We start from the raw sequence: 121,748 nt of genomic DNA on the forward strand, positions 1-121,748 counted from the left end.
TATTCAAGAATGGCTATTCCTTTTTAGGACATGCTAAGGAAAATTCCACAAGCAAACAACCTCATAATAGGCAGAATACTTTGGATAATGAAGCACCGACACAGTAAGAAATTAATACTGTACAAACTGGAAAAAATAGGTGACAAACTGGAAATAATATATTGAAATAATATAACAATAATATAATATACTGTACAAACAAAATAATACTGTACAAAACAATATAATAATACTGTACAAAAATAATACTGTACGGAAATAATATAATAATACTGTACAAACTGGAAATAATACTGTACAAACTGAAAACTTTCTGAAATTTAGTAATAATATCCAAATAGCATAATATCTAATTTTCCAAGAGGTGTAAATTCTTTGCTTGATTTTCTAAAATTCCGTTTACATGTTTCCTATTAAAATCATGAACGTATTCAACGTTTAAAATCCTTAGAGGATTTGCCTGTCTTATTTCTCTGTTTGCTGTAATGTAATCCTTGACTTTGGCCTTGAACGATGTTTTATCTAGAATAAACATTAAAAGTTTTTTTTCTATTAAACTTCCTTTCGTATAAATAACGTTGGATGGTTACTGAAATGTAAAAAAAATACAATCTCATCGTTTTCTCAATGATAAGAAATCTCTTTTAAAAATAAATTGTATTATCTTGTCACTTTGTAATTATCACTTGAATGTGTCGTGTCTTTTTTTGTAACAAAGCCTTTTTTGGGTAAGTAGCCTAGATAGGCTGTAAGCCATTACTAATGTTTATTTTGGGAAGAGTTTAACCCCTAAAAAATGCCTAAGTACATGTAAAAAAAGGAGTGGGAACGGCTGGTTGCCACCCTATTCGGAACGAGGTGTTAAAAGTATTTGGGAAAATGGTACCCAACTCTTATTTGCGATACCTTTTACTTGTAAACCTTTATTAGTATTGTGATTTTCTTTCTTTTTTCATTCATCATCGATGCAATGACAAATAAAACTAAATCATTTGAATTAATTTTTTTATAAAATACAAACGACACTAATGTTTAAAAGATTTAAAGGGGCTGCGGTACAATTCCGTTACCTCAAAATCTTTTTTTGCGGTAATTTATAATCGTTTTAAGTTACAATTGATTGTTCATTTTAGTATCCATTCGTTTTCGGCTTAGTTTCATTTTTATTTTTTTATTATTATTATTTGAGACGAAAAATACATAATCTCCATGAAATTTCAATCCTTGTTGCAGCTAGGATCGAACCCCTTGTCCACTGTTACCAAAGGGAAATGAATCCCGCCGTGCAGCTGCAGGATTTATGTTTCGTTTATCCCTTTTCAATAATTACTTTTCGTTTTCTTTGACTTATTTTGTGGCTTATAACACGTTTGGACCTTAGAGTTCAATTGAACTACTGTTAATTTCAAGCCTTTTACCACCGTGTCCGCTACTCTGACCGTTTTGCTGTCGAACACTAGATGACTTTTTGCGACTCTTCCTATATAGTGGAGTTGGCACGTAGTCATTTAAGGATATTGATTTTTTTCTGCTTACGCATTTTTTAATTTTTTGCGACAAAGACAATCTTGGGTACTTAAGAAGGACTCCATTTTATGTTTCTCTGAAAATTTTGCCTGACAATCTGAGAGTGGTCTTACTGACAAAGAAACAAACTTTCATTGTTTGGGCTTAGTCAGAATCATTTGTCAACTGTAATAAGCTTCCATGTTTCAAGTTTGAAACGTATTCTAAATTTTGGCTCTTCTTTGGCTTTAACATCGTTCTTACTTTTCGTTAAAATTTGTTTGGAGAAAAATATTTTCTTAATTAACAAGAATTTAAAGATGCAAACGGAAAACGAATAAAATAGCACACACAAAGTTTAAAGATCACTGAAAAAGGCCAAACTCTAATCAACTAGGGTCTCAGTGACAACTGAAGAATGCCAAGCCGACCCGTACATAAATGACAAACATGTAATGCAATTGAGAGTGAAAGAATAAAAAGTTCTGATTTATCGTTAGCATAGCTATCGTTAGTGTAGCTCTGTTGGCCTCAGACGTCTTGGTGATGTGGTGAGTTGTTAGTAGTAGTAGTAGTAGTAGTAGTAGTAGTAGTAGTAGTAGTAGTAGTAGAGTTCATTGCTTGAAATTAATTTCAAAGCTACGTTCATGGCTACGCAAATATAAACAGCAAACAATAGTTCCCAAGCAGGATCTCATACAATGTCTCAAAAACACCCAAAACCGTTAAATTGAAAGAAAACTAGAGTTCTTGCTAATGGTTTCTAGAGTTAAACAATCGTGGCATTTTACTGTGCTTATGACACATAGAAGTTCGGTAGTAACATAAGATGCAATGGCTTTTGGATCATACCCCTCCTCTATAAAGGAGCAACGAGACATAACTATATCCCTGGATCTTGGTGTACACCAGGCTGGGTCTTGTTGGTGGTCCTTTTCTAGTAAGTGTACTTCAACTAAGAATCAATGAACCCCCTTGTTCTTCCTCAGAAGCTAGATTGATTCTAGACTCTAGTATTATGTTTCGGTAGCCCACTAGCAGTGATGGAAAATGTAGAGAAGTAATTTCAATAATTGTGATGGCTATAGTGATTTTTAGCCGAAAATGATCCAATTTTCATTTTATCCGACACTGATTTCGAGGGGTTCTGGCCATTTACTCAAATTCTCATAAATTTGCTGCTGCAATAAACCTTATTCGCTAAGATTAGCTGAAATAAACGTTACTGTTCCGGAATCAGCTTCAAACAGTGGTCAATTAAAAAAAAACCTTTTTCCACAAAATAAATTTTTCAAAGAAAAGTAAAGAACTCCATTAAACCAAAAATGAACGAAAAAGGAATCGAATAATCTACCAAGCGTAAAACTACCACAAATCAGCATCGATAAATAAATGAACAAACAGAAGTTACAAATAATAACCGAATCGAACCCAAAAACGAGCAGAAATCAACAACCCCTATGCCTTCCGAAGGCCAGAACATAATTTGCACTTTGCTAAAAAAAAAAAAAAAAGAATTTGCATTGTCAGTTTAATATACATATGCGGATATTCAGACCTGGCCTTTACGTTCTGGCCTTGGGAAGGCATAGGGGCTGTGAACCTTAGTAATGTTAATTTCTGCTCGTTTTGAGTTTCAGTCTGTTATTTTTTTGTAATTTTTGTTTGTTTTGATTCTATTTTTGCTCAGTTTTGGTTTAATGGAGTGCTTACTTTTCTTTGAAAAACTTATTTTGTGGAAAATGTTTTTTTAATTAATTTTTGTTCATTTTATATTGAAACAGTCTTTTCAGCCAAAAAGAAAAATAATAGTTAAAATCTTTTCGGCTTAAAATTGCTGGAGAAAATTTTCCAACAATTTTTAACAACATAAACCCCTTTAAAAATCTGGACACAAATATTAGCATTTAATTTAATTTTATACATCGTCTAGTTTGACCTGAAAAATTAACCTTAATACCATTCGTAGAAAAATCTATATGGTGTTTGACAGCTTGGATACACTTACATTCTTTTTCTAAAAAAATTTAAGACCATAAGTAGTAATTTAAGTAGCTCCAAAAGCTTGAACATAATACCCCCAGTCATTCTTGGGAATTGTTGAGATGTCTATTGGCAATCAGTAGACACACAGTGATTTTTATTTGATCTTAAGGCAACATTTAGTTTTTAAACATAATTGGCAAATTGTATAACTGTGGAAGGTTGACCTAAGAAACAGTCCTAGTGATACAGTTAAAAGACTGTTAAGGTATAGTGAACAAAATGGCTATAATAAATTTTGATTGGAAGTGCTTGGAAAATTATGAGCTGAAGAGGAGCAATGATTGCCCTTCAATAACTTTTGATTTTTAAAAAGGGTACTAGAACTTTGAATTTCCAATCAAATTAGCTCCTTTAAAATATCAGTGATATTTCTAGCTATGATAGAGCAGCGCTGTCTATAATATTTCTTATATGCCTTTTAATACTTGCATGCGTATAGTTTTCTTCGTTTAGGTGTTATACTACTGCTGTGGCTACTATAACAACTATACCTAATGGTACGAAAGTGAAATCTAATTCTGATGGAACCGTCACAACCCCTATGCCTTCCTGAGGCTAGAACATAAAGGCCAGGCCAAAATATCAGTATATGTATATTAAACTAACAATGCACATTCTTTTTTTTTTAGTTAAGTGCAAATTATGTTCTGGCCATCGGAAGGCAAAGGGGTTGTTAATTTCGGCTCGTTTTGAGTTTAACTTGTTATTAATTTTAATTTCTGTTCGTTTTGGGTTTCATTTATTAATCGATTCTGATTTGTGGTAGTTTTACGCTTGGTAGATTATTCGATTCTATTTTTGCTCATTTTTGGTTTAATGAAGTTCTTTATTTTTTTCAGAAACTTATTTTGTGTAAAAAGTTTGTTTAATCAACCATTATTTGAAGCTAATTCAGGAATGGTAACGTTTATTTTGCCAAAAAGTTTTTTCTTAAGGGACGGGGCAACAATTTCCTTAAAATACATTTTATTCTGTAATTTGGGTTACCATGGGCTGTGTTTTCCGCTTTAATAGGTTGTAGCGATGGCAACAATCATGATTTTAATCACATTTCGTTTGGTATATTTCTCCATACAGTTTTGTCTGAACGTCTTTCTTCTTTTTTTTCCTTGGGTTAAAAAGGACCGTGTTTCCCACTTTATTAGGTTGTAGCAACGACAGCAGTCGTGATGTTGGTCTAATGAATTTAGAATTTTCCCCACAGAGGATTCTATCTAGACACCAAAAATCCCCAATTGAGATATCTGACCCCTCCTCTCCCAAGCACCTCAATTGCATTTTATTTTTACACCCGAAGCGATGTTAGAAAAGAAGTTCACAGTATTTTCTTTATCCACAAAAATAGTTATATTTATACAGATTGGGTATCTATGAGACATCTGGCCCATTTTTTAAATCCTAGAATAACAATGAGAAATTTTTTAGGTAATTAATTGCGCCTGATATGTTACTACTTTGACATACCAATAATGGCCCGGATTCAATATATTTTAGTTTTGGCTGCAGTTCAAGCTACTATCCCTGACACCACTGCACACAAGTCAGAAAAGGTAGGTTATAGTGTTTTCTATGTATAGTAAAAGTTATTAACCCTTGTCTAGATCTGCCGTCCTTTTGAAATTGTAACATGATTTTCACCACCACCCTTAGAAAAGACAATATAGGCCAAAAGTTCGCTTAAATAACTGTTTATGTGTGCTATACCATATGTTTCTAAAGAAATCCTTCGAGGAGCCATCAAACCAGAAGTCTTCTTTGTGGTTTTTTTCAGAGAGGACCTGCTCAGACACAACGCTAGGGTAACTGAGATTGTTTTGAATGTCAACTGTTTTTCTGATCATTCTGAGTATGTAAAGTCTATTAAGTTTAGAGTTATCTACGAACAGCAAATGGCATGATAAAATGCGCGTAATTCCCTAAAAAAGGGGGGATACGCCCAAATAATTATCTTGACGGAAATTACACTGCCAAATTAAATTTATCTGAAAATGAAATTTCGGGCATTCCTAAATTGGAGTTTCCTCTTTACTCAAGTACTCTGCAACTGTACCCTAAGTAATTAGTGGCCTCAGTTGGTGGAGTCTGACGTTAAAAAAAAAAAAAAAAAACGGAAGGAAGCTTCCCTCTCCTGAACTCCTGCTTTTTACGCTAAAGTGTTATAATGTTAGATTGTATTTGAGCATTCGTTCTTAATTAATTGAGACAAATAGTGTAGCTGAAAGCCTAAAGAACAGGAAACTCAGAAAGGAGCAACCAATAATCCTCTATACCACCAGCTGTTTTATAGTTAGTGTTTTAGTTGAAACGAGGCACGGGCTATTCGGCCCAACACGACACCATTAAGCTGTTGGACCAGGTTCTGCAAAAGTAATCTGTCCTTTACCTTTGATCGACTGAGTTGAAGCTACGACTTGTCCCACTTATTGCCATATTTCCGGAAACTACCTAATAGTTCAACGCCCTTATTCACAACACTATACCATGACCTGATCTGGCCTTTCGTTTTTTTTCCATGATTTAGGAGGCACTGCAGTTAAAGACCAGGTGTGCTAAAGTCTCCTCTGGGTGTCATATTACATGGCCAAGGAACCCTTTCTTGATTATGCGTAACGTTGTAAGTTTTTTCCGCATGTCTTCACGAGCTCGTTGTTGCTGATTCGTTGCGACTGTCAGATGTTGCAAATAGATTTTAGCTATTTCTGGTCTAGAACGGCTAGTTGTTGTTCTTCTTCTGCCTTTAGTGGCCAGATCTTGCTCTCCCAGCTGTATAGAACTAAAGGGTGCATGAGCGCCGAGTATATTCTGATTTTTGTTTTGCGCTCAGTTTATCGTCTTTGCCACTGGGATGTTTTCAATTGACCTAAAGATCACCAGATTTTGCTTATTCGAGCTTAGACCTCATTTTATGCTCTACCCTTAGAATCTATAAGTGATCTCAGATATTTGAACTCTTCTACTCCTTTAATAGGATCAGGATGTACAAAATAGTTAGTATCATTTCAGTGGATAGGTATTAAGTTTTTGGGATGTTGACTGCAAGACCTGCTATATTTGCAGTAGCGGCCACTCTGTGTATCATGTCTTCCACTATCAGTACTAAGTCGGTTGGCGAACATCATTCACTATTCTGGGTTATGTCAGTCTACAATATACTCGACTTCTACCCTTTGTCTCGTCTTGGGGGACATAATCCGCATTCCAGACTCTACAAAGTAGGTCTGCCAGGGCTTCCACAAGTGCTGGCCTTGCCATATATATTTCTCAGGCATGGTTTCTAAAGGATTTTATTGCATTTTTTACTTCTTCTGTTGACGGTGGTGATATATCATGAGCACTGCTTCTCTGGTGGTAGCGGCAATGGATGAAGGATTTGGCTCAACACTTGGGGTTTAGTTTGTCCTATTTGATTTCAGGGGTCTTTGAGACGGCCTTTCAACAGATCCAATCTTTCTTCGCTGTTTGATATGCTAGTTCCATCTCTTTTATTTCACGTTTTCTCTGATGCTACTCCTTTTCATACAAATGTTTTTGAGGATCTGCTGCTGTTTGCAGGTCTTATTTTTTGCTGCCACTTCCTCTAACTCCTTAGTTAAGCTTGACCAGCTGGCATTTTCGTCTCTCCAGCCTCCTAGCCTACTACTGCGGCTGCAACTGTGACTACTTTTTACTGCGACTGTAACTATATGTGATTGCGACTAATATCAACCGTGACTGCTTCTACCTACGACTACTTTCAGCAAATGCTGGGGAGGATGTTTAACAAAAGTAAAACACACTTTATGCATGCTGGTTGTCGAAATGGGGCACCAGCACCATTCCATGGCATGGACTGCCAAGTCTCATAGAGCCCCCTGTGAAAAGTTGTAAATTATACAGTGTGCCCACTGTTTACATGCAGGATTTATCATTAGGAAAGGGAGGGACAGTTTGATATAAGTGTGTTAGAAAATGATAAGGGTATTAAGTAAAAATTCAGCAAATGTTCAGGGGGTGGTGAACTAAATCGAAAAACACTGTGCACATACAGATTATCAAAAAGCGTATGTGCAATATCTTAGGAGCTGTTAAGGATATTAAATTGACGCTTTTAGGGCATGATGAGTTGGATACTAAGCTAAATCCAAAGATGTTATGTCTATCTAAATATCTTATGTTTGTGCTATTAATAAGGCTATTAAGTAAGAGACTTCAGAGAATATTGAGGGGGATTTTGCAGTAAATCAGAAAATACTTGGTATATGCAAGTTGTCAAATAACGTATTTGGGTGCATCTATATTTTTCTCAGAAATGGCTAGGGTATTTAAGTTGAAACTTTGATGGAATTCTAACGAGGATGTTTGACAAAATCAAAAGTCACAACATACATCCCAATTGTAAAACGGTATATCTTCCGTATTTCAAGTAGAGTTAGGAAAGGGCATCTACATAGCAAAAAAAAAATGTTGAGGGAATTTGAACTTATACATTATGTGTACCCCAGTTGTCAATGGGCGTACCTGCATTATCTCAGGAGCAGCTAAGATTATTAAATAAAACTTGGAGTACATTTCAATTGAGACGTTGAACTAAGCCAAAAGACACAATGTGTATCTTTGTTTTCAAAATAGTATTTCTATAATATCTTAGGAATAGTTAAGGTTAATAAGTGGAAACTTCCAAAGAATGTAACAGCTGAGTTTGAACTCTGGATCCCGTATTACCAAGGTGAGATCAAAGCCACTACGCCGCCACAGGACATAAACTAGATAAAATAAATAAAGTCTGTTTGAGTAAGAAAAATATAACGCCATCAAGTTTAGCCTAATACTTTGATAGAAAACTACAAGAAGTAATACATGACCAAAATGAAGTCCTAAACCTATATCCCATTGATGATTGGAAGTCATCTGGTTCCATTCTATGTACTTATTTTCTTTTACTCTACTTCCTGAACGGATTTCATATGATCTTTCACTTCGTTTGAAATTTTGTTGATGAAATTTTTAACATCTTCAAGTTCATCTTTAATAGCAGCGACAGTTATTGGACCATTCTCATCCTCAAAAAAATATAAATTTTATTTATTCATGTCTTTGCTATAGGATGTTTTAAAAAAACTCAAAACCTTCCTCTGCAGTTTCTTTTAAAAGGTTTGTTGTAGAATTTTCTTTCTGGAAATTGGTAATTTCTTCATTCTTCAAATGTTCTTTGTCAATAATCCTCAAAAGTTCATTTACGTCCGTCGTTAAAGGATCATACGTATATCAATTGCCATGTTTTCCCAAAAGTTCACGTTCACGGTTCAATATGTAATTCAATTTTGAGGAAGTAAGCATGTTCTCAGGAAATATGTTCCTCATGATGTCCTCACTAGGTCGATGGATTTCAAGTAATTTAGGAAGCAAGTTACGACATTTCTTCGGTTTATCTTGTTTGTCCTGCAAAAGCATGGTTGCACACCAAACTTCTAATTCTTGCTTGTCAAGTGGACTTCAAAAATCTTCACTTGTCAAGTGGGCTTCAAAATTCTTCACTCAAAAATATTCACGCCCCGCTCTTTACTCTAGAGTTTGACTCTTTTTCACAACTCTACTTTTTAAAACAATGAAAAACTTTAGTGTATAGAGCGAGGCGTTGAGAGTGTGACAACCCTTTTCATATACGGACTAATTTCTGTTCGTTTGAAGCTTTAATGTCGCTCCTTACATGCAGCTAAAAAACTTTTTTCTTTTAACTTAACTTCTGAACGGCTTTGAATTAATGCATTTTTTTTGGGGGGGGGGGGGGGGTTTCATCGCAAATGAATAATTAAAACTAAATTTGCATTTTCCTTTGGCTAAATGGCTTTCAAAGTGGGGTGGGGGAGGAGGCCTAGTTGCCCTCCAATTTTTGGTCACTTAAATAGGCAACTAGAACTTTTTATTTCTTTCGCGAACGTTTTTATTAGTATTTAATATGCGTAACTTACGAATTAACTTACGTAACGAACTTTTATATTTGTATACTTTTAGTACGTATATAAGGGGGTTCGCCCCCTCGGCAGTACCTCGCTCTTTACACTAAAACTTGAATTTTGTCCCAATTCTTTAAGAATGACCCCTGAATCACAAAGGCCGTAGAACAAATAATTGAAATTACTAAAAATACTTCAGCGTAAAGAGATAGGTATTGTGGAGTAGACGGACCCTCTTATATACGTAATAATTTCTGTTCGTTTTAGGTTTTAATGCTGCTCTTTACTTCTATCTGAAAAAAACTTTTTTTATTTATTTTCTCACTTTTTTTAAATAATGCTAGAAAATCCTGCGCCCCTTTCATGGAAATTATCTCCCTCATTATAAATCCCATCCCACTCCCACGTAACCCCCTCCCAGCAACCCCCCCCCCCTCAACGCGAAAAGTCCTCCTGAAAATCTGACCATTGCTACATGTAAATGTTTCAGACGATTAAGTCGTCCGAAAAAACATAATTATTATGTTTTTAGACTATCCTGAACAAAATGGCTATCTGAAAATTTTGATCCGGCTACTTTGGGAAAACTGAGCGTTGGAGGGGCCTAGGTGCCCTCCAATTTTTTGGTCACTTAAAAAGGGCACTAGAACTTTTATATTTTGTTATAATGAGCCCTCTCGTGACATTCTAGGACCGTTGGATCGATACGACCATCCCTGGAAAAAAACAAAAATAAATACAAAACAAATAAACACGCATCCGTTATCTGTCTTCTGGCAAAAAATACAAATTTCCACATTTTGTAGATAGGAGCTTGAAACTTCAACAGTGGGGTTCTTTGATACGCTGAATCTGATGGCGTGATCTTTTTAAGATTATTTGACTTAGGGGGTGTTTCCCCCTATTATGTGAAGTAAGGCAAATTTTCTCAGGCTCGTAACTTTTGGTGAGTAAGACTAAACTGATGAAACTTATATGTTTAAAATCATTATGAAAATGCAATTCTTTTGATGTAACTATTAGTATCAAAATTCCTTTTTTTAGAGCTTCGGTTACTATTGAGCCGGGTCGCTCCTGACGTTCGTTACCACGAGCTGTTTGAAAGCGTAAAAAACGAATCCGTGGTCCATCTACTGGTAAAAATACAAAATTCCATATTTATGCCTATGGGAGTTGGAAAACTCTACCAAAGGGTTCTCTGATGCACTGAATCAAATGGTACAATTACCATTTAAGATTTTTCGACCTTTTACTGTTGTTTTTATTTATTTTTTTGGAAAATGAGGAAAACTTTTTCTGGCTCGTAGCTTTCGACGGGTAATCTTAAACCTAATGAACTTTATATGTTTAGAATCAACATAAAGAACCAATTCTTTTGATGCATAAATTCTCAGTAAAATTCTATTTTGTTTTAAAGTTTTGGGATGGGTTACTTGCATCCTTTGGAACAATTTTGCCATAAATTGATTGGCTATCATGCAATTTTAATCGATAGGATTTGCCTTCTTTGGGGTAAAATCGTTTTTTTTTACCACAAAATGGCAGACAATATCACTTTGCTTTGGTACAATCCTTTTCCGTGTTTATAAACGACACCAGAACTCTAATTTCCCTTGTCGTGAACCTTCTTCTGATCATTAAAGGTCCTGGTTAGATACTATAATCCCTGAAAAAAAAAGACACGCATCCTTGACCATTCTTTTAAGAAAAAATGCAAAATTTTGCATTTTATTCAATAGGGGGGGGGGGTAAAAATTCTGCATTGACATTTTCTCTTTGGTTTGAATTTGACACTCTAATTTTCATCAAAATCCCTTACTCTTTTGAGGTTGTCATACCACTTTTTTTCAAATCTGGCTATTGTCCTCAGGCTCAGAACTTTATTCGGTAATTTTAAGTTTAACAGATTTTATATATCATGGTTGCAGCTCAGGCTACAGTCTAGTAAAGAGTGAACCACAGGTCATAGTGATCGAAAGTTCAAAGGCGTTTAAAAAAAAACTGTCAAGTGAGGAAGAACTGCTATTTGAAGCTGATTCAGAAATAGTAATTGTTATCTTTGCTGTGGTGTTCTTGCGCTGGGGTGGCCTCCTCTATGATCTCCTACCTTGTATGTTTTTTTTTTCTCTCGTATGTTTTTTTTTGTCCTAGTTTTTTTCTCTCTCTTTTTGGAATTATTAGTATGACGAGACGTTGTTTTTTTTATGCATTTGTGCTGCCCCAGCCTTACGAGCTCTGCACTCTGTTGGGGCATAATATTGTTTTTGTATATTTTTAATTTGAATTGATAAATATTGATTGATTGATTGTTTTTTTAATGCTAGAAAATCCTGCACCTCCTTCATGGAAGTTCTCTTCCCTCATGATAAATTCCTCTATGGAAATATCCTCCTAAATAACCCCCTCCCCCCGACCCACTCCCACCCCAACGCAAAAAAGTCCCTGAAAACGTCTCTACACTTCATAATAACCATTACTATATGTAAATAATGGTCAAATTTTGCAACCTGCAACCCCTCCCCCGGGACTGTGGGGGATTGAGCCGTTTCCAAAGACATAGTTATTAGGTTTTCGACTAAGCTGAACAGAATGACTATCTCAAAATTTTGATCCCGAAACTTTGGCGAAAAAGTGAGCGTGGAAGGAGGTCCAGGTGCCCCCCAATTTTTTGATCACTTAAAGAGGGAACTAGAACTTTTAATTTCCGTTAGAATGAGCCCTCTTGCGACATTCTAGGACAACTGGGTCGATACGATCACCCTGAAAAAAAAAAAAAAAAAAAACAAACAAATAAACACGCATCCGTGATCTGTCTTTTGGCAAAAAAAAAAAAAAAATCCGCATTTTGTAGATAGGAGCTTGAAACTTTTACAGTAGGGTTCTCTGATATACTGAATCTGAAGGTGTTATTTTCATTAAGATTCTATGATGTTTAGGGGTTCTTTTCCATTATTTTCTAAAATAATGCAAATTTTCTCAGGTTCGTTACTTTTGATTGATAAGACTAAACTTGATGAAAGTTATATACTTAAAATCAAGCATTAAAATGCGATTCTTTTGATGTGACTATTGGTATCAAAGTTCCGTTTTTTAGAGTTTTGGTTACTATTGAGCCGGGTCGCTCTTTACTACAGTTCGTTACCACGAACTGTTTGATAACTCTAAGTTATTTATCAATTATGGCTATAAGGTCTCACTAAAACCAGATCTCTCCTACCCAGGGTGGTGGTATTTGGGTTTTAAAATTTATGAAGCTGTTTGTTAATTGTAGGACACAACAACTAAAGCCGGGACAGGATCGTGCCAATTCTTGCACCATAGAAAAATTAGAAAATAAACTTGATGACAATGTAGTTTATCTCTGTATATAACACAGTGGCCAAATAAATGCCTATATTAACAGTGTGTCTTGTATGGGCTATGTGCATCTTTAGGGGAAAATTTGCCACAAATCAATTAGCTATCCAGGAATTTTCACTCGGTAGGGTTACTCCCTCAATGGGGCAACTTGTGTGTGCCCCAAAATTGCTGAACATGACACTTTGCTGTGAAGTAATCTTGTTTGGTATTTAAAAAGACGTCTGTAGAATGAGTCTTCTCTTGATTTGTTTGGACCATTGGTTCGATACGATTACCCTAAAAAAAAAATTACGCATCCTTGAGAATTCTCCTCTAGAAAATTTTTGAGAATTTTGAAAATGTCCTAAAAATCCTCAAGAATGGCTCAGAAACGACTTAAAGTACTAAATTGAAACTTTCAGGACTTGTTGAGGAGGATGTCAAACTAATCAAAAAGCATGTGCATGCTACTACTACTACATTTATTGCTAGTCTACAGCTTCTACTGAGGATAAGGGCACTAAGGTGAAATTATTTGGACTTGTTGAGAGGGATATCTAAGTAAATCAAAACACGCTATGTGTATGTAGGTTTATCTATCTGAGGTTGCAGGCTTAGGAGAAGAATATGTATTGTTCTCTATGCTTTTCTTCCTTTTTCTTTTTTTAGTTGAATCTGATTGTTTACTGATTTTTTTTAAAAACCTACTTGAACCATAATCAACTTTGTTGAAGAAATTGGTAGCCACATTGTTATTTTATTTTATTTTTATTTCAGGGAAATTATGAAAAAAATAATGACGGACAATGCGTTTGGTATGGACAAGAAGGAAAATTGAATATAAAATATGATGGACCTGCTAAGCCGCTGCAGGACAGGTTTAAAGAAAAATTAAAGACTTCTTGTCCAGAAATGTATGAAGAGATGGGTAAGAATCACAGACTAAATTGGTAATTTAAAGTTTACTTTTCTAAAATGGATTGAAAGCTTCTAGTCTCTGAATCATAGTTTCAGCGTCAGATGCAGCTTCAAGGTTACAGTGTCAGATCCTAGTAAAGAATAAATTTAGTCAAAAGTTACCAACCACTTGAAAATTTGATTTGAAAAGAACTGTCAAGAGAGGAAGAAACGCCACCTGACACTAAGAATGTTAGCTGTTATTTCCGTAAATGTTAATGGTGTAATTTTATTGCGAAAAGAAAATTAATGGAACTCCGAAGAGTAGCCTAAAACTACACGAAATTTCGTATCAAAGAACATCCACATATACATACCCACGTTAGATATTCCCCTACTGACGGATTTTAAGTCCTTAAATAAACGTTTAGCAACTGTTGTTTATTATTTAACAGAACAAAAACAATTTCCACATGCAATTAAAGAACATTTCAAGCTTCAACCTAACAAATAACACAAAATTTTAAAGGAGGTTTCCATTGTCTCCTGCGTTGTGTGATGCGATTTGTTATCGGCTATTTTCAATGTTGTTTTGTTAGTAGAGGATAAACCATATGATAAGGACAGAGGTTGGGTGTAGGTGTGACAGCTGGAAGAGAGTTGTGTTGAGTGTTGTTACCGCTTCTCTCTTGTGTCTATTAATTATTAGTATGTCTTTTAAATAGGGACACCTTGGCACGAATAGATTCATACATAAATAGACATTGCAAAATAAACGTCCTATAGTGGCACAGGTGGATTGATACAGATCCCAGAATTTGGATTTGGGTGCAATAACTCACTGAAGGGATCAGGATTTAATTCCAGTCATGAGATTATGCGAAAGGGTCTCCCTATTAATCCAAACAAGAAAAAAAAAGGAAAAGTAAAGCAAAGTCTCGGGGCCATGGTATAAAAAAAATACTACTTTTAACACATAAATGAACAAAATAACACAAATAATACAAAATGAATAGCACAAAATTAACAAGAACAATACAATTTTATTCAAAATAACAAAACAAATACAAATTCAGCAGATATAGCAATATTTTAAGTACTCACTCCCTCTCCTCCCTTGCAAAAAGTTTCTCTGTGTATCATTCCGAATTTAACAAATGTTGTAGTCTTTAATAGTCCTGCAATCATTCGAACCTACTGCTGAAACAAGCCATTGATTTGACCCCGCCTTGTTAAAAAAAAAAATCTTTCCTTAAATCCTGTAATTCAGGGCAAAGAGTCGTAATATATACTAACAAAAAGCTGGTGGTAAAGACTCACAAATGCTGCGAGTTGGTGTGGGACCAAACAAAAGAAATCTAAGGATTTACAAACAATGTGAGTAGAAATTTTTGGAGGAGCTTAGTTGGCGAAGTGATAAATATTCAGTGCGTCTGAAGCTTCGAATCTCCAACAGCAATGTGCTCTCAATTGTTTGTTTCGCAAGTGAATGTTGGAAAATAAACACCCAGTTTGAAGAAAGGATCCTTGCATTTGAAAATATGAGCTTCAGAAGAATCTTGAATAAAAGCTGACAACAAAAATTACCAATAGAGAAATATGCAGAAAAACAGGTTAACCTTTAGTCATTGAGTTAATGAAAAGTAGGCGGTGGACATAGCTTGGACACGTTCTTCGTTTGGAAGAGAACCGCCTTCCTCGAATAACCTATGAATGGAAGCCAGGCGATAGAAAAATGCGAGGCTGCCCCAAAAATACATTGAAACGGACATATGACCGAGTTCTGAGGACGGCTGGTACCTCACTACTACTTGAATGGGAAGACGTCGTCGCTGCAGCATCAATGCAAGCTGAGTGGAGAGGCTATGGAGGCACCGGCGGCTCTGGAGGAACTAAGTCTAAGTAAGTAATTAAAATATTCTAGTGAACTGGTCATTAAAAAACAACACAGGTTTTTTGTTTGACTTTGAACTTTACCACTCCTAATCCACTGATCAAATGTTCCGCATTGTTGACGGAACATTTAATCCTATTATTCAACGTTAACATTATCATTTAACGTTATTTTATTACCAATATTATATATAGCTGCCTGAAGAACGAGTTTCTTTTTCTTAGTCTTACAGAGAGAATTGACAACGAGATCGGAATTACAAACGTACTAACTGGTTGTTCAGGTGACCAGTTAAACACTATGGCATCAGAGATGTCACAAAATGGTGCCTTACTGTCAAGATCTCCTAGCTGCTACAGGAACATCTATCAACAAGTGAAAAAACATCATTTTTATACGATTCTGAAAAAGGCTTATGCCAGCTTTGCCTCTCACTCATAATATTTGTCTTGGCTTTTTCTCCAATTAGCCATGGCTCTCAACTTTTTCATCACAGTCCACCAAGTAGATTTTAAAACTAAACTGGCGCTTCATGACATATTGACCCTACCATTAGAAATTTATTTTATCTGCCATATTGTTAGAAAATAAGTCTCAGTAAGTCCTGTAATTCAGGATAAAAAGTTTTGATATTTGCAAACATTATAAGTAGAAATAATTCAAAACATATCAAAGCAATCATGTTAATTAAATTATTGCAGTAAGCCAGTCGTTAAGAAAAACAAAAACAAAAAAATATGATTTTTGTTCTACTTCAAACTTTACCACTCTTAATCCAGCAGCTAAATTTTCAATATTGTTTACTTACTCTTCAGTTATCATCTAATATTAAATATTATTATCTAAGGTTATTTTTATTTAGCAACATTTGGATTATAACCCTGATGAAATAGTTAATTTTTTATTCTTACAGAGACAATTGCCAACCAGACTGGAAGTACAGATATATTAACTTGTTGTTCTGGTGACCAGATAAACGCTATGGCATCGCAGGTGTCACAAGCAGGGGCTTTATTGTCAAGATGTCCTAGTTGCTATAGGAACATGAAACTAAACTGGTGCTACATGACATGTTGGCCCTACCATAGCAAATTTCTAACAGTCAATTCTACAACCCAGAGTAACACTAGTAAGTATTTACAGAATGAAGAGTAGAACCTCATAAGAATATCGTTGTAGTAATTGAATGCAATCTAAAGTATTCACATCTGAAGAACATTAAACCGAATCACTTGTTTTTGAAGTCGTTCTTGTAGTTCTGATAAAAATATATTTGAATGTTTCTATCATGGTTGCGATAAAGTCACTAATTGAAACGGCGAGTATGCATGTACGTGCATTACTCACTTGGGATAAACTCATTAATTGAAACGGTGGTTATCCATGAACGTGCAATACTCACTTAGGATATACTCACTAATTGATACGGCGGTTATCCATGGACGTGCATTACTCACTTGGAATATACTCAAAGTTGAAACGGCGATTATGCATGAACGTGAATTGCTCACTTGGGATTTAGGTACTAATTGAAACGGCGGGTATGCATGAACGTGCGTTACTCACTTGAGATAAAATCACTAATTGAAATGGCGGGTATGCATGAACGTGTACTACTCACTTGGGATAAACTCACTAATTGAAACAGCGGATATTCATGAGCGTGCATTACTTACTTGGGATAAACTCACTAATTGAAACGGTGGACATGCATCAACTTGCATTACTTACTTGGGATAAACTCACTAATTGAAACGGTAGTTATCCATGAACGTGCATTACTCACTTGGGATATACTCACTAATTGATACGACGGTTATCCATGGACGTGCATTACTCACTTGGAATATACTCACTAGTTGAAACGGTGATTATGCATGAACGTGAATTACTCACTTGGTATTTAGGTGCTAATTGAAACGGGGGGTATGCATGAACGTGCGTTACTCACTTGAGATAAAATCACTAATTGAAATGGCGGGTATGCATGAACGTGTACTACTCACTTGGGATAAACTCACTAATTGAAACGGCGGATATGCATTAACGTGCATTACTTACTTGGGATAAACTCACTAATTGAAACGGTGGATATGCATGAACGTGCATTACTTACTTGGGATAAACTCACTAATTGAAACGGTGGATATGCATGAGCTTGCATTACATTTCTTGGGATAAACTCACTAATTGAAACGGCGGATATGCATGAATGTGCATTACTTACTTGGGATAAACTCACTAATTGAAACGTTGGTTATGCGTGAGCGTGCACTACTCACTTGGGATATACTCACTGATTGAAACGGCGATTATGGATGAATGTGCATTACTCACTTGGGATAAACTCACTAATTGAAACGGCGGATATGCATGAACCTGCATTACTTACTTGGGATAAACTCACTAATTGAAACGATGGTTATGCATGAGCGTGCACTACTCAGTTAGGATATACTAACTGATTGAAACGGTGGTTATGGATGAACGTGCATTACTCACTGGGGATAAACTCACTAATTAAAACGGCGAGTATGCATGAACGTGCATTACTTACTTGGGATAAACTCACTAATTGAAACGATGGTTATGCATGAGCGTGCACTACTCACTTGGGATAAACTCACTAATTGAAACGGCGGATATGCATGAACGTGCATTACTTACTTGGGATAAACTCACCAGTTGAAACGATAGTTATGCATGAGCGTGCACTACTCACTTGGGATATACTCACTAATTGAAACGGCGGTTATGGATGAATGTGCATTGCTCACTTGGGATAAACTCACTAATTGAAACGGCGGATATGCATGAACGTGCATTACTTACTCGGGATAAACTCACTAATTGAAACGGCGGGTATGCATGAACCCGCCGTTATGCATGCGGGTTTGCATAAACCCATGTCCATTGACATGGGAACGAAAACTTTCTGGAAGAAAAACTCTAATTATTCGCAGCAACAACTTGAAAATTTTGCTACACTTGGATCTGTTCTGTAATTAAATAAAAAATCAAAAGTAAAGTAAAGCAAAATTTTGAATTTCAAAAAATTAGAAACTGACCCATATAAGCCAAATTCAAAACGAATATCTGTATTGAATAAAGATATCTAACCTATGCCTGTGAATAATAAAGGCAACATTACAGTGAAATAACTGTAGGAAAAAGAGATGGCCTGCCACCTTTTTGCTACTGCTCCCTCTGTCCCCTTAATACTTCAGCTTCATTTTCACTTTAGGGAAGCCCAATCATGTAACTCTAAGTCATGACAGTTTCTGTTTGCTTATAACATTTCCGTGTAACTTGTCAATTTTTAAGCTTAAAAGCTAGAGGAGACCGAGGAAATCACCTTGGGTTGAAAACTTTACCAATCAACGGTTCGTAACAAGGCTTTCTATTCTTCATTTCCCCAAGAATCCAACCTAGTCTATGTTGAAATAATTCGGAACGTGTTCATCTTTCTTTTCACTAGATTTGTCGAAGAGGACTCTTGAAATAGTTCTGGGAAGTCACAATTACTCTCCATTACAGAAAAAGAGCGAGTATCATAAACCATTCCCTAATCAAACGGTTCATGGTAACAAACTGTCAGTAAGGAGTGGTTTGGCTCAATAATAACCATCAGCAAAAATGTGAAATTTTATATTATTTTTTTGCCCGAAGAAAAATCGCGGATGCATGCTTATTTGTTTTCTTTTGGTGGTTTTTGTTTTCCCTAGGGGTAATCGTATCAAATCGTATCAAATCAATGGTCATAGAATATTGGAAGAAGGCCCATTCAAATTGAGATGAAAAATTTTAGTGGCCTTTTTAAATTATCGGAAAGATTGGAGGGCAACTAGACCACCTCCTACTCCCCCTTGTTTCTCAAAGTGGTCCAATAAAATTTTTAGATAGTCAGTTTGTCTAGCATATTTGAAAGATTCAATAAGTATGCCTTTGGGGTACCATGACCCCCTCCCCCCTTCCAGCCCAGGGGGAAAAGACTGCAAGCTATGAAATTTGCCAGTTTTTTTACGCATACTATGTGTTGTTGGGAAGTATAAAGACATTTTTGGTTGGGCGGGGAATTTTTCTCCTGGGCGAATTTTTCGTGGAGAAGGAAGTTTCCTGGTTGAATCTTCCAGAGAAAATTTTACGAAGGAGGACTCTGCCATAATTCCTGTTCGAAATTATTTTTATTTGTCTTACTTTTTCTTTGTCGACTTAATCTTAAGTATGGGGATGTTCTGGGGGATTTACTGGGGGAAATTTTCAGCGGGGCAGGCATTTCTCCGTGGGGTATGATTTTCTGCGTGAAAAATTCACTATGTGGGAATTTTCCACGGGAGCAACTTTCTACAGGGGGAGGGGATTTACGATAGATTTGTTCTACAGAGGTAAGATTTGCAGAATGATTTGAAAAACGATCAGAAATTAAAGTCTTTTTCAACTCAAGTTGTGCTAAGGAGAAGTTTTCAGGTGGAATCGCCTGCAAGAACCTTGCGGGAAAAGTGTACAACGAGGATAGAACTATCAGGGGGAATCACCTGGGAGTGAGGGCATTTAATGTGGTAGGAATTTTTCATGGAGGAATTTTACATGAGGGGATGTAAATTTCATGGAGGGGCTGCTGGATTTTCAGGAATTACTGGAGAAATGATCAGATATTAAATACAGAATGTTTTTTAATTGAAAGTACCAATATTAAAATTTAAAACGAATAGAAATTGCCCCATATTTGAGGAGGGTTGTCCTCTCCTTAATATCTCGCTCTGTACACTAAAATTTGACTTTTTTGTCCCATTTTTTTCAAGAACAACTCCTTAAACACAAGGGCCGTGTAATCAGAATAAGAAACTTTTTTAAAGCACTAAAAACTTCAGTGTAAAGAGTGACGGATTGAAGAGGGGGCAACCCCCTTTGTATATGGAATAATTTGTTTATGTTTTAAATTTCAATGTTGCTCCTTACTTTCAGTTTATAAAATTGTTTTTTTTTATTGCCTTAAAGAGGCTTAATTAAAAAGACAAAAAACGTTGAGAAACTAATTTCTCCGTACAACTATTAATTTAAAAAGAATAACTTACCTGAAAAGATGTTTTTCAAAGGAAAGTAAAGAGCCATACTAAAATTTGACACGAACAGAAATGAAGTCTGAAATAAATGAAACTTAAAATAACCGAAAATTACTATCAAAAAATAAAAGAATCCCAAAAACGAACAGATATTAAAATGAATAATCAAACATGAAGATAACACATTCTGATATAGATGAAAAACAAATCCTAAAACTAGAATAAATTAAAAGCGCATGCTCAAGTAGAACTTGAAATGAACCAGATATTACTAAGGAAGAGGATTTTGGCTGCTTTCACCCCCCCCCTCCCCGCAGCTTCTAAAGTTTATTGCTTTTTTTGTGTTTTATTGAAAACTGTTGGTGTTTCGAACAGTGAAATAAATTTTTATTTATTTGAAATAAAGATTAATGAGTTAGTGCAATTTATGTAATTTATAATTTCTTTTCGGCTGTAATTCTATCTTCAAACACCAATGAGGAATAATCCCAGCAGCGAGCATGATAGATCTGCGCACGCTCCTGTTGTACCCTAACCATCTCACATGGATTTCATTTTTCTTTTTAGCTCTTATCTTTATCCTTCTTTTTGACTTTTATGCAAAAGGAGAGTGGAACTGTCAAACAGTTCGTGATAACGAACTTTTGTAAGGAGCGACCCGGCTCAATAGGAACCGAAACTCTAAAAAAAGTAATTACTTTTGATATATTTTTTTTCATATTTTAAAGAGCGGAGTTTTGAGAAGGAGTTAAACTTTGGCGTGGGGAGCGGGGCGTTGAGGGAGGAACAACCATTTTCATATGCGGAGTAATTTCTGTTCGTTTTGAGTTTTGGTGTCGCTCTTACTTTCAGTCGAAAAAAACTTTTTTTTATTTAATTACATAAAGGAAATGTTGTTTCCAGGTGGGGAAAATCCGTGTACTACATAATATGCCAGGTGTTTCCAAATAGAAGAAACTTATTTCTATAAGGAGAGAGTATATTGCATAATGAACTAAATAACAAACAGAACTAACTACCTTAAATAACAGCCGCGTCAAATGAGTTACAAACCTTCTCCCAGTAATGGGTTAAATTGCATGGTGAAGCAGAACACCATCGTGGGAGGATCCTCTATAGGAGGACAACTGCGGCAGGGCGTAAGATCCAGATTTATGGACAACGGCCTCTGTAAAGGGCTGCCTCGACCCTTTCGGGGTACCTGCAAGACTGGGAAACTTGCGGTCAATTTTTCCCACTTGAGGAGTGGCGCCCCTCGAGGAAATTATAGCCTAGTAAACAACACAGCACTCGTACGGGATTCTGATTATTGGATAATTTTCTGGGCTTGGTTTGTTTTGATGGGCGTTTTCGGGCTGAAAAACCTCTTCCTAGCTAATTTATCTACTATGGGCTGCCTCCCCGTAGTAGCATAATATTTGTAGGCATGAATATATAATGAGTCGGAGGTAATAGGCTTGGGACTGTCTGTGCAGGATTTCGACTCTTGTTGATAGAAGAGCATCGCCAAGTGCTGAAAACCATGTTGTGACCAAGATGGGCCCAGGATTCCACAAAGCCTTCAACTTACTGGAGGTCCCAGGGACTTCTTGCTGTCCGGTTCTAAGCCGGCTTAAGCGCTTCGGTGTAGACTTGAGAAGATATGCTGGTCCCCATCCTGCACTGGTATCCGGGATCACTGCTTTTCTTGAGGCCAAAATAATTTCAAAGATTTAAAGAACATGAAAATTGGAACTTGGAATGTTACGACGTTAAAAAATGACTATCGCATCGACATTTTGACTGACGAATTCAGACGGTTTGAACTGGATTTATTAGGAGTTTCAGAAACTCATATCCCAGGGGTAGGAAGCATGAAATTAGGTGACATAGAATTTGTTTACTCAGGAAGGAAGGATGGGGTACATAGACAGGGAGTAGGGCTCATAATGAATAAGGAAGCTGCTAAGTCTTGTTTAGGCTGGGAAGGTATTAATAATAAAATACTAATTGCTCATTTTATGACTAAAAAGTTTAGGGTATCAGTTATAGTAGTATATGCCCCCATTGAACCAACTGATGGAGATACTAGTGACTCAGATGAATTTTACTTACAGTTACAGGAGCAAATAGACAGGGTACCAGGTAGAAATATGGTGTTTTTGCTAGGAGATTTTAATGCCCAGGTTGGTAGAAATAGGGATAGATGGTATCCTAGCCTAGGTAAATTTGGTGTAGGAAAAGAAAACAGTAATGGCTATAGGCTTTTGCAATTTTGTAGGTATAACAACCTAGTTATAACCAATACGGTGTTTGGTCACAAAATGGCCCATAAGTTGACATGGTATTCACGTGATGGTAAGACAGCAAACCTTATTGATTATGTTATTGTAAACAGAAGACTAGCAGGATCAATACAAGATACTAGGGTGTATAGGAGTGCCGTTATTGATGTTAAAAGTAAAGATCACCATCTAGTAGTGTCTAAGGTTAATTTAAAGCTGAAATTTCGGAAGAGTAACTCCCTCCCGGAAAGTTATGATGTTGGTAGACTTCAGGATGAAAATTTGAGAAAAAAATTCCAGGAACAGTTGAGTACTAAACTTGAGGGTTTAAAATTTGACAATGTGGAAGATGGATGGAATAATTTCAGAAAAACAATTTGTGAAGTTGCTGATGGCGTCCTAGGGAAGAGTGCTAAGACAGCAACTAGGAATATTAGTGAAAAGGCTTTAGGTTTAATAGAGAGTAGAAGGGGTTTGTATAAGAATTATCTGAGCGATAGGTCGTATGAAAATAAAAGGAATGTAAAGAAAGTGGAGAAAGCATTAAAATATGAACTAAGGAGATGTGAAATGGAGGCGATGGATAAAATTGCTGAGGATCTGGAAGATGCGGCTAGACGGCATAATAGTAAAATATTATACTGGCATGTTAATAAATTGAAAGGGAGTAGCTGATCCGGACTAGTCCCAGTTAAAGATAGAAATGGGGCCACAATTAGTGATAAGGAAAAAGTTAAAGAAAGATGGGTGGAACATTTTGAGAATGTGCTAAATCGAGATACAGTTGCAGGAAAAGATATAGATGAAAATGAAAAAGTTTGTGATACCTTGGATGTGAAGGAAGATTTGTTTAGTGAGGAAGAATTAGCGACAGTACTAGAAGGATTAAAAAATAATAAGGCCCCAGGTGCTGATAGTATGATTAATGAGTTCCTTAAATATGGTGGCTCTGAGGTTAGGAATAAGCTACTGAAGATTATGAACATGATTTTTGAAAAAGGGGAAGTACCCAATGATTTTAGGAAAACCTTAATTAAACCACTGTATAAGAAAGGTGACAAGAGTGAATGTCGTAATTATCGAGGCATTAGTCTGGTCTCTGTAGGTAGCAAATTACTGAGTAATATGATACTTTTTAGACTGAGACATGCTGTAGACAAAGTTTTAAGGGAAGAACAATGCGGTTTTAGAAAAGGTAGAGGATGTGTCGACCATGTTTTCACTCTTAGGTTAATAATTGAGAAGTCCCTTCGTTGTCAAACACCTTTGGTCCTTAATTTTATCGATTATGAGCAAGCTTTCGATTCTGTTGATAGAACAGCGTTAACAAAGGTCTTATCGTTATATGGTATACCAGAAAAATACATTAAAGTGATTTGCGCTATGTACGAGAATAATACTGCTGCGGTTAAGGTAGGAAATGAGGTTAGCAACTGGTTTTGTATTAAATCAGGAGTTAAGCAGGGTTGTGTTCTATCCCCCTTTATATGGATCATTTTGATGGACTTCGTCTTAAGGAGCACAGGAAAGGCAATTGGAGACCATGGAATCAAATGGGGAGGAAGAACGCTCCTGGACTTAGATTATGCTGATGATTTAAGCATATTAGATGAAAGTGTGAGCAAAATGAATGAATTTTTAGAGGTTTTACGAGTTCAGGGTGCTAAAATAGGCTTGAAAATTAATGTTAAGAAGACTAAGTCACTAAGGCTAGGAATAAGTGAAGATGAACAGGTGACCTTAGGTAACGAAAAGATTGATCAGGTTGGGAGCTTCAGTTACCTTGGTAGTATTATTAGTAAAGATGGTGGGAGTAGCGAAGATGTTAAAAGTAGAATAGCTAAAGCTCAGGGTGTTTTTTCACAGTTAAAAAAAGTTTGGAAGAATAGAAAGATAAGCCTACAAACCAAGATTAGAATATTGGAAGCTACAGTGATGACAGTGGTCAAATATGGCTCTGAAGCATGGACACTCCGAAAAGCAGATGAAAATTTACTAGATGTTTTCCAGAGAAATTGCCTACGGATTGTTCTGGGTACCCGGCTGACTGACCGTATTTCAAACAGTAGGTTGTACGAAAAGTGTGGTTTAATCCCGCTTTCTGGGGCTATAATGAAAGAAAGGTTGAGATGGCTAGGCCACGTTCTACGGATGAAGGATGACAGATTACCGAAGATTGTCCTTTTTGGCCAACCGTCTGGGGCTACACGGAAAGCAGGTCGTCCTTGTCTGGGTTGGGAGGATGTTATAAATAAGGATTTAAAGGAAATGGGAACTTCCTGGGAGGGTGTAAAGAGGGAGGCTTTAAATAGATTAGGTTGGAGGAGGAGCGTGCGTAGCTGTGTTGGCCTCAGGCGGCTTGGTGCTGCAGTGAGTTATTAGTAGTAGTAGTAGTAGTAGTATTCATTGTCACAAAATGAAAAACAAGATAAATCACTATAACGATCAAGTTTACTTGAAAGGACAAATGAAGATAAACTGAAGGTTAGTGCATTGTGTACCAGTTTCAGGAAATCTCTTCAATTCAAGTTTCAAAATTTTATTTATCAGTATTTTTTTAATGTTATATGTACAAGTTTTTATTAAACACGTTTAAAAATGAAGCATGGAATGTAAAGATGTACGGTTATGGGTAGAGGAGCATAGTAGCCAAAGTCCTGTTTGTAGTAATTCATGTTCGTTTTAAGTTTGGCTTTATTATTCATTTCTTACTTCTTTTCATTTTAGGATTTATTGTTTCATCTATATAAGTATCTGTTATTCTTATGGTAGATATAATTATTCATTTTAATTTCTGTATGTTTTGGGTATCATTTCGTCTTTAATAGTCATTTGTGGTCATTTAAGCTTTATTTATGACAAGACTTCATTTCAGCTCGTACTAAGTTTTAATATGGCTTTTTACTTTCCTTTAAAAAACTGTCTTTTTTGAAAAGACTTTTTTAATAATTTCCATTCTTTATTTATTGCCAAAGTTTTATTATTGGTTAATATAATGATTATATCTCCAATTTTCTAGGTTTTTGGCTTAAGAATAATCGGATTATAATTTCAATTCATAAGTTGCCTAAATTAATCTGAGCGTTGGTTTGAATTTAATATAATTATTGCAAAAGCTCAAGTTAATGTATTAAGTTATTAAGTTAATGCTCTTACCTGTTCCTAAGATATTGCAGACATGCACTCTTGATCATGAAGTTTCATCGAATACCGTTAGCCCCTTTGCACATACCCAAGATCAGACATTCTTCATTTCCCAGTAACAAATCCTATATGTAATAAAATGGGCAAATTGTATATTTTATTATCCTTGCTTAGAGGGTTGTGTTGGGTTTTATCATTCCCAGAGACGCAATTATTTGACTTCTTGACTTTATTGAACAAAATAAATTTCTCAAAAATTTGATCAGTGTTGAGAGGGACGCTTTTGAAAAAGTTGATGGGGGTGGCTGCCCTCTGATGACTTTCGAAATCCCCCTCGATATGGACTAAAATTTTCAGCTTAATACCCTTCGCTATTCTTGGGATATTGCTGATACGCCCTTCTGGAAACCAGCATGAATATAATGTGTTTTTATTTTTTCAGTCTCCCTCAACATTTCCTGAAGATGATCTTCTAAGCCTTCTTGGAGACTCAGGATCAAACCTCCCTCCTTTACAAATAAAGAATTCTATATGTAAGCAATGAGCAACCTCCATAGCTTGCAGTTGCAGTCCTTGTCCCAGTTGCAGGGGGAGGGGTCATTTCTTCCCCTGAGGCTTAACTAATAAGCCTTTCAACTATATTAAACAAAATAATTGTCTCAAAATTTTGATTGGATGACTTTAGGGTAAGGATAGCTATAAAAGGTGCGTTGGGAGGGGGGGGGGGGGTTGCCCTACGATACTTTTGACTCTTAAAAAGGGCACTATAACTTTCAACTTCAGTTTTAATTAGCCCACTCTGAAGTTTCTGCGACTACTCCTTTCCTGTGAAGGGGCTTTAGGAAAAAATAATAAGTAAATATAGAAAACTCGTTTTAAGACAATTTCTGGCAAAATATGGTATCATTTGGCAGTGTTTTGTCAAAAACTGCATATTTTTATAGGACTTTTCAATGGTTTTAGATGATTTGGTTATTCATAATTTCCGCCTAATGATAATCCAATCTTCTTCTTCCACAACTTGTCGTGTTCTTGCAGAAAATAATCTAAAATGGTGAGGTGGTCATTGCCTCTTCTTTGCTTATAAAAGACACAAGAACTAAACCATCCTTTTGAACTGGATTCGAAATTGAAATTTTTATTTATTTAAAATCACCAGAAATAAGTTTCAGTGATCAGCAAGAAGGTATAATTTTTGTTTAATATTAAATAAGCTCTGTAGCAGTTTGTGACTGTCCCTTTGGAGTTATTTTCTTGGCTAAAACCGGAATGTCTTTATTTTTTAGTTTAACACACATATTTTTGGTTCTACATTTATTTATATTTCACTTATCTAGACTGATTTGGTCATATTTCATAAAATTATATACTGAGATGTATAAGTTTGCGTCTTTTATTATGAAGAAGCGGCTTGTAGGATATTTTAGGCAGGTGGGGACAGAGGCTTAAGAATGTACAAATTCCGTTTTAAATTCCGTTTTAGCCGCCCCTCCTTGCCAGCCTATACAACGCTACTGTTTTACCTCATATTCTGCACCTGGCACCATTTTGGAAACTATTCTCGAAGGCTGAACTGTCTAAAATCTGTGCGCTTTTCTTCCGTTTTGCTAAATACATTCTACGTTTTCCTCCCTGGTACAGAAACTCAATCCTCATTAAAAAGTATCACATAACCGACCCTCATGTTGCAGTTGAAAATTTAATCAAAAGACACAATATTAAAATAGTATATCACGATTGGTATAATCTCCTTTTACAATAGATCTGTTTTTGTTTTATTCATTTTAGTGCTATTTTGTTTACCCTTTTATTAGTTGAGTCTATTTCTAGTTATGTCTCATCTGATATGTTCTTATATATTTTCTTATATTTATATGTTCGTGCTCCGTCTTTTTCATTTCGTATGATTGACGAATTTTCAAATAAATAAACAAATATCCTAACTTTCATTAAGCTCTCAGCTAAATATACGATGAGCTGTAAGGAAGGGAGGGATGGAGAGGAAACTAATGTGTAACCCCTCGGGAATATTTTTAGTCTAGGACTTGGTTATTTTTTTTTAGCGAGGGGGGTATTAGTGTCCCTCCTATTGTAACAATGTTTTCCTGTGTCCTATAAAATATGGCATTGACATACCTAACTTCAAGGAGGTGGGAAAGGCAAGGAAGGCAATCATTAGTCTTGCCAAGAATTTTTTTGTGCGAGGAGGGGGGGGGTGCTATCAGCTGCTTTTTAGAGATGATAATATGTCTTCTTTCCTATTTATATACAATCTATTATGGCCTTAGCCCAGTAAAAGATCAAAAGTCACGTAGAATTTCTGTCTATATGAACAGTAATGCCCCTCTCTTACCATCCAAAATTCTGAAGTAAAAATATTATTAAGGCTTATTCAACAAAGCTACTGTTCGTTCAACAATTGACTAAATATTCAAATTTTGTCGAAAATGTTTATTACAATCCAACATTTTAATTCTTAAGCAGAAAAACCGAAAAAACGAGGCGCTATCAGTCAGTTTGCAATTTAGGTGCTTGTGGGGTGGTACCCCGTATCATGTTTTGGTTAGGCCTGGGCATGAATTTAAAAGCGATCAGAAATTAGATTGTAAAAAAACATGTTTTTTCGAATGAAATTGATGAGTAACTTTAAAATTTAAAACGAACAGAAACTAATACATTTTGAGGGGGCTGCACTCTCTCAAACTCCTCGCTCTTTTCGCCAAAGTTTGACTTTTTGTCCTGATTCTTTGAGAACAACTGCAGAAACACAAGAGCTGTTGAATTGGATTTAGAAGCTTTTCTAAAGCACAAAAAACTTTTGCGTAACGAACGAATAGTTGATGAGAGTGCGCCCCCCCCGTAATATACGAAATGATTTTTTTTTAAGTTTTAATGTTGCTCCTTACTTTCTGTTGAAAAAACATACTTTTTTATTTTATCACTTTTAAATGTAAATTGTACTGATGTGTAAAAAGTTTTAGTCTTCCAAATGTTCTGGTAGCTATTAGTAAGTCAACCTTTACTTACTTTCCTTGCCATGAACAGTTTGAACAATTTGAACAGTTGCCATGAACAGTTTGAACAGCATGAACAGTATGCAATTGTTTCCGTTTTAGTATCAGTATTAATAAATTCCAAAGCGTAACATCAAAGCTTCAGTGTGACGAGAAATCTAGTCATATGACCAATCCTCATATCCCTTTTCGGCTGCCTTTGGCGCTCGACCTTGCTTTTTAGACACCGGCCAAAACTTTTTGTGCTTGCGATGCACATACCCTTTGGAAAAATTAAAAGAATATATCTACTTTTATTATATTTTTCCATTTAAAGACAAGGAAGGTGTTTGTTATTTACGGTTAGTTGAAAAGACTAAGAGCTTCTTTTAATAATATAGCGCCACTTTAAGTAATACTTTTACGCTGGGAAGATATTTTGTACAATGTAAGGTATGAAATTTGCCTGTCCGAAAAATGGTATGTTACATTTATATAATTACTTCTGGAAGCAAAAATACAAAGACCATGTGAAATGTGATCCATATCAAAGCACGGTTAAACCATCCAAAACTGAAGACCAATGAACAACATTCATTGGTGTATAGGACACGAAAACTTAGTGAACCTTCAAAAACTTAAAACTTGAACTTAAAAAGCTCAATTATTCCTACTAATCAGAACATATTCAAGGACAAAATAAAATCTTGAAAAATTCGTATCGACTTATATTTGAATAATTACAAAACATAAAACCAAACATAAAGGGGTCGTGAGATAATAGTAACTGACTTTGAACCTCATATCAAAGGATAAATATTTGAAAAGGATAAAATTACTAATAGAAAAATAATTCAACTTATCGATTCTAGGGATTTGAAAGGTCAAGTATTTTAATCAGGCAAAATATGTCTTTCGAGTAATTTTATATTTGGCTGTGTTAAATCAAAGAGAAGATCCTAATTTACAAGAAGAATATAAAATTGGGGAACACTGTGAACATGTCGTGATAAGTTTATGTATTATTTCTTCGATATTCCATTATTGTAGTGTAACTAGTACATCTATCTAGGGATCAAGGGGTCGTAGGTTTAAATCCTGTCATTAACTGACTTTGTACCATATTCGTCTTGTGGTTATAATTTCTATAGCAAGATAACCTCCGCTTGGAAAACATGCCCCAGATAGCTTTCCCTTGAAAACATTTCCCTGGATCACTTACCCTAGAAAACTTGATCACGAATATTCGGCCTAGAAAGACCCACCTCCATGTAAAATTGCCACTTTAAACTTGCCTTTAGAAAATGTTCCAGGATAGCTTGTTGCTGGAAATTTTTCCCTCAAGAAATGAAGGAAATTGCTTTGAAAAATCCGCCCCAACTTATTCCTGTTAAACTTGCTCCGAAAAAGTGGGCTGCAAGTAGGTGCAAAGTCCATACCTTCCTCCTCTAAGGGCATTCTTGCTTAGAAAACCGTAGAATGAACCACCCCCAGAGAGGCATAGCTAGGGTTTTCAGCGCCCAGGAACAATGTTGGTTTTTGCCTCTCAGAACATAGTATTGCCGAAAAAACTAAGTGTGTACTCGGGTACTACCGCCCCCTTGTCTTTCTAGCTGCACCAGTGGTCTCCCAAATTCCTACGAGACCCCCTACATAAAATAAATAAAATAATATAAAATAAATAGATAATAAAATAAATAAAAATAGCGTCATAAAGTAGCCACAGAAAAATAGAAGACATGAAACACATTTTGGTTTTTTCTTATTTTGGAATGGTAAAAAATTATTGCTGTCCTTTTCGATATATCATTTTTTTTTATTTTTTTTTCTTTCAATTGAAAATAAAAAGTAACACGAAGACAAAAAATAAATTGAAATTGTTCAGTTTGTTATGGAAGATACATTTTTCTGGATCCTCTGCTCTTCACATTAGAGTTTGATCTTTTGCCTCTATTGATTTAAGAACGACTCTTCAAACACAAGGGTAATCGAAAAGAATTTTTTTTTACACTAGCTAAAAAATCTAAGAGATAATTGTTGTGCATCTGCACTAAACAATACATTTTTTAGTTTAAACATTTTAAAACACAGTTTGTAAATAATACACTTTCAATTTTTTATTGGCTACATATGTGCACTAATAACTTTAAGTGCAACAAACAAGGGGGAGCCACCCTTAGATATGAAATGGCTTTTTTCAAGTTTTAATGCCACTCATTACTTTCATTTTAAAAACTTTTTTTCTTCATTTAATTTCTGTTATGTTTTTTTTTTTCAGCATAGCAGTACTAAATATGAGGAAGGTCGCAACCCCTCAAACACTGCTTTTTATATCAAAGTCTCACTTTTGTAGAACGATGATTTGACGAAAAGATCTTACTTGATGTATTTGCTTTTCGGAATAAATTATAATTTTCCGAAGTAAACCATCTTTTCCACAAGAAGAGGCGAGATTTCGTCCGTCCAGCATCCGTAATGCACTCTTTGTTCTACGTTCATCAATATATATATATTTAAGAGTCAAAAGTTTAAAGGTCTTATTAAACCTATAAAAGTTAAAACATTAAAGTGTATATTATTAGTAATTTCAGTAAAGTATTAGTATTTCAGTAAAGTGCAAATTATTTTCTTGCCTTGAGAAGGAATAGGGGGATATCAGCCCTAATCGTGTTAATTTCTGCTCGTTTTGAGTTTGACTTAGTTATTAGTTGTAATTTCTGTCCGTTTTGGGCTTCATTTATTTATTGATGCTGGTTTCTCGTAGTTGTACGCTTGGCAGATTATTTGATTCTATTTTTGCTCATTTTTGGTTCAATAGATTTCTTTACTTTTCCTTGAAAAAGTTTTTTTGTGGAAAAAGTTTTGTCTAATTAATTGCCAGAAAAAATGACAACAGAAGATGACCACCCTTGCTATCAAGACTTTGAGATTGCTTTACCTTTCGCATCTAGTGCTCTGTCTTCACGGAAAAAAGTAGATAAATATTTTATACCACCAAGCCCGAAAGTAATTGTCATCAATTAATTTATCTACCACCCCTTTTCACCCTCACCTGAGTTTCTAAAATAAGATAAGGAGATATAATGTCTGTCTGGCAGGAAAAATTAATTTTTATGCCATTTTGGCCAAAAATATGCTATTATATTGGAACCCAACGTTTCTTATTAGATAAAAGAGGCTCAAATCAAAATTTCCAAGTCCTTTTTTCCAGAGGGGATGGGGGTGGGGGTGGTTGGGCTAATTTGCATATTATGTTGGTAAGTCGTAACTTAGATCTAATATTTAATCGTATGTGGTTCTAAAACAATAAGAAGGAATGATTCAGCTCTAAAAAAATCAAAATTTATAAATTCAGTATCACCTACGCCCTTCCCGTTAGAAGTAAATATGAGGCTTTACATCAAGAAGGATTCTGTGGTGTTTAAAATATCCTGTTCACCTTTCATTACATCAAGGTGTTAAACTAAAAACACTTTTTTACCAGTACTTGTTCTTAACAAACAATGCATCGAGACGCTTGGACTTGATTTGTTAAATCGCCGTTATTTAACAACAGAAAAGTAAATTCACATTGCCCAAAGAATTTCATTGGCTACTTTATATAAGAAAGGTATTGACAAATAACGGTATTGAGTATGAGGCCCGATTCCCGAAAATCTGTGTTAATTTTTGTCTCTAGATTAGTTTAACTTGAAGTTTTACTGAATAAAGTACAATTTTATAGATATTCAAGCTCTCTGTTTGTTATGTATTTATGAAAAGAGATTTTCATATAGAAGGTAGCTTAAGAATATCTGCTATGAGGTATAGAATATGTTGTATATCTAAGTCTGTATACATGTAACTGAATCCAAGAACTTTCAAGCTGTGGATATGTTTTAACTCATTAAATAGGATATAAAATAGGTTTAGTACATGTGAATATATTTTCCTGTCTTCGGAGCCTCTCTTGTATAAACTGGAGGTACTTTGCGGTATAAAGATTAGCTCTTGACTCTGAAACCTCCAAGTTGTCTAGAGCTTAAAAACTTTAAGTGAATCCATGAATTTTCAAAATATAGAGATGTTTATCACATTATATTGGATATAAAAATATGATTATATATATTAATCTATATTTGTGGTCCTCGGGACCGTCTATACTCTTTAAAGGTTGTCAAATATTATTGCATTTATTTAGGTGGAGAAACTCTAATTGACAAATTAGACTACTACGTTCATGACGACTATGCCGTTGGAATGTATGATTCCTGCAAAGATGTCGTTTTTCCAATGTCAAACTCCAAAGCTATATATCTCATGTGTATGCCCTGGGCTAGCTTATGTGATCCTTACAGGTCAGTCTTTTACATGTTTTAAGCTTCTCAAGTTATAAAACTTTTGTTTTAAGCAAAATATTAATTAAACCATCGAGTCAGATGCCAAAAAAAAAAAAAAAAAAAAAAAAAAAAATGGATTCATGACTCCAGCAAATGGAAATTAAACCAAGCATATTAAATCGATGATTTCACGGGGTTAGGCAGGTGCTTGTGTTCTACTTCTACAAAACTTATCATGCGAATAAAAACATGAATCTTACTTCTGGCCCATTATGGTTGCGAGTTGTGTGGTACAGCTATAGTGATTCGACTGGAATCTTGGCAGATTATGTATTTTAAAAGAGTTTTAAACATCTAAAGTAATTTTAGTTATTTGTTTCCTAAAGATAAGCTATGCCTACCAGATCTTCCCCATTCGAGGGTCATAAAAGTGCTTATATTTTGGCTACAGAAAACATCTTTTTTCGAGAACCGCCTGGCACAGGTGAACTGTACACAGATATTTAGGTTTAATAAAAAGGCAGCTTGGTCAAGACAGGTTAATGCCCTACTGGATAATGCTGGTCTTGGAGGGCATCTAACCCCCCTCCCACTCCCACCATTTCCCCAAACACATCCAATGAAAACTTTGAGATAGCCATTTTATTTAACGTAGTTGAGAGGCTCGGAAATTACATCTTTGAGGATGACACCCCCCCTCACAGCCCTCAGGGTATAGGGTTGTAACTAATGCTTTGGGGACATTTAAGTTTTGTATAGAAATGATGATCGTATAAACTTCGGAGGGGACTCACTGGATTTGTAATCAGAAGTTCTAGTGTCCGCTTTAAGATTCAGAGTGATCGGAGGGTGGATAACCCCCCCCCCCCCCCACACACACACACACATACCTCGTTTTTTGTCGAAATGCATCTGATAGAAATTTTGAGATGGCCATTTGTTGTTGAAGAAACTTCTAAAAATACTCATTTGATTGGGAACTGAAGGGGCTAGCGCCCCTTTCAATAGTTGAAAGTGATTTGACGGCAACTAACCCCATCTCACTCCCACGATTTCCCCAAACACATCTAATGAAAACTTTGATATACCCATTTTGTTCAATGTAGTTGAAAGTTCCCGAAATTATGTCTTTGAGGACGACAACCTCAAACTTGACTTAATTCTACTAATTCTTGGCATAATGGAGCTCTTTAATTTTTTTGAGTAACTTGTTTTGTGGAAAAAAGTTTTTTTTATTATTAATTTTTGTATATGGCTACTGATGTTAAAAGTATCCGTATGTATGCTTGCATGTATCTTTACGGTCATGCGTTAAAGTTGTACCTGAAATTAAAATTTATAAGATGATTACCTAAAACTATTATAGTTTTTATAAACATATAATCTTAGCAAATATTTTCTTTTCTTTTAGGCTACTGCAATCTCTTGGGCTTACAGAACTAAGTCCCTTCGTGCCTTTTGATATTATATACCGAGTCTTAAAAACCAATGATTCGAAACCACTTGGCATCGAAGAATTCAACCCGACATTGATTCCCTGCAACGAGCCAATAAGTGTAAGCAGGTCGTACATTTTATGGATTCTAGTCTGTTATGAAGCATAGGCTCCGTTCAATTTTAACTTTTTCTTTTGATATAAATTTCGATATCTTCCTTGTATTGTGTATTTTATTTTCTTCTGTTCTTGTTCCTCTTGTCTATCTTTTTGTTTTGTTTCCTCTTTTCTTTTTATGTTTTCCTTTGCCTGAGGGAAAATGACAACTGACGTGTGAGCATACAATTTCTTTATTTCGTCGAACCAAATTTAACCCTATGAAAAAAAGACCCTATATAGAAAAAAGGAAAAAAATACGGAATTGGACACCTACTGGCGGTGCTAATGTCGTTTCATGGCCGTTCAGCGAGGCCGTTCAATCCTGCTCTTTCGTACATCCTTCCTGTTTACCCTCCCCAGATTTCTTCAGGTACATAATTAGAGCTGGGTCGACCCTGGTGAAGCTTACAGAGTCAAGTCACTAACCCTGGTTTCTAACCAAATAACCAGTCACAAAAGGATTTAAACCCCTGTACTCACAAAAGGATTTAAAGTATAGCGCGCTAACCTTTTCGGGTACGTGGCTAGCAATCTAATCCTTTGCTGTAGCTAGAAATATGAATCAAGCGCACACGTTCTCTGTCCTGTCGACAGGCTACAAGAAACGAGCAAGGCTATCCTCATAGTTTGTGTTTTGGCCATTTTTAATTTTTGCTTTTGCTACATATCATTTTAATCATGATGAAAATTAGGTGAGGTATTGATAGAACGTAAAACAGTTTACTTTTTTTCTTGCTTGAGAACGAATCATATCTTATGGGAATACCTTGTTGTAATTTTGTATTATTCACATTGTTGTAGATTTCATAGTTAATGAAGAGTCTAAAGTAACAACTTACATGAATTCCATCAACATGAATTTATGTCAAATAGAATACAGGCCGACTTGTCACTTGGACACTCTCCTGTGTCCACTTTTGTAAAATAGAGCAATAAATTTAGAGTAAATAAATTTTGTAATAAATTCCAATAAAGCGAACCCTTTTGTCGACGAAGCTTTGAGTGAGTAAAAGAAAAACAGATTCAGTACCAAAGAGTACCAGTATCAGATTCAGTATACTTAAGGTCATAGACCATAAAATCTGTGACTGAAATATAACAGTTCAAAATAGGGATGAGACCTTTTACTTGACAATGAAATAAATATAAAATCTTTTAACTGGATATTTCGGAAACGTAGACAGTGTCCATCATCAGCAGTAAAACTGCTGAAAATATAACAGTTGAACTGTTATATTTTCGTCATGGAAAGGCAGTGTGGTCCTTGAAGTTATCTAAATCTGTGACTGATGGTGAAACTCATAGAATTCTACAAGTGAAAAATGAAATTTTACAAAAGAGAAATTCCGTACTTGACTTTAAGACCGATCAAACACATTTAAAACGAAATTGAAATATAAAAATGGCCAAAATTGAAGAGAAAAAAAGGAAAAAAAAAATAGAACCAGATTATAAAAATGAATGCATATTAGAGTATAAATAAAAAGATTTAAAACAGACAACCATTTAACCTGAAATGTTTATCTGACTCGTAAAACCATAATGAAAATGCATGTGAGCAAATGTTTGATGCATATTTAAAGCTATTTTTTATAACAGCCCCCTCCCCCCTGAACAAAATCCTGCATACGGCCCAGATGTTTATGTGATATTTATGCACTCTTCGGGACTTTCAAAGAAACAGAGTGTGAACTGTGAAGTAAATATAAAGTATAAGAAATTTAAACACAAATAAAACAAAACTGCTACCATTTTTTTCAAACAGAAATGGAAGAGTATCAGAAATCCGGACAGAATGAATAGAAGCTAGTAGCTCAATTCCTTGTCCAGCAAGTTTCTTCAAGTTTGTCTTTTAGCAATACACAAGTACTGTGTATCTAATGTACCAGTCTTATGCTTTATACTCAGATAGTTGATTAGTGTATTATTACGCACGTCATAATTAATACAAAATAAAGGCTTTATTTTCAGGAATACCTTTCTGCATGTTCTTGTGTTGATTGTCAGCGTTCGTGTCCTGCTCCTCCTCCATATCTTCCTCCACCTGCTCCATGGATGATTGGCTCACTTGACGGACTCACTTTTATTATTACAATGATAATTGTTGTGTTCGGAACTGCCTTCCTTGTTGTCAGTTACTACTTCATTGTAACTAGAAAAAAAGGTTAGATATTATTTTCCATAATTCCATCTCTGCTTATACATAAAAGATGCTGAAATACAAATAGACACTAACGACAGGCAACGTGGCCGTCAAAGCAATTTTTAGAAATTTAGTAGATATTTTAGGATTGAAATTGTCTCAAAATGACTTTAAATTTTGTAAAAGAGACTTGCAGCGCTGGCATTGAACGAAGTAGGACTAGTGGCACATAGTGGCACTAGTGGCACAAGGACTAGTGGCACATAATATACTGTAAAGTGCCTAGCCCTGGCACCCTAAAGCTAGACATGAAAATGGGATTAGATAGCATAATGTAAAGATATTATAAATATTATTATAATAGTAGACTTTTAATAGGGAAACTCATTTATGTAGCCATAAAAAATTTTAAAGATTGAAAATTCTTTCAAAGCGAAATTGCCATGCAACTCATTGCAAAATAGAGCAACAATTTAATTAGAATTATATTATTTAATTTAGATTATTATAATATTAGATTATTATTATTAGATTATTAAGATTAGATTAGATTTAGATTAGATTATAAAAGATTAGATTAGATTATAATTATTAAGATTAGATTATAAAGATTGGATTATTATTATTAATTTAGATTATTATAATAATAATTATAGAATTATTAATTATTAGACAATTTAATTTAGAATTAGATTATAAAATTTAAATTCTATCTAAAATTTGGCTAGTCATTATTATTTTCAGTATTACTGTTGTACAACTTCTTATTGTCAGTTTGTTTCAACTTTGACTCTGCTTCTATTCTTTACTTTTCTACCAAGTAGCCTAGCACTACAGAGCTTGTCCCATAAAGTCCCTGTTACTGACAATAAAGTCACAAGGTCATGCATTCTTAGACGAGGGGGTGTCCAGCAATCAAAAGTCTTAGGTTATGATTAACCAAAATTCTTACTTCGTAAGGTTAACGCAATCATATTATTTCTTTTGACTCTTCCTGAATAGTTATATTCTTCAAGAATATTATTAGGAAATCTGAGGATTCTTTCATTCAAAAATAGATGAATCGGTCAAGTTTGAGTGTTCAATTTTCTGTTTAGCACTGTTCCCTCATCCATAAAAGCAAATCAATTGAATTATTTGTATTTTTTGTGTGTACTGTATTCGTAGCACCATCTAAGTGTGTAGTCTACTGTAGTCTACTTCAAGCAGACTGCAAGACGTTTTAGGTAATTTCGAAGACCTCACTGCCTTTTCATGACGATAAATAAAAGTTCAAATAGGGATAAATCCTTTTAATAGACACTGATAATCCACTTAAAATACTGATTATTTTGGTCAGTCACCGTCATCAGCAGAAATACTAAAATAAAACAACAATTTATATGTGAAACAAAATAACTATATATTGCTTAATAGCCTTATTTTTTCAAATCAATACCAGAGGTGAGTCTCCTTAACCTTCCTGGTTCCGGTTTGTTTGTATTATTTGAACTAACAACTGGATAGAGGTTAATCGCATTTGGGTGAAATGAGCCTTACTCTGTCACTTTTGTCTCCATTTAAAGCCACTTTCTTGAATAAAATTTTCTTGATTTCAAAATTTCTTTAAAACCCCGGTGCCTAGAAATCAAAGAGTCATTATCAAACGAGATAAAATGGTCCGGAAAATCAAAATATGTTCCGACAGCTGAATTGAAATCTTCAGGTTTGGAATGTTGCTTTAAAGCTGAAGAAGTAGAGCTTTGATGATGTGGTGATCTCATTTCCAAATTCCGGCTAGTACGCCCCACATATGAGCTTCTGTAAATACATGGGATATGATAGACCCCACTTTGCTCCCCCAATGAAGTTCAATCCTTCCCGGAATTTACAAAACTACCCAAAGTATTACTATTCTTTAAAGCTACCTCTAAACCATTCACTGCAAAATTCTTTAAGTTTTTCACTTAGCCCTGGCACATATGGTAAAGAACAAAAAACATCATTCTTCTGAGTTGCCTCCAAGATTTCCTTAGAAATCTCTAGAAACTGTTTTCTTCTTCTTTAAAAATTTTGATCGATTAACCACCCTGGTTACATTTTCCTTATTAGTATTTCTCTTAGAAAAGGCAACTCCTCCTCAAAAAATTTCCGAGAGGAAATACTAAAGATATGGTTTTCTGTAAATTTTAAAGTTCAGACTATTTCTATTTTTAAAAGAAGAACATGAATAAAAGGAAGTTTTCCATCCTCATCTGATTCAACAGTAAATTTTAAATTCCCTTCAAAGAAATAAGATGTTCCAAAAAAATCTTTTAATTCCTCTTCCCCGTAATTCCATTCTGAAATTATGTCATCCGTATACCGTCCCCAAGAATTTTATTTTTAGAAGTACGAATCTAACGCAATTGTTTCAATATTTTCCACCAAAATATTTGCTAATAATAGGCTTAAAGGGGCCCCTGTAGGTAAACCATTTACTTGTTTGAAAAATTCCTTTCCGATTTAAAAAAAAACGAGAAAACTTATTGTACAACCTTACTAAATAAGGTCTCTTACTTTTTTCAATTCAGAAAAGAATTTTTTGAACAAGTAAATGGTTTACTTATGGAGGCCCATAAAGCCAATTATTGGTAAACAAAGACATTTTTCAAAAAGAATAAAAAAGTTTCTAAAGATTTCTAAGGATGTCTTGATGATAACTCATGAAAAAGATTATTTTTTTTCTTTGCCATATGTGCCAGGGGTAAGTCAAATTTTGCGGAGTCATGGTTTACTTGTGGAAGCACGTACATGGGATGTTCTAACCAGAATTTGGAAATGAGATAACAACAGCATCAAGACTATTTCGTCGGCTTCAAAGTAACATTCCAAACCTGAAGATTTCACTTCAGCTTTATCGGAACATATTTTTGATTTTCTGTACTATTTTATCTTGTTCAATAAATGTCTCTTTGAATTCTAGGGAACGGGGTTTAAAGCAAAATTTTCGAGGAACTATTGAAATTAAGAAACTTTTATTCAAGAACACGGGTTTAAATAGAGATACAAGTGAATTTGGGTTGAACTCTATTTACAATAATTTATTAAATTCTGATGGAGTAAGGTTCATTTCCCCCAATGCGATTACCCTCTGTTCAACTGTTAGTTCAAATAATACTAACGAACTGGAACCAGGAAGGTCAAGGAGACTCGCTTCGGGTATCGCTCTGAAAAAATGAAGTTATTAATTAGTATGTAATTATTTTATTTTGTATATAAATTATTGTTTTAAATTGTTTTATTTTAGTATTTGTGTTGATGACGGTCACTACACATGTGACCGAAATATCCAGTACTTTTTGTAAATTATCTGTGTAAAAGAATTTACCCCTTTTGAACTTTTATTTATCTTTGTAAGAAGTTGTTGATGAAACCTTAGTTAATGTTACATAAAGGGTTTCTAAGCATGTTCAACTCACATTTGCTACAAAACTTTCAAACTCATATTTAATTTCAAAATAAACTTCAAACAGTACTTTATTTCATGAAAGATTACCTTTTTCTAAAAATGGAATACAAAATGTCAAGCAATAGGCTGTTTGAAATTACTTAAAAGCCGTATTTAACAGTTATAATCTGAATGGCCCTTAACCATCCGAAAAACCTAAAATTATCTTGAAAGTTAATAGATAAAAATACTTGAAACAAAAATATTATGTAATCAACTTTACTCTTACCTACTCTCCTACTTTGGAGAGCTGGTCGTAATGAATATCTTAAAACTGTAATATATTTCTACCATCTAAGATATACATCTTAGATGGTAGAAATATATTACAGTTTTAAGTTGATTTGAAATGAAGGAAAATGAAAGAACTATGAAGTCAAAAATGAAAATGACAGAAAAATGAAATAACGTAAAGAAAAACCTCTATAGTTTGTTTCTTTGTCTCTAATCGAGTCATGGTGTTTTAAAATACTGTTTCAGCACTGTTATTTATTCTTTGTTGTCTTCACGGTCTACACCTTGAAAATTAACTTAAAGGTTCTGTCCCGCAAGTTGTGAAGTTTGCATTTATTGAATTTATGAGAGCTGGGTATGGTTATTAGGGTTAGCCGAGGGATCAGTAGAGAAAAAATAAATGATATATGCAAGTGAGAACCATTGTGTCTGTTCTATCCCCTTACAAACTCTCGGTCTTTTTAGACATTTTTTATATATTTTCTTGAATTTCTCACATTTTTTTTTTCAAAATTATATACTCCTACTTACGAAAGATGTCATTTTTCTATACCTGGAATTCTTAAAAAAAATAAGGTCAGAGAAATCGGCAGCAAAATACTAGTTTAAAACTTATTTAATGGTAAAATAAATTCTGGGAGGGGAAAAGATTTTGAAAATGGATAGAGAAGCACTACCAAACAACACGTGAATTATTTTTTTTGACACTATTATTTGTCCTTAGTTGATTATTTTTTCTAGAGAGGAAGACACGACCTGTTTTCTTGCATGGAATTTCCACTACTTCGGGTATAATCCATGGAGAGCCAAATTGGCGAGAAAAGGCCGGATTTGCTATCGAAACTTTTTTAAAAGATATTTTTACGAAATGGGGAGGCTGTAAGTATTAGTATTTATTATTTATTCTCTTTATAATCTGTACTAAAAATTAAATTATCTATTTGTATTAGAAATCGTTCTAGAAGTTAGAAAGTTAGAAATTTCCAAATAATTGTAAATTCTCCAATCCATATCTTCTAAGCTAACTGTAGTTCATATTTCTTAAATAACTCCTTATTTCAACCAACAATGAAGGAAAGAGTTTTTCTTATCCCCTTTCTTCTGTCCCTTTCATTGTCTTTCCTTGCCCCTCTCTCTTTCATCCTTTCTCTCTTTCACTCTCCTTCTCTGTCTTTTTTTCTCTATTTTTTATCTATTCAAGAGCGTATTGTAGCATTAGTGGTAACATAATCATTAGTAGGGCTGAATAAGGGTTTCTTTGGCTTAAAGCTCATGTTATGAGTTCAAAGCTTACATTAAAGCTAAATTTCCTTCATTCTTACATTATAATTCATTTATGATTTGCAATAAATGCTGCTAATAATAAGAATCGGTCCTTCTAACATATTATGTTTGTGTTACAGGAAAAAATCTTGGATACAAGTCCAATTTTATCAAAGTTTTTTTTTGAAAAAAATTACAAAACCATACAGTTTAGTTCTGATTATGAAATTTTTCCTTTTTTTCATTTCTTTGTGTATTTTTTGCCCGTGGAATCTTATAGGGAGGAGCTATGCTGTAGCGTTTGGGATTTTATAGTTGTTTCCAAGGATTGCTTGATTAAGAATTAATAGTCTGAAGAGTGATTAGACATTGCTTTATCTTACATGTCTCTCAACAAACAGATGTATTGTTAGCATTAATCGAAAGTAACCTCTTATGGATGAATAGTGTTAAAAAATAAATTATGGATTAAGTAGACAGTTAAAGTAACAGTATGGCGAGATATGGATTAAGTAACAGTTAAAAAACGAATTATGGTGTTTGTAATAGTTTAAGTCATAAAGATGTTTATTACCAGAAGCTATAAACTTGAAAAGCAGTTTTCACGCTTAGGATAGCATTATTGTAAACAAATTTTCCTTTTAGTTTGTGCCCGTCATCCAATTACGGTCCTTCTTGTCAGTCTAGTTATTTCTGGTGGATTATGTGCAGGTGTAATTTTTCTAAAGATCACTATTGATCCGGTTGAGTTATGGGCTGCTCCTGAAAGTAGGACAAGACTTGAAAAGAACTATTTTGATGAAAATTTTGGAGCTTTCTACAGAACTGAACAGATCATTGTAGCTGCTAAGGACATGGAACCAGTATGTCTTTTATTATTATTAAATGGTCTCTCTTTTCTAAATAATGCATTTTTGCTGATACACGGTAAAGTCTTTGCTCTTTTTTCTTCATAGTTTGAAATTAAAAAAAAAAAAATATTTATAATGGCTTCTGAACCAAACTAAACACTTCATATTGTAAACCTTCCTTGCTTTTGCTATATCGACATATGTTTTACTTTAGCCTTTTAATGTTCAGTGTCACTAATTTGACTTCTCATAGTTGGCCCTCCGTTTATTTAAAGTGGACTGTGTTTTTTACTGAGAATTTTGTATTGAGGACCCTGAATGCTCGGGTATGATTCCCATAAACTCTCTGTTTGCTATTCTCTTCGGAAACCAACGCATTACAGGTGAAGCCCACAATTTTTTTTATATATGTTCTGCTATAACACCCACGATTCCCCTCAACAGCTTCTTTTACCGTCTCAGCTACTTGATCATGGGAAGACAAATGATTTTTTGCACATAACTTGGTCCCTCGCTGCCTTATCACGCTTCATTATTTGTCCTGACCATTAATAGTTTCAATTTATTTCGGGCTGTTTTTCTGTTGGACTGTAGTTTGGAGGTAAAGTGTCTCTCATTTCCTTACAATTAAACTTAAATAGAATGAATAAATTCTGAGGTGGCTTTTTAGTCTAAAAATATGTCTTAACATCAAAATACAAAATAAATTGAAAAGGGTCTGGATGATGTCCAGTGTCTCATCATATGGGGATTTGTGGGATTTAGAAGGACGATTGAAGTTATACTAAATAATATTTCCTTGTTTTTATCATCGTATTCACAATCTGCTGTAGTCCAGCAGTATTGGCTGCAAGATTAACAACACTAGTTACGATTACACCAAGTCTTTGAGCGTTTTTTTTTCAGATCCTTGCTATAGAATCGTTTTAGAATTTTTTTTTTTTTTTTTGTAAAGTTCTTTCCTGTGTTATTACAAAACTTAAGAAAAAGAAGCAAGACATAAATTTATGTTGAAAAAATGCACTAATATTCATTTTAGCTACATCTATAAAGATTATCTTCCATATTAAAATACATATTCATATTTCTTTTGAATTTGACTCTAATTTGGTTTTTCCTGAATCAAAATCGTTTGTTTCTTTTCAAAAATTCACCACTGGTACAGCTAATTGCCTTTCATGGTTGCAGCATCAGATATAACCTACTAAATTAGGAATTCTAGCCCATAGTATAGAGATCAAAAACAAATTACCTGTTTAAAGCATACTTTATATCATTGAGCATCTCCCATGGGGGTCGATATTCAACATAACGGAAAACTCTTCATGTCGGTTGGAAAAATATTGATGCTTATACAAGAAAGAATGTGTTGTGTTGGTATCAGGCTAAGATTTGCCAATAGAGCCACTAGGATTGAGCTTCTGGGCGCAGTAAATTATCATTGATGGTTTTTTCTTAAAAGTGCCAGTTGGACTCCGCCGCCGCGCTGCCTATTCACAGAAAAGCAATTTTAAAATAACGCATGCAATTTTAACATAACTCGCAAAAATGAAGCGGTAAAAACGCTTAGGCCTAGAAGGGTCAAAGCTTTAAACCTGGCCCTGGTTGGTAGGTTAGGGAAACATGGCGGTGAAAGCAGGACTGCAGTCTATAGTCTGTAGGAATGTCAGTATAAATTTTACGGTAAGCTTATGACGTCTCATTTCTATGGAAATGGATGATATTTATTGACTAATTAATTGACTTCAATGAAATTTACATGTGAATACAGACAATTTGGGGCTCATGCATTATATGAATGCCAAGTTGAATGAATGCACTTTAGTAAAAAAAAAAAAAAAAAAAAAAAAAATTCTGTACAGATTGTATCATTCAGAAAATACTAATTATAATTATTCATGTTAATCACTAATTCTCAACACCCTTCATGCAACAAACGATTGTTGCTAGATCTCACCTTGATTGGTATTACATTTGGGTGGTTTCAATTCCATCGTAAATAGCCATATGTCATAAAAAAAACTGCGCTTTTTATGGCATTTTCTGTATTGGAAAGCCCTGAAGTCGTAAATAGGGTGTTATTATAATCTCCGCGGTTGAAAATCCCCTAATCAGAGGTTTACAGTCCCCAATCCTGCTTACTTTTCCTTCCATCCTGCTTAGTCAGTAAAAACTAAAAATGCTTACAAAAAAAGTGACCAGGGAGGAAAATGTTGTTTATTTATTTTCATTTTTCTGAAATTAATTAAGAAATATGAACTATTTCTCAAATGTACCAGTGACAACATATCCCTCGGACTGTTCAGCTATGTGACGAAGTTGCACATATTTTATGGGAAAGTTTAAGGCTGGTTATAAGCAAAACCAATATATAATGCTTTATTTTTGCAAAAAAATCCTATTGACTAATTTAGTTTCATCGCCTAAGATCTCTTCATAAGATCTTTTCAGAAGATGTTTTTCATAAAGATCTTTCCATAATTCTCGGACTTAATCAACTTCATTCGGACTTTTGTTTTGTTCTGGATGAAATTTAAAAAAAAAAAAAATAAGGAGATAATTTTACTTGATTTAGGTTGTTTCATTGTGTATAAAATACCTAAATATAATTTTTCTCCTGTAGTTTACTGTAAATTTTACTGATGGAACATCAAGAACATATGGACCAGTTTTTCGAAAAGAGTTTGTGCGCACTGTTATGGATCTCCAAGACCGCATTTTAAAGGTAAGGTAAAAGAAAGCTATGGCAAAAAAAATATTTTCTTGTACAATCTTTTGCTAGTGAAGGGTAGATTAGGATTAAGTGATCAAATGTATGACTTAAGCCCTTTCATGAAAAGCCTATCAAACAGTTCGTGATAACGAACTGTAGTAAGGAGCGAAACTTAAAACGAACAGAAATTATTCTGTGTATGAAAGGGGCTGTTCACTTCTCAATGCCCCTCTCTTTACCCTAAAGTTTTTTACTGTTTAATAAAGTAGAATTTAGAGAAAGAGTCAAACATTAGCGTAAAGAGTGGGGCGTTGAGAAGTGAACAGCCCCTTTCATACACGGAGTAATTTCTGTTCGTTTTGAGTTTTAATGTCGCTCCTTACTTTTAGTTAAAAAAAACTTGTTTTTTTTATTTAATAAGCTATTCAAGTTGATGAATTTGTATATTTGGTAATAAATTTGTGACAAATTTGTATTTAAAGGTAGGGTAAAAGCAAGCTATGGCAAAAAAAAATTCTTGTACTCTGTAATCTTTTGCTAGTGAAGGGTAGATTAGGATTAGGTGATCAAATGTATGACTTAAGCCCTTTTATGAAAAGTCTATAAGCTATTCAAGTTGATAAATTTGTTTATTATAGTAATAAATTTGTGATAAATTTGTATTCAAAGGTAAGGTAAAAGCAAGTTATGATAAAAAAAATTATATTTTTGTACTCTGTAATCTATTGCTAGCGAAGGGTAGATTAGGATTAGGTGATCAAAAGTATGACTTAAGCCCTTTTATGAAAAGTCTATAAGCTATTCAAGTCGATAAATTTGTATATTATGGCAATAAATTTGTGATAAATTTGTATTTAAAGGTAAGGTAAAAGCGAGCTATGACAAATTTTTTTTTTTCGTACTCTGTTATCTTTTGCTAGTGAAGGGTAGACTAGGATTAGGTGATCAAAAGTATGACTTAAGCCCTTTTATGAAAAGCCTATAAGCTATTCAAGTTGATAAATTTGTATGTTATGGTAATAAATTTGTGATAAATTTGTATTTAAAGGTAAAGTAAAAGCAAGCAATGACAAAAAATAATATTTTTTTTGTACTCTAATCTTTTGCTAGTGAAGGGTAGATTAGGATTAGATGATCAAATGTATGACTTAAGCCCTTTTATAAAAAGTCTGTAAGCTATTCAAGTTGATAAATTTGTATATTACGGTATTTTATTTCTCGAAAAAACGCACGATTTCAAATATGTAGATAGGGGATTTGAAACCTCGGTTCTATGGTTTTTGGAATATACTGAACCTACAGTTTTTACTGATAACAAGGCTCTAAAGCTTGATTTAAAAAAAATTGTATAATGTAATTTCTACCAGCAAAAAGGTGGCCTCTTTTTGTGCATACATTACTTAAAATTAAGAATTTCGGCTTCTATTGACAAGGGTTGCCCTTTCTTTGAAGCCCATCATAAAGAAAGGGTTGACAAATTTTAAATGTTCACCCAAAGAACTAGAGCTTTGCCAGACTTTAATTAATTATTATCATATATAATTGTTTCTTTTGGGGACATATAGATTGAAATAAGACTCAAACTGAAAAGTGCCGACTTATGCGTCCAATTTTGAACATTTTGAAACATAAAACACCTATTTTGATAAGATGTTTTATTAAACCTGCAAATTATAACTTAATTACTTTTTTTGATTACCCTTCATGATATGTTTTGTTTTAGGCTGTAAGTGAAGATGGCACAACGATCAAAGACTTTTGTTTCAAGCCACTCTCTCCTGCTTTTGAAGCTTGTACAGTTCAGAGTGTTGGAGGATGGTTTCAGGACAATATTGACCTCCTCGACGTTCAGTATCCTGCAGGAAATACTGGCGACAACTTCACTTATTTAAGCCATATAGAATATTGCGTGGCGTAAGTCCAAAAAGTTAATATTACAAAATTAATGTTTATGTAGTGTTGTTAATAGCATTATAAAATTAATTTTGAAAAGAATAAGTCGCTAAGACTAGGAACAAGTGAGGGGAAGAGGTTATGTTGAGTAACGAGAAAATCGATCAAGTGGATAGCTTCACTTACGTGGGTAGTAATATTGCTAAAGACGGTGGTTGTAAGTGAATATATGAAAAGTAGAAAACCCAGGGTATTTTTCGACAGTTGGAAAAAGTTTGTAAAAATAGGAAGAAAGCATTTGAGCTAAGATTAGAATATTGGAAGGTACAGGGGTGACAGTGGTCAAATACGACTTTGAAGCATGGGCCCTCTGAAAAACAGAGGAGGATCTGCTAGATTTTTTCCATAGTAATTGGCAACGAATTTTTTTGGGTACTCAACTGACTGACCGTATCTAAGAGAGTAATCTATATGAAAAATGTGGTTCAATCCCGCTTTCAACGGCTTTAATGAGTGGTCAAATATGGTTCCGAAGCGTGGGCCCTCCGAAAAACGAAAGAGGATATGCTAGATGTTTTCCAGAGTAATTGGCTGCGGATTTTAATGGATACTCAACTGACTTGCCATATCTTAAACAGTGAGAATTACAAAATAGTGGTCCAATCCCACTTTTTAGGCCATAATGTGAGAAAGGATGACAAGTTCTGCAGATGAAAGATGACAGATTGCCAAGGAGTGTTATTGTCGGCCAATCTTCTAGGGCCAATCGAAAAGGAGATCGTCCTTATATGGATTTGAGGATGTCTTAAAGGACAGATTTAATGAAAATGGAAACTTCTTGGGAGGGTGCAAAGAGGGAGGTTTTGTATAGATTGGCATGAAGGAGTAGTTTGTGTAGCTGTGCTGGTATCATGCAGTATGATGCTGCAGTGAGTTGTTAGCAGTAGTAGTAGCAATAGTAGTAGTATATTAGAGGGGAAGTGGGGCCTCGAAACTCTGCTTATTTTAGCTCCAATATCTTGCTTGCAGCAGATGATTTGTTTGTTTGCTGTGCAATATGAAAACTTATTTGAAGTGCCTCATAGCAACAAACTGTCTGTGCACTTATTTCTTTCTTATTATGCATCTATCAAGTTTCAACTATCTTTTTTACACAGTAAGTCAGGAAATGTCCTTCCCTTAGTCATCCCATGTTTAAAGTAACTGCTTCTACGTTGCAATTTCATAGGAATGGGCCAATACCAACTCTAGAGATTTCTTTCTGAGGGGAAGGGCGATCGTTGCCCCATATTTGCATTTTTAGGGTTAAGTTTCTGGACTTCTTTACACTTCAGCATCAGCTTTCTAAGATTTTCCTTAAAGGTTGTTTTCTGGGCCATATTGTGTGTGTTTATATGGGAGGAAGGAGGTATGGTGTTGGAAGGTCATCTGCGTGCAGGTTTGGTTGATAAGAGCATAAAAAAGTTGTTTATCTTTTTACGATGTTGTTCACATCTATTTGTTTTTGTATTTAATTTTCATTAACTTGTTGCTGGTGAATTGCACCAAAACTAAGGGAAATTACATGAGCAAATAAAAATGTTTGTGTTATTTTTTCTTTATTTAAAGGTTATTTAAAAGTTATTAACGATGTTCGTGTAATTTTGCATCTAGTCTATGGTTTAGCAAGCAAAAAAAAACGAACAAAAATTATTGCTTCACAGTCTATCTAACATACATCGATGAAACTAGTGCAAAAAAATCCAACTGATAATACTTCCCTATGTTTGTATGATTATAGAAAACTAGTGCTTTACTGAAATCTCAAAATACTTTAGGAGTTTTGGTACAGTAGAAGCAAACCGATTAAGGACACTTTTTGAAAAAAAAATACAGCATTTTAGGATTGTTGCTTTATTTCATTTTTTTCCCTGTAATTTGGTATCATTTCTGCACAATGAGCTCAGTTCAATTATTGAATCTCGTTCTGGCTCTGAAAAGGACATTTCGTGATTAGTTTGTAGACAAATCCACCGTGAAGCCATCTTGATAGTATTAGGACAATAGACTAGCCTTAGGATTTGTTAGAAATAGCCTTATAAATAACCGGATTTCCAGAGTTCATGTTATGGTTCATTTGTTCTTCATTTTGAGTAACACTAAAGTATGTTTTTTACAATTTAAAATTACATATTACTCATTATTTGTGTATACTGGAATTTTAAATGTATGCTGGAAATTAGTGATATCAGAGCTGGTGTAAGATCATGAAAAGCGTTATAGAGTAGTGTGTTATAGTAGTAAATCAGTAGTCTTTTTTCTTATACTAACCTTTGGGTGTTTTCAGTAAAGCGCTAGTTTTCTATAATCATACAACTTTTGGAAATATTATAAGTTGGTTTATTTGCTCTATTTTTTTCGATGCATGTTAGATAGACTCTGAAGCAATTTTTGTTTATTTCAAGTTTCAACTTCGTTCTTTACTTCCCTTGGAAAAACTTTTTTTTTTAAATTAATCTTTACCCGTCTTTAATTCAAATTTAATGTAGAACAAACACAACCATGATTTATTTTATTTTTCACTGAGGGGAAGCCCTCCCCTTTCATATACAGAATAGTTTGTGTTCGTTTTAGGTTTTAATGTTGTTCCTTACTTCCGGTTGATTTTTTTATTTAATTTGTGACGGTTTTCAAATAATGCTAGAAAAATCCTATCTCCCCCTTCTAACTATTCTCCTGGAAAATTCCTCCAAAGAATTTCTGTCCCTTGGAAAACTCTTCCTGTGGAAAATCCCTCCTACAAAAATCCCACCCTAGAAAATGTCCGAATATTTCCCAATAACTAATACTTGGCTATATATAAAACCCTTTCTTTGAAGACGGTGGGAACCAAAAGAAACAATGAACTGACGAATTTGAATAACTTGATTTGATTTTTTTCCGAAATGCTATAAGAAGAAAATGTAAAACAAAAGTGAAGTTTTTTTTCATCCAGAAATTATCAGAAAAAAATCAAGCTCAAAATTGCTCAAATTTTGGCGTTTAGTCGTAATTTTTTTGGCGCAGTAGAAAAAACAACGTTGGTTAAGAATTACCGTAGTCTGCCTTAACAAGAATAGGTTATCAACATAATCATGTAGAAGGCACAAAACCTTGATTGAAAAAAAAACTTTTAAGGACTTGAGCGTCCTAATTCAAAGTCCAAGTTCTACCGTCTGAAGTGCGAACTCTATTAATCTTATTTAATCTATTGGATTTTGTAGACCCTAATTGTATAACATACAGCCCTTTTCCCAGGGACTATGGAGTATCAGGTCATCCCCGAATGTATGGTTATTGGACCTTTCAACTACGCTGAAAAATTGCTATCTCATAATTCTGATTGAAAGACTTTAGGGGAAGGGGGCCTTTTGGGGGGGGGGGGGGTCTAGCTGCACTCCAATCTTTTTGGTCACCTTAAAAGGGAATAGCAATTTTAATTTTCGTTCGAATCTTCTTATGTTCGAATCTTATCTTCTTATGGTGTTCTGGTAACTCGCTAACCCTGGTTAAAAAAAAGGAAAAAAAAGGACACATCGCTGCTACCCATGCAAAAAAGTGATTTGCTTTGTTGTTCAACGTGGGGGACTTTAATTACCTTATACAATATTTTTGACCGTACTGATTCCAATGGTTCAACTTTGATTTTGATCTGATAACATTTTTGGGGGGATTCAGGCTCGTTTTCAAAATCATTTAAAATTTGTTTTCTCAATAAACTTTTACTTTTAAGATTAACCGAAATAATAGTTACCACTCCTGAACCAATATCAGATGGCGATTTTTTTCCCACTGGGTATTTTTTTTTTTTTTTTTCAAAATGTACTTTTCAGCTTTTGGTTACTGTGGGCTGTGGTTTTCTCTTTACTAGGTTGCAGCTACTGCTGCAACCATGACAGAAGCCACATGAACTTGATTGAGAAAAAAACACCCGATAGCGATTTGCTCGATACGGTACATGCGATACCAATACGCCCAATACGAATACGCGCGGTACCTATACGCCCGATACCACGTACAACCCTTCCCCTGGGACTATGGAGGGTCATATCATCATCAAAAGCATATTTATTGGACCTTTCGAACTATTCTAAACAAAATGGCTATTTCAAAATTTTTATAGGACAGCTTTGGGGGAGGGGGCCTTTTGAGGAGGGGGGCTAGCTGCCCGCTAATCTTTCTGGTCACTTAAAAAAGGCACTAGCAAATGTAATATCCGTTCGAATGAGTCATTAAACATCTCTCAATGATTTTCTGGTCATCCGCTAGCCCTGGTGGAAAAAAACGGAGACACATCGGTGCTGCCCATGCAAAAATGTGGTTCTCCTTGGTGTTCAAGGTGGAGGACTGTAATAATCCTAAAAAAGGTTTTCAACCATGCTGATTCCAATGGTGTATTTTTATTTCGTTCCGACGCCATTTTCAAGGGGTTCAAGGCTCTTTAAATCACCATAAATTTGTTTTCGCAAAAAAACTTCTTCTTTAAGACTAACCAACCCAATAGTTGCCATTCCTAATTCAGTGTCAAGTGGCAATTTGTTCTTACTACCCAGTTTTTTTCAAAGTGTGTTTTTCAACTTTTGGTTACAATGGTTTATATAGTTCACTCTTTACTAGGTTGCAGCTACTGCTGCAACCGTGATAATGAGAGCTAAACTAGGCTTCCAAGGAAGTAAAATTTATTCTAGAGTACCAATGGAGCTATGAAAATGCAATTAAAGTACAAAAAAAAAACAATTAGAAAGAGAGCTTCAAATATTATTAATCAGTGGCCTGAATTCAATTCATTCACAAACACGTTGTCGTTACTTCTGAGATCTCAGTTCAGGAGTTATCCTCCATATTTTTTGGACGTCTTTGAAGAGTGTCTGTCAATAATAACTATAACTCAGTTATTTTTAATTGATTTTTTCTACACTACCTCCTCTAATTGAAGAAAACAGCTTTACCCAGTGAATAAAATTAATCTCATTTTAGTAATCCTGCTGCACCAATCGACTTAAACTTTGGAAGAACCAGCTGTATGGCACCCTTTGGTGGTCCTGTATTCCCTTACGTTGCACTTGGGGGATATTTAGAAGACGGAGAAATTTCTTCAGATAATGAAAATTACATGGCAGCTACTGCGTTAGTCCTAACTTTCCCATGCATAAATAAGCCTACTAATGCTACCTACAAAGAGGCCGTTTATACTTGGGAGAAAAAGTAAGGTTTTTCTTTCTTATTGTTACTTCTTTCTAGTCCCATTTTATTGCGGTTTTTTTACCTCATCATATTAAGAACGATTTTTGTCAATTGTTTTTATGCTTTGTATGTCAAAGTGTGGAAAATTTTGTACAATAATATAATTGTCTCATTCTTACTTACAATAATAGTCGAATAATAAAAGCTTGTCCAAATTGAAGTCTGGTGCAAACAGATTTCATCAAAAATCTTTTTTTTTTTACTTTATTCTGTTGAATACGAGTATTTTTCCATGAATATTAATCTATGTGGAATCAAGCCCCAATGACTGAAATTCCTTTTATTTGGGGTATACCGATCGTGAGACTTTTTTAGAGTTTTTTTTTTTTTTTTATTTGTCTTGATGTCCAGTTCTAGTGGTGGGGTTAATTAGTGATGAAGATTTACTCTGAAAAGAGAAACTAAATTTTGAACTATGTTGCTAGTGCGTGCTAGTAATTTTTTTTTAGATCTTTAATCATTTTTTAATAAATTTTTTAGATTTTTTTTAGATCTTTTTTCTAGAAGATCTTTAAGAATAAAATAAAATGAGAGTAGCCTCTTTTTGCTCCAGCTGAAAAAAAACTACTAAAGTATGTGAAATTATCCCAAGTTTGATTCCATTGTAAACAAACATAGGTTTAAAAGTCCGTGTTGGTATAAAACATAGATATAAACCTTTTTACCGCAATAATTAGCTCCCTAGAAGTGGTTTTCAAAATGCCTGGGAGTCGGTGGTACATCCCCCCAAAAAAGTTAATCCTGAAATTTTCCATACTTTGGCAGTTACTCAGAAAATGTTCCATGTCATCCCCATACTCCCCATGCCATATATTGCGTATGGCTTTTGACCATGATGATGCAATTGTGCAACTTTCGTTTCGAACGACCAGTTCTCCTAAAAGTCTTAAGTCTCCTAAAGTCTTATGAGAAGCTCTAAATTGACTGCAGTATTGTCGCAGAAGTATTGCAATAATAATAGCACGAATTTCCGTAAATTATACTAAAAACACATTTTAAATCTTTTAGTGTCCTTCAAGCTTCCAAAATCCATATATATTTTATACAGACAATATTTCACAAGTAATTGAGTTTTTCATCTACAGCTCCTAAGAGATACCAAGGGTACAACACCCTAATGAATCTTTATGTAATAAAATTGCAGATTTTTTAAGGGAAAGTTTCAGAGAAATCCGAAGTAAAAGCTATGTTTAATCCCATTTTTAGACAAAATTTGTCTTGATTCTAAAGTATCTTTGCATAAGTTGGACAAAGAGCTTATTTCAAGGTTTAGTGTGTATATTTTTGAAACCCAAAAAGAAAACACAAACTAGTTTAAAGGAATAATTTTGCTGATGAAGCAAAGAGTAAAATTGAAATCTAAAAAAAATTGCTGTTTCGCTCTTTATGTAAAATTTTTATAAAAACTTTCAAATAAACTAGCACATTATGTTTCCCTGTATTTGAAAGATTTTGAAAAATCTAGCACTTAACAGAAAGCTAAACTTGCCTGAGTTTTTTAGAGAATTGAAATTGTAAAGTACTATTTATTGATTTTGTGGCCCACAAAAGGCTGTTAAGAGCCTAATAAATCAGTTTTCTTCTCTGTAGGCCACTGAAGGATTTTTCTGCTCTTAATTCTGTTTTGTTGTGCTCGTTTTCTTTTCAATAAACGGCATGTTTTTCAGTATTCTAAAAATATCGGGTAAATTGGGAAAATTTAATTTACCGGCGTGAAATTTTCAGAAAATCCTGAGATCTCACAATAACTTTGATGGGTTTAGAGGGAGAACTCTCGGGGCTGGGCCAGTCTCGTCTTCAGTCAATATTAGAAGAATTAATTGTTTTTTTTAGGTATTTGGAAGTGATTCTTGACTGGGAAAAAAATATCAAGCCCACCTATATGGAGATTGGATACCAAGCAGAGCGGTCAATTGAAGACGAGTTAAACAGACAGGGAGAAGAAGATCTTGTTACTATTGCCATTAGCTACTTGATTATGTTCGTTCACATATCTTTGGCGCTTGGAGATATAAGATCATTTCGGACTATTATGGTATTTTACGGATTCAATTTTCTTTTTCAGTGTTTTCTCTCTCTCTCTTTCTCTTTCTCTCTCTCTTCCTTTCATCGTTCTTCCTCTCACTCTCTTTTTATTCTTTTTCTACCTTTTCATCGAAGCCTAATAAAAAGAAAGTTGCAAGGGGTATTGCTACCAAGAGCCAGATGGGGCTTTCCCTTTCTTTACTCTCTTTCAGTAGCAAAGGTTCAAAAATTCCTTTACTAATCCGACTTTAGGTCCCTCTGTGCCACCAGTGGCGTTCAAAGTACTCAGAAGGAGTTGTAAGTCATCCCTCATTTTTGCTGCTGTCTGGGCGACTTCCCTGTGAGGCTGGATTATCCTTTGGATATGATTCAGGCAGCCTTGGTAGACACAACATAGAATTTTCAATCCCTTATTGTTGAAGAGGATGGAGAGGCCATTAATGTTAAAACGCCTCTTTTTCACTTTAACAGAGTTCTATTTTGGCTGCTAAACTTACTTCGTTCGATGTGTCTGTTTGGTGAATACCAACCAGATATAGTTTATCTGGTTGGTGAATGCTAACCAGACACATTGTGTCTGGTGATATATATATATATATATATATATATATATATATATATATATATATATATATATATATATATATATATATATATATATATATATATATATATATATATATATATATATGTTTATGGATAGTTTTATCCGGAACAAAACTCCTCCCATGATAATTTCATTCGTTAGTGTGGAGTTTACTGACTTTCACTCTCATGAATTTCACAGAGTCCTTGACTCCTAGTACAGTAGAACTTTTTATTCTCGACTTTGGCATCAATGTTACCAACAAAGCAGACAAAATTCCGTCTGAGATTAACTTTATAGGTAGCTTGAAGGTTAGTGTAAAAATTGCCTTTTGTGGTTTAACCTACATCACTGTCATCAGTTGGTGTATAACATGTTACTATTTTTAACTTGGCTTATTCGACTTTGTTATATGCCATAATGATTCTCTTATTTATTTAAATTGTTTTGTTAGGCTATGAGCGACGATTTCAACAGCATTGAGGAAACTTCTTTTGCGATAGCATTTAGCCAGTTTTAAGTACATTATTTTTTAACTTTTTTGTTTGTTTTTTTGTGATGTTCATGCTTTTTTACTCTAAAATTCTAATTCTACTCTTTGGGCTTATGACAGCAATTTTTCAAAATAAATATCTCACTGGCTTCTTTTTTTTGTTACCATCTCTGTACAAAATTAATTTAATCCGTTAAGGGTTTCAGTACCCGTGTCAGTCCAACTGACTTTCAACACAGCTAAAATTTCCAGACTGTAATTTTCTGTCTCCTTCAAAGTCTGCTCTGTTTTTGAGAACTGAACCATGGTCTTTGCATCTGAGAAACCAACTTTTATTTGGCAGTCTTTTCTCAAAAATTGCCTCAGGGGATTGGCGTGTTCGTCGTCTGGCATTCTAGATGCGGTCTATTAATTAAAGTTACAAATTCTTACTGTAAATGGTTAAAATTAGTTGCAAATTCCATGCTGCTTCTAAATAGGGGAAAATAATGAGATGTGAGTTATTACACATGAAGAAATGTGCCTTAAAAAGATTTGTTGGGTGGTTCTTTATTTAAAGAGTATTATGACAAGCACATAATTTCAAACTGGTAGATTTAAACTGAAACGGTTCACATATATGGTTAAAAAGATATTTTATTTCAATATCCGTATTTTTTTGTGAGAAATAAATAGTCTCCTTTTCTTTCTGAAAAATTAGAAACTGATTATTTACACTTTTGTCCTAAAGGTAGCAGACTTTTTCCATAATATACAGAGTTTTATTATTTTTTTCTTCGTTTTCTTTGGTAGCTCGGGTCAATCTCTTAACCATGTATTTGGTATAAATGGATTCAATAATATAGGTTCTACGAGCTGCTAAAAGCTTTTGAGATATTTTCGTTCATAAAGGTGTTCTGTTTTTTTAAGAAGCCAATTGGACAATATCCTCTTTTAATGCCAGTCCTGTGGTGGCGCAATGGGTTTGACCTTAGCTTGGTAATATGGGACCCAGAGATCGAACCATGCTGCAGGAATGCACTGCAGGGCCGACGCAGGGACCTTAGTAGTCAAGAAGTGTCGTTAATCCGATACAATACAATACAATACTCTTTTAATGCCAAATATAGAGTGTCATATGATTCATCGTGCTGTTTTCAAAATGTTGATTTAAGTGTGTTGCACTTAACGAGCAGGTGATCAGATTTCAAACATTCATAGCAATTTTGAAGGTGCATAATTTTTTTCAAAATCAGAATTCAACTTTTATTAATTTATAGTATTTTAGAGTGTGGTGACAAGAATATGAAATAACATTTAAATTCATTTGGTCGTGTTTTTATTCCTTATCCTCTTAATCCCTGCTTTTCCCCACGACATACTTCTCCGTCCCTGTCTTGTATGGACCTTAAAATTTATACTTTTTTATCTTCATTGCAATTATTGACGTTTGGAAGAGTAATTAGGGTCTCAAAAATGAGAATGAAATTATTCAAAGTCATTTCCTAATAGTTTCTTATATCATAATTTTAATTCTGTTTTCTGGCCTCCCCCTCTCCATCAAATGAGGATAAAGAAAATATATCGAATTAGAGCGTTGCCGTTGTAAATGCTCATTCCGCCTGGGATGTGAGCAGATGGGTACATTATCTTTTTCTAATATAATCTTTCCTAATGTATTTGCATCTTTTCCTAATTATTTTCCATATGTAACAGTTTTGAAACAGAAAATTTTTTCGAGACAAGTCTTAATAAGATATTTGCGCCGGTATAGTACTCCCAACAAAAGTTTTACCCCTTCCCTTTCGTTTGTGGCAAAAAAAATGTCTGCAGACTTTACTTGGAAGTTAATTTTATTGTGTTGCGTGATATATTTGTATATTTTTTTTCTCCTTTTCTTCTAGATGGATAGCAAAATTAGCCTAGGCATTGCTGGTGTGGTGGTTGTCTTATTGTCCGTGATGACTTCGATTGGATTCTACGGATACATTGGATACCCAGTTACTCTTATTTGCTTGGAAGTATGTAAACAATGTTAACATTTATATTGTTGAAAATATCATCTTTGATACTAGATATCATAGGGAAATGATTTGTAGTTAGCCATTTACCCGACTGTGTTATTGTATTTTAGCAGTGTTTTTCAATTGTCCCAAGGATATCTGTATGTCTTATATATCGCCAAACACATTATGCTCTTTAGAAAGAAACCGTCAACTTGGGCTTTTCTTACATGCTTATAGGCCTACTGTGGCTGGCAACATTTCCAGAAAAAGAGTATTATCCTGGATATTGTCTGTGTGGCAGTGGCAGAAATAAGAAAGGACACGATCATTTAATCTAAGCCTTGAATATTCACTAGGGGGATAGAGACAGGCAGAGAGAGATAGAAAAGGGGAATGGCAGACAAAGAGAGACTTAGACTAAATACTAGTGCTTTTTATGTGATTCCTGGCACCGCTATATATTTATTGCTTCTTTTTAAATTTAATAATGAGTTTAACTTCCAGGTATTTTTAAGTTGAATACTGTTTAATACTTATTTTTATGTAGTACTTATTGTTTTATATAATACTTATTGTATACCTATAATTACCAATACCAATATTATACCTATATCTATCTATATATATAAATAAATTGTCTGTGTGTGTGTGTGTCGAGTGACGTCATGTTTGTGTGTCGACTGACGTCATGTTTGTCGACTGACGTCATTATAAGGATTGAGCTGTATGCGTCATGAAGTTGTTTGTCGACTGACGTCATGTTTGTCAACTGATGAAATTACATACCGGGACACAAATGACGACCGGGACACAGGGAATACAAATGACGACCGGGAACCTCAAAGAGAAATTACAGACTGGGACACCCGGACACAAATCACGACTGGGACACAGGGAATATAAATGACGACCGAGACATAGGGACACAACTACAACGGGGACGCCGGGGGCACAGGCGGGATATATAAATGACGACCGGGACACAGGGATTGTTCGAATAGAAATTACAGACCGGGACACAAATGACGACCGGGACACCGGGACACAGGGAATATAAATGACAACCGGGACGCTCAAAGAGAAATTATAAACTTTATAACGTTGTTATAAAAAGCACAAAATTCAAGTTTTCCTCTATTTAAGGTGATTCCATTTCTGCTGCTAGCTGTTGGAGTTGATAATATTTTCATTATGGTCCAAACTCACCAACGAGAACAAAAACTGCCTGGGGAATCTCATACCTCTCACATAGGACGAATTGTTGGAGAAGTGGGTCCTTCAATGCTACTATCAAGCGTCTCTGAATCCTGCTGTTTCTTCCTTGGAGCACTTTCAGGAATGCCTGCAGTAAAAGCATTTGCTCTTTATGCTGGATCTGCACTTGTTTTCAATTTTTTGCTTCAAGTTTCTGCCTTTGTGGCACTTTTCTCTTTAGACGTTAAACGACAAGAGGTAAGTCCTTCCTTGTTCCATAATGACATTATTATTCTCTCTGCATGAAATTTCTTAGATTTTATTTTCGCATTTCAAGTTAAAGTTTAATTCTTCAGTTCCATCCCAAAAAATATTTTCTTCATGAAATGTAAAATACGTGCATTACGGAACGGGTAAAATAACGTGATAGCCTTCAAGATTCATTTATTTAAGATAGATTTTATAGTATTAGCAAAAGCCTCAACTAAATTACGTTATTTCTTACAACACAGGAAAAAAATTCAGTATCATTGAACAACACAGGACAAAAAAAACCTGGAAAAACAAAACACTAAGCATGATTAATGACATTTGTATAAGATGGAATAAAAGCATTGCTTTTGGGTGATTGCCGCAGAGAATTGCTGAACATCTACATCTAGACTTTGGTGTCAAGCAGGGAATGCTATGTGGGCTTTTGAGTAGGTGGGCTTTAAGTTTAACGAAGATAGATAGGGCTGTGATCAAGCAAAATGAATTAGCCGTATATAATGGGGCTTATTCGTATTGGATCGTCATGCTTAATGAAGCTAAGAGGGCTAATTCTTCGATTAATTGCACTACTTCCCAGAAAATCACCGGAAAGAATGCACACAAAATCTGAAATTGGGAGTGACGCGCATCAGCTTCAACAATGCTGCAGCGCCATCTCCCATCAGTTGACCAAAAGGCAATATGTGTACATTACCACTAATACTACTACTGCTGCTCCTCCAGCTACTACTTCTATTTCAACCAATACTAAAGCTAAGATTATGAAGATGAAAATTTTAGCTAGTCTTGAGGGGGAATTCTATATAAATTAAAACAAACTAGGGGCTTACAGGTTATCAAAAGGGCATATCGGCAATATTGTGGCACCAGCATGTAATATGAAGTTGAAATTTTCAGGGCTTAATGAGGGGGTGTTCAACTAACCAAAAGGTAATATACTACTACTAGTAGTAATAGTAATACTCTAGCGGCAGATACTGTCACTTCTGCTAAAATTAAGGCTAAGGGTATGAAGGTAAGAATTTCAGGGAATATTAAGAAGGATTTGAACTGAATTGAAAAACACTTTGTGCTCGCAGGTCGTAAGAAGGGCGTATCTGCAGTATCTTAGAAGTGACTTGGAGTATGAAGTTCAAACTTACAGGGCTTGTTGTAGGAAATGTTGGACTAATCAAAATGCAAATATTTGCATGCTACTACTACTGCTCCTACTAATAATTTTGCTAACAATCTAAGTGTATTAAGGTTACAATTTCAAGGAATATTGAGATAGTGTTGAACTAAATCCAAAAACACTATATGCATGCAGGTTGTCAAAAGGAAGTATCAGTAATGGCCAAGGAGCTATTCATGGAAATAAGTTGAATCTTTTAGCGTGTGTTGAAGAAGATGATGGAAAAAACTGCTGCTAGTGCTATTACTGCTGCAACTACTACTACTTTTGAAGATTGGGATATTAAGGTGAAGCTTTCAGTGAATGGTTTGGGGGAATTTGAAATAAATCGAAATACATTTCGACATGTATATTATAACAATGGTGGATCAGCAACATCTCAGGAACGGCTTATATTATTAAGTTGAAACTTTCAGGGTATGTTAAGGTGGATTTCGAACCAACGAAAAGGTACTACCTGCGTACTATTGCTACTGCTAATACAATTACTGGAACTAGTGAGGCTGATGGTATAAAGATGAAACTTTCTGGGAGTGTTTAGGGGGAGTTTCAACAAAATCAAAACTAACTACATGATTTTAAAAATGTTTCTTTGTTTGAAAACGAGTAAACATGCAGATTTTCTAAAAGACATTAAAGCAATATTTTAGAAACGGCTTAGAGTATTAAGTTGAAACTTTCAGTGCCTGTTAAGGGCGATGCTGAACTAACAAAAAGGCACTATATCCATCTTGCAACTATTGCTACTATTACAAATGCTAGGGCTACTACTTCTACTGACTCTAAGAGTAATAAGGTGAAACTTTCTAGGAATATTTAGGTGGATTTTGAACTAAATCAAAACACACTATATGCATTTGGGTTGCCAAAAGGGTGTATGAGCAATCTCTTAGGAAAATCTTAGGGTATTGATTTAAAATTTTCAGGGCATGTTGAACTCACCAAAAGGTACTCTCTGCATACTACTACTGCTGCTACTACTGCTACTACTAGTATCGTTACTACGACCACTACTACTACTACCAATGCTAAGATCAAAAAGATGTAACTTTCAGGTAAAACTTAGGGGAATGTTGAATTAAAACACACTCCGTGCATGTACGTTGTCAAAAAGGCGTATTAGCAATATCCAAGGAATAGTCTAGAGTATTAAGCTGAAATTGTCAGGGCATTTTAAGGGGATTTTGGACGAGGCAAAATTCAAAATGTATATAATACTATTACTACTACAGCAACTGGTACTATTATTACTACTACTGTTATTTCTACTGTAACTACTACTGCGACGGCTACTACTAGTACTACTAAAGCTAAGGCTATTACGATGAAATCTCCAGGGAATGTTGAAAAGGACAGTGAACTATGCTAAACTGAAACACGATATGTAGATTCAGATTATTAACTAGCGTAACATAAATATCTCAAGAACAGTTTAGAGCATTAAGTTGAAACTTTCAGTACATTTTTGGGGGTATGTTGGACTAAACAAAAGGTGCTGTATATGTTCTAATACTACTACTTCTACTACTACTATTAAAACTACTTTTAATGCTAAGAGTATTAATGAGAAATTTTCTGGAAATGTTAAGGTGTATGTTGAATTAAGTTAAACACGCTGTGTGCATGCAGGCTGACAAGAGGTGAGCATTGGGTCGCAACTTTCAGGATATGTTAAGGGGCGTCTCGTAGTAACAAAAATGCTCTATTTGCATGCTACTACTACTAGCAGTAGTGCTACTATTACAATAATATTGCTAAGGGCCATTGTATAAATGTAAAATTTTCAGGGATTGTTAGGGGTAATGTTGGTTAATTTCGATACACATTATATACATGCAGATTATCAACGGGACATGTTAGAAATATATGAAAAATGGCTTAAAACATTAAGTTGAACCTGTCAGGGTATGCTGAAGGGAAGCTGAACGAGGCTAAAACGGAACAATAATAAGACTATTTGTGCTTTCGAATAATAATACTACTGGCTACTGCTATCACTGATACTACTTCTATTGTTCCTACCATTACATTTTTCACTATGCTTACTGCTATTGTTAATGTTAAGGGTATTAGTTAAACTTTCGGACGTTGAGGTTGATGTTGAGCTGGAAGAAACGTACTATGCTCATATGGGCTATGTAACATTCCATTGACAATTGATGAAAAGTTTTGTCCAATACATAAATAGTAAGCCAAAATATGGATTATTATAAAAAATGAAACGATTTAAAATATAATTTTCTTTACCTGTGAAAAAGACTATATTTGTAAAGATGAACAGAAATTAAATCAAAAAACTTTTCCCGCAAAATATGTTTTCAAGCAAAATTGAATAGCTAAGTTAACATAAAAATGAGTAGAAATAAAGTCAAATAATTTCTCAAGCGTAAAAACATCACAAATTACCATCAATAAATAAATGAAACACAAAACGAACAGAAAACAAAATAAAAACCGAGTCAAACCCAAATGAGCAAAAGACTATTATCTTTTCTACCATTATAATTCTTTTCAGGACCATCGATGGGATATTTTATTTTGCATAAAAGGAACAAAAAAGGAAGTAAAAAGCGGAGAGAGTGTCTTACGAAAGGTGTTCAAGATGTTTTATGCACCTGTATTACTCAATCGATGGATTCGACCCATTGTTATTGTTTTGTTTTTTATTTGGACAATGGTATCTTTGTCATTCACACCACAAATCTCCATTGGTTTAAATCAAGAACTTGGATTTCCTGTTGATTCTTATATGCAAGACTATTTTGCTGTAAGTCACTATTTTTTTTTTCTTAGTCATAGCATAACATCGACCTAACATCGAATTATTTGAAAACTACTTATGCCAATGAAGGGTAAATAAAGGTTTTTTTCGTATTACAACCGGACATGAATCAAAATATGATTTTGAGGCGGAAATCTAACGTAATTTTTTTTTTATTTGAGTAGGGAAAATAAGGATGGTCGTTGGAATGCATATTTTCTTTCAAGTAAAAAAGTTTTAGAATTCGGATTTTTAAGTCACATTTATGTTACTTAAATGATAGGTAATTGCTAACCTACTAAGAGAGTTCTACTATTATATTGTTTAATGCTTTATATATAGCTTCAAAAGTCAACTACTTAATGCAATATCAGAACTTCTTATATTACATACTTCCGAACTGAATAGTCTCATTGAAATAACCTATAGGTCACATAAGTATCAGAGAGCGAAATTAATCTGTATTTTCAGGTTGTTCGTAAGGATTCAAAATTAGTATACAATGGCAAGCTAAAATTAAATTGATCATTTTAGGCAATATACTACGCTTATATCTTCTTCTTTTGGACAGATGTTTTCTGAAATATAAAAAAAAATGAAAAAAAAACAACATTATATTAAAAAAAACACTATGAGATCATATTTCATATGTGGTGCAGCTGAGAGCTAAGGGGCACACATGCCCCCAAAAGTGCATATATTGGCTCCATTGAGACAATAATTTCGTTTAATCCTCAGAGTGTATGCTGAGGAATGAGAGGGAGGGAGCGTAAATTGACATGTCTGCACCATTAGGGATAGTATTTCAAATTTTTTCTGTCATTAAATGTATTGTTACATATCGTTTCTTGGTATCTATTAAGTCTGTCGTTTCTTTTTATATTATGAAGTAGTTTTTGTATCTGCATGGTTTTTGTTTGCTGTACACTACGAGGTCACATTTAATAAGCTTTTAGATCTTTTTTTTCTGAAAGCCATATGGTATAATCTATACAGCATTTATGAATTTTGTACTAAAAGGGTATCCTAAGTTTGCGGGTGAGGGTGCCACAATAAAAGAAGAACACTTTTGGCTATTATTTGGCAATTCTCTCTGATATTACTTCGGCAAAATCTCAACAGGCTCCGTGGATCGCTTAGATCCCTCCTATGTTCCTCCTCGCTTACATTCATCCCTAATATGTCTGCAGTTTCAGTCAGAACAGTGGAGTAAACAATTGATATAGCTGTGAATATTGATGAAAAAATATTAGGAGCTCATATTCAATAAATTTTTAGAACTAGTTTATTTTCAAATAGCCCCTACATAATATGCACAGCATAATGATAACAAATCTATTACTAAAATAGCCTTTCAGGTTGGAGGGGAAGTCAAACAAAGCGACAGCAAGTTTTGCAACTATGAATCATTTTATCGAAAATTACCTCGTGAAATTTCCAGAGTTAGGACGATAGCATAACTCATCCCCTCTACAGTCTATCTGCAAGTGTAGTCAAAATAGAATGTCACATATTTGAAAGGATGCTTGAAAATTCTTAGAAAAAAAATAGTTAGACAGCTACTAATAAAATCAAAAGGTTAAACAAAAAGATCCTTCGTTGTGAGTACTCTCAAACGTGTTGGTTTTGTGTTAAATAAAGATTTACCTGTGCTCCTTGTATCCTTGATGGCTGAAAACTAATGTATAGATATGAAAGATTCAGTATTACATTACAAAAGATTCAGTTTCGCCACGGTCTATAATATAAAATATAATGCCTGGTAAAAGGTGTTTTTCCAACAGTAATTGTAAAAATTGGGTTTTTCTTCTATTGATATTTTTATCTTGGTATTCTAAAACTCAAGAGTCTTCATTTTTTTTTCTAAAATACAGATTTAAATCTTTTAATTTAGCCTCCCGTTAATTTGACTTGTTTAATATTTATTTGTATAATACAAATTTTTTAATCTGTCATCACTCTCTCTCTTTTCAGTACCTTGGGAAATATTTAGCAGTCGGAGCACCCGTATATTTTGTTGTTAAAGACACTGGATTAAATATAACTGAAGCGGATATTCAAAAAAAGATATGTGGCTCTAATGGATGCGATACTGATTCAGTTGTGACCCAGCTATATTTAGCTGCCCAGATTGGTAATAGGTAAACAAAAATTATTATTTAAAAGAGTATACCCTCGTCTTTTTATTTTGTTGTTGTTGTTTCTTTATAACGTTTTAAAGCAATTCACGTAACCAACAGAACAGCGTTTCTGAATGTTCGAAAAATCTAAAACATCTGAAAAATATACCAGCCTTAAAATTTTGGTAATTTTTAATCGTGTCGTTTTCACTAAAATTAAATTTTAGTAGTTGATCAAAGATTGCAACAGGCTTGAGAAAATGCAAAAAAAAAACTATCAAAAAGACAATCCGTCTTTGGAGTTTTTCTCTAAACTTTTTAATTTAGAATCAAATCTATTTCAGTTTTTCTCGAATATAGATATACCCAGATGATCGAAATTTCTTTTCAAAAGATTTGGCTGCCATCTATCATCTTATGTGAAAACAAGGTCGTATTACAAAGCTGTGGTAAAAAGGCAGCATAATATTTAGCTGATTAAGCACAATAAATACTTGACACTTTATGAGTATCATATTACAACCGACAGTTTTCATTTTGCATATTTGTTAGCCGTGACGTACGAAGACTGCTTTTATTTTAGCTATCTTCGATATATCCATGCTTTTGAGACGTTTTTGTTGGAAATATTTGAATTTTTCTGTCAGGTAAATTATAAATATGGAAACAGGGAATTCAAAGAGAAAATTTTATCCTGCCTTTTTAAAATGCCTTTTTAGAATTTCTTAAGCGTGTTAACTTTTATTTTAATGTTTATAATGTTATTAATTAAATGCAATTAAGAATTGTAATAATTATTTAGGTTTTCTTATTGGCTAGTATATATGTTTGTATTATATCTTATGTTTTATGTTGTCAGTTTGTGGATTTTATTTTCTTTATATTCTGCAATTTTAAACGTCAGTAACTATTGCTTGAGAGTTGTCTTTTTTTTTTTTTTTTTTTTTTTTTTTTTTTTTTCTTCTTTTTTTTTTTAGCTCGAACAGGGTTAGCGGATGCAAGAAAAGCACAAAAATATTCATACAGAAACGGTTGAATTACAGTCGTTAAAGCACTAAAACTATTATGACATATTTAAACATCATAGGGATAGAAATTGGGTTAAATCAAGATCTAGGAGTCAAGAAAAAAAAAATATTCAAAGTTATAACCAATTAAAATATTAATTATAATATACTTTTAAATTCTACGTTCTTCCCCCTGGAAATGTCCTCCTAGGCCTCGAGAATTTAATTTTTCATTGAATGTTCCTCATATCATTTGTTATATATTAATGGACGCCTTCTGACAAATATAATTAATTTCTCAGTTATATCCATTGTATGGATCACAAATAATTTCAATGGAAAAAAGGATTCATTTTTAGCGGCTCAGTGGAAATGTTTCACACGGATGTTGAACCTTAATAACGCATAAATTATCTATAAATGATAATTTAATTATTTTAATAATTAAATTATAATTTAATACTTGATAATTAATTATCTTTAACAATTTATAGTAGATTATAAATAAATTATTATAGTAGATAATAAATTATTAATTATCTTTAATAATTTATTATAGATAATTTAGTAATGAATAATTAAATTATCTTTAATAATTTAATAGTTAATAATTAAATTATCTTTAATAATTTAATAATTAAATTATCTTTAAATAATAATTAAATTATCTAACAAAATTTTTTTGCTGTGCCAAAAACAGCTGTTTTGGCATGAAATTGGTACAGTGTGAACCAAGGGTAAAACGTTTGAATTCAAACTACATCACTCAGCCCGCCACTAAATGTGGATCAAATTTGTCAATAGCATAACCAACTTGGATTGACTAACAATCAAATAATAGCGTTCTGATTGTATTAATTGGAATCTGTTTTTAAATTTTGAAGAAACTTTGTTATCGTTCTACAGTGTTTCAGCACATGTCTGTCTGTAACCATGAATCAATCCAACTATTTTTGGCCAGCTATGGTTATTATGCATATTATCTTAAGCTAATTGATAATTTTAGGTATGACAGCTTTTTCATTCCGAATTGTATGAAATAGCTCAACTGTAGCCTGGAAAATGTGTTGCTTAAAAAGGCAACTTTTTCATTGAAATCTAAGTCTTCTTATTACCCAAAGGCTAATATTTAGAAAAAAATTTGTTGCCACTGTAATTACTGCCTTGACGTAATGTGTACTCTAGGTTTGTTGTAGCTCCTTAAGCCCTTTGGTAGTGCGTTTTAAGTTTCGTTAGCAATTGCTAGAGGATATTATGTTGGTTTAGTTAGCTGGAAATCAAATTTTGATGAATGTTGTAAATTGTAAAAATAAAGTTCCCCCAAAAAGGGTTTTGAATTGATGAATTTATTCTACTCAAACCCCTTCAGGCCAATCCTTCTTCTGTGCATAAGAAAGCGGCATAGTATTTTCCATAATATTTTTTCGAGGAATCACGCCTGTACCTTTACTTTATGGTTTAGTTTTATGGTATACATTAGTTATATATTTGGCAGGACCTATATAGCATCTCCTTCATCATCATGGCTAGATGACTTCTATGATTGGCTGGACTATGGCACAGATTCTTATGGACTGACCACACCATGCTGTCGTGTATTTAGACAAAATGGGACATTTTGTAATTCCTTAGTCAATGGTGAGCATAAACACTGTTTATTGGATGAACATTTTTATTATGTATTTGTCAGCTTCCTTCATAAAAGCAGTCTTAGAAAGCGAAACAGCTTTGTTCAGAAAGAGTTATGTCTCCTCCTCTGGAAAAAATGAACAATTAATAGAGCCCCCTTTTCCTGACAATGTATCTTCGGATAGGTGATCATTTTTACAAGTAATCTGTAGCTTCCTTGAAAAATTATAATTTTGACTGACAGCGCCACAATGACCAACTCTCAGTTGGTCATTGTCAAAAGTTGTCAAAAGTTGTCAAAAGTTGGTATGTCAAAAATAATTCAAAGTTTTCAGCTAGGTGAGGGATAAGATTGATTTTGTAAAAGTTTCTATTTTTGCCTCGTCAAACCGGTTTAATCTTTGCTTACTTGGAAAAAGGGGTAAAATTTGACATTTAAAGGAAATCCTGCTATAATACTTGAGTTTTAGATTATTTTTTTGAGTGAATTGATGCGACCCTAACTACCTATAAATTCTGTATAGCGAAGAAATCGCAGAATATGATGGACCAAAAAAGCCTTCGAGACAGAAAAAGAGATGAACTGTTAATAAACCAATTCAGTAAAACTTGGTCTTTTCCTAATTTTGTCCCTGCAATCATGCATACTAAAGAATAAAAAAAAATACTTGTTTTTAAGGTTCTTTTTGAATAGTTGTGCGAGGAAGAAAAAAAAAACTCTCGAAGTTATTTTCATTCGAAAAATAAATTATCTTTAAACAAATAATGAAATAAATAAATAATTAATAAAAAATTAAATAAAAAGACATAAAATATATTAAGGAAATATATTATAATGAAAAAAAAATGAAAAAAAACTTGAATCATATTGAAAAATAACAAAAATTAAGATGAATAACAAATAAAAATAAAATATAAGATTAAGGAGAAATTTCTGATCACATCTACAGTTAATTTTTTTTAAGCCTGAGGTAGATTCTTAGTACAACAAATCATTCACTTATTATTGAATAATTTGGGGGAAAGGCGCCTCAACTAAAATTTGTCCATAAAGCTATAGCGAAATAACACTTATTTAAGAACTTTAATTTTGCTAATTCTACACATGCTCCCGCTCTTCTCTTACTGAACATACTTTTTTCCATTTGGTTTTATCTATCAAGGTGACATGGCACATCCTTAAGCGCACAATTTTCTTTCATTGCCTGTATAAAACATACATGACTGAGCACTTGAGAAGAGCCGTCTGGCGATGCCCATCCATTCTAATTCGTTCCTGCTTTTTATTCATTCTATTTAAGGTTGTCACTAATATCCAGCTCTCCTATGCCAGTATTCTATAGATCTAAAAATAGTGCAGCAGCATAGTAGTTTTGGGACTCAAATGTTAGGGCTAATTTTAGGATAAATTTTAGGGGCAGATTCTAGTCCCTCCCCTCCTCTAAAAAATGTGATAAATTTTAGGGCTAATTTTAGGACTAATCTTAGGCATCAAAATTGGGACAGCAGCTTACTAATCATCACTTTTTGTTATTAGTTCTTGAATACAAGGGAGGGTTGGAGGTAAGAAAATAGAATTTTTTTCCGAGTTTTCAACCATCCATATTATTTACTAAAATTCTCCTAGTTTGAAAACTTTGAGATTCTAGGATTTATTGAATTTTGAGATTCTTAGGATTTATTGATCCCATTGGTTGTCTTTCACCTTATCCAAGTCCTGAAATTAACTCTTGGCGCCTTTGATATCCTTTAATTTATTAAGTACCAAAATTATCATGCTGCTACCCAAGCTTTAGATCTAAAAAGGCTAGCTCGGGTACCAAAAAAAAACATCTTTAACTTTGTCGTCCATTGAAGTCCACATCTTGATTCTTTCTAGGGGATTGAGTTCTGCCAGGATTTAAATCTGGTCGGGATTTAGAATAAGAGCTCTGAGACACGATATTCTTCCAAACATCAAATTTCATTAAGATCCCATCACCCGTTCGTAAGTTAAAAATACTTCATTTTTTCATTTTTTACGAATTAACCTTAAAATTTTTATAATGGAACTGGATAAATGACTTGTGGTATATTGACATTGTTTGTGTAAATGAACAAGAGCTCCAACAGAATGTGCAGGAACTAAACAAAGTCATAAGAAAAAGATACAATTAATATTTTCATCTCTTAAAAAAAATATACCATCAGCAAAACCTGGGTATAAAAGCTCAGATATAGTCAAAAGTTTGGCAGAAGTTAATTAATTAGGCATGTGCTGTCGGACAAACAAACAAAATCAACCGAGTTTGTTGGTAACAAATTTAACTGAGTAATTACAAGCCTGTCTGTACTGATTTTTTTGTGAGAGGGAGGGGTCTCAAGGGGATGATTTATTCAGGCTGTCTTTGTTGAATAATACTTTTAAGCTACGGCACGATTTAATCAGTTGGATTTGGTATAAGAATTAATGAAAAGGTTTCTTTGGAAGGTGAGACTGGATTTGCGAGACCTGTACTTAAAATTCTTGAAAAATTTGGTCATTTACGTAGAATTAAAAATTTGTATAAACATTTTTGACCAAATATTTTTAACGTTTTAGCAGTTATTTTTACTTTCATGTAGAAGAGTGCTGTTTTTACTTAATAGCTACAGATATATATAAGGAATTCAAGATAAATATAAGAAATTCAATGGTCAATATTTTAGTCTGGTCTTACCCCTTCATGTTTTTTTTTTCACCCTCTTCTTAGAATTATGGAAATTTTTTCTCTGTTGTAAAAATTTAAGTACACAAATTAGGGCAACAATCGTTACCTTTTCACATCAGAATTACCCCGTAAAAAAATTTCTCTTTCAGCACCGTTTGCTTGCATGAAATGTGACGTAACTCATTCAATCATTAATGGGTCTGAAGCTCGGTGGCCTGACCAAGCAGCTTTTGATAATTACCTAGAATTTTTTCTTGAAGATATTCCAGGAGAATCTTGCCCTAAAGGAGGAAAGGCCGCGTACGCTAGTGTAAGTCTTTCATGAAATTAACCATTTTATTTAATTTTTTGACTTGACAACTTTTAATGGATCTGCAAGTATGATGGCTTTATTTGTTTCTTTAAAGAGTTAAGTTTTCTGAATATTTTTTTTTTAGAATGTTTCTTGCAAATGTGCTCCTACTAAAATTTCGATAAAATTATGTAATCGCTGTACCTGCTAAGCATGTTTCAAATGTATTCCTCTAACTTCTTTTTAAATTTTACTCAGTCTGAATATTGATGGGGAGGGGGGGGTCAAACCTGGTAACCGTCCTCTCTAGGCACGGCCTTAGGCACTAACCAATACAAATTAAGAAGCCTAAAGAACATATTCATGTGAAGGCCATCGGTACCTTGACCTCCCTCGTTTTTAAATTTAACGATTTTCTCTATAATTCGTATCTCCTTCAGATTCACTATTTCTTGCATTTTTTTGGGTTGCTCCCCCTTTCTGATACGACAATACCATCCCTCCAAACAAATTTATCCGTACATGCATGCTATTGCTTGTAAAATGATAGATGAAAACTGCTTGTAATAGAGGTCATATAAAAGAGAATATTATACGCTGTTACCAGCTACTTTCTGCAGTCTTTTCAATATCTAGGGATGAATTATCTAAAAGTAAGTAAAAAAGTAGGTAAGACGGCATTAGACCCTTAAGGTTCAAACCAGTGGTGCTGATCTCCGTGATCTCCGTGCTGATGAATTATCTATGCTTATGAAGACTAAAATTTTAATAAAGGCCTATTGTATCTCAGTATTGTAGGTGTATGTTACAACTGCCATTTTGAATCAGAGTACATATTAATTTATAATTCAGTGCCACTGTTGGTGGAATTTATCTTTCAAAGCAATAATTTTTACGAAGTCCATTATTAGCCTTTGTTTCCTGTCTGCTTATTTTTTAATTTTTTTACCCTCTATTTAGAATGATAGCTGGTGGTTTCTGAAAATACTGTACATTAATACTCGTGATCAATTAGGGATTGCATTTTTATATTTTTAACTCTCTTGTTATTATTTTGCCTATCTTGATAATCTTAGTCGATATAAAAGGTAAGTATCCATAATTCCCTACCAATCAATAGTCTGAAAACAACTATGTGATACAAGAGATTTTGCAGTGGAAATCTGTGTTTCTCCATTTTACAATCAAAGTCATTTGGTTTACATTACTCACAAAACCGTGTACGTGCTTTATGTCTTTCTTTTTACAGTCCTTTTCGCTAGTTGCTAAGCAATCAAACTAACGTCATCGTTTCCAATGTACCCCTGCTAAAGGTAGGACGACGAAAGTCACTTCTTGCCACCTTGTTCTTGATGAACACTTATTCCAGGAATCCAATCTCTAACTTGCACTTCTTCTCCACTCTCAAAATTGCAAATTTTCTTTCTCACCTGTCTGTACAAACAATAAAAGGGGTGTGTTTGATCCGGGGTCTCCAAAAAGGCTAAGTTTATTAATATGAAACTTTCAGGAGATTTTGGAGGATTTTGAAGAAAATAAAACCACATTATATGTAGTATCGCTGTCAGAATGTGTATCAGTAATATTTAAGGAATGGCTGAGGGTGTAAATTTGAAACTTTTAGGGCATGTTGAGGGGGGTTCTTAAGAGTTATTTTAGGGCAAATACACCCATCCTAATCTTAATCTTTATAGGTCTCACTCATTATCATCAAACAAAATACATAATAAATTTTTTTTTTACATTTAAAACATTGAAAATAAACAATTACAGAGAAATAAAATCTTGAATAGCGAAGATTCCCAAAATCCAATACTGTTAAATATTAAATATTTTATTTCTTAGTTCTTTGTAGTCATCTTGATAATCATAGTTATTTATATCTATATATATATTATAGGCACTGAGAACCGTTAGGAATGACAACGACAATATTAACGTTGCTGTAAGCTATTTCAATACCTATCATACAATTCTGAAAACGTCTGAAGATTTCTACAGTGCCTTGAAAGCAGCTCGAATTGTTTCTGACAACATAACGCTAATGCTGAACGACGGAGACCCAAACGGACCTCATTCTGTGTTTCCCTACAGGTTTGTTCTCTTCCTTCTTTTTTTCTTGATGAATTGTAAAAAAAAAAGTATACCACGTAAGCTAGCTGCTAATATGAAACTAGTAAATAACGAGAATATCTTGACTAAACAACTTCTTAAATTATTTTTATTGTGTTATCTCAAAGGCTTGTAGAGCGTCTTTCCCCGCTTGAAGCTACAAAAAAGTGATATTTTCATAAAATGTATAATTTTCGAATATATATTATATAGAAAAACTCTATTCTTTTGTCAGATTAAACCCACCTTTTTTCATTATTATCCGTTATTATAGATAACATCGTTGTATGATTTTCACTCTTCTGATTTCGTAAAATAAAAAGCTAAAATAAATATAATATCCACTGCTATGCAGTATGTGTATATTACCTTTTCAGTCTACATATATAATTAAAGACTAAGTTTTCAACCGACTTGTAGACAGATTGAGTATGTCTATACAATTTCCGTCTTCATTGACATTATTCACCCTGAAAGTAGCATTTTTGGAGGCGGATCATTTTTGAGAAGCCGGCTATGATTGGACAGCCAATATGATTGATTGCCTTCCAAACTCTGGCTTGCCAAGACTGTTTATCAAGTCAAAGCCAGCCCTGCTATTGCCAGAGTAAATGATGTCAATACACACGAGGATGAAGAAACTCAAAAAGAGCTCAGGTTCAATTAATTGCAGCTTCTTGTTTACCTGCAAGAGTTTTTGCAGATACTCTTCGAAGAGCAACAGAATTTAAAGTGTTTTTTTATTATTATGGAAGGGCGTTGAAACAATTTTTCCCAAGAAAAGCGTCATTAATTTTCTGAATTTTAACAAAAAGGTAGCAGAATTAATACCATTATTATACGACATGAAAACAAATGTTTTATTGACACGAATTAAAAAATTGTACAGGTGATAAAGTTAACCTGATTTTCTGTCAACTTTTGTGTTCTTAACTTGTCAATTGTTACCTCAAATAATGTTGTTCATCATGATCTTCAACTTTTCAGTTGCATTTAAAAAGCCTTGGAGCCTTGCAGAATAATTCCATTCATATTTTAGCTGATAAAGTTAATGATTTAGTGATAAAGTTAACCTGATTTTCTGTCAACTTTTGTGTTCTTAACTTGTCAATTGTTACCTCAAATAATGTTGTTCATCATGATCTTCAACTTTTCAGTTGCATTTAAAAAGCCTTGGAGCCTTGCAGAATAATTCCATTCATATTTTAGCAGGTTATGGACAGGGATTTAGTCATAAATTTGTATTTAAAACTGAATGTTCTTCCTCTCGCAGGTATATTCTTTTATCAATTGATTATATTGTTTGATATTATTAATAAGCTTGCCCCAGAATGTTTTAAAAGTATGTTCATTGCTGCCATTGATCTTCACAATTCAGCTATGGTCAGAACCCCAGAAATATTTTGTATCTTAATCGCATAATCTACATCACATTCCTCCCTTGCATGGCTGAATAATGCTATGTTGACAGAGGCGATGCAGAAGCAGAATGCCAATTGGCATTTAGATTATGTATCTAAAGCGAAATACTGTTTTGCTTCAAGTCCGTTATTAGATAAATTTGTGATGAGATGTTTCGCTTTAAATTGTATGTGTCGGGCGATAATTTGATCAAACGATATATCGATGTTTTCACTTTCTATATTTATTATAATGATTTCGATGTCATCGATCTTTTTTTTTTACCTCAAATTAATTGACTCTTCGCTTTGCCAAAATTCAATAACAAAAGTTGTAATTAACGAGTATTTTGCACAATTTTTTTTTTCCAAACATTGAATAATATAAAAATAAACTTTGGTAAAATAAATTCTTACCATAAAAATCTAGATTTGAAATTACTCAGGCTAAGCCTCGGGATAAAAAAAATAAACTACGGGCTATTTTGGCTGAAAAATTCTCTTTAGTATTATTTCATTTAAATATAACTTTAATCTCTAATCGGTTTCTTGGTCACTCCAGAGATGCCCCATTCCGCGGAAATTGCTTCCCAGAAATCAAAACACGTGGAAAATAGCCCCAGGATAATTCTGCCAGAACATCTCATCATGAAAAATTGGCAGAAACTGTAATACTTCCGAGTCGTCACTGATGTTTTCAATGATTTAGTATTTGTTATTAGAATATTTATAATATTACTACTACTACTACTACTACTACTACTAATAATAATAATAATAATAATAATAACTCGCGGCAGCACCAAACCGTCTAAGGCCAACACAGCTACGCACACTTCTCCTCCATCCCAATCTATTCAAAGCCTCCCTCTGTACACCCTCCCAGGAAGCTTCCATTTCCTTTAAATATTTATTTATGACATCCTCCCACCCCAACCGCGGACGACCTGCTTTCCGCTTAGCCCTAGATGGCTGACCGAAAAGGACAATCTTTGGAAATCTGCCATCCTTCGTCCGCAGAATGTGCCCTAGCCATTTCAACCTTTCTCTAATTATTGCCCTAGAAAGCGGGAGTGAACCACACTACTCGTACAGCTTACTGTCTGAAATAGGATCAGTCAGCCGGATACCCAGAACAATCTGTAGGCAATCTCTCTGGAAAACATCTAGCAAATCTTCGTCCGCTTTTCGGAGCACCCATGCTTCAGAGCCATATTTGACCAGTATCAGCACTGTAGCATCCAATATTATAATCTTGGTTTGGAGACTTATCTTCCTGTTCTTCCTGTTTTTTTTTTTTTGTTTTTTTTTTTTACTGTGTATTCTTTTGTTGTATTGATATAGATGAATAAATAAATCTTAAAACAAGTACAGCTTAAATTGAATATGCAAATCAAGCTTAAAACGAACACAAATATTTTACTATTGTAGCATAAATGAAACCCAAAACGAACAGAAACTAAACAAATAATCATAGCAAATAAACATATAGCATGTACTGATATAAATGGATAAATAAACCTCAAAACGAACAAAGCTTTAACTAACATGCGAATCAAGATTGAAACGAACAAAAATCGATTTAAAAAACAGTATGGCCACTACCTCCTTCCCTAGCTGTAAAAGTCTGAAACCTACCGTGTCTTTAGCGCTTTACTGAAAATGGCCCTTTATTACGAACATTTTCTTGCGTACTTAGTACAAAATAAAACTACAATAAAATCAAATGTTCAACTAATGGGCTTTCCAGCAGTCGATATAATTATATATCAAATGTAGTTCCACTAGAAACAAGAATTTAGCAATCCATATGCGCTCAATACCTTGTGGCACTTAAATGTTTCTCCTCGTACCATAAAAATATTAAATTCAGATGCCTACTGGTACAGAAATTTTAGGCCACTACCCCACTGCGCGTGTGGGCGGTTCTGGCAGACAACAAGCTGAACGTAATCGATGGAATCAGGTTCCAATCCGGGTTTTTGGCTTGTTGTTAAAATAGGTTCTGACCATAACTGAATTATAACAGAAGAAACAGAAACGTATTTCAGCGGCCACGGAGTGAAACGACCCGGTCACAGTTGTTTGATCGGCATGTTCTTCATGTTCTTGCTAAGTTTTTTAAGTAATTTACCGTCTTTGGTTGTGCCTGAGCACGACCGAAGTGTTTTCCAGGAAAACTAGAGGGATTTCTCTACTCTGAATTGCCACTTTGTTTAATTTTCGTCTTAGTAGCGCTGACAGATCCAAGGAGAGGAGGGGGCTGGGGAGACCCCGGGCCCAAAAATTTTTTTCTGTCTCCCTCTTTCCCTGTTTTTTTTTCTTTTTCCATTCATTTTTAGAATAAATTTGTCAGTTTGGTCAATTATTGGCACTTCTGTCACATTACCCCCCCCCCAGATTTTGCTCATTGGTGCTCATGTGACATTGGGCCTCTCCCAAGATTTTGGTCTAGATCCGCCACTACTTAGTAGTGCCATAACTGAATTATGTTGGAGCATTATATTGGCCTGTCGGTGGGGGTTAATGTTTTTTGGTTTTATTTATTTAGAAAGATGTGTTTGTTTGTGGTTGAAGGTGGTCTAACGAACCGAAAGGTTCTCGGGCCTTAATCTTTTAATTTGCTTGTAAATAAATTGACACTCCTGATAAAAACATCATTGCTACTTAAACTAGACTTAGAAAACTTCCTTATTCATCACGAACCGCGCTGTGTGCTCATATAGTCTATCCTTCCTACCCTAGAAGCTTCTTCGATTGATTTTATATGTTCAGTGAAGTCACTCGCAACTTTTTTCAGAAATACTCTATGGTGCTTAATCGCAGTAGTATTATTGTATATATAGATTGGTTCGTTCCTTGTTTCTTTTTTAATTGTTCTTAGTTTTAGATTTTATTTACTTTAATTTTATATTTCATATATTATTTAATATTTTATCTTTAGTTCTTTTATATAGTTTCTTCTACATTTAGCGCTGAAAACGCCTTGTTTTATATGGGCGAAATATCCGCGTCGTTTAGTTTATCTTTTCCTTCTACTATCCGTTGTCCTGTTTGTTTTGTTCTTCATCATGAGATTTTTTCGTTCTTTCTTTTACCCTAGGAAAAAATTCTGTATAGCCTACTTCAAGTTTTCTAATCAAAGGAGATGATTCTTGTAAACTCCTAGTTAGTCAAGTTCAAGTTGCCTAAATTGTTCTGTAAAAATGTGAATTCTGAAGCTGTCTTTTAACATTATAATATGTCCCAGTTATCAGACTATTCAAATAATTAAAGCTTTGAGAGTTTCTGCAAAGAAAACGAATTCAAGAGTTCATGCTAAGATATCAACAACACTACATAAAATGCTTAAGCCAGATACAGACAGCAACAGGTTGTTAGGACATCCATAACAAGAATGGATGTTATTTTTATGGATCTTGGATCGTGATTACTACATGGTATTTAACATGTGATGAGGTGATGGGCAAAACCAATATCAGACCTATTACCTCCAATCATGCCTATAAATATTACAATACTCTGGGGAAGTAACTTGCAATAAAACAACATAGCTAGGAAGAATTCAAATAGCCCAATTAAGTCCATCAAAACAAGCAAAATCCATTGAAGTGTTCTTGCGCCTACGGGACTATGAATCCCCTAAGGACTTTCAATCCTCGATTAGGTCCAACAGTAATACCTCCGCACTGGCACTTACCCTTATTTATTTTGATGGGGTTATAGCTGTTTTAACCTGAAAAGTAAAATTTTAAATTTGATAAATCTTATCATCTTGTTTTTACAAGGCATTCAGTCCCCCTCCCCAAAAAAAGGAAGAAATGATAATAACTCTTAATAGACGAATTCTTTAACGTTAACTCTGATTCCCAACCGTGTTGTTATTAATGATATTTCTGACATTTTGGTGTTTTCTAGACATGTTATTCCTCTAGGAAATAGTTGTAGGTTAAAGAATGAGTTTTCTTGGCATTATGTAAATAAAACAGTTCTCTTGTGTTATAAGGATGTTTCACCTCAAATGAATTGGTGTAATATTTTATCAATTGCATCTAATAATGAAAAAAGGTTTAATTTGTTTTACCACATTACTCAAAGTAAAATAGGAAAGCATTGTCAAAGGAAAAAAGAACGGTGTGAGACAACCCCGAAGAAGCCATGGGTCACTCCAGACCTTCTAAAATTGATGCGTATTAGAGACCAACTTTACAAAAAAAAACATCAATAATAAATGCGATTTAAACGATAGAATATATAATAATTACCGCAATGCTCTGAATCGATTATTAATGAAAGCAAAAAGGGAATTTTTCTCGAAGAAGTTTGACGAAGTATGGGTATGTCCGGCAAAAACATGTCGCATGATTAAAGAAGTAATTCAACAGCCAACGAAAACGATCTCACTTGAAATAGTTAACCAAGAAGGTGAAATGCCCAAAAGTGCTGATGATGTCTCGGAGGTATTCAGAAGTTTCTTCTCAGCGGTAGGAAAGCGTGTTATTGAAGGAATCTGTCCGATGTTACATGATCCAAGCATTTTTGACTGCCTTTTTCATTTGGGATCTGAGGTTTCAGCGTATTTAGCACCTGCATCATTAATTGAGATGAAGCAGGTCTTCCAAAAAATGAAAATTAATACCTCTGTTAGTGATGTCATATCATTAAGAGTGGTTAAATTTATTCTGCCACTTATCCAGAAGCCACTTTTGTCCCTAATTAATTCTCGGTTAGTTTTAATGTAGCTCGTGTGACTCCTGTTCATAAGGGTGGTGAGACAAATAATTTAGGAAATTATAGGCCGATTTCTGTTGTTCCTTTGCTATCATGTATTTTAGAGAAGTGCTTTGCTGCTCGTCTTTATACATATTTATAGCGTCGTAATGTGTTAAATCCCACCCAATTCAGATTTCGGCATGGTTACACAACAGAACAAGTGGTTGCCTATTTAAGCAGCGTAGTCAATCAAGCACTGGATGAAGGTTTCACGGTTTTAGCAATATTTTTAGGTAATTAAAGCTTTAGACACAGTGTTTCATGATCTCCAACTTCTAAAGTGTGAGTTTTATGGTATAAGAGGTCCTAGGCTTAACTTTCTACGTCCATTCTTAGCAGAGCGGCTACAGTATATTCAGATTGACTCAGAGTGTTCATCAAGCTTTCCTATTACACGTGGAGTTCCACAGGGCTCTGTTCTTGGACCGCTATTATTCTTAATTTTTGTAAATAACCGAAGTCCAACCATGTCTAATATCAAAAACAATTCCAGTGAATTATTCCATGACCCGAAACTTTGTCGTTTAGGAAACACGTTGGGAACATGTCAGCGATTTTATCACGGAACATCAGAATCCTTAGAAAACTCGCACACTTTATCCCGCATCTCATTTTAAGGTTGTTATATTTCTCTGTAATACATTCGTATCTTTGTATTGTTCTTTGGTATGGTTAGGGACATTTCCGTCGCTAGAGAAACCAATTTGAGTTCTTCAAAATAATGCGTATTAAAGACAAAAAGTTTCACCGGCTGCTGGCTTGCGGGATTTTTATCACCAGTTATTTTTGTTCAAGTATAACAATAACAATTTATCTTTATGCTTCTCAGGCATGTTTCAGGTTAGATCTGATTACCATAATTATAATACTCGAACAAGCAAGGCGCTATCTGCTCCGATTGCCATCACTGCAAGGTCTAAGCTCTCCTTCATTCATCGAGGAATAAAATTGTGGAATGGTAATGATAAGACAATTAATGACATAACAAGGTCTGAAGAATTTAGAAATAAAGTTAAGGAAAAAATGTATTCTAATTACGATAAGTTATTATTTGGCACTTTTATTTGTATTTTATTATAAATTTATGGACTAGTAATAATATGATAATTAATTATATAGATGGTTTGAAAAATTTAGAAATAAAGTCAAATAAAAAATGTATCTATTAATGAGTCCTAAGCTATTACTCGTCATTTTTTTTCTTCTTTTTATGTTGTTTGAAGTGTGTGAAAGAATTTAGTAAATTATTTGGATAGTTTTTTTTGGGTCGTTACGGTGGCTCCAGTAGCAACTCAGCAAGAAATTGTGTATTTTGATTTATATATATATATATATATATATATATATATATATATATATATATATATATATATATATATATATATATATATATATATATATATATATATATATATCTATTTTTTTGTATTATCAGTATTTCTGGTATATTTAATTTGTACTTATAGCTAGTGCTAAAATTTTCTCTTTTTTTCCTCTACTCCTGGCACGCCCCTAGGACAACTTGCCTTTGCAAGTTCATGGGCTGGCGTGAAGATTTAGTTGAGTGACTTTGTTTTTCATGTGTTATTTATATAATGAAGAAAGAAATAACCAATGCAACAGCACAAACACATAAAAAAGGAAGACAATTGGAGAAAAGGAAGACTGTTTTCCTACATTAGTAATTAATATAGATCAGTACTTGAATGAGGCCTTAACCCTACTCATCCATACAATTGCACAGGTCAAACAGCATAGCCATACACAATCAACCATAAAGAATAATCCATGGACAGGCAGTCGTGTCGTGAGTAAGTCTGCTGCCTTCCTCAAATACCTCTAATGGGTTATATATTGACGTTTAATTGTAAATAAGATATATTTAAAAGGAAATTCTTTTATGTTCTAAAAAAGACATAAAAATACGCTAGTCAAACTTTCAAGAAAAATATGACTTTCACGAAATATGCTTGTGACCGTCAATTAAAATTGTCTATTTTAATACGTTACGTATTTCTTTCAATGGTTGTTTCTTTTAAATTCTAATTATTACAAGATTTTGGAATCCGATAGCTAAATAATACTTTCTGAAGCATATGTTTATAATATTTGAAGCAACAATCAATTCAGTTTTGCAAGCAATAATAAATTCATTTATTGAAAAAAAGAATTAATGCTGAAAAATTTCTAAGAGAAAAAGTACTTTGTTTGGATAAATAAACTTATCAGAATCAGTGTAGTTTGATATTAAAAAAAAAAAAAACTTCGACAAAAGAAGATAATAGTCTTTGAAGTCCACTCCTTGGGAAAATCTAAAAAACGATAGCTAAGTATCAATTTTCAATTTTTAGTTTATTTTTCTTACATGAGTTAATTTTGGCTGTTCTCAAGTTCTTTTATAAATCTAATTTTCACTCTGTGGTTTATTTATTTTTATTAGTTTTTAGTTTTATTAGGCTAAAGTCTATAACACTAGTGCTCGGGCACAGTTTTTGGCTCGTTTTGGAAGTATATTTTATATTGTGTATATTCGTTTAGCAGAGCAAATAAGATTTATTAACACTTTTCTTTTTTCAGTATTTTTTATGTATACTACGAGCAATATTTATCAACGTGGCCAGATGTCTTGACAAATCTTGGAGTATCCATAGGAGCCATTTTTGTTGTAACCTTCTTTTTATTGGGAATGGATTTTATCTCGTCCTTCATTATTCTTCTTGTCATTATAATGATCATCATTGATATGTTTGGAGCTATGTGCTGGTGGAACATTGAACTCAACGCCCTTTCATTAGTTAATCTTGTTACTGTAAGTTTCATTTGAGCCAGTTTATTTCCCACAGTGTAAATATTAATAGGAACAGCAGCGAAAAGTTTCTCCAAAAATGAAACACATCATAGCGTGCTGACTGGGAAATTCCCAGTATGGCAGAGCAATAGTTACAGACTTTCAGTCAGGGTTGCCACCGTTGGTGATTTATCACCAAATTTAGTAATTTTTTTTCGTTTGGTGATTTTTCGGTGATCTAGTGATTTTTTGGTGATTTTACCTAAATTTTGGTGATCTTATCATAAAATTTGGTCATTTTACTATGTTTGCGTTCCAGCTTCTTAAAACAGTAAGGCAAATTCTGATGAAAATGCTGTTCAACAGACTTGATTGTCAGTGGATAACAAATTTATTGCATATCAAAATAGCCAATCAGGACAGATGATCATAAACCGTGCCACCTATATAAATAAAGAAATAAATTAAAGAAAATGTAATATAGAGCCGTCGTAAGATGTACGACACGCGGCTCGATTTTAAGTTTGTTGCAGGTGTAGAAAATGTATTATATTATTTCTATTCACATCCTAACGCCTAAATAGGCTGGTTATATAGAAATTTCTAGTCATCAACTGTTATAATAAGCAGAGATGGGTTATACTTTGGATGTGGTGTAATTCTAGCTGCATTTTACTATCTTGGAAAATAGTTGCACTAGGAGAGTCAAACTTTCAGGGATTAACTCGGACCCTGAATTATGCCCCGGAGAGATGTTTTTTAGCTCCCATTTCAAGGTTAGTACTGTAAAATTTGTCTGGAAATTCAGATGAGTCTGGTTTAAAAGCAGTTGGTTTCTTAATCCTCTATACATTTAAAAGGCCCAGACTTCAGATTGAAAATAGGAATGCTTGTATTCCAATTCCTAACTATGAAATACTTCTTAAACGTAGAGTGGATGGGAAGTTAACTTAGGCTCGAGATATTATAAAAATACCCTGCTGCTAAACTAAAAATTAGTCAGGTTAAGAGAAAACTATTCAAAAAGCTAGTAAAGCATTCTATCCCAGTCCCGTTTATTGTTCCTTCTAAAAGCACAACTTTGCTTAAACGGCTTGGTGAAAATTTTGCAAGTGAAAGTGTTGAAGACAAGTTCATTTACCGTCGTTGGTGTTCGTCTATTTTGTTTTGCTAATGCCCTATCCCCCTTTTCAAAAACTCATATGTAATAGTAATAGTAATATGTAATATGTAAATGTAATAATTTCAAAATACTCTTTGACCTCCATGCTCCACCCTATTTTCTTTGCAAATGAAGGCAGAAACTATAGTTACCACTTATGTCGGAATTGAACTAATCTAGACTCTAGAAAGAATATTTAAGTTCTTTCCTTCTAGCAAAAAAATTAAATAAAGAATCTACTTCACAATCGTAATCCTGCTCTACTTCACAGTCGTCTTGTAAAGTTGGACGAGAAGAAAATATAATTAGTAAAAATTGTGATATGAAGCAGAATATTCTTACCAATTAAGTAAAGTAAGACACTGTACTTGGGAAAAAAAATAACTTGAGAATACAAACATAATTACCAAAAATCCAGAGAAGCGCGTCAAAAAAAAATTTCGACTTCTATTCTTATTTATGATTCTTATTCTTATTTATTCTTATTATTATTTATGATGATTAGTTTCTTTGATCCTTCTCAGATTCCATCTTCAGTGCATTATTTTGTAAGCTAACATTGTCTATGAGCCCTAAGTCAACTAATCCCTTATATTTTTTTTTTACAGACAGTCGGAATATCGGTCGAATTTTGTGCTCATACAGTCCGAGCTTTTGCTATATCACGTGAGGAAACTCGATTAGCAAGATCTAAAGAAGTGCTAATTAATATTGGAACTTCGGTAAGATTTTAGCATTAGCAGTTCAATGCTCTAGAATAAAACTCGACTTCAGCTTCCTTATTTCTAACATTTCACTCGCTTAACACACACATTTTATGAGTTTGTACTTTCGAAAATCCAGGATGTGATAGCAGCAGCAATTATAACCTTGTTTTTAAACACAATGAACGAAACAGAACGTACAAGCCTGCATTGGAGAGATAATAAAAAACAAATAGTTTAAAGAAAATACATAACTATAGAACTACGCAGAACAGACGGGGGAAGAACAGAGAAACACGATGAAAGAAATATTCATTATGAGAACAAAACTATGGAACCTATCCTCTATCTCTAAAAAAAAATACAAGTGGAAACGCATAAATAATTATAATTACTAAATTTTTGTTTCCTTATTTGCACAATTCAATTTATTTTGTTTATTCACTTTCAGTGCAATAATTTTGTTAAAGTTTTCAGCCCTTCTTTATAACGAAAATAATGGTTTTAAATCTTAAAATGGATAAAAATCATCCTAAGTATGGAAGGGTTTAAAGGGCCCTTTAATCCTCCACCTTTTTGACTAATTTCCAGTCTTTTTCAACACAGTTCTTCGGGAACGAAAGTACTCTATTGTCTTTATGGTAAAATCCTCTGTTTAAATATTTTGAAAAGCCCCTTTTAAATGAAACATTTTCAATTACCAATTTCAATTACAATTACTTTCAATTACACTTTCAATTGGATGTACTTTTTAGATTAAGTTGTTAGATTAGTTTCACTTCCTTTTTAAATTTTAACACCGCTCTTTGAAATTCCAGTTTTTTCTAATCTTTTCCGTTACTAATTTGTCTGTAACACGCTGTTTGTCAGTAACACACGCTATTTACAACATACTTATGAGCACAGCGCACCATCGCCTAGGATAATGCCTTTGGAACTTGATTGATCCTCAGTAGACTTTTTATACCTAAACTGAAAGGCTACCTCATAATTTCTAGAATTAAGATATCTTAATCCAATTCAAAATAAATTGTCAATTTCCACTACAATATTGTGGAAACATTAGGTTATTTGGTACTTTTTCTTTATTGAACTTTCAAGTCCTTTTTTAAGATCATGTTTGCCTGTTTTAAATTAATTAAGCTAAACTTTTCTGAGATTATTTGTATTTTCTTCTATTTTGTGTTGTTGTTTTTTTTTTCAAGCAAAGGCTTATGCATTTTTGTGAAAGAGAAAATGGCTACCACTTTCCTGAATTTCAGTGTCTTAACACTAAATTCGAAATATACTATTTTGAAGGACACTGTTAAGACTTTCTTTGCAAAAGGCTAGATCTCCGCAGAAATAACAGTTTCAAACCATCTCAATTAATTTTACCTTTTTGTCGCACTATTAATGTTTTTTGGATCTATGAGTGACTCTGCCTCTACTAATTTGTATTTCTACTCTGATTCTTAGTTACGGTTAAAAATTATGCTTATTTAAGCCCCTCTACAATTTCACACGCTTATTCCTGGTATGGTACATCAGCAGGAGAAAACCTTTAGAAAAGAATCACAAGAGAAAATGTTTCAAAAAGAATCAAAGAAAAACAGCCTGTCGGACTTGTTTAAAGGAGAATTTTCCCTTAATACTTATTTCTGGTCCTGGTCAAAAGGTCAAGAAAACTGTTGTATATCTAAAAAAAATCCTCTAACAGCTTCTTATTTTTTGTAAAGATTTATTACATACTTTTAAAAAACAAAAACCAAGATATATGGAGCGTTGAGCTCATCGAGTTCTTTTTTATTCACCATCTTAGGGCCAAACCACACCATAGTCAAATCTGTCAATAAAAACCAAAAATCTATGAATGACATGATTTTTATTGATTTTAACGTCACAAATGTATTACAAAAGTAGAAAATTTAGGTGAAAAGAAGGTGGTTTGAAAATATTGTATTATCACTAGTCTGTTCCCAGTTAGTGGTTTCTAATACTAGGCCTATGTCCTTATATCTGTTGTTGATTCACCTACACGTACTTTCTTTCCAACCTTCCATTTGTTCTAATTTCTAAAAATTGTATCTTAAATCTTTATTCTAATTGGTCTATCATAAATTTTATGCTTGAAAGTTGAACATTGTTCAGCTCAACAAAATGTGAACGGGACACTAAATAGGCGCTGTAGTCGTGCATAATTTTCAGTAGTTTATTAACAAGCATAACTGAAAGACGAGTCGGCCATAAACGGTTTTCTTTCACAAGTGTGACTATCAGAGGTGGTTTTAGAGAGGGGGCGCTTATCCCTAGCAGACAAATTTTAGGGGCGCAAAATTCTAAATAAATAATCTAATGATTATAATCATTTTGCGAGTTTGTAATTTCTGTGCCAGTCATTCTGTGCTTTCTCACACCCTTCCTGTTTATTTTTCCCAGATTTATCCGGTTACTCATTTAGAGCTTATTTGACTCTGTCTATAATAAACAGCGACACCAGGACTCAAATCTATGTCCTTACGGACGCAGAAACTATAACTTAAAAAAAGCTTGCCATTTTTTGCATCGAGTGGTCTATTTCACGAATTCTATTTCAGGTACTGTCAGGCATTGCTTTAACTGATCTGAGTGGAATCATCGTTCTTGCCTTTGCCACTTCTCAGATCTTCCAAGTTTTTTATTTCCGGATGTACCTTTTGATTGTGCTTATCGGTACAGCTCATGGCCTTATTTTCTTGCCGGTCTTGCTGTCGTTTATCGGTATGTAGTCATGTTTTTTTTCAATTCTCAGACTAGTTCCAAAGTTTCGATAGCTTTTACTGGGGCTGTGAATGCTTTCAAGCTTCTGAACATAATTAAGTGCAATAAAATTTATTAAACTTGTCTTCATGTTATTTTAAATGTATTTTTTAAGAGAAAAAACGATGCCATATTGCTTCAAATTTATTTTTCTGAGATGTTAACGTTAATGCCGTATTTAACGCAGCCCCGAGTAATTTCTCTCACTGTCTCTTTGTTAGTATCTGTCTGTCTTTCTCTCTCTCTCTCTCTCTCTCTCTCTCTCTCTCTCTCTCTCTCTCTCTCTCTCTCTCTCTCTCTCTCTCTCTCTCTCTCTCTCTCTCTCTCTCTCTCTCTCTCTCTCTCTCTCTCTCTCTCTCTCTCTCTTTCTCTCTCTCTCTCTCTCTCTGAATGAAAAAGAAAACAAATCATTACTACAATTGATTTTATCGTAGAACTAAAGATGAAATTCAATTATCGTACATCCAACATTGTTTTAATGGCTATTTTGTCCAAGATATCCTCTCATAAATAAGATAAATCGCTTGAAAATTATATTTCCTAACCAACCATCAGTGACTTTTGTTACCACTGTGTTTTCAAAGGAAGATGGAAGATACGGCTGCAGATAGAAGCCGATATTTGACAATAACTTGCCATTTTTTCTTGAAACAATGAATGTCTGTTCGTCGTTTCCAGGGAAAGTAACCAAGTGAGTTATACCTTAGTACGGCGGTGCCATTCGAACACCACCAATGTAACCATTACTAGACCAGGGATTCTAATATTACTAGGTCAAGTCTGAGAAAGGATAAAGAAGGTGAACAGAGACATGCCTTAGCATAAATGACTAAAACATCCATTTATGCCCACAACTACACCTGAATCGAACAAGTGTAAAGAGGCCCTTGAACGAGTCTATCAAATTTGTGTTCTTCCTTTTTTTTACTATTTAAATGGCAAAATCACCAATGTGGCAAATTTTTAGCTTTAATTTTGTTCTTAAAAAGAGAAAACCACAGAGAAAGAAATAAGAATATTAAAAAGAAAAACTAAACTTGCGAGGACTTGTAGACCCGCAAAGAGAGATAAAAGAATATACAATATTCTCTTCTCTTTCGTAATATCCTTATGATTGCTCTTACTGTAACAAACGAGTCTATCAGATTTGTGTTCTTCCTTTTTTTACTGTTTAAGTGGCAAAACCACCCATAGGGGAAATTTTTAGCTTTAATTTTGTTCTTAAAAAGAGAAAACCACAGAGAAAGAAATAAGAATATCAAAAAGAAAAACTAAACTTGCGTAGACTTATCAATCCGCAAAGAGAGATAAAAGAATATGCGATATTTTCTTCTCTTTCGTAATATCCTTATGATTGCTCTTACTCTAACAAACGAGTCTATCAGATTTGTGTTCTTCCTTTTTTTTACTGTTTAAATGGCAAAACAATCCATAGGGAAAATTTTTAGCTTTAATTTTGTTCTTAAAAAGAGAAAACCACAGAGAAAGAAATAAGAATATCAAAAAGAAAAACTAAACTTGCGAAGACTTACAGATCCGCAAAGAGAGATGGAAGAATATACAATATTTTCTTCTCTTTAGTAATATCCTTATCATTGCACTTAATTTAACATACTAGCCTATCAGATTTGTGTTCTTCTTTTTTTTACTATTTACTGGACGGATAATAGATAGTAGCAACTATTCACACTGTTCACACATTACCGGTGAACAGAAAAACAATCTATGCACTATACATTTTACAAACTTTTTAATAAAACAGGAACTCTTTACGAAAGTGTCCGACATTTGAAAATACGACACTTACTTCTCTTTCGTAATATCCGTATGATTGTACTCATCTAACATACCTTTTCTAGGTCCTAGCATAAACAGAGCCTACCTAATGAAAGTACAGAAGGATGAACTTCGTGACACAGGAAAAGGAGGAAAAACACCTTCCTACTGATTTTATAATGACCCGTATTATATATTTGTTAGAGTCAAGTTTTTTACCATTGAAATTCATATTTATATCTTAAGAATTAATCTGGCCATGAACAAGGACTTATAATTGAAACCCACACCTGTTCAGGGTATAGGAAGAAAATGCTGGGCATTGGGACTATCTGGGTATATATTTGTAAGTCTCTTGAACGTAGGGATAACTATTGAAAGAGGCTAAATCGGGAGCGAAACATGGTTATTTATTCTATTTTTGCCTTGGAATTATCGAGAGATGAGAAACCTTTGGTCTACGAACCGTTTAGTTAATTAAAAACAATCTTACTTATATCAACCACATCTTTAGCGATATTTATTCTCGTGATGCCATCTGTAGTTCTATTTAACATGAATTTTTGTAGTCCAAATCATTCCTAAGACAGAAATGGTTCTTTTATGATATTTACCAGATTCTCCTGATGTTTCACTGTTTTTAAGACCAACATCTATTCTAAAATTGTGGGATTATATATATATGTATATATATATATATATAAGCTGGGTCACGGCAGCTTCGCTGCACGGGAGTGGGTCACGGCGGCTTCGTCGTCGGGCCCCAGCATGCTATGCGGCAGTCTTCTATATATGGATTCTCATTGTCCCTTGTGTTCTAACCACAGACAGTTCAGGGTCCCGGCGGCTTTGCCACCGGTCCCCGCGGGTGGATTCTCATTGTCCCTTGTGTTCTAACTGCAGACAGTGCTGGGTCCCGGTGGCTTCGGCACCCAGGCATTGCACGCGGCGGGCTTCTATATATGTATTATCATTGTCCCTTGTGTTCTAACCACAGACAGTGCTGGGTCCGGGCGGCTTTGCCACCGATCCCCGTGGGCCCCGGCATGGCACGCGGCAGGCTTCTATATATGAATTCTCATTGTCCCTTGTGTTCTGGGTCTCGGCAACGCTATGTCATTTTTGGATCGAATTGGTGACGTAAATTGGTTTGGTTTTCTGTTTTAAGGTTTTCGAATTGCTTTAATCCTATGTCAAAATATATAGAAATATTTGTGCAATCACCGGTTTTTTACATTTTAAGCAATTTAATAATAATTTCTTTTTGACGTTAATTGACACTTTGACAAATTTTCTTTGAGCAGCAAGCATTCTAAACCTCAACAATTTCTACTAAACCTCAAACTTTTGGTTTTCTGTTTTAAGGTTTTCGAATTGCTTTAATCCATTGTCAAAATATATTGAAATATCTGTACAATCATCAGTTTTTTACATTTTAAGCAATTTAATAAAATTTAAAAAGAGCCTCATTTTTTTGAGCTCGTGTAACGGTAATAACGGTCATGTAACGGATATTACATTTATATATATATATATATATATATATATATATATATATATATATATATATATATATATATATATATATATATATATATATATATTCATATGATATATATTATGGTGTGACTGCTTATTTGCCTTTCCCCAATCTTTATCAATTTTCCAATTTTTTCACAAAAGGAAAATACACAGTATTTGGGAATATCTATTGGTGAAGCATTATCTTTTGAATATCCCCTTGATAATGAAAAAAATGTTTTAAAAAAAGAAGTTACGGTACATTTTTAGTCTTCCGACATTAAAGCACGTGCTTCGATTAAACCAGAACACATTACAAAATGTTTCATCTGTTATCTTGTCTATTTTGTGATGTCCTATTACTGTCACTGCCATTTGACTTTTGCTTTGTGCCAGGCACAAGGACTTCTTGTTTGTTTTAACAATCGGGATCTGTATCATCGTAATGAACTATTTCAGAATTCTTTAGCATCGAGTTGGAAATCTAGGCTATTTTAGAGATTTTTTAAAAGTTTCAAAAAGAAATTTCATAGACGTAGCAATTTTTTCAAATAAAAATTTGCGATGCTGTTGTAAAAAAAAAAAATCTATGCATAATAGGATGTAATGGGAGTAGTTTTTAGAATCTATAATCTTTGCAGTATAGAGCTCAGCAAAAATATCCTATGAGGCTGACAAAAATATTTCTGCAGTTTTGTTATCAATGGGCTCCCTTATACTAAATTTCAAATCCAATCACTTGATGAAAATTTCCAGTTTACTATTTGGTTTTGATAGTATTACTTGGTTAAAACAATATTATGATATACCGATAGACTGCGAATTTGTATATCATCTGTTATGGAACTATTAAATAAAAAAACTGACAATGGAAGTATCTCTACGTTGTCTTTTCTTGTAAAGGCCTGCGCTAAAAGTATCTTACAAGTAGTGGTGTGAACTCACAGAATTCTAACGGAGGTGAATAAGTGTATTTTCCAAAATATAGGGGGAGGAATAATTTTTCTGAATTTTGTCAATAAAAATACGTTGTTAAAAAAGGGGTGGTAGCAGTTGTGTACCAAGTGGTGTAGAGAGAGTGATATTTTGATCTAATTATTATTATATTGTTTCCATAAGCTGTCTCTTTACATTGACAGATTCCCTTGCCCCTCTCCCTCCCCCTCCCCGAAAAAAACGGCGGATATTTCAATTAATTCAACGTGCAAAAGGCCTTTGGTCTATTCACGAGTAGCCTAGATTAGAATGTTTTTACATTCTAAATTGTATTTATGACTCGATGTAATTAAGGAGTCTTTACTTTATATTCATATTGTTTTATACATTGGTCTCGGAAAAGGGAGATTTTGACAAAATGAGATAGATTTTACCTCAGAAATGATAAATAAATTGCGCAGAATTTATTTGGATTCCGAATAAGATTTACCCACCAGAATTAATTCTTAAATCTGGCAATGGGAAAGGTAATTATGGCCACTTATTAGATTTAGATGTTAATGTTTCACATAATAATAAATTAGTTTTTAAAATATATAATCAGCAATTTATTTAAAAGAAACAGAGAAAAAATTATAAAACTTAAGACCCCCACAAGGGCTCTTTGGCCTGTGAAAGTGGGAGACTAAACATAACATTAAGTAATTGCACTAAAATCAAACACAAGGACGAAAAGAAGAAAAAAGACAAAAAAAATAATTATATAACAACAATAAAAACTGTTTTTCCATCAAAATAAATGAATTAAGCAAATCGAAAAGGACAGATAGAAGGGAAATAGAGAAGAAAGGAGGGAACTCACTCTCTAGGCATAAGGGGTGGTCGGTCAGCTCTTTTTTAAATTGTCCATAAGAATGACATGGCCAAATTTTAATTGGTAGGGAGTTTCATACGGAGGCACAATATAAAAATCGATTAAAATCAGATCTTATAGTTTTGGTTATATGAATGGAAATATCCATGTTATCTCTGAGAGAAAAATAATGTCAAGATCCTTTTCGTAGTTCAGAATTAACAAGATAAAATTGTTTAAAGAAGTTAGGGAGGAGTCCATCAAAAATGCTTAAAAATGAAACAAGAGGAAAGAAAGATGAATTCGGATTGAACATCCAATAAATTCAGACTGAGCTGGCTTGTCACCTTAGACAGTAATTTAATTGCTCTGTTATATATTTTGCAAACAGGGAAGGTAAAAGAAGAGAATGTTGGTAGCCATACTGTTGGACAGTAGTACATACAAGGATGAATGAGGGAGTGAAAGAGGATCTTTATTATTGAAGCAGGGAAACAATTACGAAGCTTTCGAAGAACTCTTAGGTTTCTGGAGAGCTTAAGTTTCACAAGGGCACAATGGTGTTTAAAAGAAAGATTTTCATCCAATAAAACCCCCAGGAATCGAACATGTCTATCAGGGGGACCAGTTTTATCACCATGAGTAGTAGAAATAGGTTGAACTAAAGGTCAAGAAGTGCCTAATCTGGAAAAACTTTGAAGACTAAATTTAGCGAGATTTAGGACAAGGCAATTTGCATTGAACCAAGCAAATTTTCTTTCTTGAACAGAATACACTTTCTTGATAAGGGAAGAACCTAAATGTCTGAACACCTAAGAGTACTGTCGTCTGTAAATGCGAATAATGCTTGGTCTTGAGCTGCCTCACTAGGTGGAACAAAATTGTGATCACAAATACAACAGCAACTTCGTTTAATTTTTTCAGGTGCAGCAATAAAAAGATCATTGATGAATATAAGGAATAAAACAGGTCCTAAGACCTGAAAGACGCCAAAATCAGCACGAGATTAATCTAGAAGCTTAGGGTCAATATTGATAGACCTTTTAAACCAATGATAACTGTTTCCCTGTATCCTTATGTGTTCCATTTTTGATAGTAGAATAGTATGTGATATGCTGTCAAACGCTTTTCTGACATCAAGGAAAGTTGGAGCTGGAATTCTACCCTAATCAAGTGCCTTGTGAATTAACTTCAGCAAGGCCATGCAAGCGTGCTCTGTGGAGTGTTTAGGGCGAAAACCAAACTGATTGTAATGGAATTTTGTTTTTGTTTTTAATCAAGAAACGACAAAATTCTATAGTACATACATTTTTCAAAAATTGTACTAAAGACCGATAAAAGAGAAATTGGTCGATAATTGGAAGGACCATTCCTAGAACCTGACCTCCTAGAAATCATTTGGCAAGCTGTTTCTTTGGGAATTGGGATGAAGATCTATATTTAGAATTTACCAGGTTTTTCTCAAATTCTTGCCGAATTTTGAAAACATCTGGAGTAACAAATATACTTGCCTTCACGAATTAAGGAGTTCAGTAAATTTCTATATTTTTTATTTTTTTCAAGACTGTGATGAGAGTTAGAGGACTTGAAGGCCTTCCAAAAATAAGACTTTCTTTTTGTACTCTTAAGAAGAGCTGCAGTCATCCAAGGAGTAGGAGGAATTAAACGCTTGGAGCTTTTAGCAGATCAGGTTACACAGCAATTATCAACAAAGGCATCTTTGACCAGATAATAGAATTGATTGAAAAGGCTATCAACAGACCGACTTGAATCGGTGAAAAACTCTCAAGAGGTATCAAACAATCGAAATTTATATTGTTCAAGTTGATGGTGTTGGTAACTGCAATTATTTATAAACAATAAAAGAAAAAATCGTAACAACAATTGATTTTTAGACAAATATATCTTTGGGGATAAAAGCCAATGAATGCTCCTCTGGCATAGTTAGCTCATACAAGTCTGTCTCTAACAATGTAAAAGAGAGGGATAGGTGGGTGGTTTCTGGTAGGGAATAATCTAAAATACGAAGGGAGATCTGCAGGGTTCACCCTTTTGAGACCCGTCCCAAGGCTAACCCATTTGAAAACAGAAAATACAGCCCTAAAAACACACGAAATGCACTTTAAATGATATTTCATTTATTCCTTGTGAGATCAAACCCTTAGAACCCTTCCTTAATAGATATTAATTACTCATTTCAGTATTTGACACAAACCTTTGCTTGATAGGGCTGTTTGGAGCACTAATGGGGTTTTTGCTTCGAACCATGACAAGAGACAAGGAGCCATCTTTAGCAGTATTGGCATTTCTTTGTTGTCCAGTCGGAACAGGTAGCATTAGAGTCACTAATGGGCTATTTGGAGGCAAAGGTGACGATTGATTAGCCATCAATTGCGCTGAAATTAAAGAAGATATTACCAATAAATAATGGAAATAGGCTTTCTAAATTTTTCATTTGGTGAGAATTGCAAAAAACACATCCAGAAAACAGACTTAATATATGGTTGGTAGTGTGTTTATTTGTGTGACGTTTTTCGCTTGCGTAATCACTTAGATTGGTTAGGCGTATAGAACTCTGTAGCTCATCACTCTGACTGTGAAGTTCAGTTTCAGTTTATGTCTGGCTTTATTTGATTAATAAACGAACCAAAAGTATTAGAACGATTTCTGTTCTTAGCAATAGGGCCATTACTTACAAACTAAAACTTGCAGGGCAAACAGGCGTTTTTCCGCCATAAATGGCATCTGAAAGTCAGATGTTACTTGGGAATTTATTTAACTTGGAACACTTAATTTGTTTATTTATTTATTTAAAGCTTATTTATTTATTTAAAGTTTATTAATTTATTTAAAAAAATTATTTGTCTAACCTAATTAAAATTTATATAAAATTACGAAGTTTAAGTTTATTTATTTAACTTAGAATTATAGTAAACTAGGCACAGCATACAGTTATTTAAGTAATATTTGTATTTTCGAGAGCTAATGGTTACCGACAGTAGCACCAATCACTGAAAATGTTGAGAATTAGAAAATATATTTCAAAACCTGGGAGGGAGGGGTTAGCACTAAAAGAACCAAAAACGGATAATTTTCAATGACAATACCAGAAAAATGTATTTCTCGATGGAAATACCAAAAAACGGACTTTTCGAAAAAGGAGGGGGGAAGGCAAAAGACCCCCTTGTCCATCTTCCAATTGGTGCCACTAGTTGCTGGTCTCAGTCAGTACAGTAATGTAGCGTTCATATACAGATCTAACAAGGCTATCTTGCCAAACATATTCTCGTTATACACTTGGTCAGGTGAAGAAATCCAATCAGACATACATTTGAGCGCGGCTATAAAGTGGGAATGATAAATATACTGAGGAAAGAAGCTTCCCGTAGGGTAGAATTCGAAACCATGCTTCAGTCAATGACTGATTTCACTGATTTATGCAAACGGGAAAATGTCAATATATATTTTGATTACCTAAATAAAAACTTTAAAAAAAAAGAATTTTTGCAAAGAACAATAAAGAGCTATATTAAGCCAAAGAAGAGTAGAAATAAACATGTTTAACATTTCAAACTAGAAATGAACAACAAACACGATGACAAGTTAAGTCAAGCATGAAAACCAGAAATTATCACAAATAGAAGTGGAGCCCCCCCATTTTTTTCACAGGATTAACAACACAAAAACAAAAATGATATCTCAGGCTAATCGTAGTTAGAAAATAAAAGGAGTGCTCCTTGTTCCCTACCCTCCTCCTCAAAGCCTCTAAATGGCTTGAATGTCTTATGACTTGCATTTCGTTGAAAGTATTTTTAACAATGTGTTGTTGTTTGTCAAAACATGAACAACAATAACAAAAAAAGAAAATAGCTATAATAACTTTGGTTACTGAAAAGTACTTTTGAAAGTAGACTGATTGTTTAATATATAATGATAATGATTCATGGAAGTATCAGCAATTTTTGATTTATCAATGTTGTACAAGATAGTGTTTAAAAATGACTTCGCTAGTGGAGCACAGATAGCACTCAGGCCTTCAGAAGACTTAGGGTGTGTTAGAACCAGTTCTGTTTGATATTAAATAAAAAAAACAAGTTTTTTCAACTGAAAGTAAGGAGTGACATCAAAACTTAAAACGCACAGAAATTACTTCGTATATGAAAGAGGCTGCTTCCTCATCAACGCCCCGCTCTTTACGCTAAAGTTTGACTCTTTCTCTCAATTCTTCTTTCTAAAACAGTAAAAAACTTTAGCGTAAAGAGCGGGGCGTTGATGAGGAAGCAGCCTCTTTCATATACGAAGTAATTTCTGTGCGTTTTAAGTTTTGATGTCACTCCTTACTTTCAGTTGAAAAAACTTGTTTTTTTTATTTAATTTCTGAACGTTTTTGAATCAATGCATGTTTTGATTTTGGCTCTCCGCAGAGGAATGATCAAAACGAAATTTGCATATTTTTTTTTTGGCTCAATGGCTTTCTCATAATTTTGATCGAATGATTTTGAGAAAAAAAGAGCGGGGGACGAAGCCTAGTTGCCCCCCGATTTTTTGGTTAATTAAAAAGGCAACTAGAACTTTTAATTTTTTACGAATCTTTTTATTGGTAAAAGATTTACGTAACTTATAAATTAGCTTACGTAAAGAACTTTTGTATTCTCATGTTTTTATTACATATATGAGGGGATTCGCCCCATCGTCAGTACCTCGCTCTTTACACTAAAGCTTAAATTTTATCCCAATTCATTAAGAATGACCCCCTGAATCACAAAAGCCGTAGAATAAGTAGTTGAAATTACCGAAAATACTTTAGCGTAAAGAGCGAGGTATTAGAAGGAGGTGAGCCCCTCATATGGGTAATAATTTCTGTTTGTTTTAAGTTTTATTGCTGTTCCTTACTTCCAGCTGAAAAAGCTTTTTCACTTTTATTTTTTAATTGTTTTTTTTTTTTTAATAATGCTAGTAAATCCTGCTCTCCCTTCATGGAAATTTTCTTCTCCCATTACAAATTCTCGAAGGAAAGTTCCCCCAGCATATCCCCCTCTTCTCAACCCCTCCCCCAAACCAAAAAAATCCTCCTGAAAACGCCTGTATACTTCCCAATAACCATTACTATATGTAAGCACAGGTCAAAGTTTGTAACTTGTTGCCCCTCCCACGGGGACTGTGGGGGAGTAAGTCTTCCCCAAAGACATAGTTATAAGGTTTTTCGACTACGCTGAATAAAATGGCTATCTCAGAATTTTGATCCGTTGACTTTGGGAAAATAATTAGCGTGGGAGGGGGCCTAGGTGCCCTCCAATTTTTTTGGTCACTTAAAAAGGGCACTAGAACTTTTCATTTCCGTTAGAATGAGCCCTCTTGAAACATTCTAGGACAACTGGGTCGATACGATCACCCCTGGGGAAAAAAAAAAACAAAAAAACAAAAAAACAAATAAACACGCATCCGTGATCTGCCTTCTGGCAAAAAATGCAAAATTCCACATTTTTGTAGATAGGAGCTCGAAACTTCTACAGTAGGGTTCTCTGATACGCTGAATCTGATGGTGTGATTTTCGTTAAGATTCTATGACTTTTAGGGGGCGTTTCCCCCTATTTTCTAAAATAACGCAAATTTTCTCAGGCTCGTAACTTTTGATGGGTAGGACTAAACTTGATGAAACTTATATATTTGAAACCAGCATTAAAATGCGATTCTTTTGATGTAGCTATTGGTATCAAAATTCCATTTTTTAGAGTTTTGGTTACTATTGAGCCGGGTCGCTCCTTACTACAGTTCGTTACCACGAACTGTTTGATAATTTTTCTTTTTTTTAGGTTTGCTTTATCGTTCACTGTACTTTCTGTTCGCTTTCAATCTCACTTATCCACTGAATAGTAATTTATGTTCCTTTTAAGCTTGAAATATCATATGAGTTTATTTCAGCTTGCTTCAAGCTTGGATCAATACAGCTATTTAGTTTTCTTTTTTTGAACTATCAAACTTTTTTTTGAACTACTTGACTAGATTTTGTTCGTCTATAAGGAAATGGGAAACAGAAATGAGAAAACGGAAGGTAGTCTGGTTGTCCTACAATCCCTCTGGACTCTAAAAAAGGGTATCAAAACTTTAGATTTTCTACTTAGATGGCAAATTTTCGTTCTTGGGATATTGTATAAAAATAGTTTTGATAAATTGGGTGGATACAGTGTGTTTTGACTTAGCTCTGCCATTTTCCCATATTCATGTCTACTTACCCCCTCCCTCTCGAAGTTAACTGAAAGTTTCAACTTATCCTAAGCCGGTCTTGAGATACTACAGATGCATAATTTGGAAAACTTGAGCGTATATAGCGTCTTCTGATTAATCTAACTAATTTATCGTGCATGAGTAATAAGACCCATAAGCCATAATTGTGAAAAAAAAACGGTCACTTTGCTTGAATTAGAGACAAAAACTGTTTAAGCTCCTATTTTTAAAGTTTAAATTTGATATCCTTAACTGCTTCTGAGATTTTGCAGATATGCCTTTAAGAACCCCAGAATGCAAATAGCGTCATTTGATTTAGTTCAAAAAACCCTTCAATATTCCCTGAAAGTCTCGACTGAGTCCCAAGCCATTCCTGACACACATCAGATGTACAATTTCGACAACGTGGATACATTAACTGTCTTTTGACTGAGACAAATACCCTTCTCAACATACTCCGAAAGTTTCAACGTAGTACAGTTAGCTGTTCTTGAGATATTGTAGATGCGCCACTTTAATAGCCTGGATGGACACGGATTTTTTTTAATTTCATTCATTCCCTCTCACCACAACATTCTCAAAAAGTTTTAAATTCCTACCCTCAGCTGTGCCTAAGACACTGAATATAAGCTATTTTGACAACCATGCATCACATTAATTCTTTTGATTTATCTCGTTACTTAATCGTACATAATTTATAAATCTCATAGTAGCTTAAAGTACGAAACGTTACTGTTGTCAAGATTGCAGACAAAAATTATTCATCCCTCATACTACCCCCAATACTGTGCATTCTGTTCACAAGAAATCTAAAGCATAAATGAAGCATCCTCTATGTAATTTTATCAGTATTTCTAGCTAAGCAAGTACTTGATAATGTAGGCAACAAAATGTAGAAGTGAAAACCGTGACAGTTAATTCTCAAACAATTTTTTTAGTTGAAATTAATTGAACAGTCCCTTACCTTGCCTCAGAAACCCCCCTTCATCATCACTCATTGGTCTCGCCTTTTTCTTTCTCCCACCATCCTCTCGAATGATAACACATCTACCTATTTTCAAATCTCTCAATTGACCCTCAAGGCTGTTCAGTTTAGTGACGGCTTGAAGGTAAGTCTGTTTCCTTTGTCGTTTGACTCCTCGACGTGTTGATGATTCTTCCGAGAGTCGTAAAGCAGCAGCTGTAATTTTCTTCTGTAGCTCAACTTGAAGCTCCAGGGAAGTTATAGCTTCGTCCTGTAAGAAAGCATTAATAAAGAAGTTTTTAAAATAATGGACGAGTTTTCAAAATAATGGATCTAAGTCACTGGTTCCCAGTCTGTGGATCGCAACCCCGAATGAGGTTTCGGTACCAATGCCACAAGGTCACCAGTCGATTTTGAGCTGAATGTCAATACTAGAATGAAAAAAGAAGTAAACAGCTATATAAATTTTTTACAAAGAGAGTAAAACACTAGCAAAAATTCTTACCATCTCTCAGTCACCACAAAACGCAAAACTTTTTACCGCAAAACGTGAAATTTGCGCCCACCCAAATTTTGAAAAACAAATTTAAACCCCACCCCCCACGTCCAAATTTCCGTGATTAGAGCCTAGTGGGTCGATTAGCTAAAGCCAAATCCCTTTTACCATTAGCAAGATAACGTCAGATGATTAAGTTTTAAATTTAGATTTTGACACAAGCTGAACCTTAGATCTACCAAAATTAAAAATTTTTGCTCAAATTAAACCTGGTATTTTAACCTACTGCAAAATACTGTTTTTGCAAGATTTTAGCTGCATAGTTTTAGCTTTAAATCTGAGTTTCCATGAATATGAACTTTACAATATAAATATATATAAACTTTTTGAACAGCTATTTAAACTCTTTAAAAGGTGAGTAACACACTAGCAACAGTTTTTATCATCAGCAGCAACTTAATTGATGTCTTCTTCTTCAAAAAAATTCGAACAAGTGAGAGAAATTGTGCGGAGTATGTACTGACGAGGCACCTTTAATGCTCGGCTCCGAAGCTGGCTTCCAATCGTCACTTGAAGTGACCCCAGAAGTAATTTGGACTGAGATGATTCACCGACAAGCATTACTTGCCAAAACTCTGCCTGAGTCACTCAAAGAAGTGTTTAACCGAGTGACTAAAGCTGTAAATGCCATCAAATCAAGGCTATTAGAAGTGTTCTTATACGAACAGAAGTGAAAAGTCCCATACTTTCCATTAAAGGTTATTGAAACACATCTAAAACCACAGAAGCTAAAGAACCACAGACGACTCCACCTTCGCACACGCGCAATGACAAACGTTTAGGGCGGCACGACGAGCTTATGGGAAAAAATGCTCTGACGGTCTCGGAATTTCCCAGATTGCACGCAATGAAATATGTGTCATTCTTGGAGAAACTTTTCACTACCGTTCGTATATATAAATATTTATACTGTGGTTAGGTGTCTTTTGAGAGAACAGGTGTTGAAGAGATTTTTTGAATTGAGGGGAAAGTTAAAAATTCTTTTCGTGTCTCAAAATACAAGCAGCCTTGTTTATAGATGAGTTTTCGTTGAGTGCAAATTGGCATACCTGGTCAACATTTTTGAGATATCTGATGGTATTTCTACGGGGTTACAATCTAAGGCGAATACGATAATCTTGCAAGAAACCATTTTTTTTAAGTAAAGTTGGAACATACTTGACTAAAGGACATTTTACATATTCCCAGCACTTTTCGAGTTTGTTGAAGAAGCAAAAAGAGAAGTTTACATTGATGACTTATATGACTTGATAAAAGAGCCTTTGGAAAATCATACTGTCCAAATAAGAAGTTACTGTCTTGATGAACATTCCAAATCTTTCTCCCTTACAATCAACGTTTTCAGTGCCAGTGCATCTGATATCCCTGACGCAAAAAGAGTTCACTAAGATAAAGTGCAGTTTTGGAACTTAATCATGGTTTGGTGAACTACAACTTCAAGAAGTTTCAATAAAAAAATTTAAAAAAAATTACCAATAATATCGAAATCGTAATAAGGAGTTCATTACCGTTCCCAATCATTATATAAGTGGACCAACATTCTCCCGACTTCTTATCCTTACAAACAAATACCAAAATAAATGATACACATTGAAGGCAATTTAACGGGTGCTATATCGGATAATGAGAACACAGAGAAAATGTGTAGTATATTTTTAAAAAAGCAGTGGACAAAACATTTAGGATACTTTATTAAGAATTGGGGGTAACATTCTGATCTATTTGTTCTAAAAATAGTCCGTATATTTGAAGGGTTGAAAATCCCTTCTATATTGAACAGAGGCAGAAATCAATAACTTTTATCGGTCAAAAATAAATATATATATATATATATATATATATATATATATATATATATATATATATATATATATATATATATATATATATATATATATATATATATATATATATATATATATATATATATATATATATATATATATACATATATATATATAAATAAGTTGTCTGTCTTTTATGTCTGTTACACTATGTCTGTTACGCCAGATTATATCCTCTATATATATAAAAGAAAACAAACTAGAATGTAAAAACTGGAAATTGCATAAATATTTCGAAATATTTTGACAATGGATTAAAGTAATTCGAAAAAAGAAAAATAGTAAAAAACTAAAAAAAAACTAAAAAGAAAAAACTAAAAAAAAAAAATTAAGAAAATTAAAAAAAGAAAAAACCTAAAAAGAAAAAACGTAAAAAAATAAAAAAGATAAAAACTAAAAAGAAAAAAAACTAAAGAAAGCTAAAAAACTAAAAAAAAGAAAAAACGAAAAAAAACTGGGAATTGCACAAATATTTCAATATATTTTGACAATAGATTAAAATAATTCGAAAACCTTAAAACAGATACCCCAAACATTGAGGTTTAATATAAATTGTTGGAGCTTTAGCATGCTTGGCACGTAAAGATTTTTCCAAGTGTCAATATTTTAGTAGTTTCAGAAAATTCAAGGTTAAGTTAAGAGCGAAAACGTAAATTTAGTGAAGAGGAGGGCCTACCTTTAGCTAACCTACCCACTAGCGTCAATTCACGGAAATTGTGGGGGGGAGTGTATTTTTCAAAATTTGGGAGGGGGCAAATTTGCCGTTTTTTAATTTATTAAATGAAAATACCAAAAAGGCATTTTCGAACCAATCCTCCCCCCCCCAAAGGAAAATCTAAGCGGATTGGAACACGAGCTCCCTCCACCCTACGTATATGCCTTGTCACTCTCCCAGGACACAAGGGGGTGAAACCAAAGAAAACTCCCTGGAGTAACTATGGATGCGATTTTAACTCACTTCTTTCGCTTTGGCTTTCATAATGAGATTCTTGGGTATAGTGAAAGCAGTGCCAATCCTCCGCCGAAAATAAATTTATCCTCCGCCGAAATTGAAAAATAAATTTATCCCCCCCCCCCAATTTCCGTGAATCGACCCCAGAGGGTCGATTAGCTAAAGCCAAACCCCTTTTATCATGCGCAAGATATCCCCAGATATTTTAGTTCTAAATTTAGATTTTGACATAAACTCAACCTTATATCTACTAAAATTAAAATTTTTCGCTCAAATTAAACCTAGTTTTTTAACCTAGGGCAATATACTGTTTTGGGGAAATTTTAGCAGCTTAGTTTTAGCTTTAAATCTGAATTTCCAAGTCCAACATTAGATTTACTTATATTGTAAATTCTTTTAAAACAGAGTCCCCGCTCTTTTTTTTGTGCCAGGGACTAAATATCGCTTTTCAGGCATTGCAGCTCTTTGTTTTTAGCTCTAAAGTTAAATTTTGCCACCAAGGCCGAACCTTATATTTACCTAAATATTAATTTTATCTAAAATTGAACGTGTTTTATGTTGTGTTCAAACCTTTTTACTCTTAACTTTTATAAATCACATTTGAAATTACACTGAAACTTCGATTTACTAAAATTATAAAACTTAACTAAAATTAACTCCCCTTTCTCTTGCCTAAGACAACATCCGCTTTTCAGTCACTTTATCTCCTCACTTCTACCTTCCAATTCAAATTTAGCTCTAAATTGAAGAGTAATCCTGTGTCCGTAAGGACAGGGTTTCGAGTTCTGGTGTCGCTGATAATTTGGTTTGGAGTGGGGGTCAGTGGTGGGACTCCGTAAGCTCAGCCAGAGTAGGCAAAAACTCCAAATGCGTACCGTGAGAAATCTGGGAGGAAAACACGCGAAGCATCGGATGATTTGACCCCACCCACACATTACACTCCCAATTGAAGACAGAGAATCAGATCTGTACCGGCTCTACGCGAACCATTGGTAAGCATGCGAAAAAGTAATAATAAGAAAGTAAGTATTTCAATCGAAGCTACCTAAAAACTTTATGATTAATGTAAAGTTTTTCTTATCTTCATATCGCATTCCAGCCATTTTAGCTCATCATCTTTAGCTCTCGGACAAGCAACTTTTAATTCCTTATGTGTCAGGTTCGGAAAATACGCACACATTTTGAATATAAATCGGACTTCTCTCGATTTTTTTGGCATTACTATCAAAATTAGTCTTCAATTGGTTAAAAATAAATGAGCCCAGATAAAGAGAGAGAAGAGATCTACAGCAAAACCAGAGTAAACAGAGTAATAAAAGGAAGAACAAAAGAGAAAAATGGCCACTCGGGACTAAGGCTGTGGAGTCCTGTTTTTTTACGAAGTGATAGAACAACGGATAGTTATGCTTTAGCTTAAGTTAAAAGTAACAACTGATGAAAAAATCTTCTATACAAGATCTACCATTAGTTAAACTTGAAGCCAAGTAGGATAGGCGACTTTAGCGGCTGAGCAACGACGATTACAACACTCACCAATGGTGATGGCCCACAAACAAATTTTTAAAAGAAAGTAAATTTTAATGCAACTCTACTGCTCGTGATAATTAGATATAGCCAAAAGTCTAATAAGTGGTAAACTAAACTAATCCCCCCTAACGCTAGCCCCTCTCCCTTCAAGATCAGATCTCAGAAAAAGAGGGGAAAATTTGAGAAGCATTGGAACACAAAGAGCATCAGAGGATCTTTCCAAGCTAGATAGAAATCTTTCCAAGATTTTTTTCTCAAATCTTTCCAAGCTAGATAGAACTTCCTAGTAAGCAACCGCTATATAGATCAAGAGGGCGAGAGTAGTCAATTAAGCTGTAAGCATGTCCAAGATGTTCTATGCATAATGGTAGTCATAAGGGTAGTTTCTCGGTAAACCCTGTGATATTTGCTGGAGAGCTTATACTGAAATTTCACTCCACCAAGACGGAGCTCAAACTTTTACCCAAATTGGTTAAAAGGTTTACACGTTTTTTTTTGTTTTTTTTTTCAAACATTTTAGACAACTTTGCACTCTGCTTCATGAAACACGCGGGTTTACAGAAAGGTAATAAGGAGAAGGGGAGGAAAACCCTAACAATTATTAGGAATTTTCTTCCATTTATGATTACAATCATAAAATTGCTCCAAGTCCGTATTTTGACTGGAAATAATTTCAAGCAATAGATTTTGATCAACTTTGAGAAACTCTACAGTTCGGTGTCTCCCCTATAGCCTCTTTTTGAAGTACTGAAAAAACAATCTTAAAAAATCCAAAAGCTCTCTTAAAAAATATCGGTTTTTGACATAAGAAAGTATCAATCGGAGCACATTTGGAGGTAGGATAGTTTCATTCCAGTGTATCGATCTAGTAATGAGCAGATATAATAAAGAGGCTTTCAAAATTAGTAAGTTAGATCAGTAAAGCATTTGTATATATTGGCCTTTACCTGAATGTTGATAAATGCGAATTTGTTCCCTTCAGTTCCTCCTTCTCTTCTCCTCTTTTTTGTAAAAATTTATCCGCCCGTTCTATCTTATTTTTTGGGGGTTTAGTTTTAATATAATTACTAATTTACCTTATTTCCATTTACTGCTAGTTTCTGACTCTAGGCTGAAGATTACGATTGGTTACTTAAAGATTGTTGGTAATAGAGCAGAATATAAGCGTAAAGATCTGTAAAATTATTACCGTTTTCGTGACTATTCAATTATATACGTCTTTGGGTTTTACAAACTTTCGAATGAAAAAGATATTTCTTTTAATTGTATTCACTATTTCCGTTTCTGTAAATTTTTGTTTTGTCTTCAGTCTTGGTACTGTTAAACAAACTAGGAATAAATGAAGCTTTTAGAAGAGTTAGCTGTAGCAAGCAAAAGGCTGTCGGATATTAACGTGAGCCAATTGAAACTTATTCAATATTTTAAATTTGAGCTTTTTTCGTAATTCGTTTTTCTTCTACTTATACTCTACGTTATGCATTTTTGCATTAGTGGGTTAGAAATAAGTTGCTATTATTATAGTTTTAGCAATGAAAAAAAAACTGGTTTGATCTTTCTAGGGCTATCCAAAAAACTATCCTAGGATTATCTGGGATATTTCTTCTTTCTAAGACTATCCTGAAAGAACAATTATGAGAGTTAGGTCATATTTTACTGATAAGTGATTAGGTTTGGTAATCCATATCAGGCCAAACAAATACAAACGTCCTAGAATGGGGTGAGGACAGGGATGAAAAAGAATTTAAGAGTAATAGGAGCTTCATGAGAAAGAGTAATGAAGTATCATCTGGGTACAGATTGCTTGATGCTATGATGAATTGCCAATAGTGGTGTGGGTCACCCTGTATTTGCTCATAGTAAGAATTTTTTCATCATCAAATTCATTTTAAGCTAGTACAAAGGATTAAAAAGAAAATGCACATAAACATATGAGCAACATACTCCTTTATTATATTGCACTTTAAGCTGCTAGTACTATCCCCTCTAGATAAACTTGAATGAGAACTGCCAGTTGATAAAGAGCTCACGGATTTACTCAGGTCTGCGACGATTTCTGAAAGTGGCCTTGTTGTCAATTGTTGCGCCTAAAAAAACAAAACTATAAAAACAAACAAAAAATAGACAAAAAACGAGGGTTTTTGCGAAGAATTTTTGCTAAGCGATTACTGTCATATGAGTTGTATCAAAATTAGTCATTTATGTTACTAATGAATTTCATAACATGTCACACTATCTAATAACCAAATCCAGAAAACCCTTGCTCTTAGGTTCGCTGTAAAATATTCAGAATTTTTAGGAAAAATTTTATCAAGATAACCCCATTTTGGGGAGGAGAGAGGTTGATCTCTACTAAAAACTGTGCCCATTTTTCCACGCTAATATATTTGAATAGCTGGTCGTTTTGAACTGAATGGATTTTAAATATTTGGAATCAGAATAAACCACATAATTCTTTGTTATCCCGTTTATAATAGTCTTTTTGATTTTTTAGAGTTCGTTTGATTTTTGAATTAAAATGGAATAGTTGTGGGCATCAAGTCATGGCTAATATAGAAAAAGCCAAGACAAATAGTCCAATTAGTTAGAGGCAATTCTGGCATTAATCACCCCTTATTAGGATTGTCTAAAAATGAGGTTAGTTCATTAGTTAATACATATGTATCTGTTACATATTAAACATACCAAACAAGTACTTTTTACATTTTAACCTCTTTACACATTAAACAAGTGCTTTTCAACTTTTTTTTTGAATTTTGAATTAAACCAAAAATAGCCTCATCACTTCAAGTTTCTTCGTAAGGGTCACTATTGATCTTAATTTTATATTGGGACTTCTGGAAAGGCCAGTTGAAACCAAATAAGTCTAATATCACAAGTTTTCCAATAAAAACTGATGGATTGGTCTAAATAAAGAGTTCTCCAAGTTCAGAAACAAGCCCGTTGGTCTTATGGTACCTGATTAGGATTTTGTGACATCCGAACAGCCGATCACAGATACCCTGCAATCCTACGATAAAAATTCGTTTTTCAAACACAAACAACAGGCAAAAAGAACCTTAATAAATTCATTAAAATGCTGATACTATCTACTTGCAATACATAACTACCAAAAGAGTAGGGCGACATTCTTTAGGAATCGAGTAGAAATACTCGATAGCGTACGATACTTCCGAAAGGTATTGGTGCCTGTGTTATAGACGATACAACAAACAAGTATCTACACTATGTTTGCCCACTCCTGTTGTAGTATTTATGAAGGGCTTCAAGCCTGAAAAAATTTTCTTCATATTCGGAAAAAGGGTTGCCCACTCCTGTTGTAGTACGTAAAAACAAGATGAAGACAAAGGCTGTAGTCCACGGATATTACATACATTCAAATATGAATAGGTCTTTTTTTTAAATTTCAGTCGTGTTTTCATGACACTGACGATCTCAGCAAATGTTCGTTTTCTAGTTCTAAACATTGATGCCCTAAACCTTAATGCTTCTTATTCAAAAACATTAATATACATTATTTTCCTATTTGAATCTAAAATTTCGCTAAGCATGATATAAATCACTGGGTATCGAAAGTATGGGTACTATATGGGTATAAAGTATGGCTACCTAGCTCGACCCTGAAAGTACCTGAGCTATCCACTTATATTTTTTATTTTGTTCTTACCGTGATGTTTCTAGTTGAGGTATAATTTTCTCATTCAGAGATAAAATCGCCTGGTTTTTTTTAGACGAAAAGAAGTTAACACAATGTTTAAGAGTAGAAGAGCACTTCCAAGAAATTAATGTCCCTTGAAATGTTTAACATACAATAGGCTATACGCGCTTGATTCATTTCTGGGAACCTAACATTAGGGGAAAAGGAAGGGGGTAAATTTGATATGGGATTTAAAGGAGAACCTTTAGGGGATCAAAACGCCTCCTCCCGCTCTCAAGCACACGTTATTTAATGAAAAGAATTAGAAAAATAAAAGTCACAACAAAAAATATTGCAATAAAGTAAAACAAATCGAGCATGATAACCTAAGAAAAAGAGTAGGAAACAGAAAAAAGCAAATTAAATAGGAACTGTTTACCTTCGAATGTTTTCTGTCGAGATAGAATTGATGTTGACATATAGCCATTTGCCACAATGCCATCGTCGGAGTTTGACTTGCGCAGAACCACACAAACACACTTATTAGTCCAGTTTGGAACCCACGACAACTTCCTGTATTTCTAAAAGAAGTGTGTGTGAGAGTGAGCGAGAGTGACCGATAAATTTTAAGACAAAGCAACCTATTAACGTATATTTTAATCTTTTACCTAAGCGGTTAATCGCTTACTTAAGTAAGCGATTTTACTTAAGCGGTTAATCGGAGGCTATTTTGCCTGAACTTCAACTCTTGCCCCCCCCCCCTTCCGGCCCTCATTGGTAATTAAGTTTCCGGGTATGGATCAGGTTTTTGGCGTACTTCACGAAAAATACTAAAACAACGATTTTTTTCATGGCGCACATTCAGTGGCCGTCCTCTGCAGGCAAACTGATAAACTGCTTATCTGCTAAAGACGACGACTTCCTGTATTTCTAAAAGAAGTGTGAGTGAGAGTTAGCGAGAGTGACCGATCAATTTTAAGACAAAGCAACGTATTAACGTATATTTTAATCTTTTACTTAAGCCGTTAATCGCGTCTGATCGCATCAGAGGCTGTTTTGGCTGAATTACCAACTCTCGTCACTCCCTCTTTTCCGGCCCTCATTGGTAATTAAATTTCCGGGCATGGTTTATGTTTTTGGCGTACTTCACAAAAATACTAAACAATGATTTTCTTCATGGCGTATATTCAGTAGCTGTCCTCTGCAGATAAACTGCTTATCTGCTAAAGACGGCCACTGCGTATGTGACCGAAATATCCAGATTTTTTTTCAGTGTCTAATAAAAGGATTTGTCCCAGTGGCGTAATTTCGCTAAAATACTAAGGGGGGGCAATTTTGGAGGGAATTTTCCCAAACCAAGTGAAAATGACCGTAAAAACTGAAAAATGAGCGATTTGGTACAATAAAGGTACTATATATTACTATAAGGGTGCTTTATAATACCATAAAGGTAAATATAAACGAAAGAAAACTGACCCATTTCTGTTGATACTCAAATTATGCAGGCTGATCTAAGTTTTTATAATATTTTTGAAGAAACTAAATTTCGGCTGGGGGATAGGGTGGGGAAACTGGGGTCTGGATGACAAAATGAGGTCTGGGAGGGGTTTGTGCCCCCCATTGCACAGCAAATTACACCCCTGATTTGTCCCTATTGAACTGTTATTTGTAAATTTGACCATGGTTTTCGTCCATATTCAAACATCATCAACTAGTTGATTCCTAAAGATAACTGCAAAGGAAAGCTGCGCCTTCTTAAGCTGTTTGGTATCATATATTTTTAGCTTACTCTTAACTGATTTTTCACCCTCGTTTATTTTTTTTTATTATTATTTCTTTTTTTAATTTGACACCCGTTAGGCTACTGGCATACACTGCATGACTACAGATGGGCATACTTTTCATTAAAAACAGAATTACCAATTTTTTCAAATTCTCAAATCGTCTAAATTTCCACTTATCCTATGACTCAATTATATTCCACTTTCACTGTCATTTATATTTTATAAGTCTTATGAATTCCTCCTCCCTGTTCTTCTTTTTATTATAAACATACTTATAAGTCAATGGAAGTTTTGAAGGGAATTCTACCTCCGGTTGTTTCTTCCGTTGAGTGCTCAAAACTACAAAATTATATTTCCTTTTGACCAGACTAAGGGGTAAGGACAGGGGGTTGGTGATTACCCCAATCTCTGCTCTGTGTACAGACATGAATACTGGGATTGTAAAAAAAAAAAAAACGTTGCTCATGACACTGGAATGATGTTATGGAACTATAAAAACTTCACCGCTAGATCCCACAGAGACTCCGCGGGTGATACTCATATTCTGCCCTAGCAATATCATAGCGTTAACATCGTCGGTATAGAAGAGAATGAGGTTACATACGAACCCGAAGTCATCCATATCCAGATGAAGATGCAACATTGCAAAAAAGCTCTTTTAATTCGCAGCAATTAAAAATTATATTTCAAAATTTATAATTAAAAATCACATATAAATGATTTATTAATAAACAATAGTTTATTTGCAATTAAATAATAAAATAAATATATAATGTAATGAATTTCTAACAAAATGATACAATAAATATATAATAGTAATACAAATACATTGTAAATAATATAAATAATAATATAATAAAATAATAAGAAAATGAAATAGTAATTACATAATTATTATTTACTTATAAATGATAATTAATAATAAATAAAATTATACACAATTAAAATTATTATTATTAATAAATTCTTTAGCCTAGAGGATAGACTCTGCAAATAAATTCTCGTTCTTGAGCTATGCAATAAAAGAATAAAAATCTGAATAACAACTTACACTCCTTTTACTTTTGAGATACTCACTTTTCGTCGTCTGGTGGAGCTCCACAACTATCTATAGATTTGTCCAGCTCACCTCTTCCTTCTTTTGAGTGTATTAAATAAAAAAAACAAGTTTTTTTAACTGAAAGTAAGGAGCGACATTAAAACTTAAAACGCACAGAAATTACTTCGTATATGAAAGAGGCTGCTTCCTCATCAACGCCCCGCTCTTTACGCTAAAGTTTTTTACTGTTTTAAAAAGAAGAATTGAGAGAAAGAGTCAAACTTTAGCGTAAAGAGCGGGGCGTTGATGAGGAAGCAGCCTCTTTCATATACGAAGTAATTTCTGTGCGTTTTAAGTTTTAATGTCGCTCCTTACTTTCAGTTAAAAAAACTTTTTTTTTTTTGTTTAATTTCTGAACGTTTTTGAATCAATGCATGTTTTGATTTTGGCTCTCCGCAGAGGAATAATCAAAACGAAATTTGCATTTTTTTTTTTTTTTGGCTCAATGGCTTTCTCATAATTTTGATCGAATGATTTTGAGAAAAAAAGAGCGGGGGACGAAGCCTAGTTGCCCCCCGATTTTTTGGTTAATTAAAAAGGCAACTAGAACTTTTAATTTTTTACGAATCTTTTTATTGGTAAAAGATTTACGTAACTTATAAATTAGCTTACGTAAAGAACTTTTGTATTCTCATGTTTTTATTACATATATGAGGGGATTCGCCCCATCGTCAGTACCTCGCTCTTTACACTAAAGCTTAAATTTTATCCCAATTCATTAAGAATGACCCCCTGAATCACAAAAGCCGTAGAATAAGTAGTTGAAATTACTGAAAATACTTTAGCGTAAAGAGCGAGGTATTAGAAGGAGGTGAGCCCCTCATATGGGTAATAATTTCTATTTGTTTTAAGTTTTATTGCTGTTCCTTACTTTCAGCTGAAAAAGCTTTTTCACTTTTATTTTTTAATTGTTTTTTTTTTTAAATAATGCTAGTAAATCCTGCTCTCCCTCCATGGAAATTTTCTTCTCCCATTACAAATTCTCGAAGGAAAGTTCCCCCAGCATATCCCCCTCTTCTTAACCCCTCCCCAAACCAAAAAAATCCTCCTGAAAACGCCTGTATACTTCCCAATAACCATTACTATATGTAAGCACAGGTCAAAGTTTGTAACTTGTTGCCCCTCCCACGGGGACTGTGGGGGAGTAAGTCGTCCCCAAAGACATAGTTATAAGGTTTTTGACTACGTTGAATAAAATGGCTATCTCAGAATTTTGATCCGTTGACTTTGGGAAAATAATTAGCGTGGGAGGGGCCTAGGTGCCATCCAATTTTTTTGGTCACTTAAAAAGGGCACTAGAACTTTTCATTTCCGTTGGAATGAGCCCTCTTGCAACATTCTAGGACAACTGGGTCGATACGATCACCCCTGGGAAAAAGAAAAAAAAACAAAACAAAAAAACAAAAAAACAAATAAACACGCATCCGTGATCTGCCTTCTGGCAAAAAATGCAAAATTCCACATTTTTGCAGATAGGAGCTCGAAACTTCTACAGTAGGGTTCTCTGATACGCTGAATCTGATGGTGTGATTTTCGTTAAGATTCTATGACTTTTAGGGGGCGTTTCCCCCTATTTTCTAAAATAACGCAAATATTCTCAGGCTCGTAACTTTTGATGGGTAAGACTAAACTTGATCAAACTTATATATTTAAAACCAGCATTAAAATGCGATTCTTTTGATGTAGCTATTGGTATCAAAATTCCATGTTTTAGAGTTTTGGTTACTATTGAGCCGGGTCGCTCCTTACTACAGTTTGTTACCACGAACTGTTTGAAACTTGTAGAGTCAGACGACTGTACTATCCTATGGACAGGGAAAAACATGCAAACGTGCTTATCTGAACAAAATAAACAGAAAACACGGATAAAAGAAACAAAGAAGGGTGGGGAAAATAACATGACATAAATAGCATTCAACTGCAGGTTCAAAAGGCCATAAATCTTAATATTATCAAAACCATCTTAAGGAGCAGAGAAAAATAATACTTATTTGCGAAAGATTTCATTTCTGAGCCTCTAATTTTTTTTTCTCCTCGGTATTCAAATTCATCTACTTAAATAGTTATCGTTTTATGCGGCTCATCAGAAGCTATGAGCCTGAAAAAATTTGTCTATTCTCAAAAATGAAAGACAACAGATGCGGGTTTTATTTTTTATTATTATTACATTTTTTTCTAGAGGTGATCAAATCGGACCGATGGTCCTAGGAGATCGGGAAAGGGTTCATTCAAAAGGAAATTAGAATTTCTAGTGTTTTTTAAGTGATCAAACAGGTCGGAGGGAAACTACCCCACCCCTCACCTCCCACGTCTTTCTCTGCCAAAGACATGCATTCATAATTCGAAGATAGTCATTTGAATCAGAATAGTTGAAAGCTCAAATAACAATTAGTTGAAAGGTCCAATGCAATTTCCTCGTTATTTACATATAATATTTGTTATTGGGAAATATACGGAAATTTACTGAGGGGAATTTTCCGTGGGGAATTTCAAGGGGAGGAAAGTTTCAAGCAGAAATTTTCCAGGAAGAATTTGACATTTCAGGGAGTGACTTAGAGCATGAAGTTGGGAGTTTCAGGGAATGTTAAGGAGGATAACGATTAACCAAAAGGTTGTGTTATCACGCTACTACTGCCACTACTATTACGGCTATGACAACTGCTACTGAAGCTGAGAGTATGAAGATGAAACTTTTAGGCAATATTTAGGGGGATATTGAACTAAATCAATACACGATCTGTGCTTGCAGGTTGCCAAAAGTCTTAGGGATTATTAAGGGGGAGGTTGAATTAACCAAACGCACTATGTGGACACTACTATTACTACTACTACTTGTACTACTGCTAATACTGCTACCACAACTATCACTATAACCACTACTATTACTAAGACTACTACTAGTAGTCTTACTGAAGCTAAAGGTATTACGGTGAACCTTTATGGGAATGCTTAGGAGGATGCCAAACTAAATCGAAACGTACTATGTCGATTCAAATTATTAAAAGGAGATTAACAGCTATATCCCTGAAACAGCTTGGAGTATTAGGTTGAAACTTTCGGAGCATGTTGAGGGGAATGTTGAACGAACCAAAAGGTGCACTACCATTTGAAGTACTGCTGAACCTAAGGGTATTACGGTGCAAGTTTCAGTGAATGTTGAGGAGAATGTGGCTAAACTAAATGGAAACGCAGTATGTCGATTCAGGTTATTAAAAGGTCGTAACAGCTATATCCCAAGGAAAACTTAAGAGTATAAGGTTGAAACTTTCAGAGTATACTGAGAGGTGTATGGAATGAATTAAAATATATACTATACACTACTACTGCTACCTTTAATACTTAAATACTTTTTAATACTTTTAATACTTGGGCTAATGGTGTTAAGTAGACATTTTAGGGAATGCTTAGGAGGCTCTTGAGCTTAATTGAAATACGTTATGTGTATGCAGGCTGTCAAGTGAACTTATTAGTAGTAGCTCAGAAACTTAAGTACTATTCTAAAGTGTTGCTTATGCTTGCAAGCTCCTTAGGGTTGACGCTGAATTCTGGGTAATCTGTAATTCGGTCAATACGTTTCGGACGTTTCTGAATATACTCATCTGTTAGAAATATCTAATTGGGTATATTGTGAAACTACCAGTCTTACGGGTTTTTGGCTCTTCTGAGGATATTCTGTCAGGTGCATATGCACTTGACGAATTTCCAATTACCAAGGTCATCAAAAAACTATTTTGTCCCCACAACTCACGTTAAATTTTCATTGCTGAAAATCTCAATTTTCAAAAAAATTCTTTTAGTTGTTTATAAATCATAACTGTTTTGGGCAGTGTTGCCCAAAAATTCATATTTTTGTCAGTGTTGCAATGTTAAACCGTGAAAATAAAATAATTAAAACTAATTTGCTAAAGTTGATAACACTTTGTGTCCTTAAAAGCTTCGAACATTAACAATATGATGATTCCCTAAGACACAACTTCAATAGCTACAACTTCTTAAAGTGTTTGGTACCACATGTTTTAGAAGGAAATCTGCCTATTATTCCTTCAAAAGGAAAGCTACAACTTCTTAAGGTATTTGGTGGGACATGTTTTAGAAGGAAAGCAACATGTTTTTATTTCAAAAGGAAAGCTACAACTTCTTAAGCTGTTTGCGCCTCACGTTTTAGAAGGAAAGTTAACTGTTTTTCCTTCAAAAGGAAAACTACAACTTTCTAACCTGTTTGCGCCCAATGTTTTAGAAGGAAAGCTAATTGTTTTTCTTTCAAAAGGAAAGCTACGACTTCTTAAGCTATTTGTTGCCGCATGTTTTAGAAGGAAAGTTACATGTTTTTCCTTCAAAAGGAAAGATACAACTTTTTAAGTTGTTTGGTGTCACATGTTTAAGAAGGAAAGCTACATGTTTTTCCTCCATAAAGAAAACTACCTCTCCCTAATCCGATCCTCCCCCTTTTGGTCGTAGAAATATTAGAGGATTCTCATTCTATCAGAAATTGAGAGTTCAAGTGCCTTTTTTAATATTCAAACGTGATTTGCGAGCAACCACTCGCAGTCCTAAAACCTTTGTTTTATATATTGCCAATTTGTTACCCCTTGGGATATCTTTATAACATTGCGAGGCTCCCATTTTGCAAAAACTATTTGGAAATATCAATAAATCTGCATCCACGTATGATGAGGTATAGATCTGAATACGGATTGTTTTTCCCATGGACAGTCATATGTTGCATGTTTAAGAGTCGGTAAACCTGACAATCTATTTATATGCACAGACAATGGGACATCGAAGAATGTTGTATATTCGCAAGTTTTACGTAGTTAAAAACATATATATATATATATATATATATATATATATATATATATATATATATATATATATATATATATATATATATATATATATATATATATATATATATATATATATATATATATATATATATATATATATATATATATATATATATATATATATATATATATATATATATATATATATATATATATCAGGTGGGACACAGGAACACAACTACAATGGCGCCTAACTAATATGGCACGTAACGAATTACGCGCGCAGGGGGGGGGCTCGGGGGGCGCGAAGTGCCCCCACCAACTAGATGTTGGGGTGGCGCTTCGCGCCACCCCAACAGCTAGCATATATATATATATTCACAGGTTGGACACGGGCACAACTACAATGGCGTGTAACTAATAAGGCGCGTAACGACTTACGCGCGCGGGGGGCTTGGGTGCCCCCAAGACTCCCCGCGCACGTAAGTTGTTACGCGCCATACGCGCCATTGTAGTTGTGTCCCTGTGTCCCACCTGTGAATATAGATAAATATATATATATATATATATATATATATATATATATATATATATATATATATATATATATATATATATATATATATATATATATATATATATATATATATATACTACGTAAAACTTGCGAATATTCAACATTCTCGGCTGCCCCATTGTTTGTGCATATAAATAGATTGTCAGGTTTACCGACTCTTGAACATGCAAAATATAATTGTCCATGGGAAAAACAATCTGTATTCAGATCTATACCTCATTATTCTAATGATTAAGAAGAAAAACTTTTAATTTTTTTAACGAACGTTTTTTTACGTAAATGAGGGGGTTCGCCCCCTCGTCAATACCTCGCTCTTTACACTAAAACTTGATTCTTGTTACAATTCTTTAAGAATGACCCCAAAATCACAATGAGCCTGGGAGGGGGCCTAGATGCACTTCAGTTTGTAATCACTTAAAAAAAGCCCTCGAAATTTTAATTTCCGTTAGGATGAGCCCTCTCGCGACATTCTAGGACCACTGGGTCGATGCGATCACCTCTTTGGAAAAAAAGTAAAAAATAAAAACATGCTTCCGTGATCTATCTTTTCAACAAAAATACAAAATTCCACATTTTTATTGCACTCGGTATTAACCAAGTGACATAGAGCGATCGCAAATTCTGTCTGTCTGTCGGTCTGTCTGTTGGTTTGTCCCGGTTTCACTACTTTAGGCACTTCCAGGTAAGCTAAGACGATGAAATTTGGCAGGATTATCAGAGACTGGACCAGATTAAATTAGAAATAGTCGTTTTTCCGATTTGACCATCTGGAGGGGAGTGGGAGGCCGGTTAGTTTGGAAAAAATAGAAAAAATTAAGTATTTTTAACTTAAGAACGGGTGATGGGATCTTAATGAAATTTGATGTTTGGGAGGATATCATATCTCAGAGCTTTTACTTAAAATTCCGATCAGATCCGGTGACATTGGGGGGAGTTTGAGGGGGTAACCTAAAATCTTGGCAAACACTTAGAGCAAAGGGATTGGATGAAACTTGTTGGTAAAAATAAGCAGAAGTCCCAGATACGTAATTGACATAACCGGAACGGATATGCACTGTTTGGGGGAGTTTGGGGGGGGGGTTAATTCTGAAAAATTGAAAAATGGGGTATTTTTAACTTACGAAGAAATGATCGGATCTTAATGAAATTAAAAGTTTGGAAGGATATCGTGTCTTAGAGCTCTTATATTTAAATCCTGACCGGCTCTGGTTACATTGCGGGGGGAAGTTGGGAGGGAACCTAAAATATTGGAAAATGCTTAGAGTGGAGGGATCGGGATGAAACTTGGTGGGAAAAATAAGCAGAGTTCCTAGATATGTGAGTTGTATAATCGGAACGGATCCGCTCTATTCGGGGGAGTTGGGGGGAGGGTTAATTCTGAAAAAAAAGAAAAAAATGGCGTATTTTAACTTACAAAGGAGTGATCAGATCTTCATGAAACTTCATATTTGGAAGGACCTCGTAGCTCAGATCTCTTATTTTAAATCCCAACCGGATCCAGCGTCATTAAGGGGGTGGGGAAGATCTTAGAAAATCTTTAAATCGGAGAGATCAGGATGAAACTGGGTGGGAAGAATAAAAACAAGTCCAAGACACGTGACTGACAAAACCGGACCAGATCCGCTTTCTTTGGTGGAGTTGCGGGGGGGGGGGCTATGTAAAATAAAAACTAGTTTATTCTATTCTTCATAGACGTAAAATCGTCCCATAGATGTTATTTATCCATACAATAAAAAATATTAAAACAAAAGAACCGTCCCGAAGCTAAATCTATAGTCAAAATCCACATTTTATAAATTGAAGCTGTCCATTTTAAATATTTCTTATTTTTCTGGGCGAAGGGGTGGGCGAGGAGGCCTAGATGCCCTTCAATTTTTAGCTACTTAAAAAGACAACTAAAACTTTAGTTTTTTTAACGAAAGTTTTTATTAGTAATAAATATGCGTAACTTATGAATTAACTCACGTAACGAACTTCTATATTTCTATATTTTTACTATGTAAATGAAGGGGTTCGCTTGAATTTTCACTAAAACTTGGGTTCACTAAAACTTGAATTTTGTTACAATTCTTTAAGAATGACCCCAAAATCACAATGAACGTGGGAGGGGTCCTAGATGCACTTCAGTTTTTAATCACTAAAAAAAGGCACTCGAAATTTTAATTTCCGTTAGGATGAGCCCTCTCGCGACATTCTAGGACCACTGGGTCGACGCGATCACCCCTTGGGAAAATACAATTACAAAAAAAACATGCTTCCGTGATCTGTCTTCTCCACAAAAATACAAAATTCCACATTTTTGTAGATTTTTTGACTATACTGAACAAAATGGCTATATTGAAATTTTCATCCGATGACTTTGGGAAAAATGAGCGTGGGAGGGGAGCTAGTTGTCCTCTAGTTTTTTGATCACATGAAAAGGACACTAGAACTTTTAATTTCGGTTTGAACAAGCCTTCTCACGACATTCTAGAACATCTGGATCGATACGATCACCCCTTAGAAAAAAAATAAATAAACATGCATCCGTGACCTGTCTCCTGGCAAAAATACAAAATTCCACATTTTTTCGGGACTCGATATTAACGAAATGAGATATAGCGATCGCAAATTTTGTCGGTCTGTCGGTCTGTCCTGGTTTTGCTACTTTAGGCACTTCCAGGTAAGCTAGGACGATGAAATTTGGCATGTGTATCAGAGACTGAATAAGATTAAATTAGAAATAGTTATTTTTCCGATTTCACCATCTGGGGGGAGTGGGAGGCCGGTTAATTTGGAAAAAATAGAAAAAATGAAGTATTTTTAACTTACGAACGGGAGAGGGGATCTTAGTGAAATTTGATTTTTGGAAGGATATAATGTCTCAAAGCTCTTATTTTAAATCCCGATCAGATCTGCTGACATTGGGGGAGTTTGAGGGGGGAACCTAAATTCTTGGAAAACGCTTAGAGCGGAGGGATCGGGATGAAACTTGATGGTAAAAATAAGCAGAAGTCCTAGATACGTCACTGACATATCCGGAACGGATCTTCTCTGTTTGGGGGAGTTGGAGGGGGGGGGGGGTTGATTCTGAAAAATAAAAAATGAGGTATTTTTAACTTACGAAGAAGTGATCGGATCCTAATGAAACTAAAAGTTTGGAAGGATATCGTGTCTTAGAGCTCTTAGTTTAAATCCCGACCGGATCTGGTGACATTGCGGGGGGAACGGAGTTGGGGGGAACCTAAAATCTTGGAAAACGCTTAGAGTGGAGGGATCGGGATGAACCTTGGTGGGAAAAATAAGCAGAAATCCTAGATATATGATTGGTATAATCAGAACGGATCTGCTCTATTTGGAGGAGTTGGGGGGAGGGTTAATTCTGAAAAAAAGAAAAAATGGCGTATTTTAACTTACGAAGGAGTGATCGGATCTTCATGAAACTTCATATTTAGAATGATCTCGTAGCTCAGATCTCTTATTTTAAATCCCAACCGGATCCAGTGTCATTGGGGGGGGGCGGAAATCTTAGAAAATACTTAAATCGGAGAGATCAGAAAACTGGGTGAGAAGAATAAAAACAAGTCCAAGATACGTGACTAACATAACCGGATCAGATCCGCTTTCTTTGGTGGAGTTGCGGAGGGGGGGGGGGGGGTAATAATTCGGAAAAATTAGAAAAAAATAAGGTATTTGTAACTTACGAACGGATGACCAGATCTTAAAGAAATTTGATGTTTAGAAGGATCTTGTGCTTTAGAGCTCTTATTTTAAATTCCGACCAGATCCTGTGACATTAGGGGGAGCAGGAGGAGGAAACCGAAATTCTTGGAAAACGTGAAAATTGGAGTATCTTTATGTTATAAATCCCGACCGGTATTAAGCCTGTGATTTTCATTTTAAATCAATCTTTTGATTCTTAGAATTTTGTTAGAGCTCATAGCTTATGAGCTCTTGGCTCTTCTGGCCTCGTCACAAGTGCCATATGAGCTCTTAGCTCTTGTTGTTGATAGGAGCTTGAAATTTCTACAATAGGGTTCTCTGATTCGTTGAATCTGGTGGTGTGATTTTCATTAAGTGACTTTTTTCATTCTGTGACTCTTAGGGGGCGTTTCCCTCTTTTTTTTGAAAATAAAACAAATTTTCGCAGGCTCGTAACTTTTGATGAGTAAGACTGAACTTGATGAAACTTATATATCTAAAATCATCGTAAAAATTTGATTCATTTGAAACCAAATCAAACCAAAATAAAAAAATGATTCAATAATATACGGATGAACATGAATATATATTTTTCAAATAGAGTAAACCAGTAAATTTTGCTTCAAAGTTATCATTGGAATGTTTAACAAAAACTGTTTCATGTTAATTTTCTTTTTTTGTGCCAAATGTAACTATACTGTCTATACTATAAAAAATGTGTCGATTTAACATGTTATTAAATAAATAAAAAACACGTTTTTTGAACTGAAAGTAAGGAGCGACATTAAAACTTAAAACGAACAGAAATTGCTTCGTATATGAAAGGGGCTGCTTCCTCACCAACGCCCCACTCATTACGCTAAAGTTTGACTCTTTCTATCAACTCTTCTTTTTAAAACATTAAAAAACTTTAGCGTAAAGAGCGGGGTGTTTGTCATGTCAAAATAGCCTCTGAAGATATCATATTCCAATATGCGTTGAGGAGGGAACAGCCCTTTTCATATACGGAGTAATTTCTGTTCGTTTTAAGTTTTAATGTGCCAATTCTTTAAAAGTAGATATCATTGTAAAAATGGAGAGGGGGTGTGTTTAATTTTGAGTGTCTCATAAAAGACTAAGTAAGAGTATAAAGATGAATCTTTTGGGAAATGCTGAGGGGGATATTAAACTAGATCGAAAGACGCTTGGTGCATCCTGGTTATCAAATAGGTATTATAGTAATATTTTCGGAGTGGCAGGGCATTGACTTTATACTTTCATGACCAATATTATTACTACCAGAGGTGAATAAACAGTATTTCTTATTGGGGGACAAGAGGCGTCTGTATCTGGATTATCAAGGGGCATGGGATATATAATATTTTTTTCTCCTCATTATTGGGGGCAAGTGTCCCCTAGACCCCCATCCATAAAAAATCCCCTGTTTACTACTACTGTGGCTGCTGCTATGACTACTTGAGACAGCAACTATTTGCAACTTCAAACACGTATACTTGAGACGGGTAGTGAGACTACTTGTGGCTGCAAGAGCTGTTGGCCCACGGTTCTCACAGAATGCCATTCGTTGCATTTTTTAGTGACTTTTTTGTATGTCGATTTGACACTTATTCATGATGCGAGAAATTCCTGTTTACATAATAAAAACCGGTATTTGAGTGATATTTAGGTATCCCTAAATATCAGAAATCCCCTTAGTAATCCCCAAGTAATTTCTTTTTAAAATTTGCTTAAAACGCTAGTAGAAACAGAAATACAACATAAATTCCATGCCCCTTATGTATACGAGTTTTGCAAGTCTCAAAGAAATTCCAACTGGTTGGTAGATCGAATAGTTTAAGTTAAATCAACAAAATATTCCATAAAACTCAAATAAATACTCTCAACATATTCTTTTAATTGCTCAAAATATCTTAAAACCCAAAGATAACTTTGGTTTATCGTTTTTATCATTTGAGCAAATTTTTAAAATTATCAAATTGTGATTCCCATGTAGGATTCCATCTCTAAAAGTCAGAGATTTCTAGAATCCTAGCATTTCCAGTTGTAAAAGTAAGATAGTGCAAAATTAAGGACAGTCTTAAGTAATCAAGTATCTTTTTAGGTTACTACTATTTTCTAAGAAATAAATCCAGAAATCAAGTTCTTGTTGTATTCGTATTACAATATATATCCACTTGCCACACCCTTTACCCCATACCTTGGGCTCTACATGAATTCAGACATTTAGGGAAAAGGAAAAAAAGTGGTACTCAATAAATTGTGC

General features: G+C 34.3%; 2 protein-coding genes across 3 annotated transcripts; one reads left to right on the forward strand and one right to left on the reverse strand.

Moving 5' to 3' along the window:
* Positions 1–600: 600 nt before the first annotated feature.
* On the forward strand, positions 601–88,752 carry LOC136037953 (NPC intracellular cholesterol transporter 1-like). Its single transcript, XM_065720837.1, has 24 exons — positions 601–728; positions 4,978–5,102; positions 13,602–13,752; positions 16,529–16,744; positions 33,260–33,416; positions 34,810–34,954; positions 36,964–37,156; positions 41,580–41,717; positions 42,747–42,964; positions 45,576–45,677; positions 47,389–47,579; positions 52,554–52,781; positions 54,654–54,855; positions 57,808–57,924; positions 59,053–59,361; positions 63,066–63,317; positions 65,286–65,452; positions 67,934–68,076; positions 70,907–71,067; positions 72,950–73,143; positions 81,912–82,143; positions 83,893–84,006; positions 86,565–86,727; positions 88,626–88,752. The coding sequence occupies exons 2-24, from the start codon at positions 5,022–5,024 to the stop codon at positions 88,712–88,714; spliced, it is 3,963 nt and encodes a 1,320-aa protein (XP_065576909.1). The 5' UTR covers positions 601–728; positions 4,978–5,021; the 3' UTR covers positions 88,715–88,752.
* LOC136037954 (uncharacterized) lies at positions 74,390–102,464 on the reverse strand. Of its 2 annotated transcripts, XM_065720839.1 has the most exons (4): positions 102,400–102,464; positions 99,042–99,312; positions 94,068–94,248; positions 74,390–78,297 (listed from the first exon to the last, which is right to left on the reverse strand). In XM_065720839.1, exons 1-4 carry the CDS (start codon positions 102,418–102,420, stop codon positions 78,282–78,284), a joined length of 489 nt encoding a protein of 162 aa, XP_065576911.1. In that variant the 5' UTR covers positions 102,421–102,464; the 3' UTR covers positions 74,390–78,281. The 2 variants fall into 2 exon arrangements, with proteins under 2 accessions (XP_065576911.1, XP_065576910.1); XM_065720838.1 differs by lacking the exon at positions 74,390–78,297 and having other exon boundaries at positions 92,831–94,248.
* Positions 102,465–121,748: the final 19,284 nt, after the last annotated feature.

Source organism: Artemia franciscana, chromosome 17 (genome assembly GCF_032884065.1).
Source record: "Artemia franciscana chromosome 17, ASM3288406v1, whole genome shotgun sequence".
Classification (NCBI taxonomy): Eukaryota; Metazoa; Arthropoda; class Branchiopoda; order Anostraca; family Artemiidae; genus Artemia; species Artemia franciscana.

Bases quoted from the DNA above. Each gene is read 5' to 3' on its own strand.
- LOC136037953 (XM_065720837.1), top strand. From the start codon at position 5,022: ATGGCCCGGATTCAATATATTTTAGTTTTGGCTGCAGTTCAAGCTACT. The intron at 52,782-54,653 runs GTAAGGTTTTTC...TGTTTTTTTTAG, and splicing joins GTTTATACTTGGGAGAAAAA to GTATTTGGAAGTGATTCTTG. The intron at 57,925-59,052 runs GTATGTAAACAA...CCTCTATTTAAG, and splicing joins TTACTCTTATTTGCTTGGAA to GTGATTCCATTTCTGCTGCT.
- LOC136037954 (XM_065720838.1), bottom strand. From the start codon at position 102,420: ATGAAAGCCAAAGCGAAAGAA. The intron at 99,313-102,399 runs GTGAGTTAAAAT...GCTTTCTTACAG, and splicing joins TGAAAGCCAAAGCGAAAGAA to GACGAAGCTATAACTTCCCT. The intron at 94,249-99,041 runs GTAAGGGACTGT...CTTTAATTTCAG, and splicing joins AGGGGGGTTTCTGAGGCAAG to CGCAATTGATGGCTAATCAA.